The sequence below is a fragment of the Agelaius tricolor genome, unplaced genomic scaffold, assembly GCF_023055355.1.
Source record: "Agelaius tricolor isolate 1412-34295 unplaced genomic scaffold, bAgeTri1.0.p SCAF_2, whole genome shotgun sequence".
In the NCBI taxonomy this organism is placed as follows: Eukaryota; Metazoa; Chordata; class Aves; order Passeriformes; family Icteridae; genus Agelaius; species Agelaius tricolor.
Genome location: NW_027269262.1, coordinates 75,971,913 through 76,116,091, shown reverse-complemented (window position 1 = coordinate 76,116,091; position 144,179 = coordinate 75,971,913). Strand labels below are relative to the sequence as shown.

General features: G+C 37.8%; 2 protein-coding genes across 3 annotated transcripts in view; both read left to right on the top strand.

Moving 5' to 3' along the window:
- OTUD6B (OTU deubiquitinase 6B) overlaps window positions 1–7,966 on the top strand; it is a 10,433-nt gene extending 2,467 nt beyond the window's left edge. For both annotated transcript variants that reach the window (XM_071421618.1, XM_071421619.1), the window contains exons 2-7: window positions 139–293; window positions 1,371–1,466; window positions 2,849–3,161; window positions 4,610–4,671; window positions 5,262–5,368; window positions 5,869–7,966. In XM_071421618.1, the coding sequence (XP_071277719.1) occupies window positions 139–293; window positions 1,371–1,466; window positions 2,849–3,161; window positions 4,610–4,671; window positions 5,262–5,368; window positions 5,869–5,953 (818 nt within the window). In that variant the 3' untranslated portion in view covers window positions 5,954–7,966. The remainder of the gene's footprint in view (window positions 1–138; window positions 294–1,370; window positions 1,467–2,848; window positions 3,162–4,609; window positions 4,672–5,261; window positions 5,369–5,868) is intronic.
- A 24,195-nt stretch (window positions 7,967–32,161) lies between these two features.
- Window positions 32,162–102,448, top strand: SLC26A7 (solute carrier family 26 member 7). Its single transcript, XM_071421617.1, has 18 exons — window positions 32,162–32,629; window positions 45,811–45,921; window positions 49,538–49,704; window positions 56,839–57,003; window positions 65,341–65,493; window positions 66,920–67,002; window positions 68,546–68,693; window positions 70,734–70,847; window positions 74,110–74,187; window positions 75,660–75,755; window positions 82,481–82,587; window positions 84,751–84,817; window positions 88,469–88,585; window positions 90,312–90,360; window positions 92,962–93,062; window positions 95,489–95,543; window positions 95,632–95,735; window positions 97,745–102,448. Exons 1-18 carry the CDS (start codon window positions 32,437–32,439, stop codon window positions 97,778–97,780), a joined length of 1,944 nt encoding a protein of 647 aa, XP_071277718.1. The 5' UTR covers window positions 32,162–32,436; the 3' UTR covers window positions 97,781–102,448.
- Window positions 102,449–144,179: the final 41,731 nt, after the last annotated feature.

The window sequence follows — 144,179 nt, the reverse complement described above, 5'->3', positions numbered from 1 at the left end:
CAGTCTCACAGCTAAACTATTATACTGATTTGTTGATGTTTGTAAATTAGTTTTTCTGGGTGACTTGCAGTCATTTTCTGCAATGATCATAGAGTACATATTAAGAAATAATGTTTTATTACACTGCTTCTCTAACAGCAAAAATTCAAGGCATGAAAAATGCTGTTCCCAAGAATGATAAGAAGAGACGAAAACAGCTGGCAGATGAAGTTGCTAAACTAGAGGCAGAACTTGAACAGAAGCACAAGGAGGAATTAAAGCAGCTGAAGGAAGCTTCACCTGAACAGAATAAGGTAGGTGCCCTAACTTCAGCTGAAGTTGTACAGGTACAATTTATGTTAGGGCTTTTTTAATTTTTAAAAATTATGGTGAAATAGTAATTCAAAGCAGTTATCCTCTTTTTCACAGTATTAGTAACTCTTTTTCAACTTAGGAACGTTTTAGCTGTTACAGAAGTGGGCAGTGCTAGAAGGGGCATGTAACAGTGAGGGATTTCTTTGTTGAGCTCTTTTGAGAGAGTGGCTTGGTTGCCAAAGAATCGCTGTAAAAGATATTTCAAAAGCAGGTTTAATATAAATTTGCAAAAGCATGACAAAATTTGATGGCAAGATTTACTCTGGTACTGAATCCATGGATGAGGCATACAAGAAAACTCCTTACACAAATGCCAAGCTGTAACAGAAAGTAAATGTAGAGTGGGGGGAAAGATGCACCACCACAAGTAGTATTTTGTGTTGCTTTTAAGGCTACATGGGTAACTCAGTTATGTTAGAGAATTATTTTTTCAGGATACTGTTATATTGCCTCTCTGGTTATCTTATGTAGACTACTCAAGTATTGAAACCTTCAGCAGGTGTTTGACTCATCCAGTGTGTTTTGTCTTGCAGTTTTGTCAACAGTGTGACTGATCTTTTTGTATAGCTCATACATTTACTGAGTTAAGTTTGTCATTTTCTTGAGAAGTTTCAACTCTCTGTCTTTTTCAACTCCTGGTTATGCTTTGATATAGAGGATGGACCCTTCTGCTTTAATTTTCACAGAACTTGCTAATGGCTGTTTGGATACCTCATAGGCTGGCATGGTGAGGAAAGCTTTTCCTTTCAGCCAGGAAGCAGTGTTCACCAGTATGTTAGAGAACATACAGCTTAAATTTGAGGTGCACATAACTCTGTTGGGACTGTAGAAAGTAACAAAATGCAAGACAGTAGTTTGGGATGTGAAATACTTTGATGACTTCTCTGCTATACAGGGATCTTTGTGGTTAAACTTCATAAAAATACCCTGGAAGAAAACTTAAAATTGTTTCAGAAGATGCATGTCTTCGTTATTGTTTATACTAATAAGAACATTTGACTTTTTTTCCCTTTTAGACAGATTCCATAGCTGATGGGGTTGCAAATATAGAGCTTGAAGGAGTAGAGCAGCAGATTCAGCATCATCGAATATCAAAAGCACAGAAGAGGCGGGTATGATTTCATGTTAAACATTTTGCAAATAACTGATTGATTATCTTCAGCTAAACTTAACTGTCATAGCCAAAGGTAAACATTTTTACTGGGGACATTACCTGGGTAATTCTGTATTGATGCTGTACCTACTGGATGCTTTGAGAATCTCTTAAACTGCTGCCTAGACATATGTAATGATTTTATAAGTAACTGTACTTTTCTACCCTCAGCCGTGAGCCAGGTATCAGAATAGGTCAGAAAATGGGAACCATAAAAAAAACTTGTAAAGCAAATTATTTTTTAAAGACTTTCACTAAAAATATTATTAAAGCAGTAAAGTAATTGAATTAAAATACTATGTGGAAATTATGCAACTAATGGTACTTTATACATTTAACGAAAGAACATCAATACTGAAGAAATTCTGTAAAATATCAAGTTGTTAAGAAACACTACCTAATGTCCTGTTCTGTTAGGCTTAGATTTGGTTAAACATCACATGTTGTGATGGATTAACATTGTCATTGTACCTGCCTGAAATTGGGTCATGGCCAGGGGAACACTGCTTTATTGCATATTTCATCCCCTGTTACATGTCACTACGAACATGGCACCATGTCTAGGCAAACCAGGAACTCTGGTCTAGTTTTCCCATATTCTTATTGCCTAAACCTGTCTGGTCTTGATTTGTGGTGAATTTTAAGCATGAAAATGGAAAGATCATTCTTCGTACTGCTTTCTTGTTTATTTGCTTATTTATTTTGGTTCTTGTTCCCATGTTAACATCAGCGTGAACTTATGAAGCATTCTAGGAAAGTAATTTTTTTTTTTGTGTTATTGCATCCCTACTAATATTCTCTACATGCATTCTTATCCATCCTTTAGGTTAGGAGCAGTCTTTTATGATGTAGAGTACCTGTCCTGAGGGAGTTTCAGTCTCATGGCATGAGCTCCATTATGCAGTCCTATACTTAACTGGTAGACCTCACACTTCTTATGAAAGAGCAGTATTTTCTGAGTTTAATTAACAGTTCCCATACTTGAGTGTTGAAATAGTTGATCCTGAAGAAAGCACTATGATTAATAGACTATATAAGTGTTGTAAAGTGTTATTTTGCATGTTGATTTAATTAAGATTTCTCTTGTCATATAATTTCGGGTGTGGTTAACTGTGGAGGCAATTGGGATGTATTAGTCACTTAGCATTTGCTAAAGTTTGGGTTTAGGAGGTCCCCACGATCAGTCTGAATCAGGTGGTACTGATTCAGACAAATATTTTATAGATAAGAACGTACTGAGAAAGCATTGCAAGAGCTAGAAGCAAGCACTAAGCCAAGAATCGTACGGGCATATTCTAAATTTTAACATTTGATGCAATTTTTGTGTGTTTTTAATCTAAGGAGAAAAAAGCTGCTTTGGAGAAAGAAAGAGAAGAAAGAATAGCTGAAGCTGAAATACAAAATTTAACTGGTGCTAGACATCTTGAAAGTCAGAAACTTGCCTGCCTATTGGCAGCAAGGCACTTAGAGATTAAACAAATCCCTTCAGATGGCCATTGCATGTACAGAGCTATTGAAGATCAGCTCAAGGATCACCAAAATTCCTGGACTGTAGCAACTCTGAGGAACCAAACAGCAAAGTATATGCAAAGTCACTGTGATGACTTCTTGCCTTTTCTTACAAACCCTAATACTGGAGATATGTATAGCAGAGGTAAGATTTTAAAAACAATTATAACTGTTTCTGATAAATCTCAGTCTCAGTTACAGCTTAATTGGGACTTCTATGGTTTTTGTAACTTTGTTACTGTATTGTGTTCCATGGAGCACAGAATTATGATCTGCTATGAAACTTGGTACACCTGGATCTCTAATTAAATATATTAGGAAATATTATTCCCCATTGGAAAAAAAAAAATAGAACAAAACAGAACTTGCTGGTTACTAGATGATGTGAACTCATTCTGGGATGTGATTTTGTTACTATAAACAGCTTGTCTACCAGGTTGGAATTATTTTCTTGTCAAGTTTAATATTGGTGTTTTCAATGTACACAGGAAAGCTGTTAAAAATGGGTGTGAAATTCAATCAAATCTATTTTATAATAGTTTGAATAGATGCATTTTCTTATTCTGTCTTGTTTTTACACTGCAAAGTAGTTTGGGACCATTTTTTACAAATAGACTAAATTAAAAAATATTAAGAGTTTTAGTGTGAAGTAACGGTGTAAGCTGAGTAAAAACAGAGTTTATGTACTTCTTATTTGAGCAATATATGATTTATTCATTATGCCTTGAACACCACAAAAATGACTGCATAAATTTCATTAACTTAATGCTGCATTTGTTTAATAGCCATTGCTGTGGGTTTCATGTGGTCGCTGGGTGCTGTCTTTCCCATGTTGACAGAGATTAATGTCACAGGTTAGGTGTGTCCCAGGAGAATACTGAATAAAATTCTGCACAGCAACAAGGAATTGTGCTTTTCTGTTATAAAGGAAATGAATGAAAAGTCATTCTGAGCAGTCTTCAGAAAATCTGAAGATTCTTCTTTCTTAAAATCTGTAAGGTTCAGAAGCTTGAGGGTTTGTAATTTACAAACTTTAAACTTGGTATCTGTAGAACATGATCTGAAAAGATTAGCTATTTACAGAGGAACTATTAAGAATAAATACTTCAGAGGTTAAAAACAAGGCAGCTAATCTGGAAATTTAAATAAACCCTAGCCAACTGTTTACCTACATGCAGTTGCAAGATTTTTTAAAACATACCTGACACCTGGCTAATTTAAGAACTAGATACACTACTTGCTGTCACATTCTTTTCTAAGGTTTCTAAACATCCTCTGAAACTTGACATGAAGGAAACTGTGTGCAATTTCATGTGTGTTGTTACCTGTTGTTCTCTGAATAAAAAAATTAAAGTATTAGCTTCTTTTTTTACTCTTTTTTATCCCTCTCTTCAGTCTGAAATTTTCTTTTCAAAACAGAATGAGTCTGGGTTTTTTTTTTGACAACTGTTTTTCTCTGCTTTTCTTCAGTGAACATACATATTTTCCAATAATGTGTTTGTACTTTTCTGCCTCTAGTTTGCACAATCAGTGTTTTTCCTCAGCTGCTTGTTCTTAACCAAGACAAGTACTAAATGTTGTCTTTTCCTGCAGAGGAATTTGAGAAATACTGTGACGATATTGCAAATACAGCTGCATGGGGAGGTCAGCTGGAAGTAAGTATTGTATTGATAATTTTTATCTGTGAAATTCTGAAGAGGGTGAATACACCTTAAAAAAGGGCTTCTTTAGAAAGAATACATGAAGGCATAAGGAAACATAGTTGTAAATAGCTTACTAAGAACTTTTTCTTGTGGTTATAGGTTGTTTTCCCACCATCTTTCTGATGGTGCACCACTGTTCTGATGTATTTGACAACATCCAAGTTAGTGAATTCATTTGGTATAAATATCATTAGAAAGACTGACACAATGAGTGGGGTGTATTGTTAGCTTGCTGTCATGTAAATGAGAACTTGTGCTTCAAAAAATACATATGTATTTTAATTTGTTTAATTTTTTATGAGAAGAGTTAGCAAATTAATGAAACTAGCCCAATGTTGTATCCTCTAAACAATGATTAAGGCAATCTGTTTTCAATTAAGGTTTTAAAAGTTAAAATAATTTTGCTTATTTTAATAAAGCATAATTTCTGAAAATATTTCTAATGTTAAGCTTGAACCATCTGCTAAAATTAAATGCCTAGTCTTTCTGTCTCCTACCTACTTTGTCTTTAATCTTATTACTAAATTGTTTTTGCCTTAAAGCTAAGGGCTTTGTCACACATTTTACAAACACCCATTGAAGTAGTGCAGATGGATTCTCCTCCCATTGTTGTTGGTGAAGAATATTCAGGGAAACCAATAACACTTGTGTAAGTATGCAATTTTATCACTTAAATTTAGTGCACTTATTTATGTAACAGAGGGCTCAGCTTTGATTCTCATCTGCTCTTTTGTTTTCTGTTACACATCTGATGTTGAAACAGTGCTTGAGTAATGGTTGTGCAGATCAGAAATTGTTTGTGATTGACACACTTTGGAGAAATTGTAATTAGACAGTGTCTGATGTGTATCAGTCGCTGATTTAGAGAATGCTGCAAGGTCATTTTACCTGGTAAATACTTACAAAATAATAATGACATTGATACAAGATGGAGAAAACTTTTTTCCTTCTTCAGGGTATTTGTCAAACTGTGCCTGGAAGTCACCAGAAATAAAAATTGTCTTTATTAATACTCTTCTATGTAATGATCCTATATGTTTTTGTTGCTAAAACTTGGCTTTATTTCAGTTGTCTTCCAGTGCTGTTACTGTTTGGCATGATGTATACTTTTTGTTCAACTGAACGCTATTTCTGTAACTTTTTTTTTAGGTATATGAGGCATGCCTATGGATTAGGAGAACATTACAATTCTGTGAAAGTTCTAACAGACACTGCTCCAGAGAACAGCAGCTAGCATACAGAAGTTGCACATTCTCATGGATAACAGTTGCATCGTGATGTGTTGGGCTCCAGGAAATTCCCAGTAAGACTGGAAAGTAAATGGCATGGATTAGAAATTAAAAAAAAAAACATACAAAATACAAGACCCTGCAAGGTTTGACTGTAAATCAGACATGGCTCTTGATTTATAACAAAACCAAACCAAAACCACACAACAATATTTTGAACTTATTGGTATTAATTATGTTTAGAAGATCTTCTGTAAAATGGTGGCTGTGTAGATCAGGTTTTTTACAATAGAGCTTCCTCCCAATACTGCAGAGAAAATATCAAGTAGTAAAAATTCGTTTTGGTTAATCTGCATTTCTGCTGAAAATTTAAGGTTACCTGAAAAATTTAAGGTCCCTGTTCCAATATTTCTGTCAGATTTTCATATAATGGAAGAGTTCAGGCATTTGAAAGAACTGATTGTACTTTGCTTATGGAATATTATCTGCAGTGTTTCTGTAGTCCTATTAGGATCTAATTTCAACAATGTAGTATTGATTCCCTTCTTTATTTGGGCAGAGAAGATGAGGAGGTAAATCCAGCAGCAGAATATCTTGGCTTGGCTGAAGGAATTGCACAATCTTTTTAAAGACTTCCATGTAAGATTTTTACCAAGTTTCTGTGTAGGGGGTTTTTTGAGTTGGCAGTAGGAATTCAACTCTTGTGCATTGTTATTAATGACTGTACGTTGTACTGTCAGTGCAAGTTAACTGCACTGTTCATTCTCCACAGTCTTTCAGCTGTGCATTTCGGTGAATCCGAAATCTCACAGAGCTCCTCAGTGTCCTCACCTGAGGTACTGAAACTCATCTGGACTTATAATTTCTGGATCTGCTGATCTAAGCACTTTGTCATGTAAAGTGTGATGTTTTATAATGCTTAAAACAACTGGTTGCACATAAGCTGTAGAAATAATCACCTTGGGTTTTATCAGTAACTAAAGTTGATCTGGAAAAGAGTTAAGTTTATTTTAATTGCTTCTTATGATGCACAGAGACTTGAAAGGTTTTAATATGGCTTGACTTTTTACATTAGAAATGTAGATTGTTGTCTGTAAATGCGACTTCAAAATGAGGAGCATACTGAAACCAAAATTTTAATGCAAATGTTTTTTAACAAGTGATTTTGTTAATTTTTAAAAAGCCTTAGTCAATAAAAGTATTGTATTTTACTGCTGCTGAGTTGGTTTGGAGAAAAGTGGTTCGTGAAAAGATTAAACACCTTTGCCCTGGTTTGTGGATTATGACCTAACAGTGTGTATCTTGTAGTACTTTAATAAAGCTAGCCTGCAGACTTACATTCCTGGAACTTAGAAAAGTCTGCTCTTACTTAAGAGGGAGATAAGTGATCACTTTATGGGTCAGATTATGTCTGAATTAAAGCACTTTGAGAGAGAGGGGGTAAAAAAACCCAGATCATTACAGCAGGAGTTTTTGGACAGCAATTCTTTAGGCTGGTGCCTGCCAGGAAAACAAAGTATTAACCAGATCAGGAGTTTTTACATTCTTATTTATCTGTTATAGTGTAATAAATATAGCTGGTTTATGCACCAAACCAGCTGGCTACTGTAAAATTTGGTTTACTACCTTGATTGTATAAAATGATGGTTTTAATTTCAAACAAAAAATAGGATACAACAGCATGGAAAAAATGTTTCTATTCATAATTCCATTACAAATTTCACTAAAAATAATAAAAAATACTCTTCTCTGCTTTGCTTAGAATTGATGTGATATAAAATGTACATGCTGCATTTTATAGATACACAGTTCTTTGGTTTATTTGGGTTTCAGTTTTGTTTGATTAATTCAGAGAGAAAAGATGCCAGAATTGGGGAACACCTGTACCAAGAGTTTGTCATGTTGAAGATGTTTACAGTTTGTATAAAGTTAAGTAATTTAATATAGTGAGTGAAAGATCCTTGCTTATGCTGTATGGGACTTGCCAAAAAGTAATAAATTGGTTTATTTGTGGCAAATCTTGTTGGGGTGTTTTATTTTATACTCAAATGTTCACTTATTTCCTAGTATGAATAAGCTTACCCGTTTAAGTTTTAGCATCCTATTGTAATATGAATTCTAAAACAATTGATTGTATTCAGGCAGACAGTGCTTCACTCCATATGAAATTGTTTCTGAACTGAATTTATCCTTTGCATTTTAGCAGTTAAACTTGGGCTCTTCTGAAAAACTGTATTTGAAAATCCTGTTGAACTTCAGGGGTCTTCTCACAATTAAGCTTCTAACTTTTGTCAGATTTCATTTTTCTCTGCAGAATAACACTATTTACTTCGAGTGTGTTGCAGTAGCTTTCCTTGCTTTCATCTGTAATTCAGTTTCTTCAGCTGCTATTTCTTTTAAGGAAAAGGGAATTTTTTGGGGTATTTTTTTGCAAGATTAATTAAGATTAATTGCCAGCAGGAATACTCACATGAACGGGGGGAAGCTGTCTAGTGGTGTGCAGTAAATTGTGTATAATATTCTGAAAGGGAAGAACATATTTGTTGTTGAAAACAGTGGTTACATGTGGCTCTTAGTGCTTGTCCTTGTACCCTTCACTTACTCTGCACCAGTCTCTGCTTTCCTTTCCAGCTGTGTGGGCTGCAGGCAGCCCCAGAAAGGGGGTTGGAGGTGGGTGGCAGCCAGAGGGAGTGTAGACCTGTCATAATTTATTTAAGCAGTAAATTAATTCATCTAATAATTTATTATTTAGATAGTAAATTAGTTCAAGGATTTTTTTTAAAGAAAGAAATTATATAAAATGCAATGAAGCAGTGATGTCCCTTGTGCACTTTTGTATAGTTCTCATAACTTGTTGTGTTTGTGTATATTAAAATATTGCAGAAAGCTAAAATGGAGCTTTTTTATGTTGAGGGTGGCAGAGCAGTGGGACAGGCTGCCCAGAGAGGTTGTGGAGTGTCGTGAACGGCGGAAGAATTGCAGCACACCATATGCGTGAACAGCAAATCTCAAAGTTTATTGATAGCTCACACATATTTATATTGGTGTTAACGAAGCTTATACATATTGCAAAGCTGAGCTCATTATTGGTTAAAACACACATGAATCAACCACACCTACTTCTATGCTCTAATGATTATTTTATTTCTATGTTTACATTCTTGTGGCTATTCTACCTAGGCTATCTTCATTTTTCTGGCAAAAGATTTTCTCCCCCATCTTCATGTTGCAGCAAAGGTCACCATGACCCTTGTCAGTGATTGGACACTGACTACTTAATCCCCAGCTTGTTTCCCCTAACCTTATCCAACGGTATCACATCAAAGTGGCCTTTCTCAGCTAACCAATTATCCACAAAGCTCTCCACAGTGGAGTCTCCCTCTCTGCGGACATTCAAAACCCACCTGGTTCCTGTGTAACCTGCTCTGGGTGCCCCTGCCTTGGAGGGGTGCTTGGACTGCATGATCTCCAGGAGTCCCTTCCAGCCCTGGTGATTCTGTGAGACAGTGAAGAGGGAATTTGTTCCACAACCACTTGCTTTGAGGCAAAATTGTCAGTAGGAACACTTTTTGCCTCTTCTCCGTGCTCTGTTCTTTGCAACAGGCAATTGAACAGGGGCTGTGATGGGCTCCAGGAAGAAAAACCCAAAAAACAGTGCTGAAATTTTGGGTGTATGCCAAACACATCCCCTCTGCTCCTGTGACTGAAGGAGCGAGATGTGCTGGCAGCGGTGTGAGTGGGTACATCTGCTGCCTGTGGGATGGATGGTGGCTGCCCCTCAGCTGGGTTATGCTTGAGTGTAACGTGAATTACAAGGGTGGGAGTTCTGGAGCTAAATGCACGGGTGGAGTCGATGTGGTTGGGAGGGGCCCTCCCTCCCTCTGTGAGTTTGGGCTGTGAGTTTTGCCCGGTTTCTCCCCCAGCAGCCCCGGTTGCCTTGCAGCTGGCCGGCAGTGGCAGAGTGAGGACACGCAGCGTCCCTCTCCCCTTTGCTGGGCGGCGCGGGCGGTGGCAGCGCACACACACGGAGCTGTGCTCAGGGCAGTCCTGCTCTGGCCCTGCAGGGCTGTGCTGCCTTAATCAGTGCCATCTGCAGGGCTGCAGCTGCATTCCTGCCAAAGGAGCCAACCATGAATGGCCCGGAGATGGCCTGAAAGTTATGGTGAGAGTGGGCATCAGAATGTCCCATCTGCATCATCGGGGTACTTTGGGCTGGCATCTGTCATAGGCCACAGAATTGTTGCAAGTTCAGCTTTCTGTTTTTAGCCCTTGAAACCCAGCCTGCCTCCCTCTGTCTGCCAGTGGATCTCCTGGGATGTATCTATGAATGATGTATTTATTTATGCCTGTGTTTATTACTTAATCTATAAGAAGTTAAGCAGACTTAAAAATAGGATCTGAAGCACAGAGAAACATTTTCTCTACTTTCCTTGATTTCAGTGGGAATGCTAACCCAATTCCTTGTTTTGAGCAACTACTAAAAGCAACAGATGGTTGCTTTTATTGATTGATCACTAGAGGCATATGATAGATATACTTTTGAATACAACTAAAATCCAATTGCCTCTGTATGTTAGAAACAGTTATATCATGAAAAGAATTATTCATGCACAAAAACATTTGGTAAGATTCAGAATAAACTGATGTAGTCTGTGTTGAAAATTAAATAAATACATCAAGGTGTTAATTGAAAAGCTTTTTTCTATTTGCAAGTTAGAAAAATTGGAATGTATAAACTTATATAGTAAGCAGATTAAAAAATATTCCCAGGAGCTGTATTTTCTACAAAGGCTCCCTGAACTTCATCAGTCATGATGTATGTAGGAGTTAGATACGTTAAGAATCTGATGTGCTGTGTTTGTCCAGAAATGAAAACCTTCCAGATGTGAGTAATGCTGTTTTATTTTTTATTGTTATTTTTTTTCTTTTCTTTTGAAGGATAGTATTATGAAAACATTTGAGCATGATCTCTTATTTGAAATTATTAAGTAAATCATGAAGATGTGCATTGGCAAATTGCATTCTGGAAGGTATATGAATATTCTTTTGAGAAAGCTAAGGATGTGGAGATTTTAAACAATTCTTCTACACACATATATACACACACATATATCCTCTAAAATCAAAATATGAATAAAACTTCAATAGTATTAATATGCAATAGTTTGTCATTAAATCCTAATAAGGCTCCATTGAGTGGGGAGTGAGGGACATCTAATGAGGAACCATTTTTCTTTTAGATGTTTGCAGAATACTGGAGCACAAAACAAAAACAAGAAACAAAACAGGGAAAATAGTTGTGAACTGGGGATGCCTGCATGAGATGCACAGAATTATTCAGTGTTGAGGAATATTCCAGGTGCTGCTGGCTGGGTGTGCTGCTGTTGTGCCCTGGCTGGGGGGAAGCAGCTGGAGCCCCAGGCAAACAGCTGTGAGTGTCCTTTTGCACTTTGGTGCTTTTCAACAGTTACACCATATTAATCAGCAGCCTCCAACACTCAGAGTTTGGTGAGCTCCTTGTGAGAGTGTTCTGTACCTTCACCGGCAGCTACATTGCATCTTCTTCACTGGCTGGTGGAACTGCAGATTGCATCAATGGATTTTAAAAACTTAATTTTTGATCTCTGGTATATTTGTTGGTATTAGACATACTGTGCTTAATGTTGCTGATTCCATTGTAGTGCTTGCTGTCTGATCTGCTGCTTGTGTGTGTTATCCATCTGCTTCTGAACATTTTATCACAAGTTTTGCAAACAACTGAAGAATTAGAGTCAACTTGAAGATTTTTGAGAAAAAATACAGGGGGCAAGGGGCTGGAGAATGTAGTGCAAGAACGCTTTAAATCCAAATTGAAAAACTGCTGTTAGGTAAAAAACAATGAAGATACTATTAAGGAAGATTATTCTCCTGGTCTTCCAAACGTTTACATTTTAGATTGTACATTTTAGTTGTGACAAGTTAAAATTTTGTTTGTTTTAAATAGAAAAGAAGGTGGATGTCAGACCTCTGATAGAATCTGCAAAACTTGAGTACATGCTGTCGCTTCTAAAAGAAACTTAACTTTCCTTATCTTAACAAGTGATATTCCCCCTCTTGTGGAAGGACACATTACAAAAACTATGATAAGGGTCTTTTTCTAGTTAGACCATTTGGGAATTCTGTTATTTTTCATGAAACATTTTTGATGCTGTCATAATTATCCACATAATTGCTATGTGCTATCCTACTTGTGCCTGACTGAGAGCCTTCTGTCTACTACTCTTGCCACAGACATCACTGGAAATAAAAAAGAAATGTGAAATAGCTTGTGTGGATACAGACTCCTCAGAAAGGACAGGCTGGGATGGTGAGGAGGAGAGGGATTGCTTGGTGCTCCTCTGTGGGACTGGTGATGGGGTCTGTTCATAGCTCATGGGTCAGGAGCAGAGAGGGGTGGCCTAAGTGCGCTTGTTACACACCAACAAACATATTTCATATTTTTATTAAGTTTGCTGATAGTGTGGGCATTTTGCACAGTTTGAGCTCCCTGCCCAACTTTTAATCTAAAAATAAGGTAAAGCAGACTAAATTTGAACATTTTTGCTTTGTAAATACAATTGAATATGAAATCTCATATTCAAAATCCTGTGTCTGAAATTCTGTATCTTTTTCCTGCAAGACTTCTTTATGCATTTGAAGAAGAGCACACAAGACAGGTTATTTGTACAACATAAGAAAGCAAGTCTCAGTAGAGGATTTCTGCTAGTCTCACTTCATGCCATGTGAGGTACGCATCACAACGATGCATGTACCATCGAAGTTTGTCTGATGCACAAACTAAGCTATTATTACTTTCACAGAGTGGCCTTTCCAAAACTCATTAAAAATATTACATGAGTATTGAAATAGTCTTTATAAATTTCAAATGCAACTGCAACAATTTGCAATCAGAAAACAAAAAAATACAATTTTGCTTAGCCCCATCCCTGTGTTCAAGACCAGGTTGGATGGAGCTCTGAGCAACCTGGTTCTGGTGCAACGTGTCCCTGCCTGTGGCAGGGGGGTTGGAACAGAGTAAACTTTAAGGTCCCTTCCAACCCAAACCATTCTATGGCTCCATGATCATTTCAAGGGCTGAAATCTAATATGCATTCTAATAAGGGGTGAAAAAAATCTAATCCTATACTGCACAGTGTAAAAATAGATGAGAACTACTGACTATTATATTAGAATCTAAGTAAACAGGGCAAGAACAGAATTAACTGCTAAAGGTATAAAGCTTAATTTTTGTTTATTAAAGCACTGTACATGTTAACTATATATTGTTCAGAGTAAACTAAATTTTACAGAGTTTTTAAATTTACTCTCAGTAAATTTTAATTGAAGAGCCTTAAAAATTATAAAAGTAACTTTGCTTCTAATTTTGCACATAGTACATCTCACAAACATTTCCTTTTGAAGTATTGAAGTGAGGGAATAGGTAATCCATAACTATACTGAGTAACTCAAATGATATTTTAAATTTTGGAACTAAGATTCTGCATGTTGCTCACATGCACATGGACATACAAAAAATACATGGACATAAAACATACGTTCTACATATTTGGTACTTCAGTTCATTTTCTAAAGTAATGACATAGTTAAATTTCTGATATCAGGGCTGAATGTATCACTGGCACACAATGCACATGACATTCTGTTCATTCAGTTAATGGCTTCAAGGATAGTTTAACCAAGTGTATCTGGCACACAATGCACATGACATTCTGTTTGTTCAATCAATGGCTTCAAGGATGGTTTAACCAAGTATTTGAAGAGCTATACACCGAGATTAAAGATATGTATTGAATAACTTTTTATCTCTTAAATATAGTCACTTCTTTTTATAATCATAAAAAGCATAAATCAAAAAGCAAGGTGGTGGATGCAGGGTGGGAATATGGGTCTCAAAGCTGGGAAAAAAATAGTTGAGGAAGTTATTAGTGGCCTCAATAACATATTTTAAAACTGAGCAAGTACCTTCCAACAGTTTACAAAATACTAAAATTTGATCACATTTTTCTAAATGCAGTGTAAAACAAATGAGTAAACATGAAGCATGATTTTCAAAGAATATTTTAGTTTTAAAGGGATCTCTGGTGGTCCTCCAGACTGACATCCAGCTCACAGCAGCACTAGTTTCGGATAGAGCAAATTATTCTGTCTTTCATTTTATGAGCATCATCTTGTATGTGGAAAAAGGGGAGGGAAGGAAACTGAGAACTCCGTAGACACAGTCAGAGGAGAAATGCATGTTCTGTGTGTTTGCTTCAGGCTGCAGGTCCCTTGTTTCTGTGTCCATGCCAGTCAAAGGAGCCACCTCAGAAATTTTTTATCTGAAGGTTTCCCCAGTTTGAGCTGAGTTGTCCAGTTTCTTCAGGCTCAGTCTAGGTCATAATGAGGGAGATGTTTGCTTGGGGTTTTCTGATCACTTGGATTGATAGAGCCAGCTGACAGACTAGAACAGCTTTGAAGGTATTTCTGCCCATTCAGCCTATTTATAATACTGGTGTGTTGTATTCAGTGGAATTAACTCACCTTGTTCCTTTAGACAAGTCTTTCATTCCATCCTTATTGTTAACTCTGCCTTTCTTATATGAGCTATCATGCTTAGTGCTTTTCAGATAAATAATTTTATTGGAAAATAGCTAAAGAGTTACAGAGACTGTAATCTCCTTCTGCTTGGGATTGTTTGAGTTACTGAAGCATTGGTTATCAGTTGTTTCTTGAGACTCCCAGAGCTCTCAGCTGTGTACCCTGGTGGTTGTGAGCACATTCCTTGGCAAAGAAATCTGCTTACCATGTTTGGGCAGATGGGGAGCAACTCACCCTTCATTTTCTGGTTGAATTTCAGTTTGTCGTTTTTAGTTTGCAATTTTCCATTTCCAAGGATCTTTTTTTCATTATCACACCTCCCTCTAGTTTAGCAGCATCTCCACATTCATTAAAGCAGTTTTTATTTCTTGCACCTCTGTTACAAGACTGAACTAATGAAAAAGTTACTAATTCAAAGTTCATTACTAATGAACTTTGTCACACAGCATTAGCTATCTCTCTCAGCAGATGCCTTGAACTTTTATAATTCTCCCTGAGCCTTTCTACATCATGGAACAGTCCCAATGAGCATGGAGTGTTTCTGACACACTTTGTTATGTGGCACCAAATACTTTGCTAGTTGGATGTAAACTACACAAGTTATTACACAGAAATTGCTCATTTCATAGGCCTTTCACCTCTTTCAAAAAGACTTCTCCATCTCAGAGTAGGTAATAATTTCTTTGCATGTGCAATTCTTGTTGTGACTGCCAGGAAGAGTTCCACCCATACAATGATTTTTTTGCAAAATCTGGATTTCATCCATGAGTATCTGGTCTCAGGCCAGGGAGTTAATATCAAATAGTTTGCAGCAGAAACTCTCTGTTATAACTCATAGAGTACGTAATGAAAAGAGTGACTTAGAAATGGAATGTCCTAAATTCTTTGGCCATCTCCCTCAGCCATCCAGTCCTCAGAACACATTTGGATTTTTATTTACTTTCTGAAGTGCTGATAGCCCTAATTTTTCCCGAGATCCTCTTAAAGTTATAGAGTTTTGGGAGTAAAAGATTTGTGTGTTGGATAATGAACTTTCAACCCCATATGAAATGACATAATGCTCTTGAAAGAGACTGAGGTGGATATGCCTCATTCCAAATGTGGGTGACTTAAAGGGTCTCATTATGGAAAAATAAATGGAGCTTCATACTCATAATTACTTTAGCTGACATGTTTAGCTGAGCAGCAATAAAACATACATCATCTTAATATATATTGTTAATCTTGCCAATGATTTATACCATGCAAGATGAAATTACCTCACCCAGTTAGAGAGAATGAAGTCAGTAAAAAGCAGCTCAGGATAATTAATCTAGACAAAGTGGCAAGTAGGTTTTTCACTGCTTAATATATGCTATTATCAAATATTTAAATACTAAAAGACAACATGAAATTCCTTTCTTTTAACCATAATTGGTCATGCTGTGGATGTGTTCAAACAAAAAAGATATTTCAGATATTTCATAACAGTAAATAAACATGGTTTTATTTCATTTTGACAACTACATTAGAATGTGCAGATTTTAAGCTAAGATCTCCAGCCTTGACATTCTTCTGATGAATCATGGATGCAGAGCAACAAACAAGAGAACTTTGCTGTTTGGGGTGTGAGTCTGAATACACTTCTGCTTGGGAGAGAAAATTTTTCTTTAGGTGTGTTTCTTGCAGTCTTTTCTAATCTGAGAGAAGTCAGCCTGGTGATGACCGGAACAGGGAATCTTTGTAATAAGAGAAAATAAAATTTTGTACTCCTCTACCTTTTCTCCTTTTCTGTTTAAGATGATTATTCTTTAGATAAAACATGCAGAATTTATACATCTTGGGATATTTTAAAGCACTTTAGCATAAAAGGAGATAATTATATTTTATTGTCTAACAATATCCTTCTTTTCAATTTGGCCCTCAGGGCACTTTTTGTAGCATCATTGTGCAAGATGGGCTTGTAAGGTTCATATACTTTTTAAGTATTCCATAATGAAAATCAGATGAGCAATTTCACACACAAAAAAAAGAAAATAAAGTAGTAGTTCAAACCTAAGATTTAGAGAAAAAGAAAATCCATATGTTTTTAAATCTTTTGTCATTGTTGTTTGTCATTTTGTAACTACTTGGAGCAATACTTAGTCCAAGATTTCAAATAGAACATGGTTAGCTCTTTAGTCATGGTTAGGCAGTTGCTTAAGGCCACCATCACTTATGTTCTGTATGCCAGTGAACACAGGAAAACAGAAATTTCTTCAAGGCAAAGGCCTGATTTAATAAGCTGGTTTCTTAAACCAGCTGCTTTCTTAAAGTTTCTGGTTACTCCTAGCTTTTGTTTATGACTGAGTTCTAAAGGACATGCTCCTATGCAAGCCTAATTTTTATGATGTGTTGTGAATAAATTTCTATGCTGTCAGTGGAACACAGGTGCATCTTTGTGCTTCTTATACAGGCCACTGATTTGCTGTGGTAGATAAGGCCATAGAGGTTAAATGTTTTGTCATCAATATGATGAGTTGTACATCAGGAAAGGGAATGGCATTATAAAAGGATGGGGGATGAGAAAATGAGATGGAACTGCAAATCTCTAGGAAGCGTTTGGATGCACAGTTTCCCGAGAAACAGGGAATCCTGAACCTGTTCAGCATGAACATAAATATCTATGGAAGTAAATTAATTTTAAAGTGGCCAAAGTATTTGGATTTTAAAACTGTTATTTTTCTGGTTCTGGATAATCTTAGAGAAGAGGATTTACAGTACTATTCATTGAATGAATATTTGATTGATTTCTTATACAGCTTAACTAAAGGCTTTATTCTGGTTTATAATTTATAGTTTTATAAAGCATTTTAAAGACATCAAATATGAATGCATTTTGGGTCCCAGTGTAGGCAATGGGAAGGAAGATTGAGGATGGTCAACACCTTGGAAACCCAAATCTCTTAAGAGCCATTTGAATGTGGAGCTACTCCCAGCCAGCAGTAACATCTGGATTTCACAACAGCTTAAATAACTTTCCAGATGGATGTTGCTTATGTTCCCATTTCCATAGACAGGGCTGACACTGTGAAAAAGGAGCAAGAAGCTTGAGGATCTGTTTACAGCATCTCTACAGTGCTTAACTTGTTCTTACTGGCAAGTCATCCATTTCATGGAGCTTGAGAGTTATGGAATTGTCATGGTTGGAAGGGATCTCCTGAGATCGTCCAGCATAACCCCCTGCCCAGGCAGTTTAAATCTCTTGGCACATGTCCTGGTTCTGGCCCAGAGCAGCAGGAGGTGGAGTGGCCAAGACTGTAATGTTACTCCATACCAACTTATGTCATTGCCAGGGGTGGGAAAAAGAGATTCTCTCTGTTTCCAAGATGGAGGACATTCTTTTCCAGTGGGAAAAAGCATGGTGTGGTGGGGAAGAGTCAGATGGCATTTGTTGTGTTTTTCTGTGTAAACTGTTTCTTTATCTTATACCTTTTGTTGCTGTTATTGTTTGTTTTCTTATCTCATTGCTGTTTCCAGTAAATTGTTGTTATCTTAACCCATGATTTTCATCTTTTATGCCTCCAATTCCCAGCTCCATCTCTGGAGCAGAAGGGGGAAGGGAAGAAGGGAAGGGTGAGCAATCAAGCGGTATGTGGTTTGGGAGAGTCCTGGTGGGGGCACTGGGGTGGGGAGTACCATTTCTAAACCACAACAGTATGTTAGCTGTAGATAGGAATCACATTTGGTTTCTGAAGATGCTACACTGAATGTTGAATAGAGAGTAATATGAAGAGTGTCTTGAATTCTGAAGGAGACATCACTAATCTGCTGGATGTGTCACAGAGTGGGGAAAGCAGGCAGAAGGCTGCTGCAGCCCCTGCCAGGCTCTCTGCTGGACCCTGCTCTGCTGGACCCTTCATCCCTCATGTGCTCCTCTCATTTTAAAGTTTCTGAAGCAAGCTGAGGGCAGTTTGTCTGGCTCAGGAGGGCTGTACATTTGTACAGAATGGAAGTGAAGCTATGTATAAGTGTTTAGGAGTGCAGCATGAGGATTTTTAGGGGTTTGTGGGGATGGAAAAACTTCTGGGACAGCACTGAAGGGCTGAGTATGCAGAAAAAGGCAGAACTGATGTAACCTTATCCATACTGACTTTTGGCTCTGGTTTTTGAACTGAAACCTCCTCCAAACTTTGCTCAGTTTGCAGCCCAAAAGATGCCGGCAGTAAGGGAAAAATGAAGCAGTGTGGACAGTGAAGGGTCCAATTAATTTTCTGGCCCTCAGTTACTTATCAGCATGGATGTTTTCTATGAAGTTCAATCCTAGTTATAATATAATTTATACTGCAGTATAAATAATAAGTAAATTATAAATTAATTTCTTCTTCCTAAATTAAAAATAACCTAGGATAGCATTTTGATTTCAAAAAACTTACGTTTTCTTCATCAACATTACTGTCTGCTCCCCATTCAGGGTTGCATATGACATGACAGATAACAATGGCCCTGTCCTAAAGATCTCTACATTTAAATATTTTGTCTTGAAGAAAAAATTTGAGTGTAAATTGTGTCCTTGGAAGCCTTTGGGCCTTCAAAGCCATTTAGAAAGAACCAACACCATACAGAACATCTGACAGAAAAAGAATTCAGCAGTATAGATTTGTGGAAAGTAATTTTGAAATGTTGGTGTTGCACTGGTGTTTCCTCAGAAAAAATGTGCAGCACCTCTTATTTTCAGAAGAAAAAGAATATAAGCTGAACTGTACACCTGCTAGAATAGAGACAACGCTGTGCTCCTACCCAGCCTAGTCATGGCTTGGACGCTGTTGCTGTGCCACAGAGCAAACAGGGAATGCACTCACTAGATCAATCAGATTGCTCTCTTTGGTATTGTTTACAATAATTGTTAATTAGTTTCCCAGGATAGTACCTCATTTGCGGTCAAAATAAAATGTACACCAGATGGAGAGAAAATGAATTCCAAAGCAGTAATCTATTTATATTCATAATTATTCCTTGGAACTCTAATGGTGGTGGTTTTGGCTGTTTAAACTCCAGCAACAGATAGATCAAGCAGATGACATTGCTTAAACATTATTCAGGATTTTATTGGATAAACCATAAACAATTGATATATGATTGCTTTTTGACTGGCTTCTTTCATGTGTATTAATTTGATATTGTAATTAACAATTTTTCATTTAGAGAATTTGAGTTCAAATTTAAAGTTGCAGAAAATATTTGGATGCGCCTAAAGTGTTATTTCTAATATGTTTCAGCATTTTTGCTATAAGTCCTGCTTTTCCTTAATTCTGAAATTGGCTTTTAAAATGTGATGTATGGATGTCTTGATTTAGAAACAAATACATTCTTAAAAATGAAGACAAAATACTAAGTATGGAATGTTTGTAGATTTTGTGTCAGTTTTTTTCTGGAACAACTTTAAACTTAAAGAATCTCTTAGACCTCATGGAAAATAGTAAAAAAGCATAAATTACTTTATCTTTAGAAATGATATATTTATATCCTGCCCATGTTTTTATTCCTGTGGGCTATTTCGTTTGGAATCAAGATTTTTGTTATATTCTTTTATGCTAAGAATCTGGTCATTCATGTCATTTCTCTCTCCCGTAAAATTAGAGGGTTTTGTTATTTCTCACCCTTTTGAAAGAATCATGTTGTTACAAAGACAAAACTGATTCAGGAAACATATTCCTAAGTATGTAATTAGTAAGTAATTTCAGTGGGAATCTCAATGTGCTTGAATTTAAGGATGTACTTAGTAAGCTTCTTCAACTGATCCCAATTTACTTACTTTGGAATAATTCTAGTATGTCTATTACTTCTATAGTAAGTAACTTTAAGGATAAGTAAGTCAAAGTTCCATAAAGTGGTGCAGATTTTTTTTCCCTATGCAGATATTTTTTTGTGCTTAGAATAAAGGATTGCTGGAATGCAAGCTTTGGAGACTTTTGGCTCTGTGGTGGAGCCTATGGGGACTTGGGTCTTGATATTTTTGCTTTGAAAAATGAAACTGGCTGAGAGATGAACTTTTATACTGTTGTACAAACTGTGAGGGGTATCTTGGCTATACTCTAAATATTCTGTCACCTTTCTGAATCTGAACACTTCAGTAAGAGGGTGTTTAAGGAACGCTTAATTCAATTTTGGTTTTTATGTAGAATAAAAATGTAAAAATGACAAACTAAATTCACATCTCTGTCCCATTAAGATGATGTTAAGAAGGCTGTAGTTGGTGCCCAAATATATGGAGGTGACAAAACCAACAAAACCAGAGCTGGTCAGGGGACTTTATTTGTACTTTGCTTTTAAAGGTCTTTAGAAATCAACATTTTATGTGCAGATTGTATTCCCAAATAAAGAAGATCAGACTATTTTCATCACTGTCTAAAAATATAACATTAAATATTATATAAAAGACAATTATTTAAAATATGTAAGATCCTATGAAGGTTTTTTTTTGACATTCACCTAATTTATGTAATATATATGATGCTTTTCTGTTGGGTATGGGATAAATGAAAATCCATCTCTGACAAGGAGAAAAGCATATTAATGAAGTTTATACAGTACTGTCACAGATCAAATATTCACATGGGCACTGGCACAATGTCTTGGCTGTGTAGGAATACAGGTTAAACATTTAGAAACACATACAGGTTAAACATTTAGAAACCTTGGGAAATAAATGTACGTAGATAATTCTGTAGAACACTAAAAATTATCTGTAATTTATGTAAAAAAATTGTTCTGTCCAGGTTTTATTGTTAAATGTACACATTCTAATTTATGCTGAAATGTTTGTTCTGTTTTCTTTTTCAAAAGCAGTTTTATTACAGCATGAAGTTTGACAGTGTTTCCTGTCTGATATTATATGGACATTGGTTTAAGTTGTTGATGTTTTAAATAACACAATTTACGAATACATGTAGAAATGAATAAGGCAACATCAAAATGGTAGATATTAATTATACTGGCACAGATGGAATAAGTCTTTGGTGGCACACAGGGGCCTCATTTATCAGCCACTGGGATCTAGCATGGCTTGAGGCAGCAGAAGGTCAAAGAAGAGTTGGACAATGGAATCATGGTGCAGCCAAGTGGGTGCTGTCTCTAACAGCTGCCCAGACCTTTGGGCTCCAGTGTAGGTTCTCTTCACTCCTTTGTAGTTCTTTCCAGCTGTGTAAAGGATGGTCATGAGACATCTCACTGCTTTAGCTTCTCATGAGCTGCTGAGTAAAACTTCTTTCTTCCATTTATGGATTGACAGAGAGCGTCTGAAATGTAAGAGAGGATCAGGATCGTGCACAGAGCTCCCATGGACACCAAAACCACCAAAATGATAGTTGTATGTGACAAAGTTGTGTCAGCACAGGGAGGTGAAATTAGTCTTGTTTCTCATTCAAAATGCATAAGTGAGCATGCCAAGTTTCTCCCTCTCATTCTGGTAACTAAGTTTTCTGTAGAAATAGTCCTGAGGTGTGTTTTGAAGCAAGTTGGGGTTTTTTTAATTACTGTATCTTGGAGGAAGTTTCCCCTCTCTCCAGTGAAATCCTACTGCAATTTCAGCTGTGGCAAAATTAACTCAAAGTAATTATAGTTTGAAACAACAAATATATATATGCCTTATCTTATGCACTGTTCTGCCCAATGTCTAACTTAAAATACTGCGCATTTCTGAATGAATGATTCATTTGAGGGAAGTAATTCTAAACTGGGAAAGTGTGCAGCTGATCAGTCATTAAGGACCCCCCAGTGAATAATTACATGAATGCATCTGAGCACATGGGGACAGGTTTTAACAGGGTGGAAGGGAAATGCTTGTATGGAATATGGGAGTCAGAACAAAGAAATCTTGCAAAAAAGGAGGAAAATTATTTGTAAACCAGTGTAAAAGAAGAAAAAGGCAACACAAGAGCTAAAAAGTCTAAATTTTAGAAGTAGAAATGGAAAAGGAAATATGATGGGGAAGTAAAAAAAATGGTTTGTCATTTGCAAAGATCAGGAACTAAACTAAAGCAACTGCTAAGCACCTGACTCAGCAAACTATCCAGCCATATGCTCAAGTGCATTTTTACTTAACAAAGCACTCCACAGTCAATTAAGCAATCACTGGGTCAGGAAGAATTTTTCCATAACAACTATGAGAATTTAATATCTTAGATTTTATTCCTTTTTAATTTAGTAACATGTAGGTTTTGTGCTCCCACTGTTTATGGGATTAGACAAAATGAGGCTGAGACAACAAAGATTTTTATAGTTTCTATATAAAATTCTAAATGCATGTATAATGAAAAGCACTCTCTTTCTGTTTACTTTACAAAAAGTATTTGAAAAAGTTGCATCAATTGCTAGGTTTCTGCTTTGGAAATATGGCTTAAAAATACAGAGTTTGAAGTATGTAGGAGAGAAAATTGGCATGAAATTACCTCAGTTGTCTGTACTCCCTCTCTGTAACAAGAAAGAGTGGTAACTTTATAAGATTTGGAGCTATCTAGGACAAATATTGATTATTTGGGAAAGTGTAGAGTTCTGCACCAGTTGTTCAGTAGCAGCGGTGCATTTCTCTTGCCCTGATGGGCATCCCTGATCCCTCAGACAGCCCAGAATGGTCTGTGCCAGCCCTCTTTATCAGCTGCCCTCCACTCTCTAGTTGGTGCCATGCTCATATTCCTAGGAAAAGAAAATTCTGTGTTGTGTGATGTAGATAATTGCCTTAGAGACCCAGGAAAGAGATCATGTTCAAAACTTTGAGACATTTACTGAGACTACCTAATTTACTATTATCTATTGGTAAATTGTCTAAACTAAGTAACAGCTGATAATTAAAAAAGCACATAACTACTGCCTTTTCTTCATCAAGGAGGTCATTAGCAATCACATCAGAAGAGGAAAAGAATATATATCCTAATTAGTGTGAGGCAGAACTATAAAGACAGAATGTGTTGTTCAAGGTCATCTAGAAGAGATGTTTTTTGCTGTAAATATAATTAGGACAAATTGTCCAACTCATGGAGTCGAGTATATGCAAGCATGATCATACATGGAATTAGTTTTTAAGATAATCAATTGTTTAAAATAGCACTGAGATGCATAAAATGAACAAGTCAACAATTTGGTTGACTTTTCTTCTCAATTCTGTAATATTGTGCAAATTAAAATGGACTGTGATTTGGGGACTTTGGAGCTGAGTAATGGGCATTTTAAATAAAATATATGGACTCATCTATATGGCCTATATGATTGAGCAAACTTTTTTTTTTTTTTTTTAGTTCATTTTAATGGATTCTTAAGCACCTGGCATGTGAGTCATGGTGTTCTCAGCTATCCAGCACCAGTGCACCAGTGAGTTGTTTTTGTTCCTACACTTCGGAAGAAATTGCGGAAAGGGCAGCAACATTCCTGATTTCAGGGCACTTGGCAAGTATACTGGGAGATTTAGTTTGAATTATTTGTATACTTTTGAAATTTGGAATTATTATATTTTTATAATCTATGGATGCATGTATGGGAAAGTTTAAAACACATTCTTTCAAACTGAAGTATTTTGTGTGTGTCTAGTCACTAAGTCCTAGGCAAAGATGAGAATTTTTGTTAAAGTAAGCAAGATAGTTCAGTGCAGCTGTTTGTTGTGTGACTTTTCTGTGGTTACTGTCTTGTAGTAGTGAAATCATTTAGAGAACTAATGTTCTTATGTGTCTGTATATCTTTCATGCCTATTTCTGGAACTAGTAAAAGCTGATGTTACAATTCATTATTATTATTAGTACAAACGTTTTTGTCTACTCTTTAATTTGGAAGCAATCGATTTCCTGTATACTCACTCATGATTATGAAGTCAGTGTGGCAAACAACAACTTTGGGGAGAAAAATCATTAAAATCACAAATTTAAGAGTAACCTCTTTTTTATTCAGTATCTAATATACATTCTTCATGTGAAAGTTTCTATTAAGCGTGCAGACTACTAGATAGTGGTGTCATAAAATATCTTTTCAGATATTTTAAATTGCAATGAGGTAAGAAAAGACTGCATGGATATGTTAATACTTTTGAATTATTTCTTCTCACGAACTGTTTTAGCTTTCTCACAGGCTGCATGGAATTTGCTCAGCTGTGATCCTGGAATTCTGTCAGTTTGCTGTCTCTTGGGGCAGGAAGATATTAGCTACTTAAATACTAAATTTTAATTATTATACTTCATAGGCCTTCTTTTCTGAATGGCTGTACTTTCTGTCATATGTTGTAAAATCTATTACCACTGTGATTTATATTATGACAGCCTACAGTTCTGGATTAATATGCTGATTTATAAATACACTGTTAACTTAGTTTCCTCAGTGAGGTAATTAAGTATCTGTTTCAGCTGGATGAAATTAATTTAACGAGTGAACTATATGGATACTCCAAAATTGCAGGTTTTTCTGATTAATGCTTTCACTGACTGATGTGTCACTCTAAAATACTTAACAACACCACCCTTTGTTGTAAGAGAGGATAGAAATGAGGCACTTAGAGGTTTTTGCATAGGGAGAGAAGAATGTGATAAGGTATTTTATCACATGATGCAAAAGAAAAGATTTCATCTGCTGAAGAGTCTGGAGGCAAGGTATTTCTGATTAACCAGATAGTGATATCCTCTCTCTTTAGATTGCCAGAACAAAAAACTTAGTATTGAAGAAATGTTATGTATTTTGTGATAATCTGTGATTTAGTATTCATTCCACTGCCATGAGATGATGTAACCCTCTATAGAGAGGAATGCAGTGAGGGGGTCAAGCACAAGAACGGTTTGTCCCTCCTGAGCAAGGTCCTGAGCACCTTGATCTGGCTTTGAAGTTATCCATTCTTTGGGGAAGTGTTTGGATGAGATGGCATTCAGGTGTTCCCTCCCCTCTTAAATTATTCTATGCTTCTCAGGTTATCTGGAGATAAAGTCCTTCAGGAATGCTTCTTTCATGCTACTTCCCAAATCGTTCTCTCATGAGACAATCCGTAATAAGTGAGCACCTAAATGTTCTGTGGTTGATGACATTATGCTCTTCAGGTAAATGGTAACTTGAGGGGTTGCACTTCTTGAACATAGGTACATTTTAGACCTATCTGCTGTTTGTCTAATTCATAAGACTGTTGCACCTGAATTCCAGGGAAAACAGAACCCTCTCATGGGAGGTGTTAAGGAAACTCCTGTCTGACCACCCAGAAGTGACTCAAACAGTCACAGTCCCATCACCTGAGCTGGGACCAAGGCTCCTTCACAGAAGGAGGCCCCAGTGACCCCATGAGTGCCCTGCACGGTATGTGATTCCCTACACACTCCATACTCACATACTCCAACCAGGTTCTCCAACTGGCTCAACCCCAGGTTTCTCATATTAGTCTTAGAACTCTGGATCCTTAAAATAATTTAATCATGGTGCAACAGAATAACCTCTTGTGCTGAGAAGGGCCTGAATAAAGGACTCCCTGGGGCTTTTATAACCTTACCTTAGGTGTGCAATAGTTTGGTGTCTTCCTGTTGGTTCATTGGCTCCTGCTGTGTCTCAGTGCCAGGTCACCGGGCTGGTGTCACAGGTCCCCAGCCCTTTGCAGTTCATGGCCTCTTGCCACAGGCTCCTGCCACCCACAGCTCGATTTGCAGCTGGCTCTGCAGCTGCACCCTGAGCTGCCTGCATTGATTGTACTCTTCTACAGGAGCTGAGCTGCCTGCATTGACTGTATTCTTCTACAGGAGCTCAGCTCCCAGCTGCATCTGTGCCCCAGTGTCCCACAGCCTCCGGTGGGCCAGGTCTCAGCACCATCACTTACAGATTAGGTCTCAGACGTGAGAATGGATATTCTTCAAGATGTGCTTAAAGGCTCAGTACACACTGCTTTGAAATGAAAGGATGCCCAGAGTCAGCAGCAGCTTTGCCTCATTCTCTGGAGGCCAAGGCTGGAACTGAAACCAGTGAAGATCTGCTTCTGTGGTGTGGTTACTCCATTCCACAGGCTGCTGAGCACCCACCGGTCAATAAGATATGCAAGAGAAGGGGTCACTTGAGTTTGAATTTTTTGGTTTCCTAAGTTGAAAAGTTCTCCTTTATTTGTGTGGCTTATAGGCTGGCTTGTGCACTCAATAATCCGAAAATCTGGTTGTTGGCTACGTGAAATAATATGAAGAAACCAATGCCTGTGATTTAAATATTTTTTCAACATGCGTTTTTGATGTTGAAACCTTAAACAGCATTTCTCTTGCACAGACAAATCTGTGTCAAGGGGAAGGGGTTACCACAAAATATTTCTGTAAAACGCCAGCGTCTGTGTATATAGATTTATGTATTTTGGCTATCAGGACATTTTCTCTAGTGTAAGAGTTCTGTTTCTAGTCTGTTCTGTGACACTTAACCCAGTTTAAAAGGAAAAAAATAAGCTCACTTTTACTAATTTGAAGGTAACTTTCAAACAGCTTCAAGTAACAACCTTAAAAGGAAATGAAAAATTACATTTCTTTACAGATATTTTCCATAAGAAGTGGACACTACTATGTTTCTTATTGTCATTTTAGATATGCTAAAATTATCCAATATAAGTTGCTAATATTTATTTTTTTAAATTTCATTAGCACCTGTATGGCAATTTATTAGCAGACAGCTAATCTTATCAGGCTCAGAGGATCACATCAGGAACAGAGTTTAAGAGGACGGTTGCACTATGCCTTTTTTTTTTTTTTTTGCCTATTCTACACTCCCTTCGCCATTCATTAGGTGTGCACAGAGCAGACTGATCCTGAGCGTAAGGAGCTCCCATGGTTCAGTACCTTCCTAATCAAGCAGATGACCTCCTGTCTTAAATTTCTGACCAGTAAACACATTGAAAATTTCTTGATGCTACAGATATCTGATTTTCAACTAACTGTGTTAATGAATTATAGAGTTGATATCATCCAGTTCAACGGCACAGCGTCAGATGGGAGCAGCGCTCTCGCATCCTGCGATAGCCGAAGGGAAATACCAGGCGAAGCCGCTCGATGTCAGTGTTGCTTCACCGAGTTTTGCTAGCACAGCGTCCTTAAAAGAGCTGAAAAGTCCATTTTACAGGGAAGATGTTTAAGTAGAGCCCAAGCCTTTTGAGCCATGCCTGGCTTCTGTGTTGCCTCGGTGTTACTGTCCCCATAGTCTTGTAAATTATCTGTATGATGAGGGGATGGAGATTATAACTTTATGTGTTTTGTGAAGGGTGAGAATCGTATCTTTCTCAGTTTAGGTCCACATTCAAGTAATTGGTGTCTGAAATCAGTGGTTTTGAAGTTAATTATTACTGAAAATGCATTGCATCCAAGCATGGGAGATAAATTGGCAAGCTTTTGAGTTTGTGGATTTTGTCTGGCTTTCATACAGCAGAATTTCAGAGGAGGAAGATATTTAAATATCATTAATAAATGATTTGCATACTTACACATACGCTTCTTCTCTGCCTAGTGTTGTGGTTTAACCCAGGTTTATGTAATACATGTGGTTGATAACCTACTTTTTTACAAATTCTCAAAATTCAGGAATGCTGTTTTGACCTGTGGATTTCTATCACTATTTTTGTGTTGTTGCATTTGTCAGCACTCTGTTTTAAATCTAGTAGCTTGTATTATATTCCCATGTGCTATGTTCTGCAATATAAGAACTGCACGATTTGGTCTCTCTAAATTATTTCCTATCACCCTCTTTTTAAAACTTGACTTTCATTCCTATCCAGTTGTGCTTTGTCAAAATACTTTAAATTTTTCATAGGAAAAGATTGTCTAGGAATTTTAGCCATAGTTGCTAAGGACACAAGCTTTATGTGACCAAGATTTTTGCCTGTCTTATTTTCCTAAGTTCTTCATTTAGTATCACCTTATTCCTTTAGCCATACTTAACTTATTTGACAGAAACAGAGCAGTACCAAAACTGAGTTCATAAAAATTTTTGGTCAGGATAGAGGACAAGGATGAACAGCAATTAGTTTCTGCACAGAATGGAAAGGTGAGGAAAGCTCAATCATTATGTATTCATTATATATTAAGATCTAAATCTTAAGATCCAATATGTTTTTGCCAGTGGCCAGCCAGAAGGTGTGTGTAGTTTTGGATTAATGATAGCACATCCTTCCCTTTACCCAGTGATGGTGGAAAGGAGAACTTCAGGAAGTGAGTTGGATGCTCTGGATGTTCTTGAGGGGAAAAAATTATGCATAGCAGCAGGAGCACAGGTTCAGTTAGTTCAAACTGGTTTAATGCTGGATGTTTGCAGATATTTAGTTCCTTCCTGATAAAACTTACAAAGATCAAGTCCCACTGCAGAAGCACAGAATGGACAAGGTTGGAAGGGAGCACAGTGGGTCATCTGGTCCCACCTCCCTGCTCAAGCAGGGCCATCCCAGAGCACACAGAACAGGATTGTGTCCAGATGGTTCTTGGATATCTCCAGTGAGGGAGACTCCACATGTTCAATTTTTCCATCTATGCCTGTCTGAGGTGTGAATAACATCATTTAAGTTCTATGAGTGTCTGTACACATAAGTGTAGTTTTTGAACTTGCCTGCCAGTTTATGTGACATCTAAAGTCAGTTCTCATGCAAGAATCCAAAGATTTCCTTCAAAGATTTTCGTGCTTCCATATGAACTGGGGTTTAGGGCTTCTCTGTAAGAGTTTACCACAATTTTTTCCTTTTGGGGTCTAAATTGGACTAAGGGGTCAGATTATTATTTTTTTAACTCTTTGAGGCCAGGACTAGAGAATCAAACCCCTTTCTTCATATATCCACCATGTTTGTAAACTTCCCATGTATGTAAATGTTAGAGGAGCTGAGGTTACCCCATTTATTTTTGGAACTTGTTGCAAATCAGGATTTAAAAGCCCACCATATCTGATTCATGATGCCATAATTATCTCCTTCTATATACTATCTGTATTCTAATTTTTGACTTATGGTAATTATCTTTTTAGCATTTTACATAAATATTCTGCTAGAATTAAATTTTTATGCATTTCCAGAACAAACAAACAAACTACTATGGTAATCACTTGAAGATAGGTTTTACTCATATGAGATCATCAAAAAAGCTATTTGTGAAGCATCTAATATTACAAAAGTATGTGAGAATACACTGATTTAAATGTATAAAACCAAAGGTTTCTCATGCTTATCCTTTGTTGTTCCAGAAAATGAAGTTTTATTCACTTGCTTCAGAGCAAGAGGGGGTCTCAGAATCCTGATAGCTCAGGTACATCATGAAACAATTCAATCTGTGGAAAGCCTGCATGGTCTGGGAGTGTATAGACTAAAGATTTATATCAGCTAATGGGAAGGAGTTTAAACACTGTGTGTGTGATACAATGTGTTTCCATTAGGATACTGAAGTGTTCTAGGAAAGTGGAGGGGATTTTATGTTTCTTTAAGATTCAAAGGCTGTAATATTTTGTAGTGAGGTACAGGATTGTTATACATACTTATATATCAGTTTTCCCTTAAAAATGTTGATTTCTCTGGGGGTTTGTAACTGAAATGTTGCTTTGTGTCACAGGTAACTAGGATTATTTATTAATTTCAGAGTTACAATGAAGAATGTATTTCAATAGTGATAGTATTATCAACTTCAGATTTATGGATAATGCAGTTTTTTACTTATCAAAAATTATTGTTGGGGTTAAACAAAGTTTCCACAAAAATTCCACAACAGCTGTAGGATGTTTGAACTCATGCATGCACACCCTTAGAGAAAGATACCATCTTTTGTTATTGGTAGGGGATAAAATATCTGTTGATAATGGAAATCCTAGGTGTTCAAATACTAATCTGGGAATGAGATAAACTTGTCCAGTTTAACTGACTCTGCAATTAGGAGGTGGGAAAATCTCAATTACAGACCTTCTCAAACATCATCAGCATTTTGGTGCAAGAACTTTGAGGACTGGAGAATATGTACTTGTGTGTTTAGCCATGGTTCTTTGGTTTCCCACTGTGGGTTTTTTTGCCTGTTCAGAATATCCAGAGCTTTTAGCAGACAATGATTAAAAAAAAAAAAAAAGAGGCTAGACTCTTTGGCTTTTTTACAAAAGTACCTATATTTGGGGATATTTTTGCACATGCATACTTATGTGTAGAAATGTATTTTGATTTTTATTTCATGGTAAATACTGTCATAGTTAGAAGTACTGAACATTTCGTCAAAACTAAGCAGCACCTGACTGCTGAGTACCTCTCATTGTAGCTCACATAGTGGATTCCTGTCCACTTCTATTGAAAGGAAAATATTTGTGTTGTGAAAACTTGGCAGGCATAAATGCCTCAATTATGAAATCCTTGAACTGCACTTTCAAGTTAAAAAAAACAAAGAAAACAAAAAATACAAACCACAAAAAGAATAAATGAAAATAATTGATGCTTAGAGGTTTATTCTACTGAACAGAAGTAAGATTACCTGTCTTTAAAAAGTGTATGTTGTTAATGGGTGGGCAGGGCAAAGAGTAAGTATGCCAGGAATAGTTAAAAGTAAGGGTCTGTCTCATGCTAAGAAATTCTTTCTTTCTCTTCCTTTTTTCTTTTTATCTTTGCAATGCTATGGGACACAGTTGTGGACATCAACTGAATGTCACTCAGCAGAATGACTTGATGCTGATGATTTGTCTTTGTGCCAGTCTACCTGTTGCATTTGGAAGCAGTCTCATTTTTCTAAAATTGTTTTGGATGGAAAATGCTTCAGGGTTTTTTTGCTTTAATCTAAACATTAAAATGTAAATTAATTTCTATTTTTAAAAAAGGAAATATTTAAAAAATATATTGATTTTTATTGCTTACTACAGAACAGTGATTGGGAAGACACTTCACCCATATAATGGATCTTGCATTTCAACTTAAATTTCTTTGCCATCCAGAGATACAGAAAACTTAGAGGAAAGCTTACTGTGTCCTTGCTCCATAGCAGTCAAGGCATTTAAATGCCTGAACATTTAAAGCTCCTCTATATCCCTATCACTTTGTGTCTGAGCACTTTGTATCGTACTCAAGGTGCATGACATTATTACAAGAACAAATGTTACTGGGTGAACAGTCTGTGCTGAGAGAGCCTTTGCTGAGTGGACAGCCAAGAGCAGAAAGGACTAGCTTTGGACAAGAATGATTCTCACAAGAATTTTTGGCACTGCCCATGTGAAGCTGATACCTTGCAGTCCCTCGCTGCGCTTTGAGCTTGTTACTCTGAAGTTTGAGGTTTCAGCCTACAGAGAGATTCTGTGTATGTTTCTGGTAAGGCTTATTGCTACCTGATGTTCTGCATTTGCTACATAAACAAGCTTTTTGTGTCATTTAGAAGACAAAATGCTGATGGAGTAAGACAAGTCTTCTAGCACGAGCTTTACTGAGATCTTAATGCCTCCCGCCTGTGGCCAGAAAAGCTCCCCCAGGAGGGACAAGGCTGCTCTCCCAGGCTTGGCAGGGAGATGCCTGCTCTGCTGGGCACTTCTTGCTCAGATTAGCATAGCCCAGCCTATATCACACACACACCCAGTAATACCTCATTTTGCCACTGGAATGAGGCCAAAAGCACAAGCATTACAGGGATATAAAGCGGGAAGTTACTGGAAAGAATCACAAACTAACGTGAGACTAGACCAAATTTTTGCAAACAGCAGAAAATGGGATCTTTGCTATAGACAGTTCTTGCATTTAATGTAGCTGTTTATATGATTGAAGCACTTAAAAGTGTTTTCATTGAGTATAGTTACAGAACAGCTGCAGAAATCTTAAGTGCTTCTGTTCATTTTTTTTTCTTTGTAGTTTGGAACTGAAAAATCTCAGAAGAAAACTGGACACTGACAGAGATCAGGGTGATTCCTCAACAGTGCACTCTTCTGACAGAGGCACTGCTTTTGTGGGGTAGGAATGATGACAGGGGCAAAAAGGAAGAGAAGTACAGTCTGGAGGAAGATCCAGGCTGTTCGCTTTGAAGATATCAAAGCCTGGTGTATGAGAAGGCTGCCTATCTTGACATGGGCGCCTGTCTACAACTGGAAGGAAAATTTGGTTCCTGATACTGTTTCTGGGATGATGCTAGCCATCCAACAGGTGACTCAAGGTACAGTTAACTCATTTCAAATTAATATTTTAAGTTTGTCTGGTCATATCTAATGTTGATTGAATCCAAATAAAAATACAAGGAAAAATATATAGTCTTAACTCATTTATAGAGTGGATATGTAAATATGGAAAGAAATGCATTGTGATACTTCAGGTAATTTCTCTGGACCTTTACTATTTATCCTTCGACATTTTTTCAAACATTGAATATGGAAGGTGAGAGAGCAGTAACTCCATTCATACACGATATATATTATATACAATGCTTTATCAGTTAAATGACCATCTTTTTCTCTATTTCACATGGAAAACAAAATATAACTCGATGATAATTGCACTATAAAGTATGCTGTTGTGGGATAAACACATGCATGATACTATTACCTGTAAAATTCCAAAACACAGCAGGAAGAGGTCACAACTTTCTGTGCCTAAAGAGTGTTCCTGCCAGAGACATTAGCCGGGGAGAGGATCTGTGGCATCCATAGCTTGTGTGCTGATTTAATGCTGTATTGCACACCTCTTTTCAAGCAGCAATACAAAGCAGGGGTGGAGCTAGACTCCATTTTACAGCTAAAAAAAAAAAAAAAAAGAGAGAGAAAAAAAGGCAGAAAAAAGGAAAAGCTTCCCAAACCCTGCACAATGAGCTGCAGAAACTTTAAGTTCCATCTTGCTTAGTAAAGTGATTCCTGTGAGGAAATAAATGCTTTTGTCAGATTTTGATGTGTCTTTGATAGTGTCACCTTCTTATGATAATCTCTTATATTTGTCTCAGACAAATCACAGCTTCTTATCTCAGATGGACTTTAACTCCTTCCTTCATGTGAATGACATCTATTGTTTTCTAACAGTCTTCCATATTAAGTGGGCTTAACTATCATTCATGTTGTTAAACACTCCTTTAATTGAATTATGCTGCAACTTGAAACAACTGATTTGTATAAGTATTTGTGCTTTTAGAGTAATTAGGAACATCTGCATTGGCATGATTTAACTTTGGGAACCTTAATACTGTAACTCTGCAATGTATCTAATTTCACTGGTATGTGTGCAACAATTGTAATTAAAATGCTGCTAATAACAGTATGTTGAAATTCATCAAAAATGCTATGTTAAACAGCATTTCTGCAGTGCTGGTAGTTTTAGCCAGGCTTTTAATGTTTGACTCTTGTACCAAGAAGTTGTTTACTGTCACAGATAAATCTGTGAAGACAGAAAATCCAGGTTTGTGTTTTCTGGTTTATTTATAAGTACTCTAGAAACAATTTTATCCTTATTTTATGCTGTTCAAAAAGAAATACTTAGAAACTCCCAATCTGTTTTTTCTTTCTCTGCTTGCTGCTTCTCAAGATTTTGGAATGATTTTAGGGGATGAAATAGGAAGAGAGTTAGAGACAAAAGCATTTCATCATGTTTGTGGTGCTTTAATTTGAATGCAAATATAAGCCCTTTTACTAGTGTTGTAAGCATTCCAGTTACCAGCACTATCCTAATATTTTCAGATGGATGAAAACAAGTTCCATTTGTTATATAGCACAAAGCCAAAAAAACCCAAATATTGGGAGGTCATATTGTGCCTGTTTTCTTCCAACCTCAAGATAAACCAAGAAATTTTGTAATGCAATGCAAGGCAGAAATTCTAAAAATAGTAGGAAAAAAGGTAGTTGGTGATAATTGATTTGTTGAGCCTAGTGTCAACCTCAGCAACAGGTTTAGGCAAATCCAAGTATAAGGAAATAAACCTGAGTAATGGGAATATTTGGAAAATTGTACAGTTGTATTCATATGCAGCAGTTTTCTGAGTGATGAAAACTGCAAACTCCAGGGTGGAGAGCAGTCCAATAACTTGAGAATAATTAAGAAAGGCCCTGCAAATGAGCTGTGTTTTCCATAATTTCCTTCTGTGGGATTTCTTACTCATCTGGTATTGATCATATTCAGACTATTCAGGTTGGCAACTGCTCTGATCTCGTGTAATGTTTGTGTGTTTGTGTTCCCACTTCTAATCTAAATTTTAGATAAAATTGCTGATTTCCCTTTGTATTGTAAGGAAGAAAAGATGAAAGTCACTGTCCTTACTGTGCTGTAGTGAAAGCAACAAAACTGGGCTGGGGAAAAGGAGACTGAGGGGTGTAACAAGATGGAAAGTGAAGGCATGGGATTATCATAATGTACTGCTGGGCATTTGTGATGAAAGAGTCATTGCTGAAACCAAGCAGTCATTCTGAAAATGTTCCTGTAGTTGTTTCATTGTCTGCTAAAAATAATAAATAAATATTAATTCAGAAGTCCCAAAATTCAGGGATCTTTACCTTATGAGACAATACTTGTATTTTCTCTGTATGTATCCCCTAGTTTTAAAGTCCTTTATCTACTTCTACAGAATACGGAGAAAGAAATGTCAAAGATAATTATGTTTCTAAAAATTTTATGAAAATATCACGTAGGAAAAGACCCTACAAGTTCTAACAAAAAAAAGCCTTTTCAAATACACCAATTGGCACAAAGGTCTAGCTGGACTTGCACAGTCTCAGACAGCAAAGCCAGCCAGCCACAAGTCAAAACTAGTAAAAGAAATCAGGCTTCATCAGTTCCAGCTATTTAATATTAGTTCCAAGTATAATTTAATAATGCTGACAAAGAATCCTTATTCTTACTTTGATACCTAAGGTTGAAAAAATAATCTTTAAATCTAAAATGAACATCATGATGCAGTCTTGAAGTTTGTTATACACCGTAATAGGAAGTTAAGAAATTTGAGCTTTTATGTTGTGGTAATCACTACATAATTTGTCTCCAAAACTTCTCAAAACTCTGTTATTGATAGACCAGAGCAATATGTCTCTAAATTAACAAAATAAATCCCTAACTTTCTTGTTGGATTAAAATTCATTATCCTCTTCCCTTTCCCTTTAAAACTTATTAATACCCCATCAACAGTCATTCTCTGAAGAGTCTTTCCATTTAATTTTGTATCCCTCATCCTTGCAAACAAATTCAACTGCTAGATCCATGTAGATGTCTCATAAGTGCCTAACCTTTTTCCTTTCCAAACTGAAATCATGCTAATAAAACAAAGGGTCTGCTTTAGTGGTGCAGGTAAGCAGTTCTCAGCAAGCTGCTTCTGTGTCCTTCACTGGTCAATGAAGACTTAGTTGATGGGAGTTAATGAACATTAAGTTATTAGAGAGCATCCAAAGGAGGGTAAGGAGGATGATTGAGGGGAAGCCAGATGAGGAGCCAGCTGAGGAGCAGCAGAGGTCACTTAGTTTGTTCAGCCTGCAGAAGAGGAGACTGAGGGAAAACCTCAATATGCTTTGAGAGGAGGTAGAAAGGCAGGCACTGATCTATTCTCTCTGGTGACCAGGGACAGGACTTGAGGAAACTGAGTCGGGAGGGGTTTAGGGTGCATATCAGGAAAAAGTTCTTCAGCCAGAGGGTTGCTGGGCACAGGAACAGGCTCCCCAGGGAACTGGTCACAGCACCAGCCTGTCAGAGTTCAAGAAGCATTTGGACAATGCTCTCTGGCACACAGTGTGACTCTTGGGGTGCTCTGGGCAGGGCCAGGAGTTGATGGACTTGATGATCTTTATAGATCCCTTCCAACTTAGTTTATTCTGTGATTCTATGCTTGTGAGAGGTGGTGAATGACTGCATTTACATCACTTGTATTCTTTTCTTTCATTCACTTATTAAGTTGTCAATCTTGACTGACAAGTTTTCTCACTTGTGCTTTTCTGATTCTCTCCTGCATCCTTTGAGGAGGAGTGAGTGGCTGGATGGGTACTTAACCACTGGCTAGAATCAACCCACCACAGGCGTGATTCATCTGACTAAATCTAACCATCTGCTTTGTTAAGGTTGATTAATTATATTAATAAGTTTCCTCTGAGTGTAACAGGGAAGGGCTCAAGTGTAGACACTGATGAGGCAGACATCAAAGTTTAGTGTCTTAACCATTATATCCATGTCATTGTGGGTAATAAACAGATAAAGAGTTCATGTTTAACAGTTCATGGTTAAAGGCAGGTCTTTCTTTTCTCTTTCCTTTTCCTTTTCCTTTTCCTTTTCCTTTTCCTTTTCCTTTTCCTTTTCCTTTTCCTTTTCCTTTTCCTTTTCCTTTCCCTTTCCCTTTCCCTTTCCCTTTCCCTCACCCATTGACCTGTCACAATAGAATTATTTGTGGGTTCTTTGTGTGACTCATACCCATACTCATAAAAGAAGAATACTTCGATCAGCCTGGGTCTGAATTTTTCTTGGTTTCTTTACATGATAAAATTAAGATGCATTATGATGCAGTCTTTCCATGTAGCTAAATCTCACTAAACTGTCATCATGTTTTTTCTGTAGCCTTCTGAACATGTGCTGTAGTCCCATCATAGCTCTTCAGAATGCATCTGCTTAGCTTATTTACCCAGTGGTAACTTTTATTGCACCAAGAAAATTATTCATCTTTACTTTCATGGCCTTTCATAGGTGATCTTTCCTGATATTATTTATTCATTACCAAGCTCTTGATCCATCTACCAATAATCCACTTGGTTATTCTTCTTCGGTCAGTCTTGTCTTTTCAAAAAACCAGCTTTTTACTCAGGATTTAAATTTTGCAGTGTATATTTTTTGGTAGTCATTCCTCAGTATTTTGCTATTTGGAATGTGGGATTTAGGGTTTGTTTTTTGCTTGTTTTGCTGTTTGTTTTTTCCTGGGCAGAATTATGCACAATGCTCACAAAGACTGGCATATAGAAACCATGTACCATGACCCATCAGTAAGCTTCCCTGAATGTCCCTGAATGCAACAGAATTAAAACCAAGTTTATCTGAAAAAGTTTATAAAAGAGAGCCTCGGTCATGCAGATGAGTTAATTGCCAGAGGAATTACTACCCAAGTTAGTCTGCTTGAATATATACTTTATTTTTTGAATATATATTTTAGTGTATGTAACTTTATTTATGTTCTCTATACAGGTAGGGGACACAAATGTGTCTGAAGTATTTTGGTAATGAAATGCTGTGAAAATTAAGTGCTCTGCATAACACCTGAAGTTGTTTTAATCTTTCTGGATGTAAATTACTAATGTAGGTACCTAATTTTAGACTATGACAACCCTTCTCTCAGGCTTCTTCCAAGATCTCTCTTGAGGTTTTGATAATTAGAAACCTCATCTTCAAGCTATTAATGACCAGACTATCTCCTTCTTACACAAACATATGATTTAAATTCTTTTTTTTTTGGCAATTTTCTGGGTGATGATAATACTTATACCCTACACTTTTCTTTATAACAATTTAGAGCTCTTTACACTTACCAGTAATAGAAAAGTTTATAGGTAGGGAAATTAGGCACACAAAAATACTTTTGCTCAAAATAGAGAAATTACTTGTGCAATACTACATGGAGAGTTTATGGTGCAAAGAATTCAGGTTTCAGTAGTTTGCTACTGAAACGCATGTCTAACAGTGCAACTGAGTTAAACCCCTCCAAAAAACCTCAAACCTACAAGTGCTTTTACAGCCTTTAAAAAAATAAGTGCAAAACAAAGGCATGGTACTTTCTACTGAAGTATTTGGTCTGAATGGAAGCCTCAGTGCAAAATTAGAACTTTGACTCAGTTTCCTGAAGAATGATGACTTTTCCATGAGGGACATGGTGAAGCACGTGGATATACAACTGATATCAAACAGAGAAAATGAAACACATCCAGACTGAAGGCTGAGATAGATAATTGCCATCTCAGGATTCTGAAAAACAAGGTAAGTGGCATTGTGGATCTGGTTACATGTACCCTAGATGACGCTGTCGAATTTGGAATTCTATTCTATGTTGATAGTGAGTATAGTGTTGTACCCCAGTTACAAGTCTGTACTGCAGATGAGGGACTGGACCAGATGCAACCCATGGTGCTGTATTTCTCTTTAGTAATAATAATAATGAAAATACATGTCCATATAGAGCAATAAAGGACACCAGAGTGATGGATTCAGCTATGCAATTCTGAAGCAAGGCTGTAGGACAGATGATGGGTTTTATGTTAGATTTATGTATGGGTTCTAAAGACAAATCTGCTGCTCTCAGTTAAAGTTGGTTTTAATGGTGTGTTGGAAAATAATTAGCCTATTAGCCAGGGAAAAAAAAGTCTGCTGCATGAATTGGGAGGTGCAAAGAATCTGATGACCACTGGCGGTGCTGTCTGTTGTTCCATTATCACAAATACAGTGTTTCATTTTGGTTGCCTCTGTTCATAGATGATGATCTCAGTAGAAGAAAAGTCTAGGAGAAGGAGTAGAAAAACAGAGATTATATTTGGGAGAAAAATGGCTCAGGTTAATTAAAACATGAGAAGGTTTTTTCTTTATCAGGAAAGGCATTCAAATTACAAGACAGTTGCAGCACATAGAGAAATGAAAATAAAGTAACTTGAATCTGTTTAGAATTAAAATTGGGAGTAGTTCTAAAAATATTGTATTTAATTATTGGGTTCAGAAGATGGATCTCCTTATCACATAATCCCATTCATGGATGTGCTAAATTCAAACAATTGTGTTTGGCTGTCATAAGGGGGAGCAGATCACAAGGGAAGGTCTTGACAATTTTATGCTCCCTTTCAATTTTATGATATCTGAGCTGCTGCTTTTTTTTTTATTTTCAAAAAAAAAAAAAAAGAGAAGTTTGGAACTTCTGTATATATATGAAAAAGTTAAGACAAATGTGTGGGAGTTTCAAAATGAAAACACTGTCACTCTATTTCTGATTCAGTCTTTGCTTGCTAAGTTGTGGAATCATAAACATTTCTCTGTTTCTTTTGAAATAAATATTTTTCTGTATATTATATTGCATGTACTCAGTAGCTGCCCACTGGAAGCATGAGGGTATAAGATTTGGACTTTCAAACTTGCCAGATTGCAATGATGCTAGTGGTTGTAGTTTTAAAACAATACATTTTTTTTTTGTAGGCAGCTAGTACAGGGATATGATTAATGTAGAATTTATATATAATATTATACATTTGCTGCCTTTCCTGTGATCTATCATGAACAAGAAATGCTTTGGCTCAAGTGGATTTTGGTGGGCTGTTTTTTTGGAGGGTGGAGGGCCCTTGAGACGTATTTCCTCTAAAAGTTAAATATGTAGATGGCATCTGATGAAATCAGTATTGTTATTTCTGCCAACTTCTTTTCTTTTTCATTCTTCAAGCCCAAGAATAACTCACTGAGTCTTGGTGTGGTTTGTATGTTTTAATTAAACTTAATTTAATCTGGAGCTGGATTTATTGCTGAACAACTAATTCCTTAACACTGGCTGGAGATCCTGACATTAAAAAAAATTAACTATACTGCCTTCCTGCATTCCAGAACTGGTGCCCAGAGTTTTGGAAGGCATGATGCCAGGAACTTATATAATTTTTTTTCCTTAGCTTTTCATGGAGGAACCCCAGCTGTGTCTTCTCAAGAGTGATAGTTGCCAGGGGTTTATTTCAGGTTCTGATCATAAATGTAGGCATAAATATACTCTAAGCTCACTAACTGGAGCTAATAATTTTATTAAGGGGTAAAGCTGCCTTGTAAATATACATCTGGCTTACAAATAACACGTGTAGATGAAATAGAATAGGCACATTTGGAAACAGAGCCAGAAAAACCTCCTACAGAATGCATTGGAGAATCCATGTAGCTCATGATTTCTGGAAGAGTGTCCAGTTGAACTCTGTTATAGTTCTCTCATGCAAAGAATAATGATGTAAGCAGAATATGAAATTTAACATGTTAGTGAGAAAATGTGGGACAATGTTTCACACTTTACAACTCTCCAGTGGAGCAGCAAGGCACTTAGGCTGCTGTGCGTGCAATATTTTCTTTCTAATGTCTATAAAAATTCTTCCAAGTTACACATGTGCTGATGCAGACCTGTCTAACAGACTGCTAGAAATGTGAATTCAGCTTCTGGATGCCCTCTGACTCCCCTGGGGCCTCCTGTCCAGGTGCACTCTGGTATGCACACACTGCGTGCCCACATGAGCTGGGGGATCCCTGGGCTCTGGGGTGCCTGAGCACCATGGACAGAGACTGAGCAACCCAGGGAACATTGATCCTCAAAGGAAGGAATGACACCATACATAATCTTCCTGATCAGAAAACAGTTCGTGTTCAGATCCTTGGGCATTGGTTTCCCAAAATGGATGCCCTTTTCATGGATTTCAGCAAGTCCAGCTCATCTGGATTAAGGCCTGAAATCACTCATGACAGGCTTTTGTTTCTCCACAGCACTGATGCTTCTCAGAAGATCACCTCATAGTTACCTGCTTGCCAGAAACTTCTGAAGGCTTCATTCTCTGCTTATTCTTACTGAAATACAGAGATTTTTACCTACAATCCACGTTCAAAATCCTTTTTTTGGGAGGTGGCTGAATTCTTCCAGTATTACAGCTGGCTAGTGGATAATAGAATTCCCTGTGAAGCAGTTTATAAAATCTTTGTGGTGTTCAGATATGGTGCTGAATTTATCCTAAAGGGATCTTAACATTTCATCTCAGATTGTCTGTCTGAGACAGTAGCTGATAGCTTTTTTTGAGGAGCTCTATTGAAAGAAAAGAAAACACTAGGAGTTTTTTAATACTCTGTTTTGTATGTATCTATTACATATAGAAGGGTCAAGCTGTCTTGAACAGTGAAATCATAAGCTGGTCATGCCATCCCCTTATTTCTTGTACCATAATGCTTGCATATTTTCCTTTTGAACATTAAGATACAAATGTCAGTATCTGGAGATCTGTAAAGTGGCAGAATAGCACAGTGTTTTCTCAAATCCACCTTTGAAGTGCTTTTCCATGGTACGTTGGGAGAGCTGCAGTTCAGAATCTGTGAAACACTGTGAGTTTGGGTGCTATGGCTAACACAGCTGTAGTGCTTAACTCTCACCAGGCTGAAGGAGACAGCTGCATGGGAAGGACCTGCACTGAAGGATCCTTCAAAAAAAGAGGGGGTTGCCAAATCCACATTGTGTGGTCTCTGAAAGATTTATGGTTCATTTTTGAGGGCCTGTCCTTCTATTTTGTCTTTACATTCTTCATTTGCCTCAGGCTTTGAATGACAGAAGAACCAAGGAATGATTTTAAGCTCTTGGTACTTTGTCACCAAATAAGTGAGACAGAAGGCACAATCCACTTGTGCAGCCCCAGCAAATGTGCATTGAGAGAACTGATACTGAGCTGCACAGTTTTTGGAGGTTAATGATACTATTTCCAAAAGATCATTTTGTGTTAAGAGCTTTTACAAAGCCATTGTTAAAGAACCCTCCAGAACTTGCAGGTTTGTGTAGGAAAACTTTTCTGAAATATAATATTAATTGTTTTCCTGTGGTGGAAAAAAATTTTCTTGTTTTTTCTTCAATAGAAGTTAGCTATCCTGGAGTTAGAAATTAAATCCTGGGATATGAGTCATTGGTTAATTTGATTTGTTAGTTCTCCAGGAAGTATTGATAGAAGACTGATTAAATATGTGTCAATTCTACATTTTAGGGCATCCTCAGAAAATACCCTTCTTACTACATAATAGAGCTTTTTGAGAAGAGGGAGAAGAAATGGAGAAAATCTATTTTTCTGAAGCATTAGAGAGTGCCCACAACTGCAGATAGCATTTTTGAGTGGGATAAGATGAATTTGTGTCATTTAGGGTTTCATAAACCTGGGGTCTGACCATCTTAGAATAGACACACTTAAGAGTAAAAGGTTACACTTACAGAAAGTTATTTGAATATACACTCTATCAGAAAAACTTTTAAAATGTATATAGCTTTTTACAGTAAATATTAAATGATACTAATGTTGTTACTCCTCAAATTAATTATAGGCTTAATACTTTTCCTGCTTCCTAATTTAATTTCTGGTTTGCACCTAGTATGTCCAAAAGATGTGGTAGAGTTTTCCTGAGAACAGATGTATGTATCATGAACATATTTCCAGATGCAGAGAACTGTTAACTAGTTGACTATTCTCTGGTGATTCATAGCTCTTCCTATGGAAAATATTTTTTTATTGCTATAGTTTTGGCACTAATCTAATTAGCAGAAACTTCCAACTCAAGCTGAGACCTTTCTCCTGTGGCAGGAGATGGCCTTGTTTCTCTTTGTATCAAGTTTGTTATTTTGCAGTTGCTTGCAATGACACCGACTGTTCAACATTTCTTGCTTTTCAGCCTGATGTGCCAGAGGACTGGAAAGCACCTGGTGCTAATCACAGGTCATGGTTTTCAGTGAAAGTGTGTCCCACAATGTTATCTTATGATAAGGAGGTAGTTAAAACAAACAATATTAATGTACTGTATCTAAACTTACTGTTCAATATTTGTTTGCATTTCTTTTCATGGAATTTATATTCTTATATGAAAACCTTAATGTCACTGCCATGGGGGTTTCTCCATATTACCAGTGAAGATTATGGGAGATCCTTACTTTATGATCTATTTTCTTTAAGTATTACTCTATGGAATGAAAAAAAAGAAAATAATGTTTCCTGTCTTTTGACAGGAAAGTTCTTGCGCAAACAGAATGCATTGCAGTGAAGTTTAATATGAAAATTAATTAAATAAGCGTAAATATACTACTGATTACATCTTGAAAAGTATTTGAACCTTTAGAGCATTTTATGCCTAATAAGAAAACCTGAAGTTTTTACTGATTCTATTTTATAATGCCCCTCTGCTCTTACATACTTCAGTAAGTGCTACACATGCTTCAGTAATGGGAGTAAAAACCCAACAAACAGAGCCAGGACTCAAGTCAAAGGCTGGTAGTTTTAGCTCTGGCCTGATTGCCACAACCTCACCATGAAAAAGAATGACATACTACTTCTAGAAACTTAATACAAAATGTGAAAAGTCCAGGCATGAAATGGAGAAAAACAAGGGCCAAATTTAAGCTCAGATTATCTGCCTGTAAACAAGTGATATTTATCAGCAGCAGATAATCTGGATTTATAACTATAACCAGGATCAAAAGGCTCTTCCCAAAAACCTTCTAAAGTACATATCTGGCTCAACATTAAGTACGGAACCTTGTGTATTCCCTTGTGCTTGGGAAGCACACAGACAGGTCACTCCATTTCAATTATGTTGTTATAATTAAAATGAGACTGAAATTATACTGATTTTTCTGATTCCTTCACTTTTTGGATAGTCAAATAATTAGCCCAGCATAATGCTTTGTTGCAAGTCTGGAATATGTGTGTGAATAGTATTCAACTAGTAAATTAATTCCAAATTTTCTCTTTCTGTTTGGTTTTGTTCATGTTCAAAATGGTTAAAATGGAGGAGCTTTCCAGTGTTAAACAAGATTTAAAAATTTCTTTCTCCTATTCTCTATTTCCCCCCCCTCCTCCATGCTCAATTTTATCTGGATTGGGTCACATAGTTCTCTCCTATGCTGTTTTTATTCTCCTCAGGCACACCCTTCTGTGTTGCTCTTGGTTCAGAATCTTCTTTTACCTCTATTGATCATGTGAACATGGACAGTACACTACAATTTCAAAGAGCTTTCTGGATTATGATACTGCTGTGCTAAGAGAAAAATACAGAAGTGACTCAGTAGATGCACTCATTATAAGGCTGAAGAGCAACCAAGTCCATTTCTGTTTAAAAGAAATTTAAAACTAAACAGATTTAAAAATATCTCTTCTCCAAGTCATAATTGATAGTGCTACTTTGCTGAGCACAATGTGGATGAAAATGATCCATGTAGGGGTCACCTCAGCAAAATCTTCACTGTGAGGTTTTTCTAAGAACAGATGAACTGCTTCTCTGAGAACTTGACACTTCTGACCTTTTTGTATTTTCTTGCCTCCCCCCTACCACCACGTGTGCTTTGTTACAGACTCAAATGAAAATGTAAGAAGGAGATTTTGAATAAAACTGTTCAGAATTGCCTCTGAAAACCCATAAACAAAGACACTCTTTGGCACTCTCCATATTATCAAAGCCTCATAACACCAACATTTCAGGCAAATAATGCTTTCTGGAGCAGTTAGGAAAGCTCAGTGAGAAGAATGAATCCTACAGGTTTAGTTTTCTTTGGGGATTTCACATGTACACAGAAGGCAACTCCATTGCACAGAGCTGAATCTCCTCTGTCACAGACCACAGGTGCTCATTCTCCCAGAGCAGGCACCTCTGCCCTAGGCTCGTGAGTGCACTCAGGTTGAAGGTGGACTTGAGAAAGGCATCTTGTGTGTTACACAGGCCAGTCCTTTCTTCCAGACTGCATGATGAGGTATTCACCAAAATTTATGGAGCAACTGTGCAAGGCAAGTGCTCCTGCTCTTGGTTTCCAGAAGTAAGAGCTGTGAAATGGTTGTGGAGCCTGCTGATCTGGAGGAAGTCTGGGGAGTCTCCTTCTGACGACTTGCAAGAAGCCAGTGCAGTCTGATTTGCTGTCTTAGGTATCTCAAGTTGAAAAGCAACCAAATCTGCTGCTTTGCAGGAATGTTTCTGTTGAAAGATGGGTTCCTGTCCAAGACTTTCTAAGAAAAGGATGGATGCTGTCCTCTGTAGCTAAGCAATGAAGGTAATTAGTAAGTCTATAAAGTTAAACCTGAACCAATTCTGTTCGTTCTCCATCTCAACGTGAAAGTCAAATACTTTCTGTTTCTGAACTGACAGATTTACATGATGGAAGAAATGTTAATGTCTAGAGGCTTATAAACCCCAGGCACCTAAAGAAGATGAACTCTGGAATAGTTTTTTGTTTAAGAAATTAGAAGAAAGCAGACTGAAGGGGCTCTATCCAAACCAAAATTACAGGTTTTGAAATATTTGTAAGAAATAACCATCCCACCGCCTGGAGACCGCCTGGCAGTCTCAAACCCACGTTTGTGAGGGTGGGGGTAAGACATTGCTGCCTCCTCCTGTGAGGCCTGGCTATTAAAAGAGGCTTGGAACCACTAATGGAGACAACTTGGAAACATGGTAGGATATGTGGATTTGGATGATGAAATGAAATAACCTTCCATAGTTATTTCTGACCCTTATTGTACAGTACTTCACATACACTCTAGGTTTTAATAAAGGAAGGTGAGTTTTTCCTGCTCTTAATAAAATTGTAGACATTTCCTCATAAAAATAAAAAACAACAAAGCAAACAGAACAGTTTTATCGTCATACAGTGAAGTAATTATCTTTAATTTTCTATAGGGCTGGCCTTTGCTATTTTGTCTTCAGTCCATCCAGTTTTTGGTTTATATGGATCTTTTTTCCCTGTCATTATTTATGCCATATTTGGAATGGGACGTCATGTTGCAACAGGTAAGTGTCTGTCTGCTAAAGTAATTTTCAAAAATAAAGAACCGCATACTGAAATTTATTTTTGTTTAAAGGTCAATGGAAGGACAAATATCTATCATTAAACAGAAATAAGATGTTTTTGTGCTTCTCTTTACAACTGTTTTTTGTCAGTTTAAGTACTTTAAAGAGCCTCATTAAGAATATACTGGAGTTACTCCTGCCATTATAATTTAATATTGCCCTAACACTTCCTTTGTAAATGTAAGAGCTTTGTATTTTAAGTTTGCTTTAGAAATCTGCTTCAGGCTAAGGGTTTAGCACAGGGCTCTGCCAACAAGATGTATGTAAATGGAAATGAAAAAGTTCGACTGCCTCTTAAACCACAGAAAAGACACATTACTTCTCACCTGTCTAAAACACAAATCCTGCATTTCTCAGGAAAAGAAAAACAAAAATGACCTTCTGAGCCCATTACCTGCTATTGCATTGACTCTCCCAATAAGGACTCTTACCTCTTGCAGAGCAGTTGGGCAGACAGTGAAAGATGCTGCCTGGCTACTCTGCTGGTAGTTGTGAGTTACTTGCTTACCCTCAGCAGAGCCTCATCAGCTGAAGAATTGAATGGCTTTGTGCACCTAATAGGTTCATGAATGCTCTGTTTCTGAGCCCAAAGAAATCAAAATTATAGAGGGCAGCTGGAAATAATACTCATTAGATTGAACCACAAATCCTTTACTGTGCAGAAGTGGGCACTTGATGGCCCCTGAAGTTTGCAAGAAGGGTGAGATGGGCCCAGCAGCCACACACAGCATGGCTGGGTAAAGGGAAGGAGCCCCTGGGGCTGCCAGAAGATTTAAGCAGGGAGGGGTATCTCTTCCTTGAAGAGGAGAAAAGCTCCTGAAAGGACAAAGGATGGTTCTGGGTAATTGCACTCAAAATGAACTTCGCAGAGTCTGATTGCACACATGTATGCATGTTCTACTAAGAAGTTAGCAACACATTTTGAGCACCCTTTTTGATCAAAAGTACTCGGTTGCATTATTAAAAAATACAATTCTGAACAGCTGTAAATTGGCTTAGAGAAAAAGGAAAGTTGAAAGTTTGTTTGCCCTAGATGTACAGAGAGTATTTGAGCCTTTTGATGTCCAAAAAGGATCTGTAGTATCCTAATGTTGTAATGACTGTATTCCAAGAAAAGGTGGAAATTTAGAATCTGGAAAATAAATTTTACTCCTGAATACAGCTAGATCAAAACTTTAGCCTATATTAAAAAGCTGTTTCAAAGCAAAAAAAAAAAAATTAGAAATGTATTGTCAGAAGTTTGTTGATGCATGATTATTAGGAAGACAAGAATCTATCATGTGTAGGAAAGATAGGTAAGCTCCTGGCTGCCATAAATTCTAGTAATGAAAACAGTTGATAAAATAGGTAAGTATGCTGTTAAGTCTGATGTTTTATCCTTGGGAGGGAATAGTGTTCAGAGAATGCCTTGCTGAGTTAATGTCTGCAAATTTCTGCATGGTCCTTGGTGTGGAAACTCCACATTCCATTCATAATTCTATTTCAAAATTTAATCTCAATCAAAAAAAAAAAAAAGGCAACAAAAGAGTTTTCTTGCACATATGGAATTTTTAAAATTAATAAATTTGAGTGACATATATTGTTGATCTTTTCAGAAGAAAGGTCTCATGCACTTGTTCCCCCAGCCTGGGTTAAGGCATTGTGGTGAGTGTATAGGAGCCACACTGCCTGCCTCAGCTGCTCCATAATTCCTTATGGACTTTGGAGACAACCTCTTCACTTACCAGAATTTTCTGTAAGATCTGTGATGCTCTCCATATGTACACAGGCTGTAAAAGTGTTCTTTGTTAGTGAAGGCAGTCATGTTAGCATGAAATGGAAAATCCATCAATGGCCCTGTTCAGTTAACTTTTATTCACTTGAAATGCCTCTTCTTTGAAAAGGCTGATCTACTTGAAGAGATTTCTCACCTGAGCAACAAACACATACAGCTTTTCTTGACTTTTGTTAACATAACTGATTTTGAACCATTCTCTGAGACAGTTTTATCTGCCATAAACAACACATACACATCTTTGATTTAGGATAAAATTTCATGTAAGCTGTTTTCAAATTTAATTTTATGCAAACAACTTACAACAATAGAATGGCCGGGTTTGGAATGAATCTTAAAGGTCTTCTAGTTCCAACCCCTCTGCCATGGTCAGGGACATCTTCCACTAGATCAAGTTGCTCAGAGTCCCATCCAACCTGGCCTTGAACACTTCCAGGGATGGGGCAAAAAAAGCTATGTATAATCAGACCCTATTGGAGAGGTGTTAATGTGACTTCTGTAAAGGAAAATCATACCTCACTACCTTCTAGACTACTGTACGAATGTCAACAAGTGCATGGAGAAGGGATATACTTTGAATATAAGATATCAGAATGGTCAAACAGCTACTGATAAGGCTCCACACCAAAGGTTACTAAAGAAATTAAGTTGTCCTTGTGATAGAAGAAAAGTCCTTTTATTAATTATTAGCAGGTTGAAAGATATGGAGCAAAAGGCTGGACCTCATGGTCACTTTTTGGGGTGGTGGAATCCCTGGTGGGTCCCTGAGGAATTCATGCTGTGAGCTTTACTCTCTGAAGGCCGAGGTGAGGGCAGGACTGTGTACACCAGGTCCTGCAGCAGTAGAAAAAGGGTGAGTTCAGAGAGAAATTGTTTTAGAAGACTTTTAAAGTATAGATTAAAGAAAACAGTACAGCAGATACTGAACTTCTGCAACCTGCTCTCAGACAGCATTGCAAAAGGAGACATTACAGGCAGGTTCAGACAAACCTTTGACAAATCAATGAATACTAGTCCACAAACAAAATAAAAAAAAGCCAGCTAAGGAAGTACTTCACTAACACAACAGCTATGGATGCTGGCAAAAAGAGCAATGGCCCAGAGAAAATGGGCCAGGCTGGTGTGCTTTCCCCAGGTAACACATCTGACTATCACAGCTGGAGGCAGAGTACTGGGCAAGATGGGCCATTGTTCTGACATAGCAAGATACTCCTGTGCTCTAATAGATCTGCATGTTTGTGTCTTTTAATGCTGAATTGTCATCCTCATTTATGTTTGTGTCATTAAATGGGCTTTCTCTCTTTCAGCAAATAAATGTTTTTCTCATAATTTTCCTCCATATATTAGAGTGCTAGGTACTATTTAATGGGCTAGGTACTATATGTGTAGTGAGAATTAATTGCCCTAGACATTTGAATGGTGAACACTTGGGATTCTCAGACAAATAGCTGCTTGATCACATCCAGGGTGAGTTAAAAGCATTTCTGATAACTTGAAATAACTTGAATTAATTTAAAATTGTTGTATTTGAATGTCTTTTGTAAACCTGTCTTAACAAATGTGCTAAAAAAAGGATTTTCATTTAATTTGCCTGTATAAATGGTATTTTATGGGAAGAAATGTGTGTTACATGGAAAAATTACCTTAAAATTGTTCTTATGATGACAGGAATGTAAAAAATGCCACTTTTACTTATAATGGCCATTTTGAAAAAGAGACCATGAGTGATGAGTACAGACAGATATACAATTATTGATGACTAATGTGTGGCTTTTTTTACAGGAACTTTTGCTTTAACTTCCTTAATATCTGCCAATGCAGTTGAGCGTCTTGTTCCTTCAGTCAGAACTAATTTCACAGCAAACAATAATTCAGGAATTTTGTCAGAATTTGAAATGCAGAGGATTGGAGTTGCAGCAGCAGTTTCATTTCTAGGTGGAATCATTCAGGTTGGTGGTGATCCCATTTTCTGTATGCTACTGATGTACTGCCTTTTTTACAGCTATGACATTTATAACAGTTTTTATACTTCTCTGAGAAAAACTAATGAAAACATCTGCTTCAATGGTCACAAATGATGAAATTAATGCACTTTAAGAATTTGCTATTCCTTTGTTGAGATGTAGTAATTATCTGTATACATTCTCTCAGTGTTTTACAATATGAAGCAAAACCACCTTCAGTCAGCTTTACCATAATACTCACTTGCAGTTGGTGTCCCTTTTCCTTCTTCAGAAACAAACATGAATCAGCTCCTGGTAAGCACTGGCATATTCTTGAGGCTTTCTGTTGCCCTTGGCTTGAAAAGCAATACAATATCCAATAATTAAAAACAGTAGGGAAAGTTTTAAATTCTCTTTAGAGTTCACACACCCATCATTAAAGTGAAATAGTAAAACAGATGTCTTCAAATGATTCTCTAAAGTTTATTTAAATGATCAGAGGTCTTTTAAATTTCATCTTTTTTCCTATTCTGGCTAAAGGGGCCAGGTTTCTTCATCCATTGCCAGTTGCTTAGGTTTTCAATGAAGGCTTCCCTCTCTCCTTGTAAATATTAAAATAGAAGTTATGTTCCAGCATGTGACATTGCAACACCTCCTAGGTAGCTGGGCTCCTGAAACAAACCCAGACCCCTCCACCTGGTGCTTTGGATCCCTCTCCCATGCAGAGGATGAGCAAAGGGGCCCAGAATGAGATCTTTGGTGGCCTACATGCTTGGCAGGAACTGGGGCGTGTACTCTTGTTAGTCAGTAGGAAATATCAAGAAGCATTGTTATTCCTGTTGTGTTCTTATAATTCTTTTATTGGCTTATGATGAGAATTCTTTTATTGGATTATGAATTGGGGTAGGAGCATGAGGGACAGCCTACAGACAGCAGAGCTGATGCAGATTGTGCCTGGCTGTGCCTGCATGTGCTGTTCCAATGTGCAGCCCAGCACTGGGTTGGAGGCCAGAGTAAAACACTTATTTCCTAAAGAAGTGCCTTGAAGCTGCTAATATTGCAATATGCAGGTGAAAGTCCTGATCAAGGCTGAGATTAAACTTTGGCATCTTCCCAGGTGCTGCTAAGTGTGGGAATCTATGTCTCTCATCAAGATTCCAGTCTCCCAACTAACAGCTGCTGCAAACCCCAGATAAGCTGACAGGGCACATCTTGCTCTTAATGGGTAGCTGAATCAGCCACCTTCTTCTATTTATCAGATAAGATTAGAAATTAACTTGTGGCCTGAAATTAATGTGTGTTCTGGGACAAGATGAATAGTATGATGCGTTTTGAGGCAGCAGCTTTTCATTGAAGACATCCTGCAATACAAAAAGTTGGATTTTCTGTGTACTTGATATCTGGGATGGTGCTGCTCTGGGAAGGGAGCAGACCTGGTTATGTTATCTAAACAAGACTTATGTTATCTAAAATAAGACTTTAATTTTTCTGAAAAACAGTCAAAATGCAGTTCTCTAATCAGCCACTAATTGCACAAAAACAACAGATGCTGTGACTAATCCCTACCTTGGGCATCTTCCAGACAAAGGATGAAAAGTCCTTGCCAAAACAGCTGTTTCCTTCTTGGAAAGAGTAGGTAAAGAGCTGTGCACCCTTGGCCTAAAAAGCAATTTGATGTTATTTTTCCAGTAGCCTGGCTAAGTACTCCAATCAGCAAATAATGTTAAAATAAGAGAGAAAACATAAAAAATAGTGAGTAATGGAGGGAAGGTGGGGCAAGGGGGGAGCTGTTTTTGAGATGAACTGCTGTTGGCTAGCTTGTGTTTATTGCAGACCACAACTGTGCATTTGTGTGTGAGGCAAATTCTGAGCAGGCTCTGTGAATTTCAGTGTCATCTAGACATTAAATAAATTAGCACTATTTTCTTATCATAAGACAAGGATAGGTAGAGATTTTCACAATTCAAATTAGGGGCTTAGCTGCTTAAGTTTTTCTCCAAGTAATAAATTGCAGAGTCCCGAGCGACTTCTGAAATCTAATGTTTGAGGAAGAGTTCATAAAAGAGAAAGAATATTTAATTATATTAAGAGGCATTCTGATGAAGTTAAAATAGTATTAAAATAGAAAATAAGTAAACATAAAATAAAAACTGCAATTACCAAACCCATTTAATATAATGCATTCATTACTTCATTTTAAAAAGCAGAATGGAAGACATATGAATTTTTTTTTATGTTTGTGTAGCTGCTACTCTATAAAAATAAACAGGGTGTGGAAAACAAATCAAACTAATAGAAATCTTCCCTGATATCAAATATCTTGGAGGTATTGATGGGGAGAGAAAATGATGGAACATAGCAGACATATATGGAGTAATTTTGTAATTAAAATTGGATGCTGCCTTTATAACTTTAAAAAAATCCTCAAAAGAGTTTTTGGGGAAGATTTTTTCCCTATTAATATATGTGCAAGAATGCTTGCATAAATATATGTGCCTCTAAAAATAATCTCAGCATACTAAAATGAAATTCAAGATTAAGATTTGCTGAATAAATAGAGGAAAGCTCCTTGCAGATCAAACTGAGGAAAAAATATCCTAGGAAAAACCTGAATTCTCTTAAGACCACAGTGTTATAGACTTCAGTTGGGCTATTCTTCTCTAGAGGAGAAATAGCTGCTTATTGCATTCCAGTCTTGTAACATTTTTTTATGAGCAAGTTTTTCATCTACAGTATTTTAAAAACTAACTTGTAATTAGTTGCTGATATACAGTGTTGGATATAAAAATATTTCTGGTTTTCAGGAGAACAAATTTACACAGTCTATTATCAATTTGCTTAATAAAAAAGGAGCACATTTGTCTATTATCAATTTGCTTAATAAAGAAGGAGCACATTTGAATTAGAAGGGTGTTTTTTTAAGGCAATATTCTTGTCCAAATCTCTATTACCATGTAAGAAAAAGGATGCTGCAGTATTCTGTTACCCATAGCTCTGCATGAGGTAAAAACATGAGTCTATTATACAGTGATGATCAGGGAAAAAGTTCATTTTTCTTTTATAGTGGAAGTACCTTATTGCAGGCTCTTACTCTGTATTTTGAAAACTACAAGTTTTCAAAAGGGAGTTCTGATTCTCGCAATTATGGTAGAGCATACTATGTGTTAGTACAGAAAGACCATAGAAAAGACTTTTTCAGGTCCTGGAAGGAGGAAAGTTCCCTGTGCACACCATGAGAAGCTACCAGACACTCTCAAGACACCAGAACGAACATAGGAGCTGCAGCTCAAAGAACCTAAAGCTGGTGGTTTACCAGTCAGATGTCTATTGAAACAGGCCATGGAGATTTTAAACTGGCAACTCAGCTGAGCTGAACTGTGTCTGACTGCTCTCTCCAGAGGGTCCATAGAAGTCTTCACTTTTGCTCCCTTGGAACTGGGAGATGACCAATATAATGTACTAAATGAGAGGCTCACAGCCTGCGCTCCAAGAGATGCTCCCATGTCTGGCCTCATCTCCATAGCCCATGCAGCAAATGATCAGAAAGGGCCCCACCACTTTGCTCTAACACTGGAAAACCCCTTCCAGAACAGTGGAGTGTTGAAGGGTTTAAAACTCACTCTCCAAAGCTGAATCTGTGCAGCAGGCAACACGATGTCAGTCTTCCAATTTCTGGGGACTGAAAGTTCGACATTAGTGATTTCCAAAGAGCTGTTAAGTGATAAAAATTTTTACTGGCCATGGAGTTAAATTGACTACATGTTGAATGGAATTCTAATAATAATAATAACAGACTGAGCATGTTGTCATGGGAAGAAAGTATTGAAAGTGGACAAGAACCAAAGGTTCTGAATAATGAACATGGAGGGCTTTGCTTTTTGCAATTGCTTACTTTTCTTCTCCTGGCTAAATTCCCATTCTCTTCTACTTGTCAGAGTAAAATTATGGAGCAGTAAAGACAGCTGCAACAAAGTCCCTTTGTATTGTCTTTCTTCCATTTTGAAATTTATTTATTTTTTCCATTTTTTTTTTTTTTTTGGGAATCACACCTTCCCCCACTTCTGTCTAATCACTTCATTGTATACATTTTTTCTGTGGTCTTTTCTCCTTTACTGTGCATTAACTCAAGGCTGCTTTCCCTCACTTTATCTTATATTGCTTTTTCTTTTCTCTGAAAGGTCTTGATTTTATTTACATGAATTTATTCAAGAATTTATACCTTGTGAAAGCAAAATTCATCTCAAGAAACTTACTTCTTAATGAACTTTTTTACATGGTATTGTGTACTGGAAGTGCCACGCAAATAAGCAATAGCCAAGTGCCTTTCAAACCACTTTTATATTGTATATATTCCTTCCCTGAAATCTGCATTTATCCTCTAGGAACTAAGTTCTTAAAAATTAAAAATTCTAGATACAATTCTAAAATATATTAATTTTTTTTTCTTTTACAGGTTAAGAAAATCTCAGTATTATGATAAATAATAAAAGGAAAAAAAATTTTGCTTGTTGTTGTTCCAGCACTTTAGTGGCACTTTTCTCTGTAGTTTGTCTGCATCAGGGACAAAAAGAAACTATAAAATATACCAGAAAATAAAGTGGAAGACCTGCAAAAATGAGCATCACAACTAATAGCCAAAATAAAGCAGATTGTTATACATTTCTTTAAGAATATTGAACTTTCTACACTTTGGTCAGTGTTACTGGGTGAAAGGTTTTATGACATAATGCAATATAATGTAATTGAGTGCTGTCAGCTTAGCTAAGTTTCAAATGGTGTTTATTCAAAATGCAGTGGCAGCCAAGCTTAAATGGCTCTTGCCCAGCATGGAGGGTTAATTGTAGAGTCAATCTGGGCCTGTGTAAATGCTAATAATAATTTAACTGTCAGGAAAATTCACATGCAAATAGATTTGGGAGGCTTGTTTCAAAAACTTTTCCTCCTCACGATCCAAGCAGTTTCTGTCCATTACTCATGTTGCAGGGACAACATGAAGTTCCCATATCAGTTTGTGCTAAAAATTACACCCTCCACCCAGAATGTTTCCTCTTCTGGTTGCTTCATTTTTAGATCCTCTCCATGGAAGATGTATGGGTGCCCATCATATTTATTTAGCTACCATATAAATAAAGAGTAGGATGTTCATGCTCATGAAGTACTGCCTTTGTCTCTGGAAGTCCTGAGCTGCCTTCTGCAGGAAGGAAAGGGCACCAAGTGTTGCTTGTTCAGTTGAGTGGCTACAGAAATTGTCTGAAACCACAGCCATGGTTTGCATGTATTTTACATAGCCCACGGTTCCATGCAATCAATAAAAACTGTGTTTGAAATGTGTTCTTTTAGTTAGTACCTGTGAAGCATCCTCTTAAAATGCTGAAGATTAAAAAAAAAAGTAAAAAACCAAAGTAGATCTGAGAGTGATGCTAAAATGTCTAAGCTCAGCAATCATTTTGCTGTAGATCACAATAATAACTTTCTCTGAAATGCTACTAGTAACTAATACTTCTCTGTGATATTATGTAGTATACAGAATTGTCTTTGTGGTTTTGATTCCATAGCTAAATAAACATCCATTTTCTTGGAAACTAAGCTATTACACAGTTAGAAATTTCACATTCAGACAATAGAAACCAATTTTAGAAAACAAACAAAAATTCCTAAGGGAAGGGAGAATTGAATTCTTATTGAACTTTGCTACTGTGAACAATGCTTTAAATATAGTAGTAGACACACTGTTAGAACAAACAGCTAAACAAAATATCTGAAATTAGTAATTATCAGTTTTAGGCCTGACTAACTAAATTACTACTCATTGAGGGTACACAGCAATTATCATTATTGGAGTCCAATCTTGAATGGCAATCAATGTTCCAATTGCTCATAGTAAAGAGCAATTTACATGCTATTAGTAGGAAGTAGAAGAAAAATCTCAGATTTAATCTCTCAAATGGAAGAGGATATTGCTCACTAGAGGTTTGTGGTTAATTAAAAGCCACTTATTTTGATATTTTTGTTTCTTTTGTGGTACTATGCCCAAAGCTCTCTGCATACAGGTGAGTTTTATGGTGAGAACATGAATGGTGTTCAGGCATAAAGAAAGATAACATCTGAAAATAACAGTTTAAGCTTCAGAAAAAAAACCCAAACAAACAAACAAAAAAACCCCCAAAAACTCAAACAACAACAACAACAACCCCCAACCCCCCCCCCCCAAAACAAAACAAAACAAAACAAAAAAAACAAACAAAAAAGCAAGGGAGACTGTGATATATTCGATATTTAGTATGGTAAACACAAAATGAACCTCTTAGAAAGTATTGTAACAAACAACTCTGTGCCAAGGGCATGCAGCTTTTCAGGGAGAAGAGCAGCAAATGCGAAAGACCGCAGAAGTTAGAAACTCCAAAACTCATTGTGAGGGGAGATAATGTCAATGTAACTTAATGTGGATCAGAAAAGCATGAAATGTTGTGTAAGCCACAGTAGCAGCTGTAGTCATGTAGCAACTTCGTTCAAAGAATTAAGAGTTATCAAATCTCATAATTTGGAGGGAAAGAATGTTCAAAGCACAGGATAAGGGGAGAAAACAGTTGAACACAATACCTAAAATAGTTACAGATCCTGCTGTAGTTTAAATTTCTGGATTAGGGGTCTCACCACAAGAGTCTCTATAGCACCTCATAAATTTGATACCTGTTGAAATTACTAATTTTGAGAATACTGATAGTGACATTATGGTAATCAGTAAGCTGGACCAAGATATGGCTCTGGGCCCATTTAGGCTGCATAGCAGTGGAACAAGTCTCAGAACCAGCCTCACTTTTTGAGTTGTTGTACTTGTAGTGTTGAGTTGATATTTTTATGGTGTTTATTGTGCTTACATATTTGAGCAGGAGAGAATATTTAGAGTTTCTCTGAGTCTGTTTTTATTACTAAACTAGTATTAGAGTCTGGTAAACTAGTGAGTTAAATAGTGCAGGTAAACCCACAGAACTTCAGTGGGTTCCATTTTCAGATTGATTTGTCTTCCAAAGGACTTTTGCTTTGTATCTTTAGCTCATTTATCTTATAACTTATTAAAAGGACTCTGACTCATTTTCCTATCACCAAGAAGCTGCTGATCCTCCTGCCTTTGCCTTTTAGGTAGCGATGTTCATGCTGCAGTTGGGCAGTGCCACTTTCTTGTTAACAGAACCTGTCATAAGTGCCATGACAACAGGAGCAGCTAGCCACGTCGTGACTTCGCAAGTGAAGTATCTGCTGGGAATGAAAATGCCATATATATCAGGACCACTGGCATTTTTTCATGTGAGTTCAGTGAAAGAGATGAGATTTACTTAATTAGATAAAATTTTATTATATGCACTATTTGTCTCTGTGGAAGAGTAGGGAATTTGTTATGCACATGTGTGAATGAACAGAAGATGAATCTTCATCTTGCTTTAACTGTTTGTAAGACGAGATTTGGAAAACCTGATAGAGAATTAGCAGGGATGGGTACAGTAATTAATTTAAACTATGTTTCTTAGGGAATCAATAATCCCTTTTATTATCCTGAGCCATTATACACTCATATAGGGAGGGTAATCTCTCTCTGGGTCAGCATGTGGAAGGAATATAAATTTAAATGTATTTTCTTTATATGCTGCTGAATGAAATCTGACCATTGTTGTGGTAAAAGGAAAATGACCCATGATTTGTGCATCTCCTATGCAAAATTACTCTAGATATGTTATTTATTATTTTATGACACGATACTACTTTGCCATAAACACAGCAAGTGGACGGCTTGAAGGTAATTTTTATAAAATGCAAGCTGCATTTCATACAGTATTGTTGCAAATGAGGGGTAAGGCTGCTTAAAGCATCACCATCAGGGATATTGGTAAAAAGCAGGTATGAGTTTAATATGAACTATGGAAGTGTGACTTTAACAGAATTCAGTGACAAGGTTCATTCTCTTACTGCAAGGATGAAGTATTCATAGGGAAATTACATTAGTAACAATTTAGAATAGATTGCATGGAGACCGAGGATGAAAAAGGGTAGGGGCACAAAGGGTATGGACACAAAAAATAAGGTGTGCAAAAGGGTTTAACAGAAATTCATCACTGAGTAATTTAACATTTAATAAGTAATTCAATGGGAATTTTTATAAATATAACCGTGACTTAATTACAGTTTCATGATAACAACATTCACACCATAATAATTTCACGTGCACACAGGTGGAGATATATGCATGTCTGTCTGTGAGTGTAAAGGTGCTTATCAAAAATTCCCCTCAGCTTCAGGAAAATATTCATGGCAAATGGCTGAGTGTTTCTCACCAGGCAGGGGTTGCACCTCAAGGAGTCTGGGTGCATGTGTGTGTGTGCATTTATCAGCCCAGGGGTTGTACCTCAAGGAGTCTGTGTGCATGTGAGTGTGTGTGTCAGCCCAGGGGTTGCACCTCAAGGAGTCTGTGTGCAGGTGTGTGTGTGTGTGTGTGTGTGTGTATCAGCCCAGGGGTTGTACCTCAAGGAGTCTGTGTGCAGGTGTGTGCGTGTGTGTGTGTGTATCAGCTCAGGGGTTGCACCTCAAGGAGTCTGTGTGCAGGTGTGTGTGTGTGTGTGTGTGTATCAGCTCAGGGGTTGCACCTCAAGGAGTCTGGGTGCAGGTGTGTGTGTGTGTATCAGCCCAGGGGTTGTACCTCGAGGAGTCTGGGTGCATGTGTGTGTGTGTGTGTGTGTATCAGCCCAGGGGTTGTACCTCAAGGAGTCTGGGTGCAGGTGTGTGTGTGTGTGTGTGTGTGTGTCAGCCCAGGGGTTGTACCTCAAGGAGTCTGGGTGCAGGTGTGTGTGTGTGTGTGTATCAGCTCAGGGGTTGCACCTCAAGGAGTCTGGGTGCATGTGTGTGTGTGTGTATCAGCCCAGGGGTTGTACCTCAAGGAGTCTGGGTGCAGGTGTGTGTGTGTGTGTGTGTGTGTGTGTGTGTGTGTATCAGCCCAGGGGTTGTACCTCAAGGAGTCTGTGTGCAGGTGTGTGTGTGTGTGTGTGTGTATCAGCCCAGGGGTTGCACCTCAAGGAGTCTGTGTGCAGGTGTGTGTGTGTGTGTGTGTATCAGCTCAGGGGTTGCACCTCAAGGAGTCTGGGTGCAGGTGTGTGTGTGTGTGTGTATCAGCTCAGGGGTTGCACCTCAAGGAGTCTGGGTGCAGGTGTGTGTGTGTGTATCAGCTCAGGTCTCGCTGTGATGGTCTTTTGAGTATCGCAAACTTGAGGATTCCCAAGCTCTGAGATGTGCCCCACAGAGAAGGAGAGCTCAGAAGAGCTCAGAAGGCCTCACTTAGGACTGTTGTGTGCAGGGTCACAAGGTGATTTGCTTTAGTCATAGTTGGTTTCCATCCTGGCCATAACCCACGCTGGCAACTACTGGAGTTTCCAAAACATTTGGAAATTGTTTCCAAAACTTCGGCAACAATGGTGCTGTTCTACTTGGGCCCCAGCTGAGGCAGGGAATGTTCCAAGGCTGTCAGGGGATGACTGACCACCCTTTGTTCCCCACCTCAGCCCCACAGTGGGTGTTGCTGTTACAGCACCTGGCCTGCTCAGGGACACGTCCCCACCTGGCTGGTTTGGGCAGGGCCAGGAGGTGATGCCCCACCACCAGTGCCGTGCTTACAGCCCTTGGAATGTACATATTTTTGGCCAATACCTTAAAGAGCAAAGCTGAATAATCTTATTACAGAGTCACAAACATATTCTTGATGGTAACTTATTCCAGCAAGCCCTGAGTTTCAGTGCTGTGAGCATAATCTTTTGGCATTATTAATGTTACAACAGTGCCTGTCAAAATGATATTTTGCTCATAATAAAACTGTATTTACTTGCTGAGGTGATATGTACATTGCACTGATAGTGAGACTTCATCTAGGCAGCCAATAAATTAGGACACCTTATTTAAAAGCACTGACTATGTCTTTGTACCCTACTATGTGCTTTATTTTTTCTTATTATTTGGAAAATTTGTTAATGTGAAATCTTGATTAGAAGATGTTGCTTTTTAGAATGTTTTTTCGTAGTCTTTTATAAATTTGATAGCTTTTCATATGGATAATACATTTCTTAAGTTTTTTGCAGGAACAATTCATTAATGAAAATTAGGAGCATGTAATAAGCACAAGTAATTTATCCATTTATCTTGTACAGATATACCTAAAAGTGTCATAGCTATTTTTATGAGTGATCAGTTGGCTTATTAGACTATTAAAAATGGTTCTTCTTTTTTTTTCATTATTTAAAAACCTTTTCATAAATGATTCTTAATATAAAATGTGAAAAGTCTCCTTTTTGTGGCGTTTCCATGGAGACTATACTTACATATAGGAATATTGTCATCTTGTAGAGATGACTGGTGTTAAGTACTGCAGCCAAGGCATAATCAAAATACACATTATGAGCAATAATAAAGAACAGCAGTGATATGAAGAAATATTTCCACCTTGGTGTGCTGATGATATCATAAATGAGGTCATTCAAATGCTTTGAAGGAAATCTATTCCCTTATCCCTTGTATTTTTAATGCATTTGAAAAAAGTTCTTTGCCTTTCTCTTCTCTTTTGAAATCAAACCCCTTTGAAGATATTCCAGAGAAAAACTCCTGTTTTTTTTTTAAGATACTGAATTGCTCTGTAAGTTGTGTGAAAGTAAATGACCAAAAAAAAATCTACTCTGTACAACTTGAAAGAATGATAAAAAAGGGGCAATTTTACTATTTAAATCTTTTAATATTTCTGGTGTCTGTTCAGACTTATGAATTGCCTTAAGAAGGTCCAATATCTCAATATCTCTGTCAAAATACCAGAGCTAGACTTAAACAATATTTTTCTTCTGTGGTTGTAGTTTCATGTGAAAATTATATTAATTAGATATAAGGTATTTTGCACATGTATCTAGAGAGTGAAAGGCAACTTTGGCATGTCTCTCTGGACACGTTCTTCACTTCAAATTCTCAAAATCCAATGACTGGTGCTTTTGTTAAATTTTTTTTCTTTGTCCACTCCAAAACACCTCCCACTCACAAAACCAATTGCTTTGCCTCAGGCAGCCTTTGGGTTGGCAAAGCAAGAATAAGAATGTTTAATAAAGTGTGATAGGAGAGTTGCAAGCATAGCAAGCCAGTGAAATGAATTCTTTATAGCATGTGAGATCATGGTTAAATACATAGGAAGGAACTTTGCATATGGAGAACAAATCTTGTACACTGGCCCTGAGCCTGTGGTATTTCTGTGTTTACACACAGGTTATGTAACAATAAATTTTGTTTTCCCTGTACATAGCTTGTCACATTTCAATTGAACTCCATAGTGCAGCATTAGCTGGTATTTTGCAAATTGAAAAGGAAAAGTGAAGGTGAAGAAGAAAAACAGTGAGGGAATAATGCATGTGAGATCTAACTTTACAAGGGAAAAGTGTCATCAAGTTTTACTCAGCATCTGAAAATGAAAGAACATACTTGTACTTCCCCCTTATTTGTGTATAGATATATTTCTCTTTCTACATGTTTCTGAGAAAATAAAACACTGCAAAATGAGCTGTAATGTAAGAAACTTGCTTTGCAAAATGGGGTCTTCTGTGGCTGTGTTGCAAAATCCTTGTGTGGTTTTGCTGCAAATCTGAAAAAAAACCCCAAACATTCACATTCTGCTATCAGTTCTTTCTTTTCACCCTTTTTTCCCCCAGCTACCTCTACAGTTTACTGTATTTGCCTGTACATTTTCCCTCCAGTGTGACATATCTAAAAAATATCAGAATGAAATTTTTTTGAAAATGAAATTAATTACTCTTAAAAGGTATTGTCTTAAATTACATGTTCCTTTAATTCCTTTGTTTGCTTCAGCCTCTATACATATTTTAGAGCTAATTTTTTTGGGTTTCACGTAGGCATTAAAAAAAAAACTCAGAGCATTTCATTAATACATCCAAATACACACCCATTCTAGAATATAAATCATTCCAATGTTCAATATCACCTCAAAACTGATGGTTTCCCATGAGAAAAGGAACATTCAGTGTCAGTATATATATGTGCAAAGCTCAAATAGTTTTTGTTTCACTTAGGTCAAAATTTGCATTGATTAGAAAAAAGGCCACTGATTGCTCATAATATTCTTACATAGGTTCTATTAAGAATATTTACACAAAACTAGCAATGAAACTAAAAACACAAGAGACAAACAGCTCAATTAATATATCATTGCTGATTTTTAAAATATTTTAAATTATAGAATGAAAAAGATTGCTTCATACACTGCAATATCAAGATAAATTTTGCTGCATAATTTCCAAATTACATTTCTGATTAAAATATTTGTAAATACTTCTTTTGAATCAGATGCCAATGCTGTTGGAAGCTTGAGGTTTATGTATTTAGATTCAGGATTTATAGTTTGATCTTGGATGAGTACAGTAACTGACTGGACAGAATACAATGTAAAATTTAAAGAGATAAACAATGTACAGTTTAAAGAGATGTCTGTGGTATGTAATTACATTCCTGCTAAGAGCCACATGCTCTTTCTTTCTTGTGAAAGGGTCTCCTCATTTCACTGGTCATACCATGAATTGAGTGGTTTTAGGTTTTCAGAAAAGGGTTACCCAGGAACCAACTAGTCAGAAGAGTGGAAGCTCCTTAGTCTAATGCAGTAATTAATTTAATACTAATGCATTACTGCCAGAATTGTTTTGGTGTGCTACAGACACTTTGGGGATAGGGCTGTTTGGGCTACTGAATTTGAATGAGCTACAGAGTATTTATTGGTAGTTCCATTATTTTTCATTTATTGGCTGATGTAGACTGCATACAGAAGGGTATGACTTCAAAGAAACACCAAGTTTAGTACTAGGCAGTTCATATAAAGATTTTGTTGCAAAATCTGAAAAACCTATGGCAGAGGTTTACAAGATTTGGCCATATATTTTTAAAATTAAATGGAAATGCCTTTTTTATTCAATTTGAAAGACAAAAATTCTTGAAGCCTGTGTATATTTCTTCACTAAAATTTTATTTATTCACTCAGTATTTTGTCTCACTTTGTCTTGGAAAATTAGATTTGATGCCATGAATACAGATAGCTAATGCTGACACTTTAATAGCCAGCATTCATTTCAAAATAAATCCCATCTTTCTGACTTCAGCAAGTAGGAATCAAACAATTTCTTCCCTTTTCTTGCCTCTTCATTTTAGATCTAGCTCAGTCTTTGGTGAGTTCGTGGGCTCAGTTTTCAGATTGCCTCCTTTGTGTTAATTAATCACAGCTTCTGTTTGGGCACAGAGCCAAGTCCTGTGTCCTCTTGAAAATGCATTCTTGGAAAATTATGGGTACAGATCTAGTCCCAAGCCACTCAAGACACAATCCACATATTTTCTGATTACAGTGGGGCAATATGTGGCTAAAAACTGTGGTTTAATTGCCATTCTTCAGATTTGAGACATATCTAGATCATATTACTTAACCAAGTTGACTTTAAAATATTTTCCTGGTTTCTGAGAAATGTTTGTACTGGGTAATATTGTGCATCCTTTATTGAAACTCCAAGGGCTACATTGGCTCTTTATGAGGAAAGTTACCTTTCTTAAACCATATTTAGGTTGGGTTTTTTTCTTAAACCATATTTAGGTTGGGTTTTTTTCCCTTTCTAGATTATGAAAATATCTTCAGAGAGAAAAAAATCAGGAAATCATTTCAATTGACTCATTCTTCAATATGAGCATCACTTCTTTAATGAGTGACAGAATCAGAACAGTAGAAATAAATTCTATCATCATATTGACTACCTTTCTGCTAAAACAGAGTTCTTTCCTAAGATAATTTTTCTAGTATTTTTCCCTGTCCAATATAAATTTATGAATTTGACTTCCAAACTGTCAAAACTTGTTAGCATTTTACATGTATTTGAGAATAAGTTCTCTGGAACAGAAAATTATTAATCTTTATTTTGACAAAACTACAAGTGTCACTTTTGATTTAGTTTAGTGGTCGTCTTAGTCATTGCCAGAGAAAACACCTACTTTTTAGTACTGCTATTATTATTTCAAGCTTCACTTGCTTTATTTTATTATCCTTTATGTTGGGGTTTAAAAAAAAAATTATTTGTGATGGTGTCTAAATCTACATCCTAATCTTCCCTTCTGTTCTCTCCATGGTTTATATTTCAGTATGCACAATAGTTCCCAGAATTTAAATGCAGAACTCAAGGGACCGAGCCTATCTTGTTTTTTCTCTTACAGCTTTAGTAAACATGTGTATTGTATCCATTTTTATGGCTTGCTGTTCTTTCAGGCAATATTGCTTTTCTTCATGAGGTCCAAAATTAAATTGTGATGAGATCTCATGATTTCTTTATCAGGATAGATGGTCTCTCTAACTTTCTTCACCCCTTCTTTTACAGCAAACTTGTAATTTTTTCATTGCTTTCTGTTAATGTACTACCATACTGAATTATGCCTTATTTCCTGAACCCACAAATTCAGTACACAGCAAAAATTACAGTTCACTGTGTCATCTGTGCTGGTGCAAAGGGAACTGCATTGTCCTGAGCCTGTTACTTACAAGATGGTATTAATCACCCAAGACCTCTGTTTCTCCTCACCATTGGTCATTCTGTTCCTGTTCTGTATTTCTGTTCTGCATGTTCCTTATAATTCAGCACCATATTTCCTTTATTCATCACAGATCCAACCACATTTTTCTAATCTGTTTTACAGCTGATTGCAGCACATATTAACTGCTGAAAAACTGAGCTCCATAGCTCTGGCCTGGTGTCCTCTTTCCCTCTTAACTCTGCAGTGAGTGGAAAAGGAACAAACAGGGCTAAGCAGATAACTTCAGTTGTTTAAATAACCAGTAGCATATGTATGCAAGCTTGGCAACTATTTAGTGTGTGCAGCACCTGGACCTGACCAAAGCATGCTCCATGGAGCACTGTGTAAGGGGCAAGGGCAACCAAAGGGGGGGCTGAGGATGCCCTGCTGAAATTACTCTGGGAAAAAGTTACTCTGGAAAAATGACCCACAGGCTGCAGAGGATGCCCTAAAGGGGATGCTCATCTTGAAGGTTCCTGTTGCATCTCTTCCCATCCAGCCACTACTACATTTTTCTTTCCCTTTTCTTTTTTTCTCTCCTTCTCTTTTCTCCTCTTTTCTGTCCTTTCTTTTTCTTTTTCAGAAATAACTTTCTATACTAGCATTGGTGGATGTTAAATACTATGGCCACTACAAATAAACCTTTGTGCAAGAAACTTTTCCCAACATTTTTATGTGACACTCATTTACCTCACTGAACTTAATGAGACTGAAAAAGGAAACATATCACATTTATTTGAATTTTATAGCTTGCTTCTACTAATAGAAATTTGTAAATTAATATATACGAATATTAATTGCATTTCTTTTTAAGTTTTCAAAAGTCCATAAGAGTGGTAAATTGGTGATTTTCTTCTTTGTAAAATCTAAAATACAGGCCAAAAACTTGTCCAATGACTCAGCTCCTGCAGTGTTGATTCAGGTCTCACTCATTATCTGTCTGAAGTTGTGAGAAGATGCCACAGCATGTGATCCAGAATATATTTTTTGATCTGTGATATTTTTATTTGCTGTTCACTGTAGATTTATGCCTATGTGTTTGAGAATATCAGATCAGTTCAGTTGGAGGCATTACTTCTCTCCTTGCTGAGCATTGTGGTACTTGTTCTTGTTAAAGAACTGAATGAGAAATTTCACAGAAATATTAAAGTTGTTCTTCCCATCGATCTGCTTTTGGTAAGTACAAAATTATATATCAGGCTTTTTCTTACAAAGCTTTCAGTGGCTCAATCTGCTGAAGTTTACTGTGCTGTCTGTAGTTACCCACACCCACACCTGCCACTTATTAAACAGCTGATTTTCATGGCTGTAAGTTAATTGTAAAAACAGGAAACAGTTTGGCTTAATAATTAAGAAAGAAAAAATAAGCTCCCAATTTGTATAATATTTTTCATATGTTTACTACTTTTTACATAATCACAAGAACATAAAGCCTAGAATGTTAAAGTATAAGAAGTTTCAAATAGAAAATAAAAAGTAACTGGCATATTGTATCTCCAAGCAAGTCTTGTGCTGGGTAGTTGTGCCTTAGATGTTGCTTGTGATTTATCTATAGCAAAGTTAAATAGCTATGCTATTGCTTTCTGTCAATTTACTAACATGTCTTCTTTTAACAGTTTTTAGTTTTCTTTTAAGTAAATTAAAATTAGCAGTTGCATTATAAACCCCTGCTTTAAGGATTAAGCTGTAGTCAAATGATCAGCACCAGATTACCATTAGAAAGTTTCTGTTTTTCTCTAAAGCTCTAAAAGAAAATGCAAAGTATGAAGGACAGCTCGTTTTCAGAGTGCATTACTGCAATTACTCTTCTGTTGCTGGAAAAAAAACAAGGGCAAAATACTGGAAAAGGAGGTAGTGTGGTCCTGGTCTCAGTGTTACCTTTTTAAAAATATTGGATAAAACGTACCAGCAAACTAAGGATTGCAGCCTGGAGCCCTGTTCTATTGGGAATAGTGTGTTCATCTCATTTGAAATACAGGAAATTAGATGGAATCTCCTCAGGGTCAAACTTTATACTCACTCTGCAAGATTTGTACCTGCTAGAACATAAAAACAAGAACATAAAAACAAGAACATCTTCTGCTGTGTTCTGTGCTGAAGTCAACACTGCTAGTCTGGATTAGATGTGCTCAAAGAACATCAGCTGGATCAGATTGTCAGGAACACCTAAATTATGAATTCATGCTTTAAGCTGCTTAGATGAATGGCAGTGCTCTGGGGCAGGTGCTGAACAGAGGGACTTTGAACACTGATTGCCAAGGATCCTGAGGCTTTATAGAGAGCCATACAAAGCTCTTTCATTAACACAGAATGTACAAACTGCACTATAGTCTCACACCACTATTGTGTCCAAATCTTAGCTTCTTTTGACTCTCACACATTTGCAAAAAAAAAAAAAACAAAACAAAAACAAAAAACAAAAAACAAAACAAAAAAAAACCAAACAAAAAAAAAAAAACCCCACCATGATAATACTTTCCTGTTTTACTGGATTGATCTAAGGATAAATGTATGAACAGTGCCATATGCTTAGGTATGGCAATAATAGGGACCATGTCAGAAGCAACAGAAATGTAACATCTTTTTCTGTTTGAATCAATAGATAATTGCTACATCCATTGCTTGCTACTGTGCTGATATGGAATACGTCTACGGGATAGAAGTTGTGGGAAATATTCCTAAAGGGTAATGTGGGTTTATAGCTTGTGGCTTTTAAACACTTCTATTTCTGAGAACAGTCTCTGAAAAGGTCAAAGGAGTTTCTGAAATAAGAAATGGTAAAAATCTATTTTGTTTTTTTCTGTCTCCTGAAACACTCTCTTACAACTCAATCCCATGTTAACAAGTTATATGTGCATAGATATCATCAAAAAATGCATCCCTATGCATTTTCATAGCTTTTTATTGCTTTATGGAATAAAAAGTAGGTACTAAGTACTTTATGATGTATGACAGGATGGCAGGACGCTCTTTACAAGATTATTGCAACCTGCTTTTTGAGGGTTGGGTTGGGTTATTGCAGCAGAATATTCTCCACCCATATAGTAATTTTAGAAAATGCAGTTTCTGAGAAAATGTGAAAGATTTAATTATGCTTAATCTAGAAAAGAACATTTTTACTGTAGTTAATTATACACTTTCCTCCATGACCTTGAAAAGAAGGCAAAAAAATTTCAATATAATTTTCTAGAAAGAGAAATTAGATTAAATGTCAGAGAAAATGTTCACATGCTACAGGTTGGTATGGAAGAGCACAGCTGTTGTGTACACTCCTGCTTGGATATAGGAGGGTTTCCCTAAATTTCACAAAGTACGAGTCCAAGAGAGCATGAGTGCATTGTGGCAGCTTGCACTGAAAGAGATGAAATAAGGGACATTTCTGAGAAAGAATACAAAGAATACAGTTTCTAAGTATTTAGAGCATGCTATGAATCTGAGACTAAAACATGGCTAAGTGTGCCCCTTCTATGTGTAATGAACAAGTCAACTGTATTTGTGCAAATTTAATCAGGAATTTATTTTCTGTCTAACCTCATATAAGTAGTGTTGAAAAACAGAAGCAGAGCCTGAATAATTCCTGCATATTTTTAGGAATTTATCCAAAATATCTAACTGCCTTGTCAGTGGAGAGCATCAGAAACTTTAAGAGCACAATTTGGTTTTCAGATGGTGTGATTTGTGCTCTGGAAAGACCAAAGTCTTTTCGAAGAGTTCAGAGACAATCTGTGGTGATTTGGTTCATAACTTGAGTAGTTTTATTGCAATCCCCATTAGATGGAATAAATGTCTGTATTGTCAGTAACCTATGGGAATACAAAATTTTTAAAGATTTTAATTTAACTTTACAGGAAAGCCAACGATATTAAAAAAGGAGAAAACATACAGTAGTCTCTTCTCTGAACATTACAAAATTAGTGAATGATTGCTAATTTTATTTATCAGTTGTGGAGTTATTTTATCAACATCTCTTTATAATTTCTCAAATTGAAGTTTTCAAATTGAATACTCCATCTGAAACTGTTTCATCTTCTACAAATTCTCTTCTGCTGTTCCCAACAGAGAGATCTTATTAATCTAAAATATTGCAAAATGTCACCTTACAAGTTTACAAGTAATACAAAAATTAGCTGTTCCTGCAGAGATTGTTTCTGTGGTATTCACATAAATTGCAGGTATATAGAGACTACGTATCAAGTTTTTCAAAAATTACTGTCTTTATTTTTTATAGGTTGCCATCACCAAAAGCACCACCCATGAGTGTCCTGCCTGAAGTAGTTACTGAAGCTTTTGGAGTGGCACTGGTTGGTTATGTAGCCTCACTAGCTCTTGCTCAGGGCTCTGCTAAAAAGTTTAAATACACTGTGGATGACAACCAGGTAAAGCTCTTTCTCCTTAGTGTCACTGAGCCTTGAAATCACCATTCAGGAAAAATGTTCTAGATGAATATCCAGTAGGAAAAGTTATGTTCCATATAGCATCCTAACAGCTTCTAGTGTTTACAGTAACACCCAAGTTTTGTTTAAATTATCTCTGCAGAATTCCCTCATTGGTTGAACTGCTCTTTTGGGGAAGATCATCCTTCAGGATAATTTTGTAATGCTACATTCAGTGCAGCATTTGGGTATTAATGCATTTTTCACTCCTCTAACATGAGACAGCTTCTCCTCTGGCAGTTGAGCTCTTATAGACAAGCTGTGATGTTAAATCAGCCACCATAAATGAAACAAAGCAATTCTGAAACAAAACCAGGTACTCATAGTCCCAGGACTTACCTGATGTTATAATAACAAATTATTTATTTATGCAAAGTAGAAGTCTCACCTGAAAGAAAGGTTTATTTGTATCTAAGAAGCTGGGTGAGTTCAGAGAGTGCTGCCAGATTTACAGCCAAAGGAGATTTTTGTTCCGAGTTCCATTTTGCAGAGGACATGCTTAAATAAAAGTGGGCAGTCTCTACACTACCACAGTGCTTGTCGTGGTGGGTGGGTAACTCCAAGCCTGCTGCAAATCCATGGAGATGCTAATTCAAGCACTGTGGGAAGAAAGGCTCAATTTCAGATAACTGGCACTAGTACTGTGTGATGAAAATGTTGCCTCCACCTTTATGTTTGTTAAGTGGTTTGGGATAAATGGCATAGGGTTGAATGAAGAACAGTTGTTTTGCAGCTGGAGGTCTATTTGAACACTCTATCTTGACAGGCTGGTCTTGCTACATCAGGTCCTGCCCTTTACAACTTGTATGCCATTGGAAAACACAGTGGGAACGTTCTTGGCTATACAGGTCTTTAAAATATTTCTCAGTTTGAATACATTGGGCCATGAATTTCCATTGATGCTTCAGAGCCATCTATGGAGCAGAAGGAGAATGCTTTGAGCTTAGTGCAGCTCAGGCTTCAGGGAGACACACTGCTTTGTTTCAAGGCACTCCATGGAATGCAGCAACCTCTGTGTCCTTCTGCACCTTTGGAAGCCTTGTACCTTACACAGGTTCATTACTGAAGTCTTGGAAACTCTGTCTATGTCCACATCAAATAATGGATCACAAGAGCAAAACCTCCATGAGAGGAGAGCAGTGAGGTGGTGTGGCTGCACTGCCTTCAAGGACAGGCATAGTGCTGGGCACAGGGGCCCGTGGGGGTGTGAGGCTGCAGGGTGAGCTTTAAGGGAGTGCTGCTCTGTGCTGTGAACACAAACTCATGAGCTGCTGTTTTCCTGGCTGGATACAGCACCATTTTCCTACACATTTTCCTCAGCAGACCACCTTGCTCCTTAAAGTCTGTGATGCTGGGTGGCCATGGTGGAACACTTCCTTAGAAAACACTGCTCTTAGGCTGCACATACACAGTGGCTTCTCCACCTTTTCTTCTATGAATCCTTTGTTCAGACATGTCTGCATTTTGACTGTGAACAAACATCAAATACATTTGTGATGAAGGGCAGCATGCATAAAGTATGGCTACCACACCACTACACTTTCACTAAAACATGCTCTAAAGGAAAAGAAATCAGTGGCCGTCTTTTTCCGGTGAGCCATGCACCAGAAATGATCTGGACAGTTTCCAGACACCAGTACTTGGGGCTCTGGCCAGTTAAAAAGCAGACATGGATCAAGATGGAAATATTTTGGTTGAACTTAATCTTCAAAGCTTAACAATAGCATTTATTCTGGGAACAAAATATCCCTCCTGCTTTTGATGAATCTGGTTCAACAGCTCTATCATTCACATTAGTTCTGAGTTGGGAGAAGACCTATTCTGTTGGGAAACTCTTTGTCATGTACCTATGGGATTTTTTCCCTCAAAAATTTGTCCATCCTTTATTATTGCTAATATTTGCATAGGGACTCCTTTGTTGGCAAGAGGCATTGAAATGACAGCACAATAGGAAAAAACATCTTCTATTTAACAACTTTGCAGGAATTTTTGGCTCATGGCCTCAGCAACGTGATTCCTTCATTTTTCTTTTGCATACCAAGTGCTGCAGCGATGGGACGGACAGCACTTTTATACAGCACGGGCGCCAAAACACAGGTAATGAGTTTGAAAAACACAGGCTGTGAAAAACACAGGCTTAGAGTGAAGTATGTCAGAGAATTAAAGCTGTGATTCTACTCACTGCAATTTGTACTGCTTTATCCATTGTATTTCTCTAGCCTCCCTTTTCCTCTTTCCTGGGTATGCCTCTGCCCTGTCATTTTTAACAATCTGCATGAAATTGCATCTGATCAGTGATGTCTTCCTAGGAAAGATAATGGTTCCATTTATTAATTTTTACCTGTTTCATTCAATATGACATATAAGGTCTGTGGCAGCAAGGAAGTTAGGAGTTGTATTTTCAGGCTGCAGGAAACTGCATAAAAGCCCTTTCAGTTTATGTGAATTTGTCAGCATTGTAACAAAAGTGCCCTCTAATGGTGTTTAATGGATTTAATGCTACAGTCTAAACCGAAGTTTAGGAAAAAAAATCACATTTCATTTATCTGATTTAATTTATCTTCTATCTGATTTCCAAAATAAAATGAAAGTAACCTTTAGAGCTGTTTGTTAAAAAAACACAGTCTCCCAGCTTCTGCCTTGTGACATGGTGTGCTTGTCCTATCCCTCAGTGTACACTGAACCCACAGAGATGACATTTAGATTTTTGAGGATGTTTGTTGCTATTTCGTACTGAGGAAACTGAACTCACAAGCTGTTGTTACAGTAGCTCAGGAAAGAGGGGACTGTAGTTGCTGAGAATGATAACTGTGACCCTGTCAGCCTGTCATCTGTCCAAAATGTGCTTGGGAACAGGAGAGGTGGCAAACCACCTGGGGCACCCCTACAGCATTGCCTCTTCCTCTGAAAGAGGAAGGGGGGCCCTTCAGGGGCAGCCTGCCCGATCAATGTCATGTCCTTTGCTGTTCTCCCAGGTAGCAAGTGACAGGACAAGAGGAAACACCAACAGGCTGATCCAGGGAAGGTTTAGATTACATATCAGGAAACTTTTCTTCACAGAAGGGGTTGTAAAGCATTGGAACAGACTGTCCAGAGTAATGGCAGACTCACCATCCTGGGAAGTTTTCAGACATTGTGTGAATGTGGCACTTGAGGACATGGTTTAATGGCGAACATGGTGGTGGTGCTGGGTTGATGGTTGAACTTGATGACCTTAAAGGTCTCTTAACCTTAACAGTTCTATGATTCAATGATTCTAATTTCATTTTATAGCTGTTTCTCTTGCCTTGTCTTGTAAAAAGGACAATTAGCTGCAAGGAAAAAGTTCCTGAGGGACAAGACTAAATACAATCCATAGGTAGTTTCTCCTCAACCATGCCTTGCAATTATTTCCCATGCAGATGCCACAATATTAAGGAATTATACAGGACTTTACTCCAATAATCTACATGTTAAATAATTGCTAATTGGCCCACAGAGTACTTTGAACTCACTTAATCATAATGAATAATCTAACAAATAATAATCTTGAAAAGTATTTATATGAAAATATTTTAGCTACCACTTGGCTATTAGTTATTTCATGTATTTTAGTTGAATTTTATGTCATACAATGAGCTGTCATCCTCACAGACATTCTCTTCTGTAATCTTTTAATGTCCTGAATGTACAATTTACAGTTGTACTGCATCATGCTGGCTTTTCCATGGGAGATTTGAGGTAACCTGTAGACCTATAACCTTGAGGCATATGGGGTACTTGAGCACCCTGGCTCTGGTACATGAAGGGAAGGACCCTGATAAAAGGTTATTCAATACATGAAATGGAAAAAGAAACCACTATAATTGATTTCAAGGCAGCAAATACACAATAAAACCCTGCTTAGTTTACCCATTGGTTTCACAGTATAGCAGTGCCTGTGTCTAGGAGTGTGGTTATGAGTTAGCACTATGAGAGTATTTTATTATGCATAACAATCTCTCCCTTGCCTTCCTGGAAAGCAACATATCAGCTTAATGCTTTCCTTTGTGGCTGTCCAGATGAAGAGATGACAAGATCATCACTTGTAAATATTGGTCAGGTCATAGGCAGAAAGAGGCCTTTCCTTAACTTAGAGGGAAGTCAGTTTGGCAGAGCACATGGAAGAAATGCAAAGAGCCTTTCAGGGGCACAGAGGAGTCCTTTTTTCTCAAATGGCTATACCTGGATTGCAGTTTTGTCATTTGTTCCTCAGTGATATATTTTCCTGGGAGAAAAGAGAAGTGAGGAAATCTATCATGGACTAGAAACGTCCTTCAAATAGAATCAACACTTTTTTTCTTGCTCTTCAGGAAGGCAGAAAGAGGGAAAAGTTCCTTGTGACTTTACCAGCAGATTTTCTGTCCCTTTTTATGTAAACACTCTGTCTATCCTTCTTGATGGTATTTTTAAGTACACCATGACTTTAATTTCCTAGTGTTTTAACAACTTGTCTGGTTTTGTTTTTAACAACTTGTCTCTTAAAATGAAACCTAATTATTTTAGTAAAGAAACATATTATCAATATAAAAATAAAGTGAGCATCTGTCTACTTATCGTCAAAAACCTTCTGTGAATCTGAACTGTATATTTATAAGAGCAGAAGTACTCAGTGAGCACTCACAGCAGAATAGGACAGTGCAATTTTACTGTCATTTTCCATCAGATTAATACCACATATACTGTGAAAAAATATGTAATTATTAGGCCATATATTTTTCTGAATTTATATTACTTGCATTAGTTATAATCTTTAATGTACTTTTAAAATGGTAACTACATTTTCTTGAGTAAATACACTGATATTAAAACGAAATTGTTAGTGGTTTCTGGTTTAAAAATAGTGTTCTTTTAGTGTTAATCCCAACAAAAGAAGTCAGAAGTCTTCTCTTGTGGAAAAAATGATAGCATACATAATTCTTGCTTAGTGCTATGACAGATCTGTTATTTAGTACAACATGGGGTGCATGGCTATAAATAAGTTGCAGAATGACAGTGGGTGCTGAGAAACTTCTGGGATGAGACATTGCACACACACGTTCCACTCAATACCCAAATGTGAAAGTGTTGCTCTGATCTGTGTCAGGGTGCTGGCAGCAGGGTCAAGCACAGATGTTGAGATCTCTCACTATCTCATCACTGTAGCTGATTTAAGGTAATAATCAGAGATTAAAATTGAAATTATATGCATCTGCAATCCACAGATACATTAATAGCGAACACCTTCAATACCTGATTCTTGACTTTGTCTACAATATTTTAAAATTAGTCCTTTTCACAATTTCTTTTGTTGTTTTTGTTATTAGACTGAATGATTTGCAACTCTTGTTTATTGTTTTAGGTGGCTTGCCTTATCTCTTGTGTATTAATTCTTGTGGTGATCTACACAATTGGACCTCTGCTGTACTGGCTTCCTATGGTAGGCTACTTAACTTTTTTTAAGATTAAGATGTCAAACATTTTCTAAGGACAGTTTCTTTCAGGGAAAGACAGTGCAACATTTAAAACAGCTCTATTTAATTTCAGTGGCCAAAAGAATAGCAAGGGTATGATAAATTTCAAAATCATAAAGTACAGAGGTAACAGCATAAGACATATAGATTTTAGACATATATAGTTACATATACAGGCTATCACATCAGAGTATAGAAGTGAATTTCTCTTCCACTTACTTTTGGCAAGTAGTTTACAAAAATACACCCAGGTCACTGTGGATTTGTAAATTGACAAAGTGTCGTAGAAATTAATGAAGATTAATGATATTTCTCCTGATATGCACATGATACACAATTTTGCTTTTCAAATAAATATGACACAAATTATTTTAAATAGTGATATAAGTTTAATGACAAAAAGATTACAAAGTATTCTTGTATCTCTGTCATACATCTATGCTAATATTCTTTAAAGCAGTGTGGCATCTTTTCACATAAGCTATATCTAGCTTTTGGTATTACAAATTAATAGTTAATTTTAACTAGAGGCATGTCAAAGCTGCTAAATACAGCTCCAAAATTATCCACGACTCTGCTATGTATGTACATGAAATTTTAACTCAACTATGTTTTAAACTTGCTTTGTGCCATTGTTTACATGGTGTCATGCAAGTTCTCACTTTTCAAACACAGATCCTTTTATAGCTTATTTTAACCATGCAAAGTAAGGACACTTGAAGAAGGGTACACAATATGTCCTGGGTTTTTTGCTATAATTCTTCTCTACTTTCATTTGTTTTCATATGGATTATAGGTAAATTTTGACCAGTTTCCTCTAGGTTTTTCCACCCATATTTTAAAAATACTTTTTGGTTTTTGCTTTCTTGATAATTTATTTCTCTTCTAATATGCTTTTTCAGCCCCATCTATGCACTGTAAGTCCATTGGTTTGTACTCCATTATTTTTGGCTCTAGATGATTTCTTCATCCATCTCCTCCTCCTTCCTGAGTCAAAGAACAAAAAAAATATTTTTTTGCTTCAAAATTAATGAACCTTTGCCCTAGAGACCTTCTCTAGGGGAAGGGAAGGAAGTGAGGAAAGTGAGTTACAATTCTTCACTGCATAGAAGTTGAGTGATGATTTGCTTTTGAGTCCTTCAGACTGTGACAGAATGCATTTGGTCTGACGAGGCATGGAAGAGTCTTGAGTAGTCCTGAGGTTTCTGTCATTTTTCTCTCAGTTAGGTAGCCTGTAGATTGCCTTCACAAATAAAATGGGGATAGGCTGGTTGTTGCTGTTAGCAGCTGTCACAAGGACACCTGTGCTTATCCCATTTTCTAAACACCTACCAGTTTTTTTTGTAATTTAATTATGATATTGACTGCTAAATAAAAGAAACAGCATTTGTTTTCACTAACAACTATGCAAATGGCTTTTGTGTTTATGTCTTTGCAGTGTGTGTTAGCAAGCATTATTGTTGTGGGCTTGAAGGGGATGCTAATGCAGTTCCGTGACTTAAAAAAATATTGGAATGTGGATAAAATAGACTGGGTAAGTAAAACTTAATCGAAGGAGGTTTTCCTGAGACCATTTGGCAAACATCTGTTAACTAAACTTTAACAGTTCTGTGGCCCTAGAAGAAATAAGTGCAAGATATTATTAGTAGTACTTTTTGTGCACCATCAGCTCAGAATAACAGCAACTGTAATATCAGTTGTATTAAAAAATAACATTTTAACAAACGATAAAGAATCAAACCGATGCTAGAGATGTGTATACAGACAGATCAAGTAAATATGAGCAAATATGTGTCTAATTTTTATGTCTTTCCCTATCTGTTTAACATGCTTTTGTTATTGTAGCATTATTGAAGAGATTTTGGTAGCATCCTATCTTCTGGGAATAGGGAATGACCACACAGGTCAAACAGAACTGGAAGCACTAGTGGTGCAGGAAGATAAATATTGAGGGGTGCTGTAGGTAAATTGCCTTAATTCTTTCAGATTTTGCAGAAATCTATTCTATCTACTATTTGAACACAGTGAAAGATTCTGCACTATAAGAGGAGGAATACATCTGAAAAAGAAGATAGGTGAAGAGATAGAGTATGAAAATTTAGTTTAATGCAAAGTCTAAATAGTCTGAGAGAATTTGCAAGAATTCCATAGTAAAGATGAATCCTGGATATAAGAAGATTCCTGGATTTCTATTCTGTGGGAGATTTTGGGTGCAATGGCCCATTAGTGGAACCAAAATTTCTGCTGATGTCCTGCATATTTGAGTTAACAATATTCAGAAAGGTTTTTTGGCCACATAGTCCTTGTCTGTGGTGGGAAATACAGGTAATTGGAGTTGATAGGACTTTTTTGAATCCATCAGTTACTTAGCATTCTATAGAAGTAATGGTTAAGTCTAGAAAGAATAAAACTCTTTTTTTGTTAGACTACTGCATTTTAGTAAGGGAAACAGAGCTCAGTAAGCAACATCAAGTTTGTCTGTGAGATTTTTCGCACTTGGTTGCAGAAAACTAGAGGTTAGAAGGCTTGTTTTTGGAGGTTTCTTTTGTATTATCCAGAAGAAAAGTTCTGTATTTCCTGAAATATTTTCTTCCTCAAGCAGTAATATTCTGAAAATATTTTCTATCTCTTGTTTTGTATTTGATCTTCAGCTTAACCCATATTTCCAATGACAGAAATTATGGATGATGTGGATCAAGAATTATTTTGGGAACAATGGACTTAAAAATATTCAAGTCATTAACATTTAAACATTGGTAGTTATGGGAGATAGATATATCTTCTCCATCAGTTCATTGAGATAATAAGTAGCTACATTTTCCAGCAGGATATTTTGGAATCTCACTAGATTTGACATGTCTTCACAGATAGACTAACCTGATTGATTTTTGCTTTCCTGGTTTTGGCAGAAAAGGTTGTGTGAGTAGTTAGTTATTACATCTCTGACATCTGTCATCATTTCTAAGAGAGGTTATAGAACGGGGGAGTTTGCTGGGTTCATCTTTTTGACTAAACATACTTGAGCAATGATTTATCTTCAAGTAGTTTTACCATCAGTCCTTAGCTTGACAGGATAAATTATCTTGCCTTAAATAGCATAGTTTAAAGAAAGGCTATAAACATTGATCTTGCGTTGCTGCCTGCTCTGAGGAGCCCCACCAAGGCCAGTGATTTGTGTAACTACACTGGTTATTTTTGGCCTGAAAGGATTCACCCCAGTAATTGACAGAACACTAGAAATGAATCATTCCATCACCCAGGTTATCCAAAGTGTTCTGAAGATAGAAACCCTAACAAAACATTTGGAAATAATTAGCAGTTGTCCTTTCTGGAACTGATTCTTTAAAGGGTGTGTGTCATGTAGAATTGAAGTCAGGTTTGTTTTGGTTATAGGTCTGGCAAATGATTGTGCATGGAAACGGAATATTATGGAGTTTGTTACCTTGTTCCTTCACACTTCTCTAAGCATCTCATTAGACACAAATTGGATGAATATATTTATTTGTTGATTAGTTCTCTATAAACGTGATCCTTTTAAATGTAGAAGGTATGATATTGTTCAGGGGTTGGAGTTGAGGAAATTCATTGGTTCCTCGAATCACAGGATATTCTGTGTTTCTATGAAATGTCTTCTTTCAGCCATGGGTGGCTTTTTCTTTCAGATTTACATCCTGCCTCTCAAATCACATTTGATTACTTTTCAGCTACTACCCCATTGTCTTTATTCCAGAGGTTTCTTTCCTGCCATTTGAACTTCAAATGTCTCCTGCTTCAGTTAAGGTCTTCTGTCAGTCCCGACATCTTGGCTGGATGACTTCAACAATCTCAGATTAATAACTGCATTATTCCACTATATATGTTATATGCATAACTGAGAGTGATTAGTCTTGATCTTATTTTCTGCTTTTTTTGAGAAAAGCCAGGAAGTTAATCTGACCTTGTCTGTAAATACATCTCACTTCTCAAGTCCTCAGGTCAAAAGATGATTTCCTTGTCCTTCCTGTAAGCCTAATTTCTTATGCAGGCCAACTTTACTAGCTTGCTGTTTTTATTCTCCAGCTTGATAGGGCTGGTGATACCTGTGATATTCTCCTAGTATTACTAAAAAGGCCAGTGAAGTTCTTGTTAACTTTTGATTTTAAGGCTCAGGATCACAGAGAAGCTGCCTTTTAAGACAGGCAAAAATACTGCCTGGCAATGGACTGCTGAAGAAAAATGTTCTCTTTGCTGTTAACAGTTGGACTTGAAAGTAACCAGAGATGGGAGGAAAATATTTCAGAAGGTGATGTTCTAAGTGAAAAATTATAACAGAATAAGGATCACTTTCATGAGTTAATTATATACCAGGGATTTGAGAAGTTCAGCAATGAAATACTCTCGCATTTAAAGAGAAAAAAAATGTTTTAAAGTTACATATATGTCTTGACCAGAAAATGATCACAGCTGAGACAAAGACAGGTTGCATGCCTGGCTTTTAAAGCAGAAAGAATGGCCAGAATTTATGGTAAAAATGACACATTCCCAACATGGTGTTGTGATGAGAGGCAGTTATGGATGAAATATGAAATAAATATGAATCATAATTGTACGCACATATATTAATATTAAAGGACGTAAGGAATGCTACTAATTCAGCAATTAAAGTAGATCCAAGAATGAGGGTCTCATTTTTGACAAGTATCCTCCAAGATCTTGCCATTGTGAAATTCTGGGACACGTATCCAATAACCTGTCAATCTATTTTGTCAAAACATTTAGAGAAAAGGCCCTAGAAAGGATCTTCCTTGAAATCTGGAGCTCATTAGTGCATTTTCTTGGGGTTTTTTAGAACTTCTTCAGATACTATCCTCAGGAGGAAGATGACCTCTTAAATTTGTTCATCACACATGGGTCCTGATTCGTGAGAGGGCTCTGAGAGCTCTCAGGGCTCTGCTATGCTTTACAAAGAGAGAGCTCTGCTCTGCTTTCCTCTACAAAGTAGGAAACCATCTCTTCTATGAGAATTATTTTACATCAATGATTCTATCTTATGGCATCCTAGGGAGATTTTCTGTTTTTCCTGCCTTAGTGAATATGCTAGTGTGAGTTACATTGCTTGTGCTGTAGGTGGTATCAAAGAACTACAGTACTACTTTAGGATCATTTAGGATCATTTAGGTTGGGAAAGACCTTTAGAGACCATCTAATCCAACTGTTAATCCAACACTGCCAAATCTACTCCTAAACCACGTCCCTAAGTGCATTAGGTAGTTCCAGCCCTATGGCTGTGGTGGGCTTCACTTGAATGCCAGGTTTTCATGAAGGGTGTGCTGAGGATGAATGCACACATTAGTCATTTGTCTGCAGAAGGATGTGGGACCATGGCCATGTCACTCAGTCCTTTGAGCCCGAGCCTCCTCCAGGACTCCAGCATCTACTGCTGAGACAGTTTTGGAATGAGCAGGACTTTAATGGGTTTCTTTTGGCTATATGCTGGAGGGCCTCTGTTTGAGCAGCTCATCACAGCCTCACATTACAGACAGCACAGAACTGGTCAGCTGAGACATGTTCATCTCTTCCTCCATTAAGCTACAGCTTAATAACCAGGTAGGAGTTAGATGAACTGCATCCTAAATTTTATCCATTCTGATAACCAAATCCATTGATTATGGTAGGAGACTAGACAGCTGTATTGCAAGGAACCCTACCCATTCAGGCAATTCAGCTGATCATCTCCTCAGTTTGTAATGAAACAAGGCAAGTGCATAATCTGCTTTTAAACTGGTACATAAACACTTATTATCACCGTACCCTAGCATTGCATGGTCTAGCCCTAGGTTCAGAAAGTATTCTGCAACTTGTTTATATGATTTTTTTCCTACCAAATGCAGATTTTACTGTCATCAATGGTGGAAGATTAGACTCCATGAAATGGAAAGTCTAGAGGACGCAGCTGCTATACACAGTCACTGTACCTCAGTGCTTCTGATACTTTCTGATACATACAGGGGTTGACATAAATCTATTTCTTCTCCTTGTTTCTTTTCTCCCTCTTTAGAGTTTTTCTTTACATTAGTACAGTGCTTTGAAGGTGGATTTTGTTTTGGTTTTTGATATTAGCATGTGCCTATAACACATTATTGCTAAGATCTGAAGATTGCTTAGATTCTATCTGTCCTGGAGTGTGCAATAACCATATTGAAATAAGCTGCCAAGGATAACTTTGATAGTTTTATCACTTCTATGTTGAACTTTGCAATAACCATGAATTAAAAAAAAAAAATGTCTATCAGATGAACATCTTTCTACAAGTTTGATGCTACCCTAACTAAAGTAGAACTGTTTCCAGGCCAATGCAAAGCACTGAAAGCGTGGTTGATTAATGAGAGTATGATTGTTTTGGCTCAGCCTCTACAACAATGGCAGTCTCTGATTACAGTTAAGATGTAAGGTACTAGGCTGCTGGAGAGGCACTTAACTAGCTTCCTCAGTAGTCAGCAGTACTTAAACATTTCTGGCTTTGATTCTTCCTATGCAGATTTTGTATTGTGTTTTTATGCTGTTTTCTTCTGAGACATAAGAAGTTTGCAGGCTTGCAGCAGTGATTTAGTCAGTTGTGATGAGGTTCAGGTCTGCAGCTGAACTGGATTGCACTGGAGTGGATTCAGGTATTGTCAAGGATTCAGCCTTATTAAGATAGTCTAATTCTTGATCTCACTGATTTTCAGGTTTTCAGTAGTTCTGTTAGCCTTTTCACATACAGGTGAGCTTCTTTATAAATGTGTATTGGATTTATAAATCTTAGCATTACTTTCTTATTCATTAATCAGACCTCAATATCTGTTGTTCATAAAGGTGGTCTTTGCAAATATATGCACAACACTTCACATAAGATGTCATGTCAAAATACAACTAGTGATTAGGGACAGTTTCAGAGGATGAACTACCTCCTTACCTAGCAGCCCTCCTGTTGAAGAAACTGAAAAGTCTTTTGCAGTAGTTAGGAATCTTGAAGACGAGGGAGGAAAAGGTTTCTCAACAGTCTCGTAACACTCTGTCCTCTGTGAAGCACAAGTTAGCATGGTATGAATTACACTTAATAATTCATAAAATAACAGTTCTGAAATCTGCTCAAGCAAAATCCCTGTGCTTGGGCTGAAAGTATTCTATTGTCTCTGGCTTTCGTGAGTTAAGTGAAGGAATCAGAAAAGATAATCTTAAAAATGACTGTGCCATTGAAATGTGATCTGTTATTGTGCAAACATGAACAAGCAGCACTGTAATTCTTGAAACGGGCACCTGTGGGGATCAGTATATCCAGAGAAATGAAAATACTTTCCAGTCTTTTTTAACACCTTTTATATAAAGATTAGATGGCAATCTTGGCTTAAGGCTCCCTCAAGGAAAGAAAGATGTGCTTTATTATACCATTTAGGTTGGTATAAGAAATCGAGTAATTTGTACTTTTCTTTTAATTGTAAAATCTGCATGTGTCATAGCTGTACACATCATTGTAGTATGGAAAGAAAACTAATCATTTCTGGTAAGAAAATAATTAAGGAAAAATTGAAATGTGAAAGATTTGTAAAGTTTTTCAAAATTTCTTTTTAAAGTGACTTTAGTTTCAGATATGCTTCTGAGTATTTTTTAAATTTGTATTTAAAATTAATCCAAAATTTTAGTAATCAAATATTGAAAGATGGGGAGGTAATATGAAATCTCGCCATTTCCATTGGAAGGAATTAATTCCCCAGTAATTTTTATTTGTAATAGAGTTGTTTTAGTCAGCTGTACTCTGATAAATGCCACTTTTAATCAGCCTCCTTGCCAATCATAATTCCCACTTGTATGATTAGTGGAAGAAAAGCTCTCTGTATGTGACCTCATTAGGGCACCTCTTTATGGGAAAGGAAAGGAGGATTTAAAATCTATGCAGCTAAGAAGGTGATGAGAATTTGCAATGTGAAAAATAAAATACAGGTTTCCAAAACAACTGAGTTTATTCTGACTTAAGCTGTTAGCAGTACAAATGCTATTTTAAGTAACCCTGGAAGGAACCTCTGTGAGCACTGGGAAGAGTTGTGCCATGCTGCATGTGGTCCCCCATGGGGAGGCATTACTTTAATTGCTAATTCAGTCTTCAGTATTGCCAGTTCAAAGATCCAAATGTTCACATCTGAGAAACTAGCTTCATTTTAAAAATCTTTATTTCTGATTCATAAAATGCACATTACCATAAAATTTGAAACTAATAACTTCTTTTTGCTCCTCTCCTTAAAGAGCATCTGGGTTAGTACCTATGTGTTTACAATATGCTTTGCTGCTAACGTGGGACTGTTGTACGGCGTTGTGTGCACTATAGCAATCGTGATTTTCCGCTTTCCCAGGTAAGAAACAATTTATTGAAATGTTCCATTAGCACTTCATTATGTATTCCTTCTGCATATTGCTTCACAGTCAGGATAGACAGACAGTATACTAAATTTAACAACTAAACTTCAGGTTTTTAGTTGCAGAAAATTGCAAGATAAGACAATTCAAAAATAAAAGTCACATCTGTCCATTTACCACAGACTAAGGAATCTCTAAAACATTTTATAAAATGGTATTGTTTTGTGATTTCTCTTATTATTACACATCTGTAGGATTCATTATGTGAAGGTAGCATAAAATCAACTGGAAGATTAATAATATTTTTTTCCATTAGATATTTATTTGCTCCTTAAGAAAAAAGTATGTCTGGCAAGCTTTAGTAACTAAGAGCCTTTATAAACTCCTAGGTACTATGTTGCACAGGAATTGGTAGTTGACAATTGCACTGCTAATATAGATTAATGAAACATAACTCTACAACTATTCTAATGTCCAACAAAATGTGTAAGTTCTGTGCATGGCTTAGAAAAGTCAGGACAAATAAACTAGAGCCATCAGAAGTTTGTTTTGTTTTGTTTTGTTTTGTTTTGTTTTTTTAATTAATATTTTTTAGTTGCTACTTTGGATCACGAGTCAAGGGAAATATAGCTGAGGTTCATGATTGATTTGTGCTACAGAATCAATCCACAGCTCACCAGTCCTGGAAATGACTTGCTGCTTGCATGCAGTTGTTTGCATGAACACTGAATCCCAGTGAAATTAAGCACAATATAGACAGCTCGATTAAATGCTTGTTAAAGTTAATGGTGTTAGACATTTGTGCACAGCTTTATTCTCATAGAATAAGTTAAAGAACCAGCATGAAAATAGTTCAAAATTTCAAGGCAATTCAAAATAATGGGAGATTGCTTCTGCTTGAATTAACTGATACTTTTGTGATAACATTGTGCTACTCAGCAAACTAAAATTTTGATAAATTCTGTAGTAAAGCAAAAGGCAAGTTTACATGTTGTTTTTGTCCTGAGCCTGGATGTTAGAGGCTCTCCAAAAGCAGAAAGTGATGGACATTTAACACAAAAGAGCCAGATGTAGAGGAGATCTCAGTCTGAACCTGCTCTTATTAATGTAAATAAGACTCTTCCCACTGATCTCTGTGTTCAGTAAAGCTGCACATGATTGTCCACAACATCTAAAGGCATGGAACAAGATTGCAGCCTTAAAACTGGCACGGCATAGATGGGGTTAACAAGAAAATGAGTAGTAAGCTGTGCAGTCATGAGTAGAATTGTTAGCAGAAGTGAAACAAGGAAAATACCATAGATTATTTATTGTAAAGTTTCTGTTCAGATGTCAGAGTGCTGGATGTGGTACATGTCATGTATCAGACTGTATTAAAAGCAGCAGCAGCTACAGCTCCATTTATGCAGAGATGAGAGAACAGCTGATGTTTGCAAGGCTCATTTATCTGGCCCCAATACCTGCAAATACTCCTTGTACATTGGTGCATCTGTCTCAGAGGATAGATAGTTCCATAGTCTTCTGCAGTTAAATGTGTTCCTGTAAATGACATGTTGAATCAGAAGATCCTAACACTGAGCTCCCTTTCCAAAGCGATTTTCTCTTTCCTCTCTGTAGAGAGCATAGGAATACTGATGCTTTCCAGTAAGTCCCGCATTTTGATAGCTAGAGTGCAATGTTCTGCTTCATCATGTAAAAATGTGTCAATTTCAATGACAAATAAAATATCTTGGTTTTTCATGACCCACAACTATTCTACATATTTATTTTCCCTTTCCTCACAATATCATTTTTGCAGGTTAAAAATATTAATTAAACTTCTTTACTTTTGAAGATATAGATTATATATGAGCTACCTTGACTTGAAAGTAGCTCTGGCCAGCAAACAAAAATTAAAATTAAGATATTCTTCATAAGCAAATTAGAGAATTTAATTATTCATATATTCAAAGTGATCTCACAATTCTAAAATGAGCTTTTTACTGTTTAAGAGGATGATTATCAGAAAAGATAAGGTCTGTAATCACAAGAATACTCCCAGATTGCATTTTTGGACCTTTAAACTGCTATGCTGTAGCTTGGGGTGTGTGTCTTTTTTGTTTCTGCTCAAGACTACTAATGATTAACTGTACAGATTTTTCCCTATATATTGATCACAGAGCAAAGACACTGAATTTGAAAAATATGAAAGAGGTGGAATACAAATACAAAGCAGAAGATAATTGTGTAAGTTAATTTCTTTTTTAACTTTCTGTTTGTGTGTGTGTTTCATGATTTCAGATTTGTTTGTTTTCTCTAGTTAGTTACCAGATCGTAATTGGGGAGTCAAGGGAATGCTTTTATGATATGACCACTTGAAACCTAAAGCCAGGATAATATAATAATATAGCTGGCCATCAGAAACTGGAATATTTTCATGGTTCTGCTGCTTGTCTGCAAAGTGAAGTTAGGCAAGTCCTCTTAGATTTATATATCTTAGTTTATTTGTCATTTATAGTTATGAATTGCTCTTTCTCAGTGTTTCCTAATTCCTAAATTTAAAGAAATATCTTGCCAGGAATGGCAAGGGCAATCTCAGCAGACAATAGCAGTCTCTGTATTATTATCACTTTTCCTGAAAGTCCTTTGGTATTTTTATCATCTCCAATCTATTTTCTGAAACTGTTTCTCTCACCAACCCCTCGTGACCAGATTGTTCCAGAGGACATCATAAGGCTGGGCAAAGAGGGGCAGCACCACAAAATTGTTACAGACTGCTTCACAAATTTCATCACCCTGTGCACATGAAAAATGGGTGAAAGGATCTCTCCCAAAGACTGTGCCTTTTAAATCTGCCTTCTTACAAACTTAAACCAACCAGTCAGATTATTTTGGTTATTTTCATTGCAATTATCATCAAAGTTGCTTTTTGCTCAGGTCTGTGGTAAGAAGAGAAGGGTAATGACCCAGAGAGGTGAACTCCCTCCTCCAAGATGAAATGGCAGGTCAGCAGCCAAGAGAGAAGTAGAACCATGTGTCTTAGCACAGAGCCCCATCACCAGGACATCCTGCCTTTTACACTGTGGCAGTTTCTCCCACGTCCTTTTTCCCTTCTTAGTGCTGATAGAGGGTCTTATGTATCAGTAAACTACATGCTCAGCAGTTAGTGCTTCACCATTAAGCAGATCTTCTTTAAAGAATTTATTATTTCTGGCAAATGTCTTCCATCAGAGCTGTCTTAGGCTAAAAATCTGAACTTCCAAGGGCTCAAGGGAATTTACTGTTTTGGCATGCTGAGAAACGTTGGAATGTGAAAGGTACATAAGAATGGGGAGGACTCTGAAATGTGAATGAAAAACATTGTTGTTGAGGCTGGATCAGCTGTCAATTATTATATCACTTTTCATTCTTAATAAAAATGTTGGAGTAACTTTGTCAGAGATGGGTAACAAAAATTTGATTTGCCTGCTGTTTTTCATATCGGTCCATGAAGCACTTTGTACAAATTCCTATACATTTTTTTTTTTAAGCTTAAAAAGCTGGTCCCCTGCTTTTTTCCCCCCTAATTCAGTAAGATTAATGCCAGTAACCTAATAACAAACTAGTGTCTGCAGACAGTGGGGAAAATAACATTATGTTAGAGAAGCAAATTGCTCAAGAGCTATTACACAAAAAAAAGAAGGAAAATATGCCTTTAATTGAATTTAGAGTCACTGGGTTGCAGCAGGCATTTAGGGTAATTTTTAATGTATGAATGTTAGACTGATCCAAGTTTCCCTGGCAAGTAACTGATTAGACATAAACAACAGGACTTTTAAGCATGAAAATATGCAAGCTTAATGATCTACCCTGCCATTAAGGATTTATAGGGGTTATTTCATCAATAAGAGAAAAGACACTTTAATGTGGAAAAAATCAAAGGGTATTTAGAAAGTTATGTGAAACACATTTCATCCCAGGCATTTGCTGGCACTGAACTCGCACCCGAGCAGAGGCAGTGCTGCGCAGAGTGCGCAGGGCAATCGCCCCGGGCCTTCCGAGGGGTGGCAGGAACAGACACCTGAGATAAATTTCCTGCTTTCTTAGCAAGGACAAAACAAAGAGGAAGTTCTGTTGTTTTCTGAACAGTTCTTGTCAACAAAGAGTCAAACCAGAGCGAGGAATAACTGGCTGGTCAAATTTAGGCACAGTTGACCTTGTCCATTCAGGACGAAAATTATACCCAAGTCTGCCATTTGCTTGATCTGGCCTTATGATTTGAGCCTTTCAAGTTTTGGACTTTGTGCTTATGGAAGCTTGATCATCACAGGATTTGATCTTTGCACATCAGTCTTCCTTTTTTCTTATCTTTTATCTTCTACTTTGCCATGGCACTGTGTCCACTTGTCTCTACACCAAGCTGTCTATAGCATCATTTTTGTGGGAATCTGTGGGATGTCAGAGCATTTCTCCATTCAAGCATATACCATGCTTTGTTTTGCCCTTAGTTTAGAGCTCTATTCCATACAAACAGATACATTTTAACTGCCAGTTGAGTTTTGCCATGTATCTGACTGTGGCAAAACTCATTTGTGGTATTTTCTGCAATCACATCCATAGGTAAATTGCGCAAAGTCCCTACACATAGTCTGGGGTTCTTTGCCTCTGTTGGGATGTTTGAAATGTTTCCTTTATTTCATGGTCACTGTGGTGGTGTCTGAGAGATCATCTCATTCCCAGAAGTCTGAATAGCAGTCTATAATAAGGAGATAGTTTATGTGGTTTGTGGTTCCATTTCTGTTTTGCTTGAAAGTCTGTTGGGAAAACTGCATATCTTCAATGCAATCCCAAACAATTTTTAACTACCTAAAAAATGGTCCGTGTCAGCTCCACTTACTTGTGTTTGACTGTGACCTTGTTACATGATTTTTGTTAGGAAGAAAGAGAGTATTTTTTGACCTTTTTCTCTTGAAAATTCTTGATTTTTGCTTCCATTGTCACACAACCTGTGGAAGATTGGGAGTTCAGTAGAAGCAGCTTCTACAGAAGTTCCCCTACCAAACCAGTCTTTAAGCATGTCTTACTGCTGTCCAATATATTTATATATAAATATTAATTTTCTTACTGGCTTTTGAAGATGTTTTATATGTACACCTTGAGAGAAATAGCACTTGTTTTGTGCAAAATGTCTCCCTCTTGTACCTGGGGGTTTCGGAACATTATCTGGTGTCTTTCCAAAATTGTTCTGCTGTGTAACATTTATGTTTTGAGCTGCACAGTCTGACTGAAGGTGCTGGTAAGCTGGTTGTAGTTTATTTAGTGAATAATAACTCAAGGGCAATGAAGAGTTCTTGTGAAGATTATTGTGTTGGTTGTAGAAATATGCTGGTAAAGCTTTAAATGTGCCACTCAAGGTTGATCTGTATCCATTAAATATTTTCATGGAGAACTGTCTCTGTAATAAGGTCATCTTCAGATGAGCAAGATGAATATTGCCAGCTTTCCCCAGACCACCTGCAGTGTTTGCCCTAAATCCTTGTGTACTTTTTGCAAGATGCATTTGTCTAATAAAATATATTCCCTGTCTGCAAATGTTATCTTGCCTATGCTTGGGGATCACACCAACTGAAATAATGCTATTATAATTGTTAGCTAATAGTTCTTAGTATTATGCCTCATAATGTGTATGCTTGTTTTCATGCTAAATAATATTATAGATAATTTTCATTATATATTACTTGTGTTTCCATTCTTCAGTTATGTGTGAAGGCTGATCAATAGAATTATCTATTCTCACAATCCAAAGCTCCTCCTAGGTTAATTCTCAGGTATTTTCAGTTTTTTTAAAGAAATGAGTCCGGGGTTTGTTCTCTAAATCCAAGAGGAACTTTTCAGCATTATGTTTATTTCATTCCCCAGGAATCACAAAAACAGGTAAAAATAGTTTCAGTCAACAGCCCGTTAGTCTTTTTGAATGCCAGAAAATTTCACGCTGACCTGTTAAAGATAATCCAGAAGGATGGCATGAGCAGCCAGGTATGTGATATTGTAAACAAGGTGGGATGTGCTTTACGCTTCAGTAATCACCATGACTGGCTTGAAGATTGTGTTTGCTTTCTTTGCATTTCTTAGAGAATGCAATCAGATACTGAAACAGGTATAAAAAAGCAACATTAGAAATTATTCATTTAGGATAAAGCTAATTCTAATCTTAATCAGATTCAATATGGACTATTTTCGTATTATTACTTGAAAATAATATCTCTTTGATTTCTGCATGTGATCCTGTAAGACACATTAAAGTACTTATCCAAAACTCAAAAATTTCTAGAAGAACTTACATAATCTCAGCTGATATAAGGCTGAGACTTTAGAAAGACAATGAGTAGTTACAAATATGCTTGAATAAAATGTGATTTTTTTTTTTCCTGGAGATAAGTCCCTGAGAGATGGACACTTCATTTCTAACTATAAATAATTTGGGGAGCATTAGGAAGAAAGTGGCTACCTTTTTTCTCAATGGTATTGCTTCTTTTTCCTCTTTTGCAGTGATTGTTTTAGAAAAATAAGAGTATACAAATTAGGTATATCACATTTTTGGAGAATATCCCTGTAAGTATAGTATTTTCCAAGTTCATCTGCACATAACTACTGCAACTTCCTGCAACACTTCCTAAAAGGGAAAAGATAAATTATCATTTTTCTATCAGTGCCATGAAGACATTCCAATATGATACAATGCTTACTGTAGACAATTTCATCCAGTTTGGCAAATTGGGCTGAGAAAATCCAAGCTGTGTCTTAGATGGGTTGTTAAGACAGCAACATGTGTCTCCCACCTCTGCTGTTCCTTGACAAAGAGTTGTGCTACCCGTATGTACTTAGATGGGTGGAAATTCAGAAAATGTGGTGCTTTTTTCCCTTGGTTTTGCTAGGCTGACTGATTTGGATTAGTATGATAAAAAGCCTCCAAACAGAGAGAAATTAGGATTTGCATGGAATTAATTTGAGTCAATTTAATAAGTTAATTTGTACGTTACTTATAAAGGAGATTTTATCCTTTGTTTCTTCTGTAAGGTACTCAGCAGTACAGCTGCCTGAAACACTGTGCCTTTTTTTAAAATTTTTTGTTGTTGTTGAGTAAATGTCTTTCTGCAGCACATAATGGGTGTGAAAAAAAATGCAGTTTCACTTTTGTTTCTCTGCTTTGTGTCTGGTTTTAACTCATGTTTCTACTGAGAACTTACATATTGAAATAACCATTATAAAAAATTATCCAGATAAATGTAATTTTTTAATAATTTACACGTCAAAAATGTTCTTACTAAAATATTAGCATAGCAGATGAGATTGCAGCAAGTAGAAAATAAATCAAAAGTTAATCTTATAAAATCACTGCCAAGATTTTTTTCTTGCCAAGAACATTTTTCCCATCTTTTGGCCACTTCTTAACCACCTCCTGCTTCCCCAAAAGCATTGTGTCCAAAATATGCTTTCTAGTGAATCTAAGCTTGAAAGAGGTTGAGCCAGCTAAAAAAAAATGCAAATATCAGTTTGAGTATGTATCTCACTATTCTTCTAAAGTTATAGCAGAAAATATTATACATCCAACAGGTTATTGCATAGGACATGATAATGGAGAGAATGAGTCAACTTTAGTACTGAGAAACAGAATTCTTATGTATTGCATTGATTTTCTCTCTTTACTGTGCAATGGACTGGTTTTCCTTGGTATGTTAATAATTTGCTGCTTTTATTTCAGTGTGAGCAGAACACATTGCTCTGTTCATTTTCCAATGGAAGTTGCCATGGTGAGTTTATTATCTACAAATGGTGTTAAAACCAAGATGGATGTAAGTGTGCAAAATAGTTCCACATTTTTCTATATATTTCTAGGTGCACACAAGTTTTGTGGAAATAAATATTTTCAGTTAGACTAAACATTCAATGAAGCATGAACGCTAAACAGTCTTAAATTATGCTAACCTTGCCCTAATAAGTCCTGTAACTCATTCTGGTTTTGACAGACTTTCTAAGATTTCAAAATCAGGGAACCCCTAGAAAGTGCCTTTTTTAAGGAGTGGAAGGTTGGAACTAGATGATTTAAGGTCCCTTCCAAACCAGACCATCCTCTGATTCTGTGTCCCTGCTTATTGCACTGGAATGAGTGTGTGTGTAAAGAGACAGGTACATAGTGGGGGAAACCCTTCCCATATTGTTGCCTGGACTCATCTTCAGACCAGGCTGAAGAGATTGTTTTGCTAAGCTCTGGTCTTGGGGGTTTTTTGCATGCAGAGTATATTAGTATGAAAAAGTAAAAATAAGATTAGAACCATGTTAAAGGTTCTTCTTTAAAGCCACATAGGAGAAAATCTCAGAAAATGTCAACTGAATTGTTAGTGACACGATAACCACCAATATTATACAGTATATCAATACAATATATAATAAAAACCCCTAGAGGTTTTCTTTCAATTAAGGATTAAGCTGGAAACCCCACTCTTTCCACATTTTGTAGCACTTAAATCAAACCAGAGCACATACATTCCCATGGGAGAGCTGCAGCAACCTTTTGCAGTGGATACTTTATACAGATGACTTCATTGTGGGTAGAATTAAAACAGTGTTTATTTAAAACACTTATAAGCATTAAAGCCACAGTAGAAAACCTGATTTGGGGGCTGTTATCTGAATGTTTGCATTTGTTAACTAGACTCAGGACATTTTTATGGTACTACATTGTTTAGTTAACTTGGGGGTGACAGAGTGCTTTGCTGTAGTATAACAACCTTCGAAAATGGTTATTGAAGATTATATTGTATTTTATTGACTATATTGTAAAATATTATGTTTGAGATCTTACCAGTACATATTTCAATCATCTTGAGGATGAACTGGTTTCTCATATACAAAAGTGACAGAAAGCACAAGACCTCTTTTCTGAATGCCTAAGACCTGCCTTGAGGACTTAAATGCTGTCATTACTTATATCAACCAGTCTATGGTGATTCTTCATGGGGTCTTTTCAACAACAAACAGAGAAAAAAGAAAAATCCATTTAAAAAGAAAAGCAAAATGTGGAGCTTAAATTTTCAAGGATGGGAGCATAAGGACACAATCCTTAAGCCTTATGGCAGTTGTCCAGGAAAACATGGAAAAAAATGTATGCCTTCATCAGAATCTTTCCTTTCTCCCTATGGGGAATACTGTCTGTATCAGCACCAAGTGAAACAGCTGTTCTGGCTCATGCCACTGATCCAAAGAGGGTGCAGGTCTTTACCTATCCCCCCATTTAGAGGCCAGGCAGCCTCTACTGCAATTCAGGATGCAGCAGAGAATTATTACACTGAGCCTGGGAGATCACATGAACCCCTTCTGTGTTTCTATCACAGTAATTTTCAGGAGGTTCCCTCTAAAATCCTATCTTTTTGTTTGTATGTATCTTTTCATGTACGTTGCACAGAACAGAGACAGTAAATATCTGGACATGCAACTCCAAAAGTCTTTGCTCTCAGACTACTGTTGGAAAGGAATTACCACCATTATAAATTTACATCATGGGGAGATTCCAAGTCTCCTCAATAGTTTAAAATCTTTACCTCTGCTCTGCCAAAGCCATTCAGCTTAACTCATCTTTACAATCAGAATTCCTTTCCTTCATATTTTTTTTTCAGTTGCGAGCATTATGAACAAACATTTGTTCACAGAACAATGTAAATAAGATGTGCAGTATTTTCTAGGTTTCACTTTATGAAAGCCAGGAATCATTTATCTATGTGCTAGCTCAGGATGCATTTAGAACAGAGTATGTTTTGATTAAACACAAGATGGCCTGAGGTTGAAGAATGAGTATAAGAACTTTGCAAATCTTGCCAACACAATTTTCTTCTCCAGCATGAATGTGTAGTTGTGTATTAAAAAATTACCCAATCAACAACCAGTATAGTAAAACCTTAGGAAAATTAATTACTCCACTTTACATCTATTTCTTCCTTATGGGTGAATATTAAGTTAAGCCATAGGCAGGTGTTTAGGGCCTATGGAATTCAGTGTCATATCAGAACTTAAAAAAAAAAAGATAAATTGTCTGTCTATACCATGAAAAATCTTCCAAAGAAGCCAACTCAATGAGAAAATCAAGTTTGAAGAAGCAGCTGCTTAATTCTTGAGACACTATTGCTGCCTAAAACATCTCCATTAATATATTCTGTCTGTCATCACTTTGCATTGCCTTAAAGGTTCTTCATTTGTTCTTCTAAAATATGGCACTTGCTTTCCTGATACCCCAGAACATAGCAATGACAATTTTATTGTGATAGTTTGGGCTTATTTTGTTGAGCTATCATCATTCTTATACCCATTTCTTGAGTATTCTCCTTTTAATTAAAGGTTTTCATTTATCAAATGTGTAGGTGAGTTGGTGCAGCCATGTCACAGTGAGCGACATGTTTTGATATTAGACTGCAGTGGACTGAATTTCTTTGACTACACTGGAGTCTCCGTGCTTCTTCAGGTATTCATGACACTAGAAACAATCTGTAGATGTTATAATTATACATATGAGTTATTTGGGCCAACTACTAGTCACTCCACCTATGTCACTGGATAAATCTTTCAACCATAGAAAAGATGAACACAGACTTGGCATTGAATTGTACTGTGTTTATATAAAAAAAATTACATTAAAATATTTCTATTGGGTAACAGAGCAAATCTATGCTAATCTAATATTCTATTGGTTAACAGAGAAAAATCTATGTATCTATATGTAATGAAGAGGAGTTTTGGAACTCTTCCCTTTTTTGTAAGTTGGTTTTTCGTCATATTTGACCCTGCCACATCAGTTGTAGGGATGAGTAAATTTACTGCTTTAAAATTTCAGCTCTAATTCTGTGATTTTATTTGTATATTCTACTGTTTGCTAAGCCAGAGGTCAAAACATGATCTCCATCCTTTCTCCTGTGGGCAACACATGTTGCAGACTGGGTTCAGGCAGTGCAGGAGTTCCAAGATGCTCCCAGAAGAATAAACCCAGCATTCACTGGTTACTGTGGTGAATGGAACTACGTCCAGATGGTGGCTGGCCACAATTGGCGCTCCCTTGGGGCCAGTCCTGTTTAATATTTTTGGGGATGATTTGGACAAGGGGATCGAGTGCACCATCAGTCAGTTTGCAGAAGAGACCAAGCTGGGTGGGAGTGTTGATCTGCTGGAGGGCAGGAAGGCTCTGCAGGCTGGATCAATGGACCAAGGCCAGTTGTGGGAGGTTCAACAAGGCAAAGTGCTGGGTCCTGCACTCGGGTCACAACAACCCCAGGTGGTGCCACAGGCGGGGCAGAGTGGATGGAAAGACATGGGTTAGTGGTGGACTTGATTAGTGGCAATGCCAAGTCAGTGCTTGGACTTGATGATCTTAAAGGTCCTTTCCAATCGAAACAAGTTTATGAGTCTATAGTTTCACATAACAAGTAGTTCTATATAATGGATAAAAAATTATGTTCAAAGCTGTTTCTTACGCTTCCATCAGATCTGGAGTTTAAAAGTTGTGTAGTGAGTACAGAGTTAAGTGGGTATGAAAGACTTGGTTTGCATAATTTTTCTGAGTAAGATAAAGGGCTAGATTTGAACTTGGGTCTTGGCCCAGATCTCTTGTTGCCCGAACAATTTTCTCAATTTACTGCAGTGATTGCACAGTGAAGTAAGTGCTGCCTTAAAATGTTTTAAATTAAAACTACACATACAGGCAAGGATATAATGAAAAAAAACCTGGAAAAATAAGGTTAGTGGGAGTGACTATTAACTATTAGTACTTTTCCTATCCTTTCGTACTGGGAAGAGTTCATCAGAGATAGAAACTGACCTGGATTGCTCTGGTCTGAACTCAAATCATGTAGGACTGTTAATTGTTGAACAATAGTCACTGATAGTCTAATATCCGTTTGAAATATTGGGCATCCAATATTGTATTAGTTTAAAAATTTGTGAAACTGATTTTCAAAAGGTCTTAGAGACCTCCAAATTACAAATTATGTCAAAGAAGTGTTTGACAAATTTGAGAGAGGTAAGTCTGGCATGGGCTGTGAAGTGCACAGGTTGGTAGTGCAGCCTCTGGACAAACGGTTGGTCCAAAACCAAGTTACTCCTCCTCCTACCAAAACGACCTCACTCAACATGCCCTTGTTACACTCCTTCCCAAAATATCATCACTGATGTCAGAGATGGAGGATTTTTGAACTGAGTAAGATTTTTGCTTTGTTTTAAAAATAGAATATTCTGATGGGGTTCTCACTGAATCTCCTCCCAGAATTTTTCTACTTCACATGGATTATTTAAACATTTTTTTGAAGCAGTAACTGCTTTGGATATTCCTCATTTGGCAGGAAAATGCCCTACTCTGCTTTTAGAGTTATTTTCACTTTTTTGTTGTTTTGTTTTGGTTTGGTTTTGTTTTCTATCTTATTAATATTTTTTCTCTGGGGAGTTGAACACTTTCAAAGAAATAATAAAGAACAACTTACTGCTCAATGCAGCATGATAGCTATGGTGCTTTTTTGATATAAGTCTCAAAGTTTCCTAGGTCTGAGTCCTGTCTTTGTGGACCGGAAGTAAACATTTGGTAAGGACATGGGAAAACACGCTGAAAAAAGAGAAATGGAAGTAATACCCCTAAAAAATGCAGTCAGAAATTGCAAAATTATTACTCAAATTCCGTTTTAATTCTCAGCAGAGCTGTAGAGTACTGTGAAGCAGTGGCAAGAAATAAATGTGGTTTGGTGATGTTTGCATTATAGAAGGGCTCGCTCTGGTGGCTGCTGGCAGTACAGCTGCTGCAGCAGCACTCCGGGCTCTGCCTACCTTGAATATGGGCTTTTTGTGAACTTTCTTCTCTGTTGGTATTTTAAACAGGTTTTTTTTTTAATTTCCTGTTTTCAAATATAGATTTACGTGGACTGTAAAAACAGATACATCGATGTGTTGCTAGCACACTGCAAAGGCAAGTATCAGTTTACAGTAAAAATTTAACATGATCATTTATATATCTTCACTACCTTCTCAGTGCTCATGTGTTTGTTTTACTGCAGGCTCCTTGATAAAAGCAATGCAGTATGGTGGAAATCTTGACTCTGAAAATCCTGTATTTTTTGAATCTATTTCTTCAGCAATTGATGCCATTCAGATTCACAGGGTAAGACTTACAAGCAGGAGTAGGTGAAGCCTGGAGGGCTTCTTGGATGCTCACAGCAATTTGTTAAAGTCTGGGAAAGTCTTATTTACCCAGTGAACCTTTTATGTAGAAATCTTTTATCTGACTGTAATCTACAACTAGTCCTCAGGCTGAGGAATGCAGTTTTCCATTTTTTGCTGCTAGCACTATCTTCCCATCACCACATCTCCTTTTGCAACAACATCTCCATCTTCTATGATAGATCCAGAGGTGCTGTGTTGTGGTGCTTTAATCTGGGCTCATTCTCCACTGGAAAGATTTATGTCATCTAGAAACACCTAACACAGCCTCTCAGTGAGACAAATTAACTCACAGCCAGTTCTGCATTACTGAAACAACACTCCTGTTTCTCAGCCTGGGATGCTTGAAGCTCTTCACACATCAGAGCACTGATCTGACTGAAATGGTTCTGTATCCCCAGCTGGTTTGGTTTGAGTTAGAAATCTTGTCTCTGCCCTGCATTGTACCTCGCTGTGTTGGCTCACAGGTGGAAAGAGGGGAATTGCATGAGGTAGAACAGACAGCAAGAGGGAGAAGGGAGGCTTGAGCATCTATTTACTTGTTTAATGATTCCTGCATTCCTTTTTAAAAAGATTGTAAACCTGGACTATCCTCTTGAACTATGTGATCCATTTCCACTATCATGGAAGTGCAAGTGAGTGTCCATTAAAAGCAGTGTGCTTTCCCATGGTTTTATTTATGATTCAAACTTGGCTAGAGCTTGGCTCAGAGCCTTCTCCAAGAGACATTAAACTCATCATGGTCTGCGGTTTGGTCGTTTGTCTTTTGTTCTTCACTTTGTATTTAACTAATTAAATCAGACTTGCCTATGGACAAAACCACTTTCCATTGATTTATCCAGATTAAGGTGAATTGGCATAGTTGGTCTAGTGAATTGACCAGAAAAACATGTTCTTTTCAGTGCTTTTCAACATTTTTCATTATGTTGTCCTACAAAAAATAATTTATTGAAATGGTAACTGCAGGGCAAAAATAATGGGGTTGGCTATTGTATATTTTGTCTGGGTCTGATTAGATGGATTAGAATGATTGGTGTGTTATAAAATGTCTGCTTTTTATATTGACATTATTAACTTTCCTAACATTCTCGTAGGATAGTTATGTACCAGCATTCCCATTTTATGGAAGTGAAACATGGATAGGCCAGGACAAATGTTCATGATGAAAAGGGGGAGTTAAAACTCAAAGTGCACTTTTTAAGGAACTGATTGCTCGTTTCTATCAGAGCTGCTAGGCAAGTCAAACCTCTGCATAGTGGCTTAGCAGTTTAGTCTGAAAGGCTTACATGCAAACTCAAATTTTAAATGTAATCATGAACAGTGTACATATACTGCTGGTGCTTCTTCAGAATATTAACAGTATGTGCTTCAGGGATTTTTATGTATTCATTGTGTTCAACCCCTGAAGATAAGGTGGACAGGAGTGAAAAGGCAGGGTGACTGCAATAGCAGCAGCACACTGTAGCTACCAGTCTATGTACTCCTCCTGTGCCTTTTTAAGGTGCTGAGGTCAGTAGGGCTCTTCAGTGTTAACATGACAGAATAGGCAGAATAGGATAGAAAAAAATATGAGGAAGGAGTTGGAGACTAAGAGAAAGTGATTTGTTCTGATTCACATTTCAGCTTCACCATATAGCAGGAAATAGTCTTTTACTGTCAGAAAGGTAGAGGTAAGAGGGCTTTGTGGTCCATTTTCATCTCTGCTGCTGTTCAGAAAAGACATTCTTATCTACATGCTCCTATGAAAATGTGTTGTTCTCATTTTTATAAATTGGTAGGATACTTGCCTATTACTTTATGCAGTTAATCTTAAATAACTTTTTTTAATCACAAATAACTTTTTAAAATATTAGTGGCGTTTTCAAGCTAGCACTCCTTCATATCCTAATTTTACATTATATTCTAGGAAAACATTATAATACTTTTCTTGTTCTGTTTCTCTCATTTTAGAATTACAGCAAGTTCAGTGAACAGAGTGAAGTGTGATGCCCACCCATTGAGCATAGCAAGTTTCATCTGCTCATATTCAAAATGAACTACAACATGGCTTCTCCGTCACTTTTTTCTCCAGTGGATCTCACAGATGATCTTTTGTATACCATATATATTTAGTACATTCAGTAATGACAGATCTACCTTTCAGAGAGAAAATCTTTCAGCTGTGATCACTCAGAGAATTTTTATGCAATTTTATAGTGGTTTTATAAAATATTTTTATATACGTTTAGATACAAATTATTAGAAAGCAGACACGAGGTACTGTGTTTACCAGTTAGGTGCATTCATTTAGTATCTTCTATTGTAACATTAGTTGTAATATGCATCTGTAGTTTTGTGTATGGAATAGAGACATGAATTTTTAAAAGAGTTTATTATAATTGATACAGTATCTGCAGCAAGGCATATACCAATGCATACATTTTCTAATGGCTTTACTTACTCTTTCCTCTGTTCAAGACAGCCATTTGCAGTAACAGCATCGTATCACAGCTATCATATGCTTTCACTTTTTGTATTGGTTTTGTATGCTTTTTAATGCATGCTCAGATGAGTGAGAGAACTCACAAGTCTATGCAGAAAAGGCACATACATGTTGACTAAGAACACTGGATTGCCTCCCTCTGTATTTGTTGTCTTGTGCTATTATGGTTTGCTACATCTTCAAAGCCACAGGTATTCTTTAGCTCAGTCTGAAGAGGAAAAATTGGTAATATTTTTCCAAAATTATTCTTTTTTCCAGCATTTTTCCACATTTTTTCCAGTCTGCATTTCCACTTTGAGCTGTGATTTGTTTGGTGTTGAAATCTTCAGCTGAGGCAGCTGAAAGGTGACGGTAGTGACACATGAGGTGTGTGCCACACTTCAGCCACAATCCTGGTGTGATGTGCAGTATACTGTGTGTGAGCACACAAAGCGGGTGGTGGAACTCACAGGTTGAATATTTGGTTTGTATTTATGGGTTGTCAGCAATTGTATTAGATCATACTATCACACAGCTATCATGTTATTTGGCAACATATTAAGGCCTTCCAGTACCTGAAGGGAGCCTACAAGAAACATGGAGAGAGACTATTTGCAAGAGCATGTAGTGATAGGACAAGGGGAATGGCTTAAAACTGGAAGACAGTAGGCTTAGACTAGATATTAGAAAAATATTAGATAATTAGAAAAATTCTTCACTGTGACAATGCTGAGGCACTGGAACAGTTTGCCCAGAGAACTTATGGATGCCCTGACTCTGGAAGTGTCCAAAGTGAGGCTGGATGGAGCTTTTAGCAGCTTGTTCTAGTGGAAGGTGTCCCTGCACATGGCAGGGTGATGGAACCAGGTGATCTTTGGCGGCCTTTAAAACCTAGGCCATTCTATGATTCTATGTATGATTTTTCTCCTCTTACCTTTGTTCCCTTATGTGAACACCAGCAGTAAAATGTGAGTTGAGCAAAAAGGAATCAACAAATGAGAAAAGAAGTAGGGGATTTTGGTTTTTTCACCAGCTTAAAAAATCTATGGAAGCTATAGGTATAATGAATATGGCACAGCTGTAACAGCCATCATACATTACAGAGAGGAGGGAAGTACAAGGAGGCTTTGTGCAGCTGACACATATAGGCAAAATCTAACTCTAAGCATTCTATTTTCAGCAGCAGTTACATCTGTATGCTTGTCTGGACCCTCCCTGCCCTCTCAGCCCAAAGCTGACGCCTGCAGGAGATGAAGTGGCTCATGGAGTGACTTCTGCATCTCTGCATAGTTAAGACATTAATATGCTTTTCCTCAAGTCTTGGTCACTCCACACTAGTAGTTGATAATGGGAGAGAGCCATGGGGTTTCTTGCCCTTTCAATTATGAGTGACTCTTGTGGTTATTCCCTCCTTTGTCCCACAGAGGACTAGAAATGTTCTGTACAAGTTCTTTTGAGACTGCTTTGGTAATTACTATGCAAAAAGCTGATAAGTGAGAAACTCATTATATGCAGGAGAAATAAATTCTGTATATTGTCCCAATCACATTAATTTCAGATGCTATAGTTGACTGCAAATGGCTCATTACATCACTGGACTCAGTAACAGGCTATAACATTTGATTAATAATTTCTTGAAACAGTTTTAGTAATTTATTAACACTTTAGAAACTATTTACAATGTACTTTAATCGCAGAAGCATCAATTTTATGTCACAGCTGAATGGAGATTTCTACTTAACTGCAAACTGAATAAATGAATAAATGGTATCTTTTCTACTAGGTTCAGCATTTGTTCTTTGTCAGCTGAATGTTTTTTCTGAAAATTTATAGATTAGTTGATTAATGAAATTGTAAAAAATAGGGTCTTTAGCAAAGATAACATCACTTTTCCGGAGACTTTCACTTTTATTCTGAATGATCTTGTAAATGGAACAACACAGATGCTTTTAAAATTCCTTGTAGTATTAGCCTTTTAAGAAACCTTCTGCATTTAATAATCAATTTTGTAGTGCTTATCAAAATAGCTTCTAATTTTTATTGATTTCAATAGAAATAATTTTTGATCAGTTTAATGGCTGGTTTAGGGATGAACATTTATCTCCCATTAGCTCCAACCTTCCAACACTGGGATTTGGTGTAATACTTCTGTAATCTATTTTGCTATATATAATTAGTCTAAATAACTTTCTGTTTCTGAGAGTATGCATTGTTAATTATATTCCCTGTCTGGCAAGTGGCATCACTTAGGATAGTTGTTTCTCAGCAGAACAGTGTTTAAGGGGCATGTGAAGATAGCTGCTCTTTCAATTTCTTCTACAATACCTGTACTGAGTTTAAGCTCTGTCAAAATAGAACTGCTCTATACAGCTATGGGCAGTGAGGGATGGAGCGTCATTTCTTTTTCACCATTGACTTGGAAGAAAAAATTTCAAATTACAAACCACTGACACAGTTTCCATTTCTCCCCCACCCACCCTTCTGAGCTACTGATGTTTACTAAAACCTGTGACTGCACCTTGCCTGTTTTCAAATGGCCAGGAGGCCATTGCCATCAGACCTCGTGGACTGCCAGGTCATGGCTGGTCTGCTGGTGCGATGGGAGTTGCTTCATGTCCTCCCCGAGTTGCTCTTTGCAAATCCCTATTGATGGTGTGTTTGTGCCACTGACAGACTCAACTGACAACGGCTTAATTCTTTGGTGGAGATTTAAGGAAACACCTTAAGACTTCTGGATTAAGCTTTGGAGGAAATCCCCACTATCAATTTCTACCCTTCTCTCAATGCTTTTTTATATAGATTGTCCACTGGCTTTCATCTGTCTCTCAGAATTATTATGTAAATACATGGAAGCTCAACCTAAAACATCACAGTTAGCTTCGCTGGAATGGAATAAAATTAAATAGAGTAACATTGGAAGGTAACCAATGGGATCATCTAGTCCAACTGCTGTTACTATAAAAGAATATCATAATTACAATAAACCATACTTATTCTTCTGATCCAGAAGGGCCAAGGAAGCCAAACTCATTCTGTAGCAAATAGCCTGCACAAAGTCTCTGTGTCCTTATGGCTGGGCAGGCCTGGCCACACTATCCCAATGGAGTTGGGAATTACAGTCAGGAACAATAAAGGGGTTTACTTATTTGTGCCCTGCTGCTGCAGACATTCATCTTTGTACCTTCAGCTTTGTTTGCTTGAACATCCCTAGGGACTTTTCAGAATAATGCAAGGTTTTATCAAGTGTGGTTACATCTGTGAGCTTATGCAGTGTTAGCAGTAAGAGCAAACTGTGGAGTTTCTCTGTCCTCAGTGATTTCTAAAGCAAGAGAGAGACAGCACCTGCCAGCACAGGCTTGAGGAAGTCTCTCATTTGCAAACAGGTTTCAAGTAATGAAACTAATGAGTTTACTACTCTTGGTAAGCAATTCTGAAAATCTAACCATTCATTTTGCTTCCTGTATGTATACTTACATGCTCAGATTTTATATTGCAAAATTCAGTGTGTATGAGTCACCAAGCTTTTGCAAATCAGTGCTTAAATTCTGCAGATTTGGTGTATTCTGCACTTCATAGGAGAACTTAAATACAACGGGTTTTTTTGCAGAGGTGGTCCAAAGTTATCAGAGATTATATATTTACTTGATGTGTTTAGGAATTTTTAGTTATTTTTAGGAACTTATTCTACATTTTAAATAGTATATCATGTGAGTAAAGACTTTTTCTCAACATTTAAGATTTGATAACCAGAGTATATTAAAATGGTGATCTGATCATATGCTCTTATAGAATTTGTTTCACACATTCCAAAACAAAGCAAGCAATGAGGAAAAAAAGAGAGAGCAAACTGATGTTAAAGAATGAGTATAAAGGCAATTAAAAATTAGGCATAAAATATGTAATAAGGAAAAGACTGTTAACATTACATTTATGCAAATTAAATGTTTCTAATTCTTGTCATATGTCTTTCATTTTAAAGGTTATTTGCCCTGATTCTATGATTCAAGTGTCACAAGGTCTGGCTGTAGCTGCTTTGACATAATTTATTTGACAGCTCTGTGTCATAAATATATAATGTAACAAGGAAAGGTATCTTCACTGTTGAATGAAAACATTAATGTGTCAATACTGTGTATGAATACTGTTTGACATTTACTAGTTTCAAAAATAAAATACACAGTATGCCTTGAAAATATGGTATTCCTATTTTTGGAAGATACTTTCTTTGTCTACAGGAACTCATAAATAAATGAAGGAGCGCAGTTCCAGAGTGCATGCTAAATGGTGCCTTCATCATTAAGATAGATTTTACTAAAGATCACATAATCTGTATGTTTCCATATGTTTTATAATGCATTTAAATATTTTTTCTTTTTACAATGCCATGTATTAGCATATGCAAGAATAAATTTGTACTGAAATAAATTGGAATATGAGACAATTTGCATGTAGAAGGAGGAAAAAGCCCTCATTATTTCAATTCTCTTTTTTTACATTCTGTACTAGCCACTTTGTTAGGAGATATGCTGCCTTCTCCAACCTCAAAACGTATTAGATCTTAACAATGAAAAAAGAGAATTTGCCTTACATTCAGAAGTTTTATTTCCTCACAGCTCTTACAGGAGTATGGCATGTAACACATTTTTACCTCTATGAGAAATACAGAAATCTTGGTCCAATTTCTCCAGTATTGCCTCTTTGCATGCACAGTCATTTGAATATGTCTTTTTTTAATTGTCATTTGCATCTACAGATGGTGCACCTCATATCCAACTGGCACATACTGACGGCACTGCTTATGTACAGTCTGTGGCTTATCCCAGTACAGAGGAAATGATGGGCAAACCTTCCCACCACCTCCCAATAACTGCAATGACATTAATGAAAAATGGATTGACATATCTTTAAAACTTTGGCCTTGAGTGTAGCAGCTTAATTTTTCAAGCCTGGTAATTTATGAAAGCATTTGCTTCTACAAAAATGAATGCAACTGCTACATTTTTTTGATTTTACAGTGGTATGAAAAAGTATAAACAATTTACAGTTCCACAAACTCCTAGATGCTAGACAGCTAAATAATCTTGATGACATAGGCTATTTTCTAGAGCTAGGCTATTTTTTAGAGCTCTCCTTTCCAATTAAACTCGGACAATAGCAAGGAAACATCCAAGTTATCTTTCTTTGGGGTGAGAGAACAGAAAATATTATAATTTTTATTCCCAGAATGAGCATGTAGAAGCTGAAGATCAGCTCTCACCAGGAACTTGAAAGGTAACTTGAAGTGCAACTCCTTCCCTACTGGGAATCCTTTCACTCCACAGCAGTTCTGAAGAGCATGACATGCAAAAGCAGAGAAATATCTGCTTTTTCCTCATGTGTTTTCCAATAAAGAGGTCTTTTGTGCTGGATAAATTCAGGTGATTAATATTTAAGAAGAACCAAGAGAGTGGCTCATGTTGGTGCTCTGAGTGACTCAATGATGAAAAGTATTCTCATTCCCATTGTGCTTTGACTGTGATATTGTTGCAGTTTTAAAACACAGCAAAATTGTAGGAATTCTTGAAAACTCTACAATGCTGAATTAAGCTGTACACTGTACATTCACTTATATCCCACAAAACATATCCAACTAATTTGGACACACTGTTTTATATTTCATTTGAGAGGCAAAATTATCTGCTCCCTTAATTGTTACTTGCAAGTAATAGTTGTGAGATTTCGGGGAAGGTGCTTTTTTGCACATTTGCTCTGATTTGTAGGCTCAGATAGTATAGTAAAAAATGTGTGCTGCTCATTGGGTCTGGAAATAAAGTCTCTCTGAGTTCACAGCAACAGTATTGGAATTGTGAGTTGATACTACAGAATGTGTAGTTTATATTCCAGTATAAATTAATAATTTCAAAAACCCTCAGCATTTTGCTTCAAGTTCCTTTTTCTCTTCTCTCTTTCTCTGTGACCATTTTTACATCTCAGGATTTTCATTATTTTCTGGTTTAGCTTGGTTCCTATAGCCAAAATCTTAATTCAGAATACTTCCATAAAGGAAGATATGTTTTGAAAGAACAAGACAAATTCTAACTTATTTGTTACCAAAAAAAAAAAAAAAAAAAAAAAGCAGCACTTTTTTAGTTCTGGAGTGCTTCCAGATTTGAAACATGTTTTGGAATATTACATTTGCAATATGCAATTTGTGATCATTTTGATCTGTTTTTTAGTAATAAAATTGTGTTTAAATCTGCTGATCACAGCTCAGGTTTGGTGCTGGTCTGACTCCACTATCACCCTGATTTCAGAGGTCTCCAGTATACCTCATCTTCAGTTCCCAATCCCATGAAACAGAGACAGTGTTGTAGGTGCCCTGTGATGCTCTGCAGACCTGGGGATGGCTCACTTTGCTGCTTCCTTCTGCCTCTCTCCTGGCAGGAGACAAGCTCCTCTACAGACTGCAGAGCACTAGTGGCTGCAGAAGTGATCAAAATACAAGTGAAATGCTGCAGATGCAGAGATGGAGACCAGGGCTAAGATGCTGGTGGGCTGTGAAACTGTCATGCATGGGACTGGGCGGAGAAAGGTGCTGGGGTAGACAGCAGGATATGGGAAGAGGACATACAGGAGAAAAAGAATCAAGTTAACACGACTGTGATGCTGTACATGAATGAAAAAGCTAAGACCAAAGATGCAGCTGGGATGTCAGGCTGCATGGAGGTGCTGGATGAAAGGGAGGCAGACCACAAAAATCTGAACAAACTCCTATGGGCAGGCCCTTGATCACTACACAAGGTCTTTTTCTTCCAAAGTGCAGTTTGCTTCACACAAGGATAATTTCCTCTCAAGTGCGATTGATCCTGTTAATGTGGTTTCAGCAGCATTTCAATTACTTCATACCAGTAAGAGTTTGGGGTTTTTTCTGAGTCAGACATCTTTTTCAGAAAAAAATGCAGCATTTATAGGTGTTTCATTCATATAAGTATGAAGTACACATATTACAAAGCTCACGTCTGCCTCTTTTCAGCCTCACAGACTACATCTTTGCAGAGAGACAGGTGGTTCATAAGGACTAGCAGGTGTACCCCAAGTACTGCCACCTCCATCTTATGGGCAGCCCTTGCAAACATTGTGCTCAAAGCACTCAAATCATTTCTCCATCATTTTCACCGTTCAGATACTTCACCAGGATCCACCTGGGGTACTGGCAGCTGCATTCATGTTATGCATCAAAGAAAATTTAGCACAGGACTAGAAGTGTGTAACAAAAAGAAAGCTAAATGGGAAACATTTTCAGTTGAAAGACTAATTCCAAGCTAGGATAACAGTTTTAGAATAACCAGTTCATTAGGGCTAATCAACAGTTTGCTATGGGCAATGTTGGTAGATTTCTTGGGGCACCCTGTATGCTGTGCCTTCTCGAGTGCCTCCACTCTGTCTGTGCAGGGAAAGGCCAAACCAGGCAGGGCAGTAGTACCCTCAGTACTCATGAGAGCTGCACTGAGATGCACTGCCCTGGAGATGTGCAGACACTACACAGAGGACCACTGTGACCCACTGAGCACCAGGCAACCAAGCGTTAGCACAGGCAGAGACACTATTGCACCTTTTATCAGGAGAGTGACATCCATGTGGCTTTGGACAGCTGCTGAATCTGTCTTTGTAAACATGGTCCTCAGCTTAGAATGGCATCATCCTGCCTGCCTGGGCTGCACACACCTAGGTGCGGTCTGAGAGCCTGAACCAAGTGTTTCCAGATCGCCAAAATCTACAGTGCCCAAGTCTGGACTTACCTCAGGAAGGTACCTTAATTCTTCCTGTGGACATTATCTGGCTGCATACAAAAGAGGGCAATAAGATTCACTGGTGACAAGGGCAAAGACAGCAGAGGGCATAATCTGGCAATCTAAGTTCCTGGGGTCTGGTCTTCATAATGGTGGCTTAACATTAAATACATATATTGTCCTAGGAAGAGGGAATGGTGCCCAGAAGCTCTCCACTCCTATGACTTCCCCAGCCACAAAAATACAGTGTCTCCTTTTGCCAGGCAGCCCAGTTAAGGCTTAAACCCTTTTTGGCATAGTTTTGTTGTAAGGTACACTCACCAACCAGTAGAAAGGTTTTTACCCTGAAGGTAGAATGACAGATGTGAATTTTGCCAGCCTGAGAAGGAAGTTGTTTCTGCATTTCTCAACTCATACAGTAAAACCTGGGCTATTGTATTGAAGGAAGTGCCCTAGGTTATCCATGAAAAGAGGACTAGCAATATGTTAGCTCTCTGCCAACACTGGAAAGACCAATGAGAAGCACCTCTATATTTCTGCAAGGGATAAGGGAAATGCCTCACTGCTTGGTCTGGGCAGCTGTGGACAACTCTGGTGCCACCAGAGCCACAAGTCTAGACGCTAGGTAGAAGCAAATGAAGTGTTCTAATACCTGAAGTCATAAGCACTGCCTAAACCTTTTACTAGGTGTTGGAGGTATTTCCTCTGCCCACACAGTTGTCAAAAAGGATGGGGAAAAAAAAAAAGTGATGTTTAACTCTGCAGTATGTATAGTGTTTCTGCATCAGTGATTTCTCCCCCATGGAACACAGCAGGTAAGTCTTGGTGACAGTCAAGCTTAAGCTTTTTTTTCCCTTCAATTTCCTAGCATTTGCAAATATGAGATAGGTCCTTAATGTTATATTAACATAGATTTTTATGTGTCAATTAACAGATAAATTCATTATGAAAACTCATTTAGGAAAGGACTGACACCAGACAAAGCCTTGAGGCAGCTGTGGAGTGCTGGGATGAAACATCTGCTCCGTCAAATTGCACTCAGATGCTCCCATTTCTCGGCTGTTCACCCCTGCTCCACAGCATTTCAAGCAGCCACTTACCTCCTCGGGACATACAAGTTCGGACACAGACCCACATAAAGGCCAAATGTCTCCATCAATTCTTCCAGGCATAACCAGCTAAAGAAAGTTGTCAAGTTATGCAAGCCTCTGACATAATGAAAGAAAAAAATTCTGTACAAGCTATATGCCATGTTCACTTTTCATGTAAGATTTGCTTTTGTTGACTTATTTACTCAGTATTGAATTTGACAACCATCTCAAATATTGAATCTACTTCTGAAACCCACCTATTTTCTATGTTATGGACCTCATTTGCTATTTTAGCTAATGCAAGAATGCCTTCCATTACTAGCTGTGTTGCTTCTCATGACATAATAGAAATTGACTCAGAAAGTAGCATATGCTGTTATCACCCATAATAGATCAGCCACATCTCAAGGACTGGAAGCCAAAATTACCATTTGGCATGTCTGTAAATTCAAATATAACGTCTGTCCCAAGTTGGAAATTAATGGAATTTTATCTATTTTATAGATATATATCAAAGCTTTCACTACTGCCACAGGAGATTTTTCATTTAGTATTTGTGTTAAAGAAATTCTCTGTGGGTGTTTAATGTTGTTGAAGAGCTCATCAGGCTGCAATTTGTAAAACACATCTCCTTCTGCCTCCCTGCAGATTGTTTCCTCCACTCTGAGGTTCAGCGCTTCCAGAAACAGAGAGCTAGGAGAAGCTCCCAAGAAGCTGCTTCTCTGTCTCCCTGTCCCAAGGCAGGACTCACTAAACCATTTCCAACAGTTATTTTTCAACAAAATAGAAGGCAATACTAAAATATTTTACACTTATACACATCCCTTCATATATATGTAGTGTACCTCAAAAATTCTTCCCTGTTGGTTGGAATTATTCACCTTTAGTTTTTAAAGGGCCAATAATACAGAAAAGCCAATTATTGAGGATTATCTGAACACTTTCAGAACAGAAAGCTCCTGACAGCGGTCAGATTTCCATGCACATACATGGCAGGATCAGACCTTTCATGAGCAGCTCAATTCTTACCTGTAGTTGGGGTGCATTTTCAACCAGCACACAAGCTCTGGTGGGGACTTTTCACCCAATTGTACAGACTTTTTTTCATTCTCTGCCACTCATGTTTTAGATCAGGATTTCTTTTCAACAGCTATGGTTTCTAAAAGGGACAAATTATGCGTCCAGTTCTGCAAACCTGCCTGCAATGAACGCCTTTAGAAATCAGTGGAGCTTTCACATGGCAGATGGCTCCCTAGGATTGAGCTCTACATAATTTTGCGATATTTTAGCTGGGGATATTTTAGTGGCTTTTTCCCTATGCATGACAGCATGATTTGCTAGCTGCTAGAAAATGTCATCAGACCCTTTCTCATTCTACAATCAACCCCTTAGATTTGTTTTGAACGAGCAAAAATGTTTTCCTTCCCCGTTGTACAGGACACTCCAATCCTATGAAAAATATTTCCAGATAAAAACAGTAGAAGGGTAGAAAGGTAAACCAGACATGTTTTAATTCAAAATAGATGTAAAGCCAAAAGAAGGGGGAAGGGGTTTTGCTAAAAGCCTTTAAACACATATTCTATTATTGAAAATGCTTCCATCCCCTAAAATCCTTCTGGAGGACTTTCTAATTATTTCATTTGTGGTGTCTACTGATATCTCTAACAAAGCAATAAATGCAATATGATAAATTCACCAAGTTCAGCTTTTTTGCATTTGTTCAAAAAGGATGAATTCAACGATCATTGCATGTCAGTCCACATCTAGACTGCCTCCTACAAAAACACAGCAAAAGCAAAAAGGAAGTTGCTTCAAACCTCTCTCTATTTTGCCAACATTTGTCCCAGTCTCAGAACTAATTAATTCACTATCCCTGGCCAGTCCTATATCTGCACACAGAGATTGAAGTGGAATATTTTACACTGGTTTTGCCAATAGACTTTGCAGGGAATATACCCCTTCAAGCTGGTCACACAACTGTTAGGGGTAACATACATGTTCTAACCACTACTATAGTGCTTAAAATGGACTTGGCATGTCCAACTGATGTTTGAATTCAAAAAACCTGTCAGTGACTGAAGTAAAGGTTACCTGGCTCCCTGGGCAGTCCACAGAATGAAACAGGAGCCCTATTTAGATAGTTTACATTTCCCACTGTGTCATTCCCCTGGAAGATATATATAGCTATGACTTACCATCTCTGGCTAGTAAGACTGATTCTACTGTCCATTTTTTGCATTTTTTAAAAATAAAAGCACCTATGTCTCTATTCTGAAGCAAAGCAGATATTCTGAATACATCTCACTTAATCCTAGAATTCACAGTCTGTACTATCATTTACAGCACACACAAATACACAACTCCTTTTGTAGTTTTCTCCATTCTGACCTTGTGACTAATTATTCCTCTCCAATGTTTCCACTTGTTTTCAATAAGGTATTCCTTCTTCTTTGACCCTTCAGTATGATAGCTACTCAACAAAACTAAAATTAATGTGGCTTCCTTGTTTCCTTCTTTATATAACAGTGCAATCAATAATATCATCTGACTTCTGGAGACAGGAACTGTTAGTTAACCTTCCTTGCTGCTCTTGGCTGAACATTAGGGCACTGCAGCATGTAAGACATTGTAAATTACAGAAAAATAGTTGCTATCTTCAAAAGTATGGTGATACACCAGTCATTTTAACAGCAGGATATTTTGATTCATTGTTCACATTCACTGTTCACATAATAAACACTTCAGGACTTGAATCTGAGCTATTGAAGAGGGGGGTTTTGTTCAAAATAATTCCTAACCATTGTACCAATGGTATTCTGAGTCAGACACTTGATCAGAAAGGTCTGGAGCCTTGGGAGACTATTCAGACTCCCACCTGAGATCTCCATGCAAATTTCATGTGATGTTCTACCTGGGCATGGAAATACAAATGGAAAAAAAACTCACTAGTCATGGTAAGGGATCATGTTTTGGTTTTTTTTTAATGATATTTTATCAGATGAACAAGAAAAAGTTATAAGAAAGGAGAATGAATAACAAAGAATTAGCTTTGGCAGTTGAGAATCATGAATGTGTTTTGCAGCTGGTAACCAACACAGCCAAGGAGGAAGAGTGCTCATTATTGAACCAGCGATAACAAGTCAGTACATGGGGAGTTAATAAGACCACATTTAGAAAATTAGGGAAATGGGACCTTAAGGAAGCACTCTAAGGCATAACTTGCAAAGCCATTTTTACTAATCAAAGAGGCATTGCAAACTTGGCTGACATTTGCTTTAATGAAAGACTTTCATTTTTGTCCAGCTCCTCCACAGAGTACAAAACTGCGTAGCTGAACTCTAAACTGTCTGGTATTTTGTGTTGAAGGTCTGAACCTCTTTGTAAACAGAGAAATCAATGGATTATGCATTCCCATTTTGCAAACTCTGTTCAGCCAGTGTAGTTCAGCTCTTGCTTACAGCCACAGACTTGTAGGCCTATGTTAGTTCATGAGGATGAAAAATTAATTTTGCTATAAGATTACCAGATCCAGTTTAGCATTCTTTGTACAAACTTACTGAACCAGACCAGTAACTTCCTTTATACATTCACTTCAAAACATTCCCATTTCCTCAATATACAAGCACTCCTCTGTATTTTGGAGGAATGTGTTTCTTGTCATCTAAGTAGAAATCTACACATACACATGCACAATATTCCAGAAACAGGCAGTCTCTTGGTCTTCTTTCATAGTCTGAAAGAGAAATTATATATTGGATTATAACTTAAAAACTGATATATCCATTTGAGTTTTTCTCTTCCAGGGTCCTTAAAAAGTTTAGTTAGTCTAACTTACATCAGAATTCAATCATGAAGGAGAGAAAATAAGGAATATTTACTATGAGAGATAATGTTTTTTGAAATTGCCATAGTTTTTATTACAATTTTTTTGTGGAGTCACATCTGGAATGAAGGCAATACTGTTGTCTTCTCCAATCTGAGATTTGAGGGCAAGTAGGTCTTACCATGGCAAAAAAGGCAGAGCATCCCTGAGATCAGTTTATCTACCATCAAAAAACATGATCAAAAAAGAGCTGGATTTATGGATTGAACTCTTAAGAGTTGATGTGCTGCCTTGCCTCATGAAGTCTGATAGCACCCAACAGCACCACAAACCAGAGCTGGCTAAAGAGGGGGTAAGTATGTAAAAACAATTATTATTAAAAATAATTCTTACATTTTCTTATGGAAAAACCCCTTTATTTTCATTCTCTGAGAAGGGATTGAGCAGGGGAAATAAACTGTTTTGATTAAAAAAGCCTCTTGTTCCAGCTTTACTGATTTGGTACCTGACACACAAAAGTGAAGTGCTTTTTGTCCACTGGTAACAGTAAAAATATTTAGTTGTTATTTGAATTTTTGCACTATTACTTAAAGGGATGAACATTTTAAAATTATTTTAGAAAAATTTCATGTTAATTGCCAAATAGTTTTTCACTGGGGAAAATATCTTGATAGAATGTTGCCAATTTATCCTGATGCAAATGAGAATGAAATCCCTTCCATGTTGCTAGAGAATAACAATGATGCAAATGAAATTATAATCTACCAGGGAAAAGCAAGTTTAGTTTATGGGAGATAAGAGCCTCAGTGGCTGTTCAGCTGAAAACCTTTAACATCCTTCCAAAGGCTCAGTCTGAGTTGCATCCAGTGTTTTTAAAATCTGTATCTGCAAGATACAGATTTTAATTTTACAGATTTTAATTTTAATTACCAAATACAGATTTTAATTCACAGGATGGAACTGTCTTGACCAAAATTTCTGTAGTGTTGTGTTTTCAAGCTGTTATCCACTCCAGGAAATGCTAACACAGGCAGACTGTGAATGGCTGACACCCTTTTAATACTTTGATGCTGTTCCATTAACACTGAGCTGAGCTTTTTTTTTATTATTATCCATTAACAATAAAAAGCAACTCAATTAATCCATGTCTTTCATGGACTGTCAATATTGAAAAAAGGTGAGTTTTGGTCAATATTTTGCACATAATTTTTACTAATACTTGAACAGCAGACATGTAAAGTTTCTCTACATCTTTGGCAGTGATTTTGAAGAATGCACACCTATGCTTGAACTCTATTACCAGGAATGAATGCAAAATAAAAATGCTCTTAATCTAAGAACAAAAACAATGCTCTATTTACACAAGATGCTTATAACAATAATATTGTTTATGTAAAGAAGGCTATCATTATTGATTCAAATAATTTGTTGGTATTTACGGAGATTTCTGCTGAAAACACTTTGCAGTCAACTTGCATTTGAAAATGTTTTAAAAAGTTGAACTAAAACTGAATAATGAACTCTATGGGTATTTCACTGCCTAGCCAGACTTGTGACTCGCTGTCTGAGAGACACAGAAAGCAATCTTATGAAACAGCTTCCTGATAAAATTTCAATTTTGTTATTCTCAAATCCTTGATTTTGAGCAAATGTACCATGAAAAAACAAAAAATTGATTTATTCTTTAATTGGTTCCTTTTACTATCCTATTCAAATGCATTGAATATCATGCTATTTGTAAACGAGAATTTAATATAACATAAAGTCCAAACAAAATATCTAGAATTATAACCGGAATCCCAAGAATTTTTACAATTTGAAATAGAATAATTTTTATTTTGCTAGACTGATATTATTGACATTAGACTACAATAACACTAGATAGATTGCCAAAATATATTGCTTCAACCAGCACGTACTGAAAGATTTTTTTATTTAATGAGAAATACCAGAATTTCATCTCTCCCCTTAATTCAAAGGAAAAAAAAAGAGAAATTATTACTCAAAAATTTCAATGGCACTGTGTAATAATAGAAATTAAAAACTATGAAAGTGGACGCTGGGAAATCTTGGTCTATGAGGCTGCATGAAGACTGATATTTCTTATTATATTAATAAATTTGTATATGTGCATATGTTAAATAAAACCAAGGATTTTGGCTTGACAGTTAAAATATTTGGGGGTTTATTTTTGAGGGTTCAGGTTTGTATTGTCTTAACTGGTTAGGTATATTTATCACTTTTATGAGGGCACATAATTTATACCTACTCTTCACTTGACCTGAGCCAGTAAAGAAAATGGATTACCATCAGTTCAAGTCAGTTTATACAAAGACCCTTTTCACTGACAATGCACTGCTCCAGCACAATAACTTAACAAAAGCCCCACATAAAAGACTTTGTAGTGTATTTTTAGGATACTTTGTATAATTTTGATCTACTTCAGTATATTTTGCATACCTTCTCTGTGTTGATATTATTTGTGTTTTCAAGTACAATGGACTTTGTATAAAACGACAGAGGGATGAAATAGGGAATTAAAGAAAAAAAAGAAGAATCCCTTCAATGCTTTCATTTGTGGTCAGTCACCACTATACTCCCTCTCACTTCTTTTGAGATTTGTAGCCAAGCCGAGATCTATGGCCATCTGTTTTTAATCTCTATTCAGGATGATAGCCTGTGGATCAATGAACTCTAGTCACAGTCTATAGAGAAACTGCAAATCTTTTGGGGATAATTTCCAGAGGATAATAATATTCACAAGAGACATCTTTTGCCTCCCTTATCTCCAACTACAGTTTTTCATAAAAGAATGGTATCATAGCTGCCTGTTCCACCAATTGCTTCTATCATGATGCATTATTGCCAGTGAGCTAAACAATTGAAGTCATAAATCTTTGAGCTTTTAGCTCTGCTACCACTGCCCAAGGAGATTTTGTGAGACACAAGTGAGCTAAAGAGAGTCAAGTGACTAAATGCAGGAGGGTGAAATGGGACAGAAAAGCTCTCTTAATATATTGTCTGGATTTTCTTGCAAGAAAACATAGCATGAAATAAAGTTCCTTCACAAGTTTGAAATTAAGCACAGTGCACTTGCTTCAGTTAAGCCCACCAGACACCAACCATACTGACAGAAACGAGTAACTCTACTGACTGAGAAACACATAGGAGGAGAAAATAATAACTACTTGTTCCTGTCCTGGTGCCCATTGACATGGCATCTGCTGAGGATAAAATGCACAAATGCATATGCTAAGAAGGCTTAATCTCACTGGCTCTTGCACAGTTCAGTGCTGAGCACTCCCCTACACTCACACTTCTGTGCATGACCGGCAGCCATCCTGCCAAAGCCAGAAAACACATGGCTTTGTAAACCCTTGATAGGGTCTGCACTGCTGCTGCTTCTCCCTCCTCATCCTGAGGAAAAAGTGGAGAGAGCATCTGGGACTGAAGGAGGTACAGGTTCCCCAGTCCCAAACTGAATTAACTACCAGACTGGTGGACAGCACAATACTCTTGTCAGAGCTGGCTGAAATCACTGACTCTAAAGGGTCATTACCACATATGCAGGTCCATTCTCTGCAGAGGGGCATGAAGGCATGATAAATCAGACTACCAAACTGCTCCAAAGAAAAAGTAAATAAGCAGCAGTCCTTAACCCTTAGCTCTCCCAAATGTGCTTTGTTATTTCTTTCAGACAGCTGTCCGAAATGAAACTGGCATAAACTCAGGACATTCTTTCTGATCTGAGATTCAGGCCTCTTATCTGAATTGCACTTAAAAATCACATCTTTGGTGATGTGAATATCCATCTTTTCAAATTATTGTTCTGCATGTCATGTAAGTTGCAGCATTCTTATCTCTCTTGAGAAAAAAAATAAGCTATTTTTTTCAGCTTCTTGCTACATTTTTTTAGGATGTTGAGATTCTACATTTTAAATATGAACAGCTGAATTCTCCCCTTAGATACATAAATGCAATTCCCACTGAAATCAATTAAAGCTGTCTTGAAATCTCACAGAGTACCCTTAACTTTATATCCATTTATATCTTGAAAGTAATTGGACATATATAATGTGAATTGTCTAATGGAAAGATGAATCACCCCCAGCTCACTATCTGGAAGGAGACTTTGGATACTTGATACAAAACTTTTCACTTCCTGTAAATTTTCAGAACCACAGCTTCTCTCTACACCACCATTTGTATAAAATATTTCAATTTCATGGTGCTAATCCTCTTTTTTTGTGAGCTTTATTTCAAGATCTTGCCAAGAAAGGAAGAACTGTGGGGAAAAAAAATTAGTTCTTAACTGAGTCTACTCTCTTATAAAATATTTCTACTCTACAATATTACGGGCAACATTTTAAACCAAAACAGACTTTATGAGAAAGCTGCAAGGCTATGGCATTAACCTGAGAAGTATTTACAAGGAAAATGACTGGGAAAATTTACAAGGAAAGTGATGGAAATTCCAGTTGTTCCAGACTAGTTCTTACCCCACCCAAGTCAACAGATTTTTTACCACTGATTTTTGTGCTGGACAGTTTCACTCTGCTCAAGGGCTGGGACTTTTCTCATGCCAGTGGAATCTTCAGAGCATGTGATAAAAAAAATGGAATGGAATTTTCTTGAAAATGTGAGTCCATATCAAGAGTCCATAGTAACACTGATAAGCATGTTGCTTATTCTAGAACAACTTGTTAATTCCAAACCATTTCTAGTTTCCATTAAAAATAATTATAGCATTATACAAAGTATTCCATTATAATTGCAAAATTTTTTTCTGAAGCAATTTCTGAGATAATAGTTTCACTGTTGAAACACAAGCATTTTCTTGGTTTTAACATCTTTAATTGTGATTTAAACAAAGTTAGGCTAGGGTGGAAAATCTACTTTTAAAAACATAGCTGGCTGGAAGATGTAGGTACAGGTCAGAAGCTATCAGAAGCCTTTTTAGATACTCTATGTGAAGCACCATTCTTGGGAATGGGTGTGTGAGGATAACTGGGAGGCAGCATCTGGAGCCAAGGATCAGGAGAAACAGCTTTTCTGTCTTCGTTCTGTTTCTACCACAGAGCTAGTTAACTATAGCTTTACATACGACATTGTAATACTTAAGAAATTCCTGATGATAATTTTAATTGAAGAGCCATAAAGTTTTAATCATGAGGTAATCTGAAAGAAACAGCATATTTTCATAGAGTAATAGGCTCTTGCTGGTGGCAGACAAGGCATTTACAGAAATGAAATTTATCTTCAAAGCAGAAGATATCGATCATACACTATTACAATCACAGCACTGTTTCTTACACCGGCTGATGGACGGTGAAGCAATGATCTTGACTGATGGATGTCAGTACACAAGAGAAACAGTGGTGTAATGCTTTTTTTCAATAGTAGACCTCTGAACAGTTCAAGTTATAATTGCCCCTTCTGGGGACCAGAAAACTAGGACAATTTTGAAATGAGAAAATAATGGGTAATTCATCCATAGAACAAATTTTCCATTTGAAATACCATGATTAGTCTATTTCTCAATCAATGGGCTTGTAAGTACTCAATTACAGTAATTTTAAATTATTTCAATTTTTTTTTCTGGAAATAAAACTATTTCACTAATAAAGTATAATATAAAAAAGAATACTTTTTTTTTGCTTTCAGCCCGAGAGTTTCACCCAAGATCCATGAAGTGTTTCTATGAACACAGAGTACTCCTGCTGCAATCACCTGCTCCTGTATTTTTGGGTGTTGACTTCATTTGTCCACAAATTACCTACTGGGACTTCTGGTTCCCCTCTCCTGTGGCTATAAGAATCTCAATTATCTCTTAACATCAGTGATGAATTTTTTGTGTATCTTAAGAGGTCGGGGATCTCCTTTCTAAACTCTTCTTGGGATACAGCCCTGCCTAATCCTACTTGGTCATCCATTTGCTCTTTAAAAACATCTCCACAGTTCACTCATCCTTTCTCAACATATAAAGTATGTGAAAATACAATTTTTTTAAGAGAGGTGAGAAAACCCAGGTTTCTTTTATATTAGCCATTTTGTGCCGAAAGCTATAGGTAGGATATCTTGTTCCATAAAAATGGTAAGACCTCTAGCTATGGCTTCCTTATCCCTTTCATTTCTTTTCCATTTCATTTTATGTCTTGCTCCTGAGAACTTGTTACATCTCACAAATCATGGCATCTACTCTAAATATTGTGATTTATTAGCTTTCTAAAGTTCTGGGCCTTTCTGCCCTAATGATGATACAATATATTGGGTAAAAATGATTAACCATTTTTATCCTTATTTCTACTTCTTTAATTAATTTACTGGGGATTTAGAAGCTGTGAAAAAAAATAGAATTCCTGTGGCCTGTGGATAAAAAATAAAATTCCTGTGGATATTATGGTGAGTTGGGAGCCCTACAAAACACATGAGAAATTACCCTCATATCTATTTTCACAAGTTTCTTTGGTTGGCTTCAAGTCCTCTGTACTTTCAAAGAAAAACAGACACAGAAATGTATAAAGCATTCTTAAGTTTGGAAAAAAATATTTTGCAAAACAGGGTGTGTGACAGGTCTGGCACTGTCTGCCAAATGTAGATTTGTGCTGTGGGTACCTAATCAAACAGTGCTGCTAAACTCAGTGCTTATACTCCCTTAAGAAGTGATGGAAAAAAGATAAGGGGTTTTGAAGACCTCCACAGACAGGTCTTTTCTGGCAAGTTGAGGCATTTAAATGACTCCTCCTCTCTGCAGGCCTGAATGGGTATCTCGGTTTTTGATCACTGATCATACAGGATGTGAGATGATGCAGTCTGCGTTCCCATCTCTGGTGACCCCCTTGCTCAAATACTGCATCCCTCTTGCTCCTGCTGGAAGGAGGGCAGGACAAGGGCAGGGACTTTTGCCTCTCACTGGCATTTTCTTGGCTCACATCTTGCTCTCTGGTTCTACTCTGGTATCAACCCCAGCTGGGATGGGCTTCTGTTGTTGGTGGCAGACAAGGTGTGTGGTACAGGGATGGATCGAAGTTTGGGCATGAAATGAGGAGGTGGGATACAGATGAGAATGAAAATGGAACTTGCATTCTATTTTTACACCTGTCTTTGCCGCCTTGCTCGGTAGGATTGGCCATGTCGGCATTTCGGGGCCCCGTGGAGCGGCTGGAGCGAGCTCTCCCACTGCCCGGCTCTGCGGGCTATCCCTCAGCAGCGGCACGGACGCTGCTCCGGCCCGGGGGCTCGGGCAGCTGCCCAGCCCCGGAATGCCGCGGTCACCACCCGTGTCCGGCTGCTCCCACGGCAGGGCGGTGAGCGAGGGTGCGGTATGGCCCTCTCGGCTCCTCGGCTCCCCCGGGGCGGCCCCGGCCCGGCCGCGGACCCTGCGGGCCCTGAACGGGGCACGGACCCTGAGCGGAGCACGGACCCTGAGCGGAGCACGGACCCTGAGGGGCACGGACCCTGAACGGGGTACGGACCCTGAGCGGGCACGGACCCTGAGCGGGCACGGACCCTGAACGGGGTACGGACCCTGAGCGGGCACGGACCCTGAGCGGGCACGGACCCTGAACGGGGTACGGACCCTGAGGGGCACGGGGCCTGAGCGGGGCGCGGACCCTGAGCGGGCACGGACCCTGAACGGGGTACGGACCCTGAGGGGCACGGGGCCTGAGCGGGGTACGGACCCTGAGCGGGGCACGGAGCCTGAGCGATGTACGGACCCTGACGGGCACGGGGCCTGAGCGGGGCACGGACTCTTCCTGGCGCCGCTGGGAGCCGCCCCCCGCCCCGCGCTGCGGGCCCGCTTCGCCCTTCGTTTGAAAATAAAACCGTCATCAAAATAATTCGTATGAGTCAGCTATTAAACCACTTAATTCGCAAATCCGTGCCATGGGTGATTTAGAAAGGACAATTAAAAAGCCAGGGGACGCTCTCTGTGTTTTTTTATTGTGAGCTTTATCAGCCGGGAATGCTGCCTGCCATCCGCTGCACTAAAAAAAAACCTCGATACACAAATTGCAACGGTGTTTTATCGGTGCCTGTTTGGTTTCCCTTCCTCTGGCCCAGAGTGTCAGAAAATGTTTTCTTGGATATAATTAATTATTTTATTTTATTTTATATTTTAATTTTTTATTTTATTGCAATTTTATATTTTATTTTAGTTAATTTTATTTTCTTTTGCTCTGACTGTAGATTTAAGGCTGGATTGAAAATAATCAGAAAGAGAATGGCAACGGGACAATCACCTAGTGTGAGATCAGCCCTGACTTGCTGTGAGCTTAACCATGCTTCTCCTGGGCAAAGTAAAGAGCAGCAGGGATTGGGAATGAGCCAGCTTCATCACAACTCTGTTATTATGCCAGCAGCCCTGGAACATAACCCTCCTCAGGACTGGGACCAAGGGTTCAGTCTCACCTTGCCTGTCAAAGCCAAAGAGGATAGGACTTGCAATTAAAGCAGACCCAATTCTTCTTTAATGTCTATTAATTCTGGAGTAACAAAGCTAAGAGTAGAGTGATGAAAACAAGAGTCACAGCAGGATTAACAAATTAATTTTTTATTCTCACGTTGTCCTCCTGGCTGCTCAAAACCAAGCTAATACCATGCTAATGTTCCTTATAATAGACACTGCATGAAACTTGCCTGTTCACACCCTGCAGTATCTGAACAAGAACCTGGCCCAGATCGTATGTTCTGCGTCTCCATCTGTGCTGGTGGGTCAAACCGCTCTGTGAAAAGAGCTCTCCAATAGCTCCTGTATTCAGCTAAACTAGTGAGAATCTGAAGTGCCAGGGATTTGGATTGAATTCAGCTTTCCTTTTGATTCAAAAAAATCCAGACAAACTCACAACTGCAAACCTTCCTGTCTTTCCCAGGTTAAAAAGAAGGGTGAGCTGGAGTGGGAAGGCCTTTGCTCTCTCTGCTGGAGCAGAGCAGGGCATGGCGCTAGAGCAGCAGGAGCGGAAGATGCCTCTTGTGCCTGCAGTGAAACTTAGCAGACAGAAGTTGCCCCAAAAGAGGGGATCTAATCCACAACAGAGGTCCCTGGCTGTGCTGTGTCCAGTGTGTGAGCCCTTGTGAAAGTACTTTTTCTCTTGTTCTTCACTCCAGACAATTCATGATGCTCCCTGTATAGCATTAATGGAGTTGTGTTTCCTTGCATTTTCCACAACTGCCTGTTTTTCTACTTATCTCCCCTTTTCCGTTTCCTGTTGGCACTGCATCCTCACTCCTAACTTCTTACACACATGCACTGGATTTTTTCACTTGCTGGAGGAGGTGCTGCACAATGAGATCCATGTAGTGAGAGTTCAATTGCTACATGTTGGAGCACGGCATATGCTAGCCAGTTTTCTCACCCACACCCCTCTCCGTGGGATTTCTCAGCACATTTGCTTCCCAGCTCCTGCACTCAACATGTGCTGCAAAGTGTAGTGGAATATCTGGGTCTGAGGCCCTGCAGTGTACAGGAGGACTCTTCCTGACTTGTATTAATATTGCTGCCAGTGAAATCTGTGGCATTTTGATTGCTTTGGAGCTCCAGTGCTGAAACGTCTTGCTTTCTCCCTACCCATATGACTCTCCTTTCAGCTTTTCGTCTTCACATGAGAGAGGGCAAAAAAAATCTTTTGATGTTTTTTGAGACTATTGCAAGATATTCTCATGAAAACACCATTTCATTTGCTCAGGCTCTTGTTCATACAGACTTTCATGACTTCCAGGATTGACTATTTTAATTTGTTCCTGGTGGTGTTCCAGATTGTTTGCTAAACTGGCTGCAGATGGTTTTGAATGTTGCTGCTGCCAGAATTGTTACTAGGACTTGATCTGCAGATCATATTTCTCTAGTCTCACGTTCCCTCTACCCTGGTGCCTGTTAAGCAGCATATGGCTTTAAAATTCTTTGCTGACTTTTAAAGCTTGCACTGGCCCTGATTCTTTTTACCTTCCTGGCCTTATAATGCTTTAGACTTTGGCTTAGGCTCATGGTTTATCTGATGTAATGGCCACTGACAGTTCAGAGCCAGCATCCAAAGACCAGGGTCGAGTATTGCTTTGGGTTTTGCTCCTTGTCATACTTTTCTTTCAGTGAAATGAAGGAAGTGAGTAGATTTTCTGGTTCTCTTGCCTAATATTCTAATGATTATTCCAAGCTTTCACTAAGCTTTTCTACATAGACTTACACACAGATGCAGACACACACAAAGTCAACATATAGCCAGTACGCTCCTCCTTTAAAAGTCAGAAGTGCAAACGAAAGAGGCTTGATTCCCAGCTGATGTACAAGAGAACTGGTCTAATTAATTCTGGAGAGCCACTTCCTGATGACACTGGGTGAAGAGGGATACGTCCTTGTATGTGCATGGCATGGAAAAATTTAGGAACATCATCTCTTATTTGCCTGCCCTTCAAATACTTTGATTACTGGAAGCTAAGGAGAGTGACTCTTAGCTGTCTATCAACTTTGTGTTGCCTCAGCTGAAAAGGAGGTATGCAAGAGCATTGCCTTGCATGGGTATATTTCATCACACAATGTTTGTTTCTCCCCCTAGTGAGACCCTGCTGCTGGATTTGATCCCTGCCAGATGCAGAACAAAGGACAATAGAAGGGGGCTGGGTTCTTTTCATCTCTCACTGAATGTGCTCATAGAATTTTTATTAATGGTGGTACAGCCCAAATGCACAATGGGTAAAATTTTGTATTGACTGAAATCTATGGGAATTTTCTTGGTGGCTTTATTAGAACAGGGTGGCTTTATTAGAACAGGCTTTAAGGAACAAGGTGTGGAAGCAGAGTTGGCTTGTATTGCAAGGTCAGCAAGTGCGTGTAAAGGGTTCTTGTTGTCAGTAACTTAAGTGAGGGTTGCTGTGGGGGTCACTGAGGTGCAATCAGGGGTTGCCATAGGTTTAGATCCCCTTCCAGAAAGCCACTCTGCAAGCCCAACCACTGGTATTTATTCTTCAAGGGTTAGTTCAGGAAGAGTTCCTGTCCTCTTGCTATCTTTGAGCCCCTCTGGACACTGAGATGTTTGTCTCCATGTGGAAAGAATTTACAGTGCTCCCTTCTGCTCCCACCTCAATCTGCAAGACCACACCAGGACCACTCCAGTGTATCCCAGTCCTTTACATTCACTGACTGCAGTGAAGTTATATCTGAAAAGATATGTACAAGTTTCTTTGTCCTGACTAGTTCTGAGTTGATAGATTTCTTTTTCTTCTTAGTCTGTGTCTTGGTGAGGTCCTATAGAGTTTGTACTTATTCCTTTTCATTCTTTCAACAAAGTAGAAAGTAGAACACAGGTTCTGCTTTCCCTATGGAAAAACATTCCAGACTTTTTTGCTTCTTTCACTTCTTTCAGAAGTAACCATAGCTGCACATTACATAAATTTCTAGAAATGAAAATTAAAAAAAAAAGGGGGGGGGGAGGGGGAATTTGACTAGGGAAAAAAAGTGGTAAAAAGAGGAAAAATGGGGAAAATTGAGAAGATTTTGAACACTTACATCCATCACCATTTAGTCTGAATGTATTCTGTGTGCTTTGCTTTTGTGTGTTCTGTGTTTGTTATCAAAAAAAGGGGGGAGGAAAGGGAAGAAAGTATGGACGTATCAGCACTTCTTCATAAAAATCCTTTTCTCAAGAGAGTTGTATATTTTATGAAAGAAAAAGTCCAAGTTCAGTTTAGGTTTTGGATCATAGAATATATTAAATATATTCCTGTGTGATAAATTTGTCAAGGGAGAATTGTAGTACTCTATAAAAAGTTAAGAGTGCCCTAGTAAGGTTAGAAAGTATTGGAAAGCAACTGTAGCTATAAGGCGGGGAACACAAGACAAAGGACATGGAAACTCATTAAAGTTCATGACAATTTGCTGCCATGATATTGAGGCCAGATGACTTATGAAGTCCCCAGGTATACAACCAGGTCAGTGATAAGTAGAAATCAGGAGTTACTTTTCTCCTGTGTGTGCATTTTAAGCCTAGTCTGCGAACATGACACACAGGACTGCAGTCAGCTTTTTAAACAAGATGTTGAGCAATTAGAAGAAAATAGTTCTGGAAAATAAGGAAAAAGAGTAAACAAAATTATCTGAGAGCTCGAGAAGTTACTATCCCTTCACTGACTGGAAGGACAGTGTGTTTATTCAAGTGAAAAGGTGGATGCTGAAGTAATCTCTAATCAAACAGATACGGCCACGGCAAGAGTTATTATGGCTGGAAGCTCTGGCCATATGAAGATGAAGCCAGAAGAAAACATGAAATAGGCCCTGAGCAGAAATGGCAAGAAAATACTGCAACACAATACCAAAAAAAAAAACAAACCCAGCGATACTGCCTAAACAAGCCTAAATGCTTTTTTTTTGGGAGACTTGTTCACACAAGTTTTACTTTAGTCACACACATTACTGAGTTCACTCACTGCATGGACACTGGATAAAATGCTGTGTTCTGAGATGTCCAGGAGAACAGACTGAAAGAGATGTTGGCTCATCCTTACCTTAAACTTTAGCAAACTGTGAGGTGACTTTTTGGGTCAGACTAGGTTTACATCTTGCTTCACACAGAAAGGTAGAACAACAACCCCAAGACATTACTTGTCTTTGCATTTTAAGGGGGAGAGCAAGAAATATCAATATTTTTACAGAACTAGTTAAAATGCATTTCAGCAGATGCTTTCAATTCCTTTGACTGAAGTTAAATTTCTTAAAAACTCCAAATAAAATTGTTTCATTTTGATTTATTTACTTGAACATTCTCAGTTCAGTACTCAGAGGGACTTTGATTCCTCACAGAAATTGGAGTTCAAATGCAGCATCCCCATTTTTCCTTTGTGGTTTGGGGTCCCCAGATCAGTTGGACCTGTTCTGGTGTTTCAGCTTCAGGAATGTCTGTGGTGTAACTCAGACAAGGAAACTTTTGCAGAAAAGAACTGGAGCATGTATTATCTGAACTAAAACTGCCATGAGACATTTCTTTGACTTTTGTGGCCATGAGGTAAGGTCTAACTGATCTGGTCTGAAGTGTTTTAACCAGCCAAGTGTTTTTCTTGGAATCAGTGTTGCCCAGTGAAGATTCAGAAACTTCAAGGAATATTATTGTTTCCTTGCAGTAAAGTTCAGTTTTGCAGAAAATGCATTTTATATGAGAAAGCATTTGTGGAAATTTCCTGACTAGTTTTATTTAAGGACTAGAGAACCACCTCTTAATTGAAAGGGGGATAGTGCCAAATATTAACACCCCCAGGGACAGCAAAACTGATTAAATATGTGTCTAATGTTCTGTTTTTAATCCAAAGGAAACTGCTTCGATGGCATACATGTTATTTTAAGTTTTTTTCATTTTCCTGAAAAAGTGTATAAGTGAAACAGCATGTTCTTTATGCTGGGGTCCCATTCCCTCGGGTTACTCTCATTGTGCTCACAGCACATAAGTGCTGCTCTTTCCTCTGAGCCAGCACTGTGAAACAACAGCGAGCAAAACACTGCAGTGGTCCTTGTGTGTGCCTGACTAACTGCTGGGTCGTGAGCTGCAGGGATTGGAGACCTGAGCTTTCTTAAAATTGTTCTGCATTGATGTGTCCCTTCCTGAAGGTGCAGATCGTATGAACAGCCCCACTTGATGATTAAAATGAGTGGTGGAACACTAAACATGGCAAAGTTTTCATCTCTTTTCAAAATCACAGATTCACAGATTGCTGAAGTTGGCAGGACCTCTGGAGGCCATCTGGTTTAGTTCACCCCACTCAAGCAGGGCCACCCAGAGCCAGTTGCCCAGGACTGTGTCTAAATAGCTTTTGAAAGTCTTGAAAGAGGGAGACTTCACAGCCTCCCTGGGCAACTTGTGTTAGTGCTTGGTCATCTTGACAGTAAAAGAGTGTTTCCTGCCATTCAGAGGGAACCTCCTATGCTTCACTTTGTGCCTTTTCTTCTGGTCCTGTCACTGGGCACTGCTGAAAAGATCTTATAGCCATTGATAAGGTTCTCCTTGAGCGTTCTCTTCTGGATGAACAGTCCCAGCTCTCTCAGCCTTTCCTCATAGGACAGATGCTCCAGATGCTTAAACATCTTCATGGCCCTTTGTTGCACTGTCTCCAGTATGTCCATGTCTCTGTCATACTGAGGAATCCAGAACTGGGCAAAGCACTCCAGGTGTGGCTTCACCTCTCTAAGTAGAGAGGCTGGATCACCTCCCTCGACCTGTTGGTAATGGTTTGCTGAATGCAGCCCAGGCTACCATGTGTCATTTTAGTCAGGAGGGCAAATTATTGCCTCATGTTCATCTTGGTGTCCACTGGGACCCAAGGTCCCTTTCACAGCACTCATTTCTAGCAGTGTTGCTCCCAGAATACAATAGTGCATGGAGTTATTCCTTCCCAGGTGCAGCACTTTGAACCTGTCCTTGCTGAACTTTGTGAGGACTTCCTTATAAAACTAGGTGTTACCTGATAATAATCTTTGCTATTCAGACACAAATTACATTAAAATATATATATTACATTTAAAATAATTTAAATGAAATCATTCTGATCTTTTATCAACACTTACTGTTATGTATTCACCAGCAGCACTGTCAGAGTCATTAAAGTATCCTACCTCCTGCCATACCAGATCCACCTTCTCCAGAAAATATCCATTTTGTTGATCTATATGCTTTAGCAATGATGAAAATTTAATGAGGTGGAGCTATTGAGGCTACCTTTAACTCTGAAATAACATTACCAAAGCTTCCAAACCTCTGCTGCCAAGAGAAGAAAGAAAACATCTTGATTTTTATCCCTCGACTTACTACCATTGCTGCACATGCTGAGAGCACAATGTTCCATCTCTGAGAAAAACCACCTCTCTGAAGTACAGACCTTTAACTTACAGTGATCAGATGGTCTGTTGCAATACAGCCAGGTGACTTAAGGAGATACGGATCACAGTCAAGGTTGCCTTGGTAGCTCTAGCTTTTCAATGATTTTAAGCCTCTAGGATGAGTTGTTGCAATGTTACTGGAATATCATCTGTTTTAGTGCTTATTAAGCTGCATCAAACTGCATGATTTTTCTTGAAAAACATTGCATATTTATCGGTATGTGTATATACAGTTTTTTAAAATTAAATTTGTAACGTGAGCAGCTGATATAAATCGAGGTGCAGTGCCACATACTTTATGGTACTTACTTCCTGGAAGGGCTGATGAATAATTGTGATTCTGGCAAATACATTTGCTTAGGTGACTCTAAGGCTGAAAAATGTCTTTATAATCTGGTGCTAAATACCATTTAAGGAAAAAAGGTCTCATCCAAAAGTCATGTGCAAATGTAGGCAAAGGTTAAATCAAATCTGAAAGTCTTTTACAGGACAGAAATCCAGAGCTGAGGTCACATTAAACCACAATCCAAAATTGTATAGAGCATCCTGAGAAAAAGCTGAAATTCTGAGAAAAACTCATCCACCCATAACAAGCAGGTTCTTCTCACCAGTGAACACAACACCAGAGGAAGAGAAAAGACCAACAAAATATTACTTTACTTTGACCACTAATTTGTGGATGGCTAACTGGAGATGACTGTGTAACAGCAAGCAACAAATGCTCAGTGTTTATATCAAGTGAAATGGTCAAAGACAAGCCAAATCATTTACAGGAGGCTTTCAGTGTGGCAAAGTGTTTCAGAGGGGTGTTGCCAGTACACAGCTAAGCTCTGCTGGAGATGTTGCATTTAACTGATTCTTCATGACTGATCCTGGGCTCTGGATGCAGTAGAACCAGGTCTTGCCTGTGTAAAAGTATTAAGTTTCTGGCTGCTGCTGTCTCTCAGATGGTTTGGAACATGGAGTTGGAAACCCCTTTTGGGAATGCCAAATACAATCTCTAGAAAATAAATGCATTAAATATTTCCTTTCATATAGGTACCTTTAAAATATGATATAGAGCTATTAAATTTTGAAGTCACAGTAAATCCAAATTGGGAAAGGTGGGAAAACTTTTGAATCGCAACGTTACAAAAAGATAAACCTAAGAGTTCAGTGTGTACAGGTAGGAGTTCATCTCTTATCTGCAATGCCAAAGACATGCCTAAGGGAGGAAGCAGAAGAATTGTGGTGATTGGCACTTGTTTCCAGATCTGCTCCTGGATTAGATTAGGACTGCTGTATTTGTGACAAGGGTTTCCTGGCCAGGAGTATGTGTGCATGAACCACCCAGGTGGCCTACATATGAACTGGAAGTGCATCCCAACCTCAGCATGTCTGATGTGCTCTGCATGTGCTGTGCAGCTGTGCACAGACAGTCAGTCAGATGGATCCAGTACACGCCGCATTTACACTGTCATCTGCACAGTCTATAAACTACCAGGGGAATCAGACAAATGACACATGTACACAGTGTACGATTTCTGGCTGCTTTTGGATTTCCTACATCCTAAGATTCATTATGGAGGTAAAAGGGGACATGCCTGGGACAACCCAGACACATGGGGAATGTTCTTTCTTATGTATGATTTACCCAAAGGTGATTTTTTAGAAGTTGTAAAATACCTATTGTGCATTTATGGAGTGGGACACGGTATTGTATGAGCAAAACCAATGCTTTTTTCACCCAATGAAAGAAAGCAAGTGTTTAATACATGACTCCTGGACCAAGCTGAGAATGAAATCATATCAAAGCAAAAATGCACCATTCAAGCAATGCAGCATAGCTCCCAGATGCATAAACCTTTGGAGTAAAATAAAACCACATGATCCCCATTCATAAAAGCAGCCTTTGGTGGCATTTGCTCTGCCTTTGGCTTGCAAACATTCAAGTGTGAAAGCTTTTGTTCATGAGGATATCTGCAGGGATGTGAATACTCCTACACATGCACTGCTGATATTAAAAAGTGTATAGCTATACAAACCCCTGTGTAAATAGGCATCTCCTATAGTGATTCTCTTGAAAGCTTCTCTTCATTTTAGGAGTCAGGAAGCAGGTACTGTATGGTTTTGATGAGCAAAGGCAGACTTGGAAGAACAGAGCAGATAAGGAGTTCATGTAAACTGCTATTATACAGAAGTATTTGAAGAAATGCATGAAAATTAATCCTGTACTTTGGTAGAGCAGTGTCTGGGAAAGGGAATATAAAGGAGATGATGCGTTGCTTGTAGTGATAGGTGTGCACAGTTTTCAGCTGTTTGTAAGGTAACATTTTATTGTTCACAAGGAGAGAGGCTTGAAAGATTTACAGAAAGGAAATTCACAATAAAATGAAGCGAGTATTTTTGCCAATAGCAGAACCTCTTGCAGAATGTTTCTTTCCCTTGTCATTTCAATTCAAGACCTAAATGTTATTCACTGACACACAAACTAACAATGACATTTTAAAGCTTGCACAGTGCACATGCATCCAGCTCCCCTAGGAAAAGCCAGGCAAACACCTGATGCCTGCTGGGAATTTTGCTGTGGGTGCCAGACAGCTGCTGCCCATCAATGTTTCCAGGTGTGCTTATTCGGTTGGGAGGTCGCTGCAGCTGCAGACACAATCATAGCAGGGACTCAGGCAGGCTGGAGAGACAGAGGACATGCTCAGATTTTGCTGCTTGGGCTGCCTTGGTTTTGCCCTGATTTAGAGCACCTGGCTTGTTTCAGGATGCAGATGTTTGCTCTGTTGCCCAAGAACCAGCACTTCATTCCCTTTATAATGAGCACTGTGACCTGGGGGAGTTATTAAATCTCTGGTTCAAAAGAGTCTAGTTTTTCTCTCTTTTTGTTTCTCAGCTGACAGTCTAAAGTTCACAAACAGATTAGTGGAAGGAATATATAGAAATTAAAAACTTAATTTTCAAACTCCTCTGAGTCAAATCTAATTGACAATTTGAATTATAGCCTGCGCTGTTCTTTGTTTCATTTTTCTTTGGGGAAATCCCTGCTTATAGTTTTGCTTTGTCCTTTACTATAATTTTACAAGCCTATATTTAAAAATTATTCTGAAGCAACTTCTAGAGGCTGAAGCAATTTTAGGACTACTGCAGTGCTGGTGTGAGACCATGCAATATTCAAAATTGAAAAGATTATACCTTACTCAGGAGACTAGGTACCTTTTTTAAGACCACCAATTTAATTAAAAAACACAGGCTCTATATTAGCAGCAAGCTTACGGATCACCATATGCCAGTCAAACATAATGAAATACATGCAAATGCTAGATGGTGTATTCTTTTGTCTCTGAAATTAGCTATTTCAGTGAACAGTCTCTGTGCTGTATGTGGGGATATAATTTTTTTTCTTTATATTTAAAAAAGTAGTGCCTATCTGAGTACATACCTTTTGAATGATATGAAAGGTAAGAAATAATCTATTGTCAACAATGCTTTCTTTACAGCTTAAGGCTTGGAATTCTTGTCTTCCATCATGAATGTCTGCATCATGCACGACATTGACATCACATTGAGGTGTCCTCTTTCCTATAAACATATTTCTGCCTTTGGAGGTTATTTGCATTGAAGGGGAAAAAAGTCATGAAATTGAAGCCCTGGAGAAAATCACTTATGCTCAAGAAACACATTTCAGCCTTTCTGTCTGAACAGGTTTGTTTTCAATTCCAACTTCATTCTTCATCACTGTCACCCATCCACTCGGCCATTTGTGTTTGAGGAGTCGGGACAGGAGAACGTTTGCTCTTTGTGTTGCTGCCACAGTCAAGAGCCCTAGCAGAACCTGCAGAGCTGTAATATAACAGCTCCACTGACTGTCTCTGAGAATCTTAATAAAAACAAACTAGTTTCAAGTAAGGGACAACCTCACAACTGATAAATGTGCAAACAGAGCAAAATATATTGGGAAGAAAATCTAGAACGTGAACCTGATGTGAAGACAACTGCAAAAACAATCTTTCTGATTAAACATCTGATAAGAAAATAGAGTCTTAAGACTTAAGTTCTTCAGGATGTCACCAGTATATGACACTAAATTTATACCAAAGGGAAGGAGTTCTGAAGTTCTTTTCTTCTACAGAAAATTGTTATGTTACTGTTGCAAGGCCTTTGTAAAATTCTTTTAGTGTAATTTTCAGTACATTATCTGAAAATAGTATCTGTCTAAAGATACTATTTCTATCAGTACAGAATTATCAGAAGTTCCATAATGACCAAAATAATGTAGTGTAGAAGGGTCTCATGAGGAAATTACTTTTTAAATTAATATATCAGATTTTTTTTTCCTTTGTGAATATGACCATGCTTTGCTTAGTTATTCCATTTGCTGCTGCTCTCAGCTTACCCTGAAGACGTGCCATCATATTCTGAATGAAGTCTGTTCTTTCAAATACATTCTGGTAACAGTGATAATCAAAGTATTTCCACAGACCAAAAGGTGCTTATTAAAGAAAGGCTTAAATCCTAGACCTCATGAGACTTTGTTTTTCAAAAGTCACTTTTCATACCTATTTTTAAGTATTTTTCTAAGTTATTTTCTCTAATTATTATTATAATTAAAAATAACTATTTTGATTAGCATGAAGCTAGAATGTCACATTTATTAAATGTCTTCAATTTCTTCATGTCTGTAATCCCACATATACAGAAAGATTATTTCACAAGTGCTATCCCCTTTTTTTTTTTTTGGTAGCTAAAATTTAGATTCTATTCTTGCTAAGTTATATAGAAAAAGAGAAAATACATCCAAGAAAGGGTAGTGATAAAATACGTGTTTTTACTATAGTTGAGCCACAGGATGTCACTGTTCCTCTTTCACAAGAAACAAATTTCAGCTGTGAAAGTAGACCAGATTCTTCTTAAAATTACAGAAATGCACAAAAATGACATAAAAAGCACAGAAATTAAGTCAGACATTTCTTTTTGTATGTGTGAGTCAATCTAGGCAATGTGTTGCCTATGTAGAATAACAATTTAATATTCAATTCAGTCTCATCATGTACCAAGATTGATATATTTTTGGTACATCCCTCCAGACAGAACTGACACATATCAATATGTCCCATATTGCATAAAGAGTCAGGCTGAGCTGAATAGAGTTCAGGCGAAAGTTAATGTAAGACATTAAAACTTCTTGTAGCCTTCCCTAGTTAGCACTGAATTTCTAAAATTTAGCACCCTTTGCAACCACAAAGCTGGATCTTGACAAACACATGCTGCTTCTAGAGGTTTAATATGATCCCTCCATAAGATCCTTGGTTGCCTTCATATATAGAGTTCCCCATCCTCGATGTCCCAGGAGGAAGGTGGAAATTAGCTCAGAGAGGCTTTCAGATGTCAGTGTGCTTCAGGCAGTGTTTTTCGTCTGAGGGCATTGCAGAATAAAAAGTCCTTTCCACATGGTCATCCTGATGCCTTTCTTCACACACTTCCATGTGTCTGTCTAAAGATACTATTTCTATCAGTAGAGAATCATCAGAAGTCCCATAATGACCAAAATAATGTAGTGTAAAAGGGTCTCATGAGGAAATTACCTTTTAAATCAATATATCAAGTCTATTTTATCCAAGTCTTTTCTCATTGCAGTACATGGAGCAGCTCCCTCATTCACTTCAAATCTCCTCCAAAAATACCTTGTTCAAAACTCTAGTAATATTGATCTGCCAGTTCAAGTCCAAATCCAGTTTTTTAAATTACCATTGGCTATTAATTCCACTTTCAGACTTGCATTTTCTTAGGGAGTTATCTTGTTTTTTTCTGAATTATTTTTCTATACTGAGTGCATTGCACACAATGCATGATGAAGGAAGTGGATTAGTGGCAGAGGTTTTAAGAAATATTGTGTGTGGAAGGTGACTGCTCCCTGTTTTTTGTGGAATGGCTTGTGTGAAATGGAGGCATTCTGGCATATTTTACTCACCTTTCTAGTTTCTATACTCTTCTTCTCACAGCTTTGGTAAAATGGACTCTTCTATTTTCATTCCTTTTGTGGGATGACATGTAAAATATATGGAAAATGTGTAGGAAGACTTTTCACAATCACCAGTTTCATCCCTGCAGCCCACTGAGATCTCGAACTGAATCACACCCCATCTTCTACATGTCTGAAATAATTTCCATACTGTTCTTTAAAATGGCAGCCAGGAGTCAGTGAGAGGCGGGTGCAGAGACATGAAACAGAAGAGAATGCAGTACCTGCAGAAATCTTTTTCTGAAATCAACAACTAGATCATCTGGCACCTCTGTCTGAAATCTAGATTTTCCTATCAGTGAAGAACTCCTAAAAATAATTATGCTTTTAGTGTTTGTTATAAACAATGAGGGTACTTTGCATGAATTTGTCTTCATAAATATTCTTCCAAAAAAATAGAGGAGGTAGCAGTTTGGGGTGAGGGATTGTGTGGTGGTTAGCAAGACATATGGTGTGCAGCATAAGGACCTTACTGGATACAACTCAAGGCAGTAGCAAAATTCCCACCCACACCACCAGATCCAAACCTGGCCCATAAACACTTTCTTTATTTGACAAACCATAGTATAAATGACTTTCTGTTTTATAAATGGACTCTATAATTCTCCCTAAATAAGGGTAATTATGAATGCCACTGAGCTCTCCCATGCCAATGGCATCTCATTGCCATAGGAGCTAATACACTTGAAATGTGGGGAAAATGTATGAAGATTAAGAAGGGTTTGCAGGACCTAAGCTTAATGTACGATGACAAGCATTTCCCAGAAATATTTCAATATTTTGGGGGATATTTAGCTGAATAGCACAGAGGTAATCATAGGTTGAATACCAGGCTTACTGTATTTAATCTATTGATGCAAGTTGGCTGGATGACACATTTGTTCCTTGAGCTTCCTGTTTCCACAAACAGGAGGAGGAAAATTGCCTCCAAACACTAAATCTGTGCTCCCTTGGGTCAGCCCATGCTACTCTTGCAGAGTAACTGGGTGTCTGACAAGTGTGGCAGATGCATCTCAAGTAGCTTCAGGAGGGCTAAAGTGTAAGTAGCAGCACGGAAGATATGGAAGCACGGATATCAGCACAGGCTACCAGATAAACCCTCCTCTTGTGTGACAAAGTTCAACTCAGGGTCTCCACTGCAGTGTTCCTGGGACTGCTGAAACATGCCATCTTTGCTGCAGTCATACCCTGTGGTGCAGTAATAAATTGTTCTGTGACAGCACTTTCATTGGAGCTTTTTTTCCATATACACTGCTGGCAGAATATGCAAACAAACACACCAACAGTCCTAATTCACAACAGACACAGTTATGGCAGCAATATTTTGTGCCTTTTTCAGACCATTTGTCAAATTCTACTTTGCTTTGAATGAAAGCAGAATTTTCTCCAGAAGAAAAGATAAAGGAGATCCCATTTGGTTGAAGACGAAACACCGTAGGGAGAGTGAGGGGGTTACAAAACTCTCCAGTGTCTTTTTTCCAGCTGTATTGATTTTTTTTTCTATTTCATTTTAAATGAATAAAAATAATTTGTAGGCCTTAGGGACCCTCAGGGATACTGAAGCCTGCAGCAAATTTAAGCATACTTACCACTTCAAAGTCAACTGGGCTTTCTCTTATATCAGATTAGTTAGCATTGCAGGGGGAAAAATTCCAGGGTATTTCTCACTGGAGATGAGTGTGGAGAAAACGTGCTTGACTTCTGGCAGAAATAAGGTGGTTTTGAAATGTTACCTTTTTTAATATAGGGCTGTTCCCTTTAATACTTCCTCAGTCCTCTCTTGTCCAGACAGTCACAGCTTCAGTCAATATGGCCTGCACCATTCAAAATCACCATCAAAATCCCAAATCTGAGCAAATGGGCACTCTGAGGGGTTTCAGATCCAATGAGTTCTGGCTTTGGTGACCATAGGGATGTATGGAAAGCTGTTCTGGTTTGAAGGGACAATTACTACAAATTTGTTTGATGTATGGCTGGACTAGAAGATCCCATTGGAGATGTGTGCCCAGCAGTGCAATGTGTCAGATGACTGTGTATTTGAGGTCATAGTCAGTAAGCAAGTATCCAAAGCACAAACTTAGTGCTTTCAATGTTGTTGGGGAAGCAAATTAAGAGCTTGGATGGAAAATCCTAAATTTGACTCATAGTCTAGCCAAGAGTGATGGCTGAAAAGAAACAGATTTCATGGGGTTTTAAGTGTCAGAAACTGGAGGGCCAGACCCCGTTTCTTGGAGCTGGAGTATTGGTACCAACCCATGTGAGGCCACAGGTGCTTGATTGCTGCCTCCCTGGGGAGTTCTGCCAGAACTTCAGGGACAGAAATTTGTTTGGTGCTGATGGCATCTCAGCAACTCCCGGTGCCAGGCACTTAGTATCCTCAGTATCTCAGGCACCTCCAAGGTAAAGCAGCAAGTGATGGGAGTAGATATAGCTGCCAAGTCCCTTCTTGACCCTACCTTTACCTAAAAATTTCATAAATAATTTTTCCCAGCTCCTTTTTCTCCAGTATCAAGAGTATGTTGGATCAGTAACTGATGGAAAATGAGAAGAAGAGAAGAGAAGAGAAGAGAAGAGAAGAGAAGAGAAGAGAAGAGAAGAGAAGAGAAGAGAAGAGAAGAGAAGAGAAGAGAAGAGAAGAGAAGAGGAGAGGAGAGGAGAGGAGAGGAGAAGGAGAAGAGAAGAGAAGAGAAGAGAAAAGAGAAGAGAAGAGAAGAGAAGAGAAGAGAAGAGAAGAGAAGAGAAGAGAAGAGAAGAGAAGAGAAGAGAAGAGAGGAGAGGAGAGGAGAGGAGAGGAGAGGAGAGGAGAGGAGAGGAGAAGAGAAGAGAAGAGAAGAGAAGAGAAGAGAAGAGAAGAGAAGAGAAGAGAAGAGAAGAGAAGAGAAGAGAAGAGAAGAGAAGAGAGAGAAGAGAAGAGAAAGAGAAAAAAAAAAACCAACCCTGCTTCCTGTTTAAATCTTTCTAATCACCTGAAAGGTGGCATTTCTGTTGTGCTGAATGAGGTCAGTTCTCAACTGGGTACAAATAGCAAGACAACAAAACCCATGATGAAGCCACATCAACAGTTTTGCATGTTTCTCTCCCATCAGAAGTACACAGGCTATGTTTTTTAAGACCAGAACTTCACAGGCTTCTTGAAATAAAGAGGGTGCAAAAGAGAAGGGAATAATATCATTGGCTGGATACTAATGTCCTTCTTGCTTAAGCTAGCAGGTCTCATTATGGTTTTGCATCTTTCGGCTTACTCTGACCAAAGTCCAGCACTCAGTGATATTGTGCTTATTTATTTTGTGGGCTACATCTCCATAGGCTTATAAAACAAGGACTGGATAATGCTTATTCAGAGATTTACTATATTTCATTTTCCATTACAAATGTACAAGAAAATACATCTAAGTATTTCAGATTTCTTTGTCATAAAACTAAAGTAAAATCAATCCAAACCCCAACTAATTTCAACCATCAGCAAAACATATTCTTTATTCACCCTTTCAAGGCCTTTCCTGCAACAATCCCCAAGTCTTTAAAGGCAAGCACTGTACTGGGAAGATCATTAATGCATTTTTTTTGACCAAGTGGAGGAAGAAAGTTCAAAGAAGAAGGCTTCCCACAGAGAACAAACTATCCTGTGAACATCTGAGCTACTGGAGTCAGAGTTTCTACTAAGCTATGTCTTATGGTTGAGTTTGGTATCTAAGAAGGTGCTATTTTGATTGACATTTTGGGGAAAATTGTTTCTTGCTTGTTGGTTTTTTCCCCCTCCCCCCCCAGTAATGATAGAACCATGAAGGCTCTGTCAAGAATAGATTCTTTGGTTGTTTTCACATGGGTGTCTCATAGAGGCTCTCTCCTTAACTTCTCATATTTTTTAAAGATGTTAATTACCTTTGAATCTCTGCATCTGTGTCAAATTTGATTGAATCAATCCAGAAAGATCAAACCCTTTGTGTCTGTGTGGGAAGCTGGATTTGCAAAACACCTGGAGACTATTTTTAGGAAACCAGATTCTTTAATAATCTCCCTTTCTAAGTGATAAGAGATGACCATTCTTTGCTGATGGTGGCTAAGGCAGTATCCCACAGTTGTGGGATCCCTCCTCTACACAAGCATGGTATGAATATGACATAGCCTGATGAGCTATCCAGATACAAAATGAGAGAGGTGACTTGCAAGTAGGATCATTTTACACAGAAAGCCAGATTTGCTGTCACTCACAATGCTCTTTGCCCAGTTGTGGCACCAAAGCTGACTTCAAAGGTAGCTCTGTCAATGATCCCATCACCAGTGATTCCCTGGACTCAATGGTTTCCTTTCCTGTAGGGCAAACTGCTAAGTGACTCAGACTGTGCAAGATCCTTCCTTGTCACCTACTTGTTACCTTTGCTCCTCACTCATCTCAAGACTGTCTTTGTAAAAAAAACCTACTGAGTTTCCAAACAATCGAGCAGAAGTTTTCTCTTCCCAGCCTCCCCTGCCCAAATGTCTGTTTTAGAAATCTAAGAGCAAGGTTGGCCTGGAGACATCTGGCTTCCCTCATGGTGCAGCACCACCTGATGGCTAGAATTTGACAACACTATGGAAGATCCAGCAGTTTATTCCTTTTAATGGGAAACAGAAAAAAAAAAAAAAAAAAAAAAAAAGATAAAGTGGCAAGTGAGCAAATAGAAGGAGGAGGTAAACTCCAGGAGGATCACCTCAGGCTGAGCATTGCAATTCTCTGCTTTTTAAACCACATCCAGCCCAGAGTGACTTCTTTTGAAGCACTTAAAAATGCAACTGAGTGGAAATTGCTGAACAAAACATGTTATAATGAACGTGGGAGTTTCACTGAAGTGAGAGGCATGTTGCACACTGTTTTGTCTACTGACTAATGCCACAGTCTAAGGGACAGGCATCACATCAAACAGAGGAATGCAAGAAAACAGTGGCAACCCCCACTCACCCCAGCTGTGCTCTCTTGGCTCTGTACTGAACGTGGTGATCGTAGTCTGGCAGAGCTGTTGTAGAAAATGAGATCTGGAACACTTAAAAACATTTTGGAGTGAATTCTGTTTATTAAACACCACTGAGACCTTTTATATCAATTTTCAATCCTTTCAATAACTTGTTTTCCAACAGCAGTAAATCACCCACCTCTTCTTCAGATCCTAATTAGGCCATCAATTAGGTAAATCACATCTGCTTGTCCTTTTTACCACAGTTCCCTGTGTACAGCAGCTCTGGATATTTTAGAGTATACATCCATGTTGGCAAGGCAAGATTGGCACTGCTCCCAATGCTGTTGCCACCCTCCCTCTGTTTTCGCAAGGGTGCACACAGATGCAGCAGGGTTGAGGATCACTTCTGCTGCAAATGAGTTGGGTCTGAACAAGGGAGTTACTCTTGGCTGAAAACCCGTTAGTATACAGAAGTATAAACAAAATCAGCAATAAATGTGATCAGTTTGCATGACTCTGCACTCAGACTAATGATGAAATAGTTGCCTGGGCTTAAGCAGCTGCCAACTGCTGTCACTGCATATTCCATGTTGTGTACAACTTTTCCGTGGCACGGAGAAGGAGGAGCTGTTTCAAAGAGGATGCAGGTGTTGACTAACACCTGGCACGTTAGGAAGATGTACCTCCTTCACTCTGGAGGCCCACCATGCTGCTGGCAGATGGAGTGCCAGGAGCTGAGCAGCTCTCCGTGGCCCCTTGGTCACACACACTGTGTGCAGGGGCCAGGGACATCCCTGCGGGGGAGGCTCTCCATCCTGCCTCCAGCCCTACTTGCACCTCTCTCCTGCCATTTCTGTAGGCACCAGCTCTTTGTCTCCCTTGTTTGCAATGGGGCTGAGCCCACCCAGAGCTCTCCATTAGTTTGTTAGTCCTGACCAGGGTCACACTGTGAGTCTTAAATTCTTCTTGCTGTAGGTGGTATCAAGAGGCCTTGAATCCTCCTATGCTGAATCTCTCACTCATCAGATGGCTTTCACTTCAGCACCTCACAAATTCAGGTTTTTGTCTTACTGGACACAACTGAAGAAGAACATTAAAGTGGGTGAAGAATGCAAAATCTGTCTTTGAGATTATAGGTCCTGACTCTTCTCATCTGAGCTCCTCACAGTCATTGTTAATAAGGAAATATAAGTATGGAGTGGATGTAAAAAACTACTGTTTAAAACTCCCCTCTCAGAAATGTACTTATTACACTTCCTACACTTGAAAACTACTCATTAACATAAAAGGCAGTGTGTAATTGGTCCTTCACATTTAATTTGCATGTGGAACATAATAATAGCACGCATATTACCAAAGAAAGCAGATTTTACAAGGACTCCTTTAACAACTTAAAATTGTTGGATGAGACATGTTAAAATTATACTAGACTTTTCAAAATCCAAAAAATAAGTTTCAATTTTTAGCCTTCAAAAGTTAAAAACTTCTATTTTAAGATTGCATTTAAGACTATTTTATTGCACTCTGTGTGCACTTTGAAGATGTTTCATGTGCTCTGGTGCCATAATACTGCAGTGAAGGAGGGTGCCATTACCTGAAAAACCCTTGTTAAAAAATTTGGGAATCTGATTGAATGTGTTTCAGCAAAGAAATTATTTCATGCCAGTTCAATGAAATGCAAGTTTAGACAGCTGGATATAGTAATGCTATATGGATATAGTAATAGTATCTATGGCCCAGGATTCCTCTGTGATGCTAGGCAAGACATATAAAACCTTATTTTCCTCTGAGGATCATTGACCTCTTTGCTCCTTGCTTTCTGGTCTCCAATTGCAAATTTCTTAAGGCCAAGCTAACAGAGATGCAAAGTGCTCACAAAGGTAGAACTGATGGATTGGACCCATGAGAGAATGGGTTATAAGCTAAAAATTGCCATTGCTAAAAATTGTATCCTCTGAAGTATCAGGAGCTCATCATCTCCAGTGTTCATCCAAAGGAAGGAGCTTGCACTAACCTGTGATGCAGTTCCTCAGAGGTTAAATTATAGGGGTCAGGAATGCCATATAACTGGCATTTTTAGTGCCTATGGAAGAATCAGAATGAAGAGCTCTGTGAGAAATGAAGATGTGATCAGTATCTAATTTGAATGATGTCTGCTAAAGGTAGTTGTGGGAGTGCCTGGCATGTGCTGAATGGAGAACACTGAAGAAGGTACTGAATGAAGACAATGAATGGGATGTTTTCTAGGATGAAAACAATGTGGCTGCTTCATTAGAGTGCTAAACCTGTGCAGTGGTTGTGAAGAGGGGCATGTCACACCTTCATGGGCAAAATAGACATCTTTGGTGTTTCCCCGGGTAAGATCTATACCCCAAATTCACCTGGCCTTTATTAAGTTAGGGAATATCTAAGGCATTACTAAATTCATCTTTTTGATGTAAAAGAATGTCACATATATGACATAGGCCAATCACATCACTCCATAATCTTCTGGAAAGCAGCAGGTGGTACTGCAATGAGGGATTGAGCTCTAGTGGAAGCTACCGTACACTAATGGTTCCAAGGCTCATGGCAGCATAATTCTGGCAATTAATCAATCTCTCGTTTTCTTCCATGTTTTCTGCCCTGTTGATTATCATCCTTCAGTCTTCCTACTCCTCTTTTGAGATGGCATGGATTACAAGAGCAAATATCACCCAGGCATCAAAAGGGCTTTTCCTTCCTCTCCTCTCAGCAAAAGAAATGCATTCCCAGGAATCCTTACCTGTCTCTGAGAGGGCTGTGAGGGCTCTGGGAGCATCTCCCTCTGGGGATCTGGCTGCCAGCCCAGGGCTGGCTTAGAGACAGGCCAGCCTTGGCTGATCCATTCCTTTGGAGGCAGGGGAAGGTGGTCCTAGAATGCCTAAGCTCCTGTCCCAGCCTTGGCCCCCACTTGCCCCAGGGAGGTGGCTGATGCGCAGGGCTGGGTCTGCCCAGGCTGCCCCCTGTCCTGCCCTGTCCCTGGCTGGGGCAGTGGGGCATGACAGGCTGGGGGGAGCCCCCAGCCCATGCAGTGTATTTACAGGGGGAGAGAAAAATTTCATCAAAATAGCTTGCTCATTTTCTTTTGATTTTTTAAAATTAATTTCCATTTTAAAATACCAATGAGAAAATGTTCTGACAACTTTATACCAATACATGCAACGTACAATTTGGAGTTAAATGTGACTGAGAAAATAATTTTTAAGCCCATATACAAAACCAATGCACAAAAGTTGACCCTTTCTTCTAAAATTAAGTCTTTTTTCCACTCTGCTGTCCTGACCAGAGCTTTGGCCAGGTCAGGTCTGGTTGCAAGGCTGGACACCATGAGACCATTTATTCTTCTGGTGAGGACAGCATTCTCTAGCTCAGTGGATTGCCACAGAGGTTCATTGCAGCAAGAATCAGTTGAGCCACAGACCCTCCAAGTTCAGCCTAGATCACTCCAGCCTTTTCCTGGAGGGGAATGCAGAGGTCTCCTTTCTCCAGATCACATCTTCCCTGGTGCCATTTCATGCAGTATTTTTAAAGACGCACAACTGCTTTTGAAATTTTCCACCTTCTTCCCACCAGCTTCTTGTCTGCATCTGTCTGCCTGCTTGCCCTCACTTGTGCTGATTTAATGGGTTGTGAGAGAGCAATGTCAAACAATCAGGAGAAGGATTCAGGACACAGACACAGAGGATGTCCTTAAAAAGTTTAGCACACTTTTTAAACTCAGATTCTTCCGGTGGATCCCAAGATGGGAGAGCTGGCTTCAGCACAATCAGGATCACAGCCACAGAGATGTTATTGTCTGTATTGCCATGAAGTAGATTCTGCCATCCTCAACTGTTAATTGCCTTCTGTGGTTATGTATGTGACAAGCTACTCCAATCTAATGTTAACACTTCATCTAGTGTTAAAAAACTCTACATTAATAATGGGAAAGTGCAGGGCTATACAGAACATTCAGAGAAGTACTATGGAGAAGTACTACTTTTCTTTTCTTTTTGAACACTCTTCCTTTACTAATAGTTATATGCCCAAGTATTTTTCCTCCCTTGTCTCTGTATTTGCTGTGCTTTCCAAATGCTTGAAGTTACAAGTTGCACAAAACCAAAATGTTTCTCCAACCCAGCTGCTTGAATTCTCCAGAGGTTTTTTCCTGGCCTTTCTCAGCTGCAGGAGGGGAGACTGCCTCTTCTTTAAATTCCCAGATGAGTCATGATAAAAATAGTGTGGCATTTATATTCGTACTAATGCACCTGCAGTATCATCTGTCTCCCAGCTATGAGGCTGCAAATTTCTGCACTTATCAGTGCATAAGTTGAAATGCTTATAAGTCTCTGCCAGCATAAAACGTGCCTGTAATTCTGCAAGCTCAGCAGAAACTCTGCAGAGAGACAGAAGAAAGTGTATGTCCTGAATAGTCCTGGCTGATGGGAAATTCATACAACATGATACAAGTTACTCAGATTCACATGATTAGATTTAGATTAACATCATGTGGTTTAAAACGTTTTAGGCCACTCTCCAACATATTTTTATGCTCATACAATGTTAGTTCCTCAGTAATATGTTAGTTCCTCAGTAATATGTTAGTTTCAGTTATTCTTTTTTTGAGTTCACCTACTTTGTTCTAGATCAAATTTGTCAATGCTAGATCTAGTTTAATTTCCAGTAAAAGTGTTTAATCATAATTTCATAACATTTTAAATTAATTGTCAATCTACTGTGCCACATTAAGACATCAAAGTTGAATATGCTTACCTAAAACTAATAAGTATATAAATGCTGGATTTTGTATTTGATTTGATTCTGTCTAGTCAATGACACCTCCTCAACACTGTTCTTGTTCTTCTCCCATCCCCCCAGACTCAGCCTGCTGCTCGTGGTTCTGTTTTATTCTGACAGCTCTATGCAGGTCTGTCTGTCCCTGGCCCCAGAAGCAAACTGTGTTGCTTTCAGTTCCATTACACAACCTTTGCTTCTGCTCCTTCTTCTTGCTAACTTAAAAGCTCTGCTGATTCTGGGACATATTCTGAGGACATTTTCAAAACCACTGTAAGTTACTTTTGAGCCTCAACCTAAAAATAAAAAAGAGCTGGACAGTTTTGAAAATTCATTTCCTCCTCTATCTTCTGTGTAACCTTATTGCTTGCTTCACATTCAGGCACTGAATCTTGATGCATGCAGCAGAAATGCTTGTGTAGACATGCAGCTGGTGGATTCAGTAAGTGTAGAGCCTGCTTGCATTAACAAAGACTCAAGGGGGAAAAAAACCCAACCAAAAGCACCTTTGGGGACACTTTAAATGTATGTCACGATCTCACAATCTCCTCCAAGTTAACAAATTGTATTTTAGAACTGTGTTTGGTAATTATTGCATTCATACCTCAGAAGTAAGACCCAGGCATTATGGTTGGTTGGAATTCATCTGAATAAATAGCAGTTTGCCACATTCTTAACAAAAACATTATTCATTAGAACTATTACGTATTAGCAGCCCCGAATAGCATTTGGCAATTGCTTTGGGTCTGTGTTTCTAAAAGGTCCATAGACGCATACAAATTGCTCAGTGCGCTAATATAAAACAGGAGCAGTAATGAAATAGTAGAGTGAGTATTAAGCTCCAGGACTGCAGTTTTATTCTGCAAAATGTTCCTCTTGCAATTTGTAAACATCTTAGAAACTCGGGTGTTTTTAAGCTATTTAATGATTGTTAGTCGTAAGTCTTGATTTGTATTTGCTGCCTGTCCCTCTGCAAAAGGCATTAGTGGCAAGCTGACCTGGTCAGATGATTTTCAGGCATTGCAACAATAAGCCCTAGGTACTTCAGAGGTTTTAGAACACAGATTACTGCAGGTGGCTATTGAAAAAACCCTCTGAAGAAAGTGGTCAAATGGGTGCTATGGTTAGTAGTGCAGACTGGTAGGGTAGAAGGAAGTGCAAAAGTACAATGGGAGACTTGTCATGTTCTGTAAAAGAAATAATAACTCTTCAAATCATATATGACCTCTCTGCTCCATGCATGGCTCTAGATTGTAGCAAAAGAAGGCACTTCTCTTTCAAGAAGCTTACATTATATCCCACTCATAAGAGGCGTAGCCAGGAAGAACAGAAAATTTTCCTTATTCTACACATACTTTCACAGAAAAGGAAAGGAGGCTCTAACAAAAGAATTTATGAGATGTCAGTATAGTATCTGGACTCTTCTGGCCCTTTAAAGAATTTAATTATGAATACTGCTGTGAGATGATTCTACTTCCCAAAGAACAGAAAAAGCTAGACACACTTCATTAAAAATATTGGAAATACTTACATTCTATATAAGACTAAACTACTTGCTCAAGGTCTTTCAGAAAGCCTCTGAATGAAGAAGAACCTGAATTTTGTTCCCTCAAGTTCTATGATTTATGACTCCAATTCACCCTCTAAAATCTGTACATAATCTATTGACCAAATAAAGGATCCTTCCTTTATTGAAATCCAAATAGTTTCCAAAGCCTCTACTTCCAGATCTGTTAGCAATCTGGAGGATACATTGCAGATACCTTAAGGTAGAAGTAAAACTCAAGAGCCATGGATTTATATATGTTAACCATCACTGTGACAATGTATGGGAAATGAATCTTGAAAAGTTGGAAGGAACAATATATTTTCTATAAGGTGAGAGGACTAGAGTGCTCCTTCTTGTGCTATCCATTTAAAAAATGTTTCAAAGAAAGGCAAGACAACAACTTGCCTTAAACTGATTTCTAATATAACGGTATGAGTGAAGAGAAGGACTAAAGGAGGGAACAGGGAAGAAAAGCATATCAACATCCAGTTGTTTCTTGTATTTCTGAGTGATAATGGTCTGAGGGTATGGACTTGTGGAAGAGTGTTTGAGAGAACAAAAATGCCAAGAAAAGAACCTGAACAGAAAGTGCTTTTCCTCTGGTGTTTGCGTCAGCCTTGCTAATATCTACCTGTTAGGTTGCTTTCAGGGCAAACAGAATTCTCTTGTTCTTAAAAGCAATGTGACACTGGGGCTCTACTCCAGATCAGTTCAGAAGCAGTCAGGCACATGAAAGATTATATTAATGACAAATACTTCCTCCTTAGTATTGGAAGTTTTTTGCTCTTACCATTGGGGGAAAATAATGAAATGTTTGTTGCTGTAGTTGCTTTATGTGACTCTCCTGTTTGTTTATCATCAGTATCTTTGGAGATCATCTAACAGAATCCAAAAATTCACATTTCATAATCAACACCTAATTTCTGTTAGGTTTAAGAAGGTTTTGTATAAGGTTGTGATAACAGAAAACATTTAGCCTAAGCATTAGTTCCATAGCAGTATGGTAATCATGAAAGGGATGTGAGTGGGATAGAGGATTATAATTTATTGCCTTTAAGCATCTACTCTGAACTGAAATCAACACATTCTTATTAAGGTTTCCA

Excerpts from the sequence above, each read along its gene's own strand:
- SLC26A7 (XM_071421617.1), top strand. The coding sequence starts at position 32,437 with ATGATGACAGGGGCAAAAAGGAAGAGAAGTACAGTCTGGAGGAAGATC. Across the intron at positions 84,818-88,468 it reads ACAAAGCAGAAGATAATTGT|GAATCACAAAAACAGGTAAA; the intron begins GTAAGTTAATTT and ends TTCATTCCCCAG. Across the intron at positions 95,544-95,631 it reads GTTGCTAGCACACTGCAAAG|GCTCCTTGATAAAAGCAATG; the intron begins GCAAGTATCAGT and ends GTTTTACTGCAG.